At 38.6% G+C, this 144,179-nt stretch overlaps 6 protein-coding genes across 8 annotated transcripts in view; 1 reads left to right on the top strand and 5 right to left on the bottom strand.

The window, feature by feature from the left end:
* Positions 1 to 35,729: 35,729 nt before the first annotated feature.
* On the bottom strand, positions 35,730 to 39,122 carry LOC108881548 (C-C chemokine receptor type 3-like). Its single transcript, XM_018673621.2, has 3 exons — positions 38,909 to 39,122; positions 38,449 to 38,651; positions 35,730 to 37,685 (listed from the first exon to the last, which is right to left on the bottom strand). Exons 2-3 carry the CDS (start codon positions 38,628 to 38,630, stop codon positions 36,827 to 36,829), a joined length of 1,041 nt encoding a protein of 346 aa, XP_018529137.1. The 5' UTR covers positions 38,631 to 38,651; positions 38,909 to 39,122; the 3' UTR covers positions 35,730 to 36,826.
* Positions 39,123 to 40,143: 1,021 nt separating this feature from the next.
* On the bottom strand, positions 40,144 to 44,347 carry LOC108881549 (C-C chemokine receptor type 3-like). Its single transcript, XM_018673622.2, is given in 4 exon segments — positions 40,144 to 41,796; positions 41,798 to 42,179; positions 43,879 to 44,078; positions 44,303 to 44,347. Coding segments are annotated over 3 exon segments (1,038 nt in total). The 5' UTR covers positions 44,058 to 44,078; positions 44,303 to 44,347; the 3' UTR covers positions 40,144 to 41,319.
* A 1,821-nt stretch (positions 44,348 to 46,168) lies between these two features.
* Positions 46,169 to 50,357, bottom strand: LOC108881550 (C-C chemokine receptor type 3-like). Its single transcript, XM_018673624.2, is given in 4 exon segments — positions 46,169 to 47,745; positions 47,747 to 48,317; positions 49,810 to 49,997; positions 50,243 to 50,357. Coding segments are annotated over 3 exon segments (1,023 nt in total). The 5' UTR covers positions 49,977 to 49,997; positions 50,243 to 50,357; the 3' UTR covers positions 46,169 to 47,460.
* An 8,625-nt stretch (positions 50,358 to 58,982) lies between these two features.
* On the bottom strand, positions 58,983 to 64,981 carry LOC108881547 (C-C chemokine receptor type 3). 2 transcript variants are annotated; one of them, XM_018673620.2, is made up of 3 exons: positions 64,753 to 64,981; positions 62,944 to 63,146; positions 58,983 to 61,931 (listed from the first exon to the last, which is right to left on the bottom strand). In XM_018673620.2, exons 2-3 carry the CDS (start codon positions 63,123 to 63,125, stop codon positions 61,073 to 61,075), a joined length of 1,041 nt encoding a protein of 346 aa, XP_018529136.1. In that variant the 5' UTR covers positions 63,126 to 63,146; positions 64,753 to 64,981; the 3' UTR covers positions 58,983 to 61,072. The 2 variants fall into 2 exon arrangements, with proteins under 2 accessions (XP_018529136.1, XP_018529135.1); XM_018673619.2 differs by lacking the exon at positions 64,753 to 64,981 and adding an exon at positions 63,399 to 63,561.
* Positions 64,982 to 69,185: 4,204 nt separating this feature from the next.
* On the bottom strand, positions 69,186 to 130,823 carry si:dkey-225n22.4 (collagen alpha-1(XXI) chain). Its single transcript, XM_018673613.2, has 32 exons — positions 130,695 to 130,823; positions 123,074 to 123,191; positions 122,703 to 122,839; positions 122,362 to 122,481; positions 121,600 to 121,716; positions 121,277 to 121,463; positions 120,865 to 121,030; positions 120,513 to 120,735; positions 118,515 to 118,688; positions 117,456 to 117,533; positions 117,311 to 117,322; positions 116,884 to 116,973; positions 115,859 to 115,912; positions 115,680 to 115,733; positions 115,174 to 115,227; positions 115,031 to 115,084; positions 114,046 to 114,099; positions 113,626 to 113,679; positions 103,344 to 103,397; positions 94,545 to 94,589; positions 94,403 to 94,447; positions 90,973 to 91,026; positions 88,529 to 88,582; positions 86,670 to 86,741; positions 86,128 to 86,163; positions 84,387 to 84,431; positions 79,860 to 79,892; positions 78,275 to 78,421; positions 77,944 to 77,998; positions 77,044 to 77,238; positions 74,782 to 74,859; positions 69,186 to 74,274 (listed from the first exon to the last, which is right to left on the bottom strand). Exons 2-32 carry the CDS (start codon positions 123,153 to 123,155, stop codon positions 74,087 to 74,089), a joined length of 2,811 nt encoding a protein of 936 aa, XP_018529129.2. The 5' UTR covers positions 123,156 to 123,191; positions 130,695 to 130,823; the 3' UTR covers positions 69,186 to 74,086.
* A 3,445-nt stretch (positions 130,824 to 134,268) lies between these two features.
* The window catches only part of zcchc2 (zinc finger, CCHC domain containing 2), a 21,172-nt gene continuing 11,261 nt past the window's right edge, over positions 134,269 to 144,179 (top strand). For both annotated transcript variants that reach the window (XM_018673629.1, XM_018673628.1), the window contains exons 1-6: positions 134,269 to 135,268; positions 138,248 to 138,368; positions 138,908 to 138,978; positions 141,963 to 142,034; positions 142,479 to 142,579; positions 144,022 to 144,125. In XM_018673629.1, coding sequence (XP_018529145.1) covers positions 134,471 to 135,268; positions 138,248 to 138,368; positions 138,908 to 138,978; positions 141,963 to 142,034; positions 142,479 to 142,579; positions 144,022 to 144,125 — 1,267 coding nt within the window. In that variant the 5' untranslated portion in view covers positions 134,269 to 134,470. The remainder of the gene's footprint in view (positions 135,269 to 138,247; positions 138,369 to 138,907; positions 138,979 to 141,962; positions 142,035 to 142,478; positions 142,580 to 144,021; positions 144,126 to 144,179) is intronic.

Below are 144,179 nucleotides of genomic sequence, written 5' to 3'. Positions count from 1 at the left end.
GCGTGTAATTTGAAATTGGAAATCCATCAGCAAGTGTTGTCTACCTCTGCACTGATGAAAAGAAGCTTTTTGATTGATTTTACTTATGGCAAAATTAATGAATGCTTCAAAGGTTATCTGTGGTTTCACCTTAAGCTCGACTTATTAAGATATTTTAATGGAGATTTAGTATCTGGTCTGACTTGTACATAGTCTGTTTTAGGGAATATGCCACCCTGACACTTTTTAGGAATTTCTGGAATGAAAACAGTCACATATAAAGATATATATCAGCACAAAATATTGTTTTTCAGCATCTTCAGCCCAGAAATATTAGCATCTGTTTTCACTCTAAAAAACCCCTTATCAGTCAAAACGGAGTTACACCTCACAGTTGGAGTCTGATTCTAATTGAGAGTCTCTACAGTCCTTCAGTTCTTTTAGTTAGAGAGAGAAAAACAGTCTCTCTCTCTCTCTCTCTCTCTCTCTCTCTCTCTCTCTCTCTCTCTCTCTCTCTTTTTTTTTTTTTTTTTTTTGCTTTAGAGAAAGAGAGGTGGCAGTTAGGGGAAGTGAGAGAAAGTGGATGAAAGTGATGATTAATCAAAGCCAACATGAGTCCACTGATGTCACAGTGCAGCATTATAATCCTTTTCAATGATCCACAGCTAATGAATGACATTCCTGCACTTGTCTTCAGAAGTGACAGCTAATGGCAGCTGAGTCTCTTGCCTGCACTTAGAGAGCAGCCTGGGATATTTCTTTCTCTCCCCTAAATGTCACACTTTCTTTCTGTTTCTGTATTGCTTCCATCCTCTTTCATTTTGTCCCCCCCCCCCCCCGATTTCATCAAGTGGGGAGAAGATGATTGATGCATTTTGGCTCAGTTTTTGAGACTATGTTAGGTTAGAATATCTTGGTTTTGGTCAAGTTGAGATTAAAGCTTATTAAACTCATCAATATTGTAAAATTAAATTTGGATCAAATTACTATGTGTTACCTGACATGCTTTGTTCATAGTGACAAACCCACAAAGAATTGCCACCTACCTCTGCATTTACCGAGTTTTTAGCATCTTTCAGCTTGTTTTGGTTTTACGATATGCAACTTTAATGTTTTGGTTCAGATTCTAATTAACCTCCTCGAGCAGCTGCTACTTTTTCAGTGAGAAAGCTCTGATACAGCATAAATAAGCAGATAAACAAAATTAGCAACTAGCAGGTGAACATAGCGGAGCATTTAGCAGCTAAACTCCAAGATTGATAATTTATCACACAGCAGATTTATCCTCCCATCAAAGATTATATTAATAAATCTTTTAATTATCTTTTTATCAGCCATGACCACAATTTTTCTCTGATCATAACCATACCATACTTGCTATGCACAGATGGACCTCTAACAGCTGTCTCTGGATGTATTCTAGGGAGTTAGAGAATTGTCCATTATTGTTGTTTTTGTTTGGCAATAGGCTTGGGATGAAAAGATGGCATTTGGTTTTGTATGAGGACAAATTTCCTGTGAGAACAGTCTTGTCATTTTGGTCTGAAGGGGACCCGTGTCATTCATGAGACAAAATGTTTACTCTTGCCTTCTTTCATTCCTGACATTTTCCTGCACCTACCATCTCCGCCTTCACTTTCTTTATCTCTCAATAACCCCCGCCTCATTGCCCAGACTGTGATGTACGGAGCTTCATTAGAGACTCTCCTTCTCTCCCCAGTGTCTCTACAATGAGACATCAGGAGTAAAGAACCTATTTGTATCCATGCTAATGAGGCTGAGTGAGTCCATCCCTCCTGGTGAGCGTGCAAGCACACACTCACGCACACACACAGTGCATGAACCAGCCCTCTCTGCAGTGAGAGTCTACAGACCAAGGGAATATAAAATTCTCTTTTTTCTCCATAATCAGGCCTGTTGGAGGCTCTCCTCGCTGGTATTTACTCTAGTTGAGGCTTTTCAAATTGAGAGCATTATCTGCTGGTGATGGAGCTATAATTACAGGGCCTCAGCAGTCACTCCAGAGAGAGGTACACACTGTTTCATCATGACTACAAGACTGGAAAAGCTGGCAAAGTGCATCAGAAAGAAAGAAAGAAAGCAAGAAAGAAAGACCATATATCAACCAATTTGGCCAATATTTGTGGGTAATAGATTAGTAGCTGTGTTAAGTTGTAATGAATCCACAGTAAGTCTCTTGGCAACTTGGCAAAGCTGGAGCACCACCCAACAGGGGGCCTCAAACTACCAGCCTAAGTGCCAGAGCTGGCCCTTGGGACAATTTCATAATGTTCCACATGTTTGATTGTTATGACCAGCCCAAAAATAGTTTATATGGATTTTCTTCAGTCATTTATTTTTGAATATTTGGTTAATTTCTAGCAAGGCTGCAAAATTGGATAATTACATTTTGGCTCTTAATTTCATAGTTAATATTTAGCAAGCTGCACCTTACTGCACAGCTTGTCAGTAACACAAACACATAGCAAGGACTAACCAGCACCAATTCCCCTAATATAAAATATGTCTGTAGTAAAAGCCCTTTAGTTTGAAAATCTGATTTAATTGCAAGTTCAGAAAAATGCTTGAAGAATCAAAAGGCACATTTACTTGTTTTGCAGATAACCAGTCCTTGTGAGTGATGATAAATGAATTACATTAATAATGCTAATGCTTCAATGTGTGACCATTTCACTGGAGCTATAACTACTTTGTTCTACTTTAACTACTTTATTCTGCTACTACTGACTTTACAGTTAGTTATTTTAATTCAGTGTTTCCCAACCCAAATCACAAGATAAAGCTGAGGAGTTTTTAGTTGATCAGTGTGAAAGAGGAAAGAAGAAAAAACAAACATCTGATGCAGAAGTGTGTTTTCATTTTTCAAACATCTCTCTGATCTTTGCCCTTTGGGCTCACTGAGTCTCAAACATTTATTGAAATGAAACCACTTGAGTTGACTGGAAGGGAATTCTCTCATTGGTGGGACTGCTAACGACTTACAGGCATCTTAAACATGACACCCATTTTATTGGAACCAGTCACAAGTAAAAAGATTGGTCATCTGAAAAGTAACAAGTAACTAAAGCTGTCAAATAAATGTGCTGGAGCAAAAAGTTCAGTTTTTCACTCTGGAATGTACTGGAACTGGAATGCCAAGTAGCAACAAAATGGAAGTACTCGAATTTAGTATGAGTACCTCAATATTGCACTGGTGCACTATTGAGTAAACTTAGTTGTTATATTCCACCACTGGGACTAGTTGACCTGGAGGACAGATGGATTCAAGAGAGGTGGCTTATTATTTTGGCGTGGATTTTTAACAAGGATACTTTATGTCTGCTATGAGGAAGCTGTCATTGTCCAGAAAATACAATCTCTAAATCTCTGACAGCCAAATTCCTTCCTAGAACCATAGGGCAAACCCAATTCTGACCACTGCTGTGAAGAACAGTGTGTCATTGGTAATAAGGTAATGCCGGATGGACAGTAAACCATCTGAAATAATACACTGGGCTGCTTTTATGATTGGGCTCTTGTGATGGCTATTTGATGTCAATAAAATCTGGTAACACTAACCCCAGGAGAGAACAATGTGGTCAGTGTAATTTTGAGTTTTAGATCCCTGTGCTAAAACTTTAAACTGCAAGTTCACTTGCTTTTTCAAATAAAACATTCATCCAGTAAAAATTGATGGGGTGATTTTGGTGAATTTGGTTAAATGTAGGCTTTTATAAAAACGGTTTAGAGCATAGTATTCCTTTACTTGGACAGCAACAGTAGAAAGATGACAGGAAATAAGGGGCAAAAAAAGGTCTCCATCTGGACATGAGCTGAGATAATAGTATGAACTGGACATGAACCTTAACCCCTCAGGACACGTGGGAATCCCCAATTAAATGTTCAGAGTATAGTTAATACTTAAGCATTGTTTCATTGTTGAAATACAGTGGAATGGAAATGCTGAAACATCTGGAGAAAAACAACTCAAGCTCATCAGCAAATCATCAAATCAATAATTTGTGTTTTGCAAGATGAGCATTAGACTTCTATCAGACATAGTTAAACATTAAAAAAAAAAAAAAAAGATTTTTGCTCTTCTTTGATTCTCTGTGGTTGGCAACACAACATCACATTTCTCTTTAATGTGGTAGCTGTAGTGGATACACTCCAGAACAACAAAGAGAGCCTTAAAATCCAAGGTCTTTGTGAACCTGTTTTTCGTTAACATGTCATGTCATAGTGATGCCAATCCCGTAAAAATGCTCCCAGGAAAGTATGTACACAGATCGATCTATGTTTCACTGCTGCTTTTCCTTGACTTGACTTTATTGGTCCTCAGACAGTTAATCAACCTGAAATATGGATATCATGCTGAGAGCTCTTTATTGAAAATTGGCCAAACTATTCTCTATAAAAGTAACAGATAACATTGACATCGTCACCCCACTTTCATTTCTTTATGGGCTAAAAGCATGAAGCAAAAGCCAGTAAAGTGATATCGCCACCAGACACCAAAGCACAGTTCATGTGCTACACTGCCTGAAAGTGAATCCTCTTGAGGAGAAATTACGTGTATTAAAAGCTGAATGATATTCTACCAAAGTGAGCTTTGAGTCATGATTTGTGAATGTTGCATTAGCAGTGGTGACTCAGTCCCAAGTGCATAAACAAAAGAATAAAACCTTATCAAAACAATTCATTTCAGCTGGTAATTGCGGATTTCTGGCCAGTGAAAATATGATAAAAATTGAGAGAAAGAGAAAGCTTTCAAGACATGCTCTGTGGCAGAAGAAAAATCAATTTTTATAGGCTCGGGTTTAAAGATGGATTGTGCTTTGTGCCTGTAAATGATGCTCTGAAGCTCATCATTGCATGGTTATCAGACGTCTGGAAAAAAAATGAAGTAAAAATCATAAAACCACCAGCTGTCCGAGAAAGGATCCAGAATGCATCTGGTCCTTACGTAAAAGCATGTTAGTTCAATCACTATTACAGATTTATCTCTTTAACACTTTTGTGCTTCCTCACTGGTGGAAATTACAGTTATTTTTGAGATAACAATTATCACTTCCACTCAGTATTGTCACATTTTTATCTAAAAGAGATGTTGCTCAGAGTTGTTGGATGGGATCCAGGTTGAAGCTTCAAAGACTCCTCTGTGTATATGAATGTGTGTATGAATGCCAGGACAGAAAGCAAAAAGAGCAACAATGCAATGTAATGTTCTTTGGAATTGTATCCTTAATCCCTTCAGTCTAGCATCTTCCAATTTCTCAAATGTGACGATTCTCTGCTTTGAATTGTTTGTGGATGGAGTATCTTTGGGTTTTGGACTGTTGGTCATAAAAACAGGAAATGTCACCTTGGATTCTTGGAAATTTGATGGCCATTTTTCACAAGTTTTGTGAAAGCAGAAATTCCATAAAAACAAGATTCTGTAGTTAGATTAAGCTTTGAGCTCCATGCTAATGTCAGCATACTAATGTACTAACAATTACAATGTTGATATTTAATGGGTACACTTTTTTGGCAGCTGTGGCTGTTCTGAATGTCGTTTTGCAGGTGTTTGGTGATAAACCAAAGACTGGATTAATTGAAATTTTGATGTTGTTTATTCTGTTGCCGTCAAATAAAGATTTTCCCATCTAATCCGGTTTAACAGTAAACCTGCTGATGGCACAAGATGTCACAGGAAACAACAAAGTCATGATAGATCAGGTAGATGTTGACATGTTTGACAGGACAGATGAAAACTTGCTGTAAGGATTCATCTACTGTGGACCATGAAAACTAACTTGCATGGCAGTCTATCTTATCATTGTTGAGATATTTCAGCCTGGACCAGTGTGGAGGACTGACTGACTGACAGACATTACCATCCCTATGAAGCCATACAACTAGCGTGACTATTAACACATAGTTTTGCGTTTGTGTGTGTGTGTCTGTGTGTGTGAGAGAGAGGAGAGGAGAGGAGGAGAGAGAGAGAGAGAGTGTGTGTGTGTATCATGAAGGCTTTAGTGTTTTTAAAGGTGTGGTGTGTATCATTTTTAAACATCACTATATCACTGTCAAATTATAGTGCTATCTTGGTACATTTACTGTGAACAAATGGCACCACAGCGGAGGAGATGGGTAGTCTCTGTCTCACACTGTATGGTGTTGTTAATGCCACTGTTTCCCACAAATTATCACCACATCTCCTATAAAACCAGTTTACAGGTTTGATACCAAGCCATAAATTTCAATACTCCTTGTTTCTCAATAGTCAATACCGTGCTTCATTCAACAGTCAAAAAGCAGTAAGAACAGTAACAAACATCTCATTGGTACTGACCATAAATAACAATGCATTAGGTTAATTAATTAATTAATTAATTAATAATATGAGGAGATGTGGTTTATATGTACTTTTGCATTGTTTACTATCAGTAGAGTTCTTTTCCAATGTAACACGTGCCAAATCGTATACTGTTTCAAAATCTGTAAATGTGAAAAGACACATCTGGATATTTATTATCTAATCCTGATTTTTTTTTTCTTTTTTTTTTCAATAGACTTTTATTTTTAATAAACTAAGTTTTTCGTACAAATTAGATTTTTAAAAAAAAAACTTTAATCAGTTAACAGTTTAAAATTCAGACCAATGAAAGCTCCAAGCTTTATAACAGATGGACAAAAGTACAGCAGAAATTCTTCTGAAACTATTTGTGATGGATGACTGTTTTTGAGTTGCATGAAATGAAATGTGCTGAGAAGAAAGTGGATGTGCGTCAATCCCAAATGCATCCACTGTTTTCAGTTGCTAGTCACGCACAGGAAGTGTTTTGTTGCACTCCAAGCCACCTGTCAAGTCTGAGAATGGAATGAATTTTTGAATGTGTCAGCAACCAGACCTGGCCAACTGTTCCACCTGAGCTACACAGAGCTGATCATAGACCACAGACACAGTATTGGGAAATTGCTGTGTAGATGTGTACTGTACATTCCTGTAGGGGTATCATCAGAAGTTATTTGTTAAAAAGCTCTGGTCTAGTCTTGTTCACCTTCTGAATGTGGTACCTAGTCAGACTCACTGATTTAGAATTTCTGGTATGCTACTTCAGTACATTAAACTCTACAGAGCCTTGAGTTTACTGAACTTCAGAGCACCCTGTTCTCAGTGAAGCACCTCCAGAATCATCATCTGGGTTGAGTCTTTATGCCACATGATGGGCCTGTCATGTTTCAATAGAGTCCTCAAAGAACTCAGTCCTTGTTAAGACCTACAGTAGGTCTAAATTCCTAACGCCAGTTCTGTTAACAGAAGCTATGAACCAACATTAGGCCAATTGACATCTTAGGTGATGGAGCATATTATATTTAAGCCCCATTCAGATGGGATTAACATGACAGGGGTAGATGGGGAATGAGACATTTACCGTGCTCCTCAGTAATTTAACTAATTGTTCCAGACGGCATTCTAACCATCAGGAAATTACATGATATGGTCTGTAACAGACACGGACAGTCAGCAGGACGAGCCAAAACAGAAATCCAAAAGCCTCCCCAGGGGTTGAAGGAGAGTTGAGGCGGTGGCACAGGGGGAGAGATAAGCGGTAAAGATACAACATGAGATTATCTTGGGTCAAAACTCATACCTGAAACACATTAATGTCACTCAGTATGACTTACACTTCCAGTAGATACCATTATCTCAGTTGTCCATCACATAAATGTAAATAAATCTGCACAGAAATCATATAAATAAGGGTGCATATAATGGGTGCATTTCAGAAAGAAGCTGCTACTAGATCATTTGGCATACTTTCAGGCCTTAGGTGTTGTAAGTGTTATATATTGACACTTAGAATGGCTGCAGGGGGCTTTATGTATTGATTTTGGATAAACTTTCAACTGTTACATGTGAATCAATAATTTGATGTTGATTGTTTTCCATCATTGGTTAAAACTTATCCCCTGTATCACGGTGGCATGTAGCATGTAGAATTATTTAGGCTCAGGATACAGACAGGTTTCTGAGTGAGGTCATCATGAGATATGTCTGTGCAATGGGGTAGAAAACCAACCAGGGTCAGAGATTAAAGAGAGATCAATATGATGAGCTGTTTCGTTGCTTTAAACTGCCCAAATCTCTAAATGATTGGTTAAATAAACATCCATGACGCCAAGTGGGAAATCTCCCATTTTACAGAATTAGTTATTAACATCTGGTCAGACCCCTGGATTTTAAACTGTCCCTGTGTGTTTACAGGTCTGTCTCTGTGATTAATGCTTTGGTGATCACTTTGACATGAGTTTAGTGACTTGGTAATAGCTCACTGATGTGGCAGACTGACAGCTCTGGAGTGAAAATGGATCCTATTTTTATGCTATTGATTTTTCAGAGAAAGTCTCAATGAGTCTCAGAGTTCAAATCCCATGCTACTGATCAGTAATATTTATCAAATCTTGCATTCACACAGAATGTTATGAGTGAAGCATTGCCTGTATACATTGCTGTCATCTGAGGTTTTGCACTAAAATATCTGGCATGTATTTAGTGTACATACAAATGAATATCAAACAGTATTTTTACTGGTGTCCATATTCATCAGCCACAACATTAAAACCATTGACAGGTGAAGTGAAAAACATTGACACCTGTCAAGGGGTTGAATATGAGTGAACAGTCAGTTGTTGATCAGTTCATTGAAGTTGATGTGCTGAAAGCAAGAAAAATGCTGAAAGTGCCTACAAGGGGCATGTGAGTGTCAGAAATGGGGCATTGTAAGAGGAGGGCCTGGTTTGATGAATCACGTTTTCTTTTACATCATGCTGACAGCTTGGTGCATGTGCATTGTTTACCTGGACATAGCAGTAGGACACACTAAGCGAAGAGGGCAAGCCAGCTCTGGGCAATGTTCTGCTGGGAAACCTCGGGCTCTGGTTACCTTGACGTGTACCACCTACCTAAACATTGCTGCGGACCAAGTACACTGCTTCATGGCAACAGTACTTCCTGACTCTTTCAGCAGGATAATGCACCCTGCCACACTGCAAAGGAATGCTTTGAGGACTAAGAGTTCAAGATGTTGACTTGGCCTCCAGTTAGCCTGTATTATTAAGGATCTGCAGCTAATGTCTTTGTTCATGCCACAGGACGCCTGTAGAGTCCATGCCTTGACAAGTCAGAGCTGTTTTGGCTGCACAAGGGCGACCTATGCAATATTTTAATAATGTGGCTGACCGGTGTATGTTGAAAACATCTGTGTGTGTGTACTAAATAATGGCAGTCTTCTTCTGCAGGTGATAAACCAGGAAGTAAACAAGCTGCTGTTGCTGTAGGAGCATTTCATTTGTACCCACCATGATGTATGTCATACCATAACATATGCGAAAGACAGTTTTATAATATGTATTTAACATCATTTTCAAGTAAATGCAGCACTGCATTTACAAGGTAAAAATATTACATTGCAAGTGCTGCATTCAAACTTAAGTAAATGCACAAGCATTATAACAATATAATGATAACTTCATTTGTATAGTCCTTTGCAAAACAAGAGCTACCAAGGGCTTCATTGAGTAATAGATCAACAAAAGACATGAAACACTAAAAGACTAAAATACAGGTGTAATAAATATAAAGCATGAAACATCAGAGGCTGAAAGCAGGCTGCAGATTGTTAATGAAAAAATGCCAGTGTGTGTGTTTAGAGAAGAGACTTGACGCTGGCAAAGTCAGGGGCCTTGACAGCGAAGTCTCTGTCACTTCGAGTTACTAACCTCAATCTAGGAACAGCTAAGAGACTTATGCCAAAAAACCATGGTCTGTGCTCATAAAATCATAAAGTTCAGCCCATTTGAAATAGATGCCTACATGTCTTTCGCCTGTACAGCTAAACTAACTGGCTGGTCTGGGCTGTTATCCACTGTTCTATACAGAACTTGTTTTATTTCTTAGTATCTTAGTATCCAGTGGGTTTTTGAAAAAGCATTAATATTCCAGTTTGATATAAAAGGATGCATGTCACATATTTATTTTGTCTTAACAGAATATTCACATATCAAACATCCTCACCATAAAATGAAAATATGACGACTCTCTTGTTGCTCAGTATGGCATTAAAATGCAGAAACTACACAATCATTCACTTATCTAAGACGTCAAGGATTCATTTATTTTATTTTATTTTTTTTAAGGCAGTGTGAGTTATGGAAATGGAGCTTCAGCTGTAACCTTGAAGCTGCACTTTTGAAGAAGTGACATTTAGAGTACACCGTCTCATGTTCTGTACATTACACTGACAGTGTGTGAGCTCTCAATTGGCTGTACAGGTAGAGAAATGAACTCTCGTCTGGCAACCACACAAGCGGACTAGAATCACACATACTCACACATTAACACTCTCCGTTGCTCACTGCTGTGCAGGTTCTTCATGGAAAAGTCAAGATCGTGCTTCATCATCTCAGTTTCCCCTGGCTGCCTCTGCTCTCCAAATCTCTATGTTGGGGAAAATAACATAGATTTATGGGTGGGGCGCTAACAATATCCTCAGTTATTGCTTGAAGCAAATGAATAAATCACCATGCCAAGATGCTTCGGCTCCACTGCCTGGACCCATAAGAATTGAGTGTGTGTAAGTGTGTATGTGTGCGTGCATTTCAGTATGCCATTGTGTGTGTGTGCAAACTCATTTGTGTCTCCACACAGGCATGCATCTGTGTGCTTGTGCATTTCATTTGAAATGTGTTATGAACCAACCACAGCCTCCTTAAACCATTCCGGTTTGATTTATTCAGCTGATTGCTGTTTGTTTTCAGTGGCTTGATGAGGCCGGTGAAATGCAGTCACTTGTAAAACTCAATTGCAAAAAACTAAATGTAATTCAGTTGAGAAAAATCTCCTTTCCCTCTTCATTCTCTTATTTATCGAGATGATATCAATGTTACGTTCTGCAGGGCTGCTTACACAAACATATGTCATGGGTATTCATCCTGCTGGATGTATTTAAAGTAAGCTATGAATTCCTAAAGGGAGAAATGCATAATTTATACTAGAAGCCACATTTGTAGGTATAATTAGTACAGTATGAAAATCCATATTTAGCTACTCAGAGAGGATTAAAAGCTGCTTTTTCTCTTTCAAGAAATTATGTAACAGGTCTAAAATGTAAGGCCTTGTATTTTGTCCTGTAAAATGCATTGAAATAATGGAACTGGCAACAGGTAGCACTGTCATTTTTTAAATGAAATTCAAACATTTGTTCAAACGTTGAAAAGAATTAAATTACAACAGTAAACACCTGTTGAAATTAAAAATCTGTAAGTCTATAAGCGCAACAGACTATTTGAAGTTGTTTAGCTTGCGGTCCAGCAGAGGGCATACTTAAATTCAGCCGAATCTGCTGCATGCCCTATTAAGGCAGAGGGTAGAGAAGAAGTTGCCTCCCACACACTATCTTTGGTAGACATCTGTCAGCTATGAGTAGCTAACATGGCACATATTCCAGTGAGAAGGATCTGCTAGCTAACTTTGTGTATTGTTGACATATGAAAAATGTGCTCTCAATTGTGGAAAAACAAGTCCTTATTTTGTATTGTTATTTTCGGTCTAGTTTTGGGTACACACACCATAATTGCTGAGCATTTCACCCCTGCTAAGAACCTTGCTAACAACATGTAAATGAGGCTTAATACAAAGAGGCTCCACAGGTAAAGAGACCCGTGTGTGTCCAAAAATATCAACTAAGCAAGCGTTAGAGGCACAGAGAACCCCCATACAATTATACAATTAACTTTAGCCTAAAGAAATGTTAGCATGCTGTTTGTATTCTGATTATTATATATGTAACATTATAATGTATGAAAATCTTGCACTGTGATTGAAATAGCAGACACTGGATATACAGTAGATATATTAACTGTATTATAGACAGGCTGAGCTGTACTCCTGAAAAACTGTCTCAATATACAGTTCAATACTGTAGGTAATAGCTTATTGATCAACCACACATGATCATGAAAAGGATCATGCTCATCTGTTTACCAAATATTACCCATATTTCATCAAACAGCCATGAGCACACAGTAATACTATGAGCTGTCTTACCTTCAACAGGTGTTTACAGTTTACAGTGCAACAGGTAGGAATAATGAATATGTTTAACTCTTAGGCAAAAAAAAAAAAAAAGTCAGGTTGATCTCAAAAGTCGTCTCTCTGATGATACCGCTCAGATGTGTGTATTGCAGTAGCTGCCTTAGCTGCAGCATTATGACTGTTACTCTACCATATTTAAAATAAACAAGCTATGCATCCAGTCAAAAACAAGGCAGGAAGGCGTTTATGTTTACATTGTGCTGAAATGATTTTGACCTCGTGTGATTTGTAACAGCTATTAACCTGTGAAGAACAAGGAAATAATCAGGATAATTACATGATGTGTGCCATATACTATGACATTAGGAAAAGTGTGTCAGTGTTTGGTGAATTTTATATTATACCTCACATCAGTTCTGCCCTCTGTTCTCAGAACAGACATGGGAACCTTTAGAAGCGCACAGGAGATTTATGGTGTGATCATGTTTTTTTGGGGGTTTTTTTTACACCGAACATAAACAGCCTGAAAGTAGCTGTGTGCGATTTTCTGTCAGTAATCTATGATAAAACACATTTTAAAACCCACTATTGAATACATTTTTAACATGAAGCCATATCAAAAGAGATGCAGACACACACACAAACACATTAATCTTTGGTTTCGACACTGTTTAAGGGGGTAACCCTGGGGTACTACTGCAGCCAACGTACATAACAAAATGCCTTGCAGCCAGTACTGAAGCCAATGCCTCTTTTTTAATGACGTAGTAATTAACTGATACAAGTTCAACATTTTGGAGAAAAGCTAACAGGCTTTTCTATTCTCTGAGGATTCTCATAAAACACAAGAAACCTGGTTATATTCATATCCATGTTTACATGAGTCTTACAGTATCCAGGTCTCTATTCTCGGCTTCTATTCTTTTAATTTTCATTTAAATGTTTTCAAGCTCTTTCTTTGTGTTTTAATGCATTATGCAAAGTGCTTTGAATTAACCGAATATATAAAAAACTTGCAACTGTATCTTTATTTCTCAACAAGTGTCTAAGGTAACGCTAGCAGCTCTGTGAGACTGTACTTAAGCACAGCAGTGCCAAATGCTAAAGTTAGACACTGTTAACATGCTGATGCACAGCTGGCATAGTGTTATCCATGTTCAGCGTTTTAATTTAGTGGGTTAGTGTGTTTGTCCTGAGGGACATGTGAATACTTCTACCAAATACCATGAGCAGTAGCTGAGATATTCATCAACCTCATGGTGGCGCTAGAGGAAAAATTTAGGGAATACTTAGTGAGATGTTTCAATTAGGAACACAGTGAAGTAATCTACCTGTGCTCACAAGTGTTTGTCCAATGGAGCGTGTGTCCTGATGAGATGATACTACTATGTGTTGCAGAGGAAGCTAAGTTAGGCTGGTTCATCAACAACCCTAACTTTTCAACAACTTTTCTCTTTTGCCAAATCCCTCTATCTTGGCTTCACTCACTACTGATCTGTTGGTGACTTCCACTTTATTTTTAAGTAAGTTTCAGTAAATGTAAATAAAATTCAGCAGAGTACAAGTAAGTTAGCTTGTAAGCTGTGAGATTGGCTGTAAAGCCATTAATGGGACAAACAAAGGAAGTGTTGGTTTCAAGTTGCTCTCATGGTATTTCTTCATTTAATCAATTTAGGAGCAAATGTGTTCTATTGAGTTTTTTAAATGATATAACTTCTGTTTGTCTTCGGTGCCTCTTCCTCTCCCTACCCCCATCTCTTATTCAGTTTTAGTTGCAATACTTGAATAAACATGTTGAGAAAAAATCCATATGAGCTGCTGAGCGGAAGAAAAACAGAAAACATGTGTTCTTCTTCCCCCCTCAAGGGATGCTTGATGACATATTGATTTAGCAGTATGTCTGAGAAAATACAATCCACATGTCATGCTGTATTTTCTTATTGTTTACCATTTGTCTATATAGGTTTGAGTGTATTGTGTCTCATTGCACATTTCTTAATTAAATTTTGATGGGTACTTCAATGATAGACTGTGTATGTGTGTGTTTGTGTGAGAGTTGGGGGTTGTCAACTCTAGCACTTTTATAAATGAGCAGAGTAATTTATCATGTGGTGCTGGACCAGCAGTTCAGACCCCAGAACACTAGAAGTAATGACCGGAGCGTCATGGGTAGTTTACTTCCTCATTTCTAATTGATGTGTGTCCCCCCTGACGGTGTAGTACACCTCCCTCTTGAGAGTCTTGTTTGACCTGTGCTTTAAAGTGTAGAAGCATGTGGCTTACACCAGGTAGAACCATCTATTAGAGATCCACTGATGTTAATAAAAGCTTCCCACAAATATTGGCTTAACAATAATGTGCACTGCAAAGATTCAACCTATGTTTAGTTTTAGAGGCAATGGAACTGCCATACACTGTCTTGAATGCTGATTGATTTACAGACCATAGAATAACTAGGATAATTTATGGGATGACATCACAACAGTTTTTTTGTATCAAAATTTAATTCACTAATTTATATAACATGTTTTTCTTTGTAAGTAGCATTGTTGCACCCTCAGCTGGCGAGTGAAAAGGGAAATAACTTACAGGTTGACAAGGTTGAAAGCAAAATTATGTACTTTTTAATGAACAAAAAGACTGCAAAAGGAAGTCAAAATAAAACAACAAAGCAACAAAAAGGAACAAGAGCCCAGTAATTGCTACTCAACTCAAGGAAAGCAATAAAACAACTAAATAACTAAAAGAGGACCCAGACTCCTGTCAGCGATGATCTAAAGAAATGAAAAGCACAAAACTCCTCATCTCCTCAACATATAGAAATTACAACTGGAGTAGCACCCCTAAACTAAATATGTCTGTACAGTGATTGAGCATATAATTCAGTGCATGCTTATGTAGCCTATACACGCATAACAAATACTATCAACTGCTACAGAAGCAGAGAAATTGGCTGCCGCTGGCAACTGACTGCACATCACACTTTGCATATGAACACAAATGAATTAAGAACCAATTATTCACAGAAAGAGGGTGCGAGCAACAAGGGCCATAACAGACATAAAGGGAAAATATTTATAATTTTGTTACAGATTGTGTTATATAATGATGTTATTCACCATGCTCATTTCAGCATATAGTGCTCCTATACAGTTTCATTTTGATTTGAAAACCAGAACCTTGTCTAAAAATGAGACAAAGTGACCAACAGTGTAAAGATTTATTTTTAGGATTTTTCCTATGAGTCAATCCTTTCTACTTTGTAGAATTTGATAAGTCAAGGATTTGTTGTGTTCACAGTGCATACACAAAGCCTCATGGTAAATCACTGTCACTGTCAAAGAAACTGCTCTGATAACACCCTTTCTGTATTTCTGTTTCTCCTTCACTACCCCAATACCTCTTGCTCTCTCTTCCCCTAAACTGAGCATTTCCATGAAACTTTCCAGGACCTGCCGTTCCTCATCAGTCCGCCTGTTGCTCCTCAAGTTTTCCACTCCTGCCAATCACCTGACCAAGCTGCACGCCTGTTTCTCATCTCCCTCATTCCCTCTCATTCCTGCCTATTCTTGGCTGCACATTCCCAGTTTGAGATAGCTTGCTTGTTTTCTGTTTCCTGTGTTTAAGACCTGCCGTGTCACCCTGTCACATTTGTTTGCTGCATTGCATGATGCTTTAAAATTTAATTTAGTAGAGAGCGGCAGCCTGCACAGCTCCAAATACTGAGCAATGTGTCGGGTGCTGAGTCATAACTATTTAAACGGGACAAACAGAATACTGATAAATAATCCTTTTGTTTCTTGTGGACCAAAAACAAATGCCTTGCAGCAATAGGAATGACACTTATAGTTGCAACATGTTCATTTCACATATAAGAGGCCTAAGTTGCTAGTTGAAATCCTGATTTTGACCAGGGTTGCCACTAAAGTGCATTTAATTCAACCTGGCTTGCTTGAGTGTCTGCATGTCCAGTTTTTGTTGGTCTGTGCTTATTATAGAAATAATAGGAACGAACATACATATATACATATTGAACAGTTAATGTTTTTCTCCAGTCCATAAGTTTGGAAAAATGGGTACGACTGGTATGTGTCTTTGTTGGAAGAAATGTGGGGCTAAAGATTTGCTATGAGTTCACTTTATTTACGTGATATGTTTCCTTAAGTTACAGCAAAGCATCTAGTTTCCAAAGGTCCTCACACAACAAAGGAAGGCTCAGCATTGAAATGTTTGCACTGGACATTACCAGGGTAACATACAGAGGAGTGTGGTCATGTTTGAGAGACAGCTTCATCATTTATATACAGCAGCAAAGTCTCAGCTTGTATGAGCACACGGTTATCCTCATGAGATTTTACTCAGAAAAATTCCACCTTAAGTGAAATTTATCCTGATTAACTACACATACACACGATTAACTTATGTGGGGATTTCGAGTTCCCTCTTTCATGCATATTACAGGAATTTATCAAAACCGATTTAAACTTGCTGCTAACTTTGAGTTTGACAGTCTCTGAATGCCTGTGTCCCTCTTACCAACACCTCAGGTAATTTTGGAAAGCAGTGTTTAGAGCAGCTAGAAGCTGTTGAGTCTCCTCCAAGAAACTTTGTGGCAAAAAAGATATTTGACTCCCCTCAGGCCGACCGTCAGCAGCACATTCAACAATAAAAGAGCCAAATAATTACTCCGCCTGAGGAGGTGATGTGTCTGCAGCACCCAGTGGTGCTTCACACAGTTCTGACTGCCTACAGGCCTGTGGTACAGGGAGATATGAGGGATTGATGAGAGGCAGAAAGTTAGTGATGAAAGTAGTGGAGAAAACAAGGAAGTTGGAGGTATGGAGGTTAGAGTATAGGTGAGAGAGAGGAAGGACAGCATTTGTAGTGTTTAGAAACATTTTTTTCTCAAGTTGTCAGTTTGAGGAGTTGCTTTGTCCATTTACAGAGCTTTATTACTCTCAGGTGGGTGGTGCAAAATTCTCTAAATCCTGGATATTTGAGCCTGGTAATGTATGTATGTATGTGATATAACTTGTGCCATTGACTTTCTTTGTCCTTGGTCAGAGAATTTTTAATTTAAGACTGAAACAGTAAACATTATGGAGATCCACTGGGAACTGGAGTGTTAATGTAGAAATAAAATTAATTAAAAGTAACGTCACAACTAGAAAGACATTGAGCTGCACAGTAGAGGATCAGTTTTCAGCTTTAAGCCAAATATCGTATGTAAAAGGAGATGATTGATTTTGACCTGTATTTTATATTTCCATAAATAGAAAAGTTGTTCCAGAGGAATAAATGTTTCATTTATTTCTGTGAAACCAAAATGAGACTGTGAGTTAGAACAGAAAGATGCATAAAGTCTCAAATTAACCTCCTTTTAAGTTTCAAAAGAGATCTCATTGAGCTCTAAAATAATTAACAGATTTCCAAGGCTATTGCTTCTTTTCTAGATCTCAGGCAGAGAAATAAAAGAGCTCTCTCTATGAGATGAATCTATTCTCATCCCGGTCTTATGTTAAAGTCAATTCATGCATCTCCAGCTGAGCTCAGACAGAGCAAATAAAGAGCGCTCCTCAGGCACTCACTGTATTCTCATCCAGACTTAAATTAATGTTTTGGTATTGTTTTTTTTATTTTTTACTTTTTAATCTCAGCCCCTTTATTCATATATATCTGATATATGTTAACTTTATTGCTATATTGTCAGGGCATTGTAAAATATTGTTGCTGTAAATTTTTTTCCTCAGATTGGATTAGATTTCAAATCGTATTTTCAACACAAACAGAAGTTCGACAAACGATACAATGTAAACAAAAACAAACATATCTAACCTCCTTTAAGAACGATGGAAGAGAAAGAAAGTCCGCAGTCAACTGAGGAACCAAGCCAACACCTCGACTGGGGGACTGCTGTTGAGATGGAGACGGAGGCAGTTGTGTCTCCGTTTCCTCCCTCGGTGCAGCGTCTTTTTGAGATGGACCTCAGAGCCAACAAGAGTCCAGACATGGAAATCACCAAACAAAGTCTCCTGCAGATTCCAGAGCTAGTCTTCCATCAGCTCTTGGATGAGAAAGAGCAAAACATTTATTTCTTAGGGAGGGAAAAACAAGCCTTGAACAAGAAGGCAGAGAGACTTGGGAGAGAACTGGCAGAGGTAAGAGAGGAGAAGATGGGTCTCATCGCCTACCTGTCATCTTCAGCAAAAATGGAAAGAAATGCTTCCCTGAAAATACAAGAACTAGAGGAAGCTCTCAAAAATGAGACAAAGACTAGAGTGGAGATTGAGACACGCCTCGCCAGAAGGGATGAGGAGATGTCCCAACTTCAAAATGCACTGGCCCAGGCTGAAAAGAACCTGGAGAAATCACAACACCAGTGGGAGGAGGACAGGACCCATCTCCTGGCTCAGAAGAAGGAGGACACCAGCAGCCTAATGCAAAAGCTGACCCAGGTCCAGCAGGATCTGGAGAGGTCTTGACGCCAGTGGGAGGAGAACAAGACCAATCTCCTAGCTGAGAGGAAAGAGGAAACCAGCAGCCTGATGCAAAAGATAACCCAGGTCAAGGAGTCTGTTATCGTTGTCAAGCAGGCTCTCCAGAAAAAAGAGAGAGAAAATGTGAGGAGGAACTCATAGGAAGACTGACACAGCTTGAAGATCAGATCAGTGATTTGCAGGTGAAAAAACCAAAAAAAAGGTCTCTGGGGAGACGGTTCCTCCAGGTCTTGTAGGAGAACTAGAGAGACCCAACCTGACTCTGATCTGAACTGATATCACTGAAATCTAACCCTTCCTCCTACTCTCTCTCTCTCTTTCTTTACACCCCAACTCCGTCACCCTCTGCCCCCAGTCCCTTCCCCTAACCAACCCCCCTCCACCCCCCTTTCACAGCAGCACAGGGGTCTCAGTCACCAGGACTGCAGACTAACAGAACTAAGAAGAAGTTGTTGGTTTAGCAGCATCCACGTAAAGCGTCAGGATGCTGCAGTGTTGCACCCACCCGTCTTGAACACGACCAAGAGTTAACGCATGTTCTCCCCGTGTCTGTGTGGGTTTTTCTCCGGGTACTCCGGTTTCTTCCCACAATAAAAAATAACACAAAAAAAGTTTCATTGTAATTGTTAATATGTCTGCAGGAGAACATGAGGTCTGAGTTCATGGAAGAGAATAAAATGACACCTGATGCATGTTCTGTCCAATACATGTGTTAAAGCCTGGTTTACTTGAAAATGACACCCATGATCTGAGGATCAAGCTGGTGTGCAGCAGGTTGCACTTGATTTGAATACAGTCAAATAATACAGTAACAATAACACTAAATATGGATGGTTCAAGGAAACAATATGTTAAGAATGTGCTGTATACAAGCTGAAACACAGAGAGGATGAAGAAGGTCACGCTGACCAAAATAAAGCTTAACTCAGGGTGCATTTAACCAAAAGTGTACTATAAGCTGTGTGTAGGTAAATCACAGTGAACTTTGAGTGTGAAGCTAGCCTACTAACAGTATCACTTAAGGTTGTAGCTTCATCACGTGGTAGTGTAGTGACAACTAGCTATTGTGCACTTTATCTTAATCTACACGAAGTGCTTTTTTTCCACTTCAGTCTAACTGTACTCTGCAACATGACATCCCCCCAGTCTGAGAGAGAGGGTACATCTGACCTCTCATTCTCACTGACCTCTGACCATTGATATTGTTTATATAACTACACTGCAAATTCCAAACACCATATACAGAAGCATGCTGCTGTAGTGGTCGAGAGTGTTGTTTGTTTAATGGTAGAAAATGATTCTTTAAAAAGCTTTAGCTACTGGATTTTATGTTTGGAATGTTACCCATGCTATTTTTGATCGCACAGCTGCACTTTGTACAAGCGAAGGTGCGTGAGATCATGTTTGTGGCTCAACCCTGAATACAATAAATTACAATAATCTAACTTAGAAGATATAAAGCATATATAAGCATATATGACTGAATGACCTTTGTAGTTTGTTTTGTGAGGTCACTGTCAAATATATACAGTTCTTATTCTCCTAAAAGATTAAATTAGTTCTAAATTTTCTATCATAAAGTCAGGTCAGGTCACAGGTCCATTAACTATACAGACTTTCACATAGCATTTTATATTATTTATTTCTTTAGGTACTTATACCATTATTATGATGTTGCTGTTTTTTTGTTTATTACTTTAATGTGTCCACACCTATGCTCTTGAATATTCTAAGCTTATAAATGCATGGATTATAACTTGCTCTGTAATTACTTTAATTTTTATCAGCTCTGATGTGACATTTAGCTGGTTACAGAGTTACAAAGGTATAAAGTGTTAAAGTGAACTGTGAAACTCCACATGTCGAGAGCAGTCCCAGAGTTGGTTTCTGTGGACTCATGAAGCACAAATGTCTTTTTAATGAAACTCATATCAATGTGAGCAAAAACATAAATCTCCAAATAGATTTGTCTGAAAAATTATCCAGCTGTTGCAAACCTGTGTTCTGTGGCAGCTATATTTGTCTTTCTTAGTGTCTTCTAAGTGCTCTCGCTTCTGACAGAGTTCTTGCCAAAGGGCAGCAGAACCTCTGTCTGTGCGCAGCATATTTAATACCCCCATTGTCCTGGATGTGCTGCCTTCACCTGACTACGTGACAGCTAGGGGCTTTGCAAGATGGAGCTGAGGTTCTCAACTGACTCAATCAACATTAAGCTGAAAAGAAACCTAAAGCCTGAGAGTGCTTCACTCAGTCCATCTGCCTCCCTTCCAGCATCAGTTTTCCTGTTCAGTTGCTCTGCAGTGTTGCTGTACAGTAATGCCCTGACAGCTTTCAGACATCCTGCCCACGCGACTTGTGTTCAGTTTGGTTTCCCAGTCTTAGAGAGGGGAAGCCTCTGTAACCCTGAGACATGAACTCCCGCTGAGCTTGACTCAATGGATCATCTTCTTACACTGTTGCCGTCATAAACCCATTTATTTCCATTGTGTGCTTAGAGGCATCCACTGAGATCGACACACCAGACAGAATTTTAATGCTTGCTGTACAATATACAAATATGAGGCTGAAACTGAATGAAAGCGTCTTTGATTGTTGGTCCAACACTGATAATAGGATGATGAATTTAAATGGCTGACAAGTAAAACAAAATAAAAATAATAACCTGAGTTCATTTAAACATCCATGTTGAAAAGAAACCAAAGAACTGTTTTTTCTTATTTATTCTGCAGGCCTGTCTTTAAAATAATCTCTAAGAAACAGATTTAAAAAAATAATAATAATAATAATTTTCTTTAATTAAAAAAATAATAATTAAAAAAAAATCTGTTTGGTCAACAGCTTTTGTGCAAATGTTTTATTGTTCCACTGCTGTAACTAAATATGTAAATTACTTAACCTCTGGTGCCTGGAAGACTATGATTAAAGGACAACCATATCCTTAAAATCTGTTAGAAGTATTTTTTAAAAAGAACAAGACAACAACGGATAATAATGAGAGGCACGTGAAAGCTATATGGTTAAATCATATCAGGAGTTATTAGAGATTTTTTAGAGACACTGTCCACTGGTTAAGGTGCAGTCAAGTAAAATATATCAGAATATTGGTGTGAATGATGTGTGTAAGCATAAGGCTTCATTGCAGAGTAACTTGAATGAATTTCAGTTATTTCTGAAATGACCATGATGCAGGAACAGCATGTTTAGGTAAGGAATCTCAGTGTTATAGACCTAAGTTTTGGAAAGTGCCGCTCTGTTTTTTTGCAGGAGCAGCAGAAAAACAGATAAGGAAGCATGACAGTAAGACAACAAATGGCAGAGGAACCTGTAAAAGACAAAAGGGCACAACAGAAGCTTAAATGGTTACCATGGAGCTTATGATGAGATGGGGAAAGTTTTAAACACCACAGCAGCATTTTAATGTTACCTCATCAGGTTGATGTGAGTGGTCTCTCTGTGGCACCTCTGTACGCTGACTATAGGGTATGTATGAAGGTAACTAATGTCCTCAAGATTTAACGTACCCTGATCAGCCACAATATAAAAATAAGTTTTTAATGTTTTGGCTGAGTGGTGTATAAGCTGAGTAGGTTTGATGAGGTATGAACTCATGTAGGACTTTAAAGTGGGGGAATATGGCTGTTTCCTGGAGGCAGGCTGGATGGGTGCAGATCCTGTAGGAATCAAACTCTCAAGTATCAGTGGAAAAGAATTGTTCATTCATTTGTGGACAGCACTGATTGTAGACCAATAGGAAGTTTTACTTTCATTGTCCTTTTGGACACCACCTCTCCATGAACTTCACATGCTGTATTAACAGCCCTGAACTGCAGTGTTTTCTGCCATCCGTGAAACATAAAATATTCATGTTTGTCATTTCAGGAAGAAAGACTTCTGCTTCATGTTGGTACTTTTTTCCCCGCTTTTTCTGTTTAGCACTGGTTTAGTTGGTAATGAATGAATATCACTGCTTTGACTAAGCCGTTACTATGGAAACTGACACTCTTCTGTTAGTAAAACCCACCAGTGGATGGAATAAGCTATGTGCATGCTTCATTATATCCCAGCTTTCTATTGTGTTTCTTTTTTACAGAGCTTTTTTTAATTTAATTTTGAAAAGGTTATTCCTTATGTCAGTGATGTGACAGTAAACTCACAATACTGGTTGTACTAAAAGGTAACATAGTTACATAGTGTCAGTAAATGATATACATAATGACCATAATAGAGAGACCTCTCCAAATGTGGTAGCCTATGTTTTGCTTCATTTACCTTGCTCTACAATTTCACACCTCTTACAAATTGAAATGATCATAAAAAATACAACTTTTAATGTGATTAAGGCAGAGTTTGTAACAGGTTAAATTAATGAGGCTCACCCAAAATTAATGTAAAACCACTGAATGTAATCCCAGTTTTAAATCATTAAGAGGCCCAATGAGTTTTGTTTGTTGCTTACAGCTGTTTGTAGGATCCTTTCCCCATGAGTGAGTGAGTTTTTTAAATGCCAGCAGCTATCATTCAGCAGCAGGAGTGATGTGTGCATTTCCAAAATGAGAATTGCTGCGTGGATTTACGCAGGTGACACAATGGCAGTAAACTTTATTAATTATTTATAGTAATTTATTATCCCTGACACTGATTGGTTAGGATCTTAGAGCAAAAAACATCCTGTACTTTTCTACTCATCAGACAGTAACCGGAACACAAACAAGACTGTAGGATATCATCAAATCATTTCTAACACATGTGGAATGGAATTTTAATTTTATTTGTCACTCTCACAACATTTAAAAAAAGCATTTAAATTCAATACATCTTACTAGCCACATGTACACACGACAATTAATTATGGAATTAATTAACTCAGAGTGAAGCAAATGTAAATTTGAGAAGCCATGTCTAATTATCAACCATGTTAATATAATGAACATTTAAATGAGTGGACCAAATTTTGCATAGGAAAAATATATAAATGATAAAGATGTATCAGTCCTAAGAATGTAAAGCCCTTTCAGTCTAAAAACCTCTGTTTTATAATGTGATTATACAGTATACAGTAATGTTGCAACAAGCTCAGATGACAATCCAATCATCTGGTGCTGCTTTAATCATATTTATCACTGTCTTTTGCTATTGAGGCAGTAATCCAAATGGACAGCGCACTGGCTCAATTAAAGCATGGGGAAATATGAGTTCTGCTGTGAACCCAGGTCTTTCTTAGACCTCATTATAGAGGAATAAGATTGCATTATAAATTTTGGACATCATGTTGATGCATGATTATTATTATTTTGTTTTTTTTTTCAAAGCATGTAATGCCATGATTATGATTGAATATTGTTGAGATACTGACTTCATGATCAGCTGCTGTGTCAGTTCATGAAATATTCAACACAGAGGTGAAACACCTCACAGTATCTTTTTTTCTTCCAGTTATAAAGGACTTTTCCATAAAGGGTTTTTCAATTAAGTTTCAGAAAATGGTGAATGGTATATTTTTATACATACAAAGACATGTTCCACTAAATGAGAAAGTAACACTGGCGCTTTACTAACTACATTTAAAGCAAACTATTTTGAGAAAGAAAAGGTACATTAATTCTCTGGAAAATGAAAAGTTGAATGTATTAGAAATATAATGTAGCCTTGCTCCATTCTGTACCAATACAGGCTCATTAGTGTAATGCACTTTGAAATGACCACCAACAAGGTACAGCTACAGACTGTAGAATTTAGAATGTATTCATCTCAGATGACCAAACTGAGTAACTTGCTGGCACTGATGTGAGGGGTGATACTGAGATCTGGACACGCAAAATTGTCACGCAGATGAGAGTCGCTTAGTCTTGTCCTCACACGGTTCTTATTAAAGTTCATAACAGAGTCTTTTCACACAAATATGTGGAGCCAAACAAGCTCAGCAATTGTTTTGTATTTCAGTGAAAAAATAATAAAATATATTGTCATTTCCACCTGTCCTGGAAGTTGCGTCCGTCACAGTCAACTTTCTTTTTTTTATTTACAGTCGCCATTTCAGAAATTGGCTGGAAAGGGTCACAGCAAAGGTCACACAGTCAGAGGGCGGCAGAGCTGCTGGCACATTTTGGTGAAATATAAAAATGCATTTTTTTAACGTGTGTATTTTACATGTTCTGGCCAACAGTGCTGTAAATGATACATTTTATGACAGATGGTCAAGAAGAGCTTTGAATGATTGACTTTAGCTGATCACCCCAAATCACATTTGATTAATAATAATAATAGTAATAACAATAATGATGTTGATAATGATAATGTTAAATAAAAACACAGTAATGTGCAGATTGCGCAGGCAGAAGCACTTTACATGATTGCAGTAAATTATTTGCACTTGTATTTCCTCTTGCTCAGACCAACTGAATGGCACAGCCACACACACTTCTCCAAAACCATGTGTAATATCACACACAGCTGACACTGGGATTCAACTGTTAACTGACCTAGTGTCCCTCTCTGTCACTGAAGAGTTCATACAGTAAGATTATTTGTAGCAGCAGTCTAGGAGATCTTGTATATTATTTTTGTTTTGAGATGTAAGGACTGTTAAGAACTTTTTACTGTTGGATTAAAGAAAGAAAAGAAAGAAAAAAGATGTAAGGCATAAATCTGTTTTTTTATTTTTTTAATAAGGAGAGTAGAGCAGAGCTGTGTAGTTCAGAATTTATTATTTATAAACTGTACATTTATTACAACCAGAGCCATGACAGCTGCTGCCGCACCAGTGGCTACATTAGCTGCCTTGTCACTGTCAGTCGTCACATTTTCTGCACTGTTTCTCACCTTTCAAAAAGAAAATAGCTTAGTTTTTGGAATCCAAAAACTAAGTAGCTAATGTTAGCTAAGCAAACTCCTAGATGTGTAACTCACATTACTGGGAAGTTTGCTGACTCGCTAACAGTACTATTGTTTTAGCATTTACCATTATCCAGTATTTATAAATTAACGCTGTTAATGGTTTTTATGCTACATGCTCTCTTTTTAGTTTTTCTTAATTCTTCCTATTGACATGTATAGATGTACATGTATAGGTACGCGTGCAGATGCATCATCAGTGTTTGCTCCAGAAGTAGTGCTTGTGGCACTGTATTGTGTTTTATAGTGCTATATAAAGGAAAGCGGTCTGTCTTTACAGTTCTATGCAAGTTCTAGTCAAGTGTTAAACATGCACTCTCCATATTCTATGAAATCACTCATTAGAAGGAACAGAATTTCAAGGTAACTTCCATAAAATGGAGAAGTGAGAAAATGGGACTATTTACTTCAGCGAGTCAACAGTATAACTGCCAAGGCCTGAAATAAATTCAGAACGAACATAAAGTGTTTTCCATTTCATTTTCAAGGAACACAAACGACAGAATGCCTGGAGTTGATGCACCGAGAGTAATAGAAGAGAAGTAGAGGAGTAAGTCAACAGAAACTCATTTCAAAAGATGACAATCTTTTTTTTCTGCAAGGATGATACAAAGACAAAGAAACACGCATGCAGACACAGACAGACACTTTCAGCTAAAGCTGTTGTCTTTATACATAACTTGGTCTGGACAGAAGGTGTCAATGCCATTACTTACTCACTCTGAATTTGCTGTTATTGAACTGTTTTGCATTTTCAGTAATGATTTAGTAGCTCAAAGTAGACTGTGAATTTTTATAGGAGACTGCTAGATGTGTTTGTGTTGTTGTTCACTGTGTGTTTGGTGATAACAACCAGCTACAGAAATGTGTCGGCTAGATGAAATGACCACCCTCCAAACTCCCTGGGCCCTTTCACAATAAAATGGTCTATAGATTAGACTAAGGACCTCAACCATTTCATATGCAATATGACCAAAGCTGAAATTGTGACGCTGCAGTTTATCGCAATGTATTTTTCTCAACCGAGTGGAATTTATATTCCCTCACTCACATCATCACTTGAGTCTTAGCTCCTCCCAGTGATAGCAGCTCTCCTACTGATTATAGGAATGTGACTCATAGAAGAAACACAAAAAACTAAGTTCAGTACTGAAAGAGCAGAACAGACATGAGTGTGAAATAATAAAAGGTTTAAAGAATCTTCTAAATAATATTTATATAATTAGTCTACAGGCACAGCATGCCTCACATCATTTTCAGGCTCAGGATGATATCACAAGACTAACAATGATAACTGTGACTGCAACCATATGGGTCTGTAACTGTACATATTTCTCAAATGAGCCAAGATGCACTTGGAAAGAAAATAAGAACAGAGGGAAGAAAGAAAAGCCTTTTGGCCAATAAGGAAAATATAAAGTTCATATTATATATCATGTGTAAGACTTATTAATATTAAATGAATAACTGCACAGCCATTGGTGCTTTACAAATCATGCAGTATTATTAATATTACAGTGAATCTGAAAACAGAATAAATAATTGAGGTCTGTTAAAAACTTCCATATAGGATATACCTGCGCTTCCATTGTCTAGGAGCCTCCTCTCTGCTCAGCTCCTCTGAGCCTTGATGCTGGTGGGCATCAATCAGTTTCCAGGTCGGAGGACAGAGGGGTGAATGAGGAAGGGAGGAAGCATAATTAACAGAATGGAACGTTTTCTTTGAGGTCACCATGCAGTATGTGACCCTAGCATATTCCATTTCCCTATTTTACTTCCCTCCTCCCCCGTATTTTGTCACAATGAAACTGTGTTCATAGCTAGAAACCATCAGTCCTTACTGACTCATTGTGGGCGCACAGCTGAATGTCTTCAGTTCAGTAGCTTCAGCTGTTTGCAAGTTTAAACTGTTGCATTTAGTTTTGCATTGACTAGGCCAATACAGAAACTTTTTGTGAGGTTAGTGGTTATCAAGCCATCTTTCATTAAGCTTTAAACAAGGATCTAACCTACTCTATATCACAGCTGAGCTAATGATTTGAGTCAACCAGTGAGGGGAATTCCGACACAAAAGGCTAGTGATTCAGTATACAGTTAAGCTTTAGATGTTAAAGATTTGTCAGTACACATACTGTACTTGCCATTCCAATCCATTCCAGTACGAATGAAACTGTTGTAAATACGCATGAATATGAATAAATAAGAATAAAGATGTAAAGATGATCAAACTAACATAGTTAACTATGAGGAGAGTGACATTATGGAAGCAAATAAGTTTAGACTGTGAATAGTATGCTCACCAAATTTACAGATTAAATTTACTTATTTCAGTGTCATCCGAGTTATGAGCAGGAATTAAAATGTTTAGCCTGCTCGAGCTTTATGATGAAGGTCTGAGGCCAGAGGAAGAAAGAGGGCACTAAGAGCACTAGTTTGGGTCTGGGGATCTGTGAGAGTTAAGTCTCTTTTGATCAGTCCTTTCCATGTTACTTTTCAAGTAACAGTCAGATATCCATGTAGTGATGAAGTCTTGTAATATGGAATGAACTTTAGATCATATTTTAGGTGACCTAACTTTTACCCTAATGTGGTTAATGTCCATTTACATCTCCCCCATGATGAACTCCTCAACAAATGATGCCAGGCTTGATGTCAAAAAAACAAAGGAGCTTGGAAGTCCTTTTGTAGGAAGCTTTGAGCTTTGTTTGTAAACCATGTGTCTTTCAAATATGGGAAAAGAATTCTGCATTTCTTACATGTGATAGAGCTTTTGGACTCAAACCACCTTGTCGCCTTGCTCTAATTTATTTGGATTTGAAATGGGCACTTCAAGAGAGGTGGCCCATGAAATGGGACACACAAAAGCAGTGGGAGTGATTTTTTTTTTTTTTTTTTCTTTCAACATGTTAACACGGGGCAGACTGCAGCACACATAAGTATTCAGTGCTGGTGTGCCAAAGCAATCTTTGTGATTTCTAAAGTAAATGAAAACAAGCCACACTGCATGAATATCTTAGTGATGGGCACAGATTATTATTTGAGGCTAAGCTATAAGAGTGAAAAATAGTTGGTAATGATACTGCAGAACACTGAAATTAAGTCTTTGTGGCTGAAATGTCGACACAAATAAATATAAAATGATTCTGCAAATCAAACATATCAAAACACTTACTAATACAGTGATGGAATTAAATGTCTGTTATCAGCTATCTTGTTTCTATAGGATAGCTTAGCACTGAGCTGAGTGGTTTTAACATGCAGATTTAGCACATAAAACAAAATCAGAAAGTAGCTCAGTTCTGATCCTTGGTCAGGGTTTTCTTACATAAGACGTACAACTAAGACAGACTATAAACTGCCTGTCAGTGTGTTAACAACCCATTCTGCCAGCTCATTCAACAGCCATACTTTTTTAGGACTTACCATTCCAAGGTTTTCCACACAGTGCTGCTGTAACAGAAATAAGCAAGGAAAATTTCTCAGTTCATAAAAAAAATACCATTACAAGACAAACGACCTGTTGTGATTCTACCAATAAGTATGAACCGTAGACAGTTTGTTTCCAATGTCAAGTTTGGCCTGTGGATGGTGCTAGAGGAAGGGTCATGGAACATCTATTCATTAAATGTTAATACTTGTTGTGTACAGGTAAAGATTTTGACTTCTGGAAATTCTGAGTATCCATACCAAACTGCGTGGCCAACTGGCCAGTGATTGTCAATATATCACTGTGTTGGAAGGTTGGATGAATGGATGGGTTGATAGATATAAACTGAGGCTGAGAGCAATGATGAGGTAGTGAAATACACAAACTAAGTGATATCTACACACACAGCTTATGTTTTATAGGAAGTAGGAGTTCACCCAAAGTCTATCAAAATATTCACCCTTGTTGTTACTGACACCTGTGGCCATTAAGTGAACTGCAGCTGGCATACTCACAGCTTGTCAACTTACCAGCCAGATCAGCCCAGGGAGTTTGGATAAATTAGCCGACATTATGCACTCAACACAGTAGATTGCTACCAATTTGTTCAAGTTACCATTAACTAGCTAAAACCACAGTATCACAATTAAGTTAACAGGCTTTGCAGTAATGTAAGCTCACCTGTCCAATAGGAGAGCCAGCTCAGGGTCAGTTTTGATCCCCAAAGCCAAACAAAGGTCCCTCCATGAATCAAATGCCCTGCCAATGTTTATCCAAATTTTTCCCCAATGTCGGTCCAATTCACGTTTGGCCTGAATGGGCTTCATGAAATAAAGTTTTCTGTTTTTTGGTATTGCGTGGAGTTTCTTGTGCTGGGGACGGTTGTTTTTTGTAATGATGGCGCACTCCATTCTGAAGCTCACGATAGTACACCGCCAGTGCTGCAGCAGTGCAGAAAAGAGACTTTTATTGTGGCAACGTAGTCAAATTCACTTCAAATTCACTTCATATTCTTCCACACATTGCCTTTAAAGGGAAACTTCACCAATTTTACACATTAGATTGTGTTTCCAGGTTTTGGGGTGTAATACTACATATGTGAAAAATGTTATATAAACTGAAGTCAGACTGCAAGTATAAAAATGAAAAAAAAAAAAAAATGTCTGGGGTGTGGAGTTAAAAAGAACTGAGCTAACCAGACCTCTCGCTCCAAGCTGCATTAACACACCTGAATCTCTAACCAGCTAGTCAACAGTCAAATTGGATTATGGGTAGAGCAGATGCCAAATTTTCTCAAGGGGAGAAATGTCAGAAATAAAAAAGATTTTAGTACTTTATAACTATTTTATAACTGTTTGTTGTAAATCTGGCAATGCTACAGGAGTGCAACTCCATTGCTGAAATACTGCCCTGAATAGCTGCCCTAGTTGGATGTCACCTCCAGCTAGGACAGCAGTTTTAGTCTGTTCTCACTGAAGACCCTTGAGTCGTACATGTTGTCCTTATGATGTGCTAAAAGAGCCATCATTTTTCCATTTATGGCTGCTGCAATTGTTGGTTCTGTCAAAGTCATCACTGATGCAAAACTACATTTTGCAAAAAAAAAAGTACAATGTTATGAGGACACTGGTTTCTGCAGAGACAGCATATGTTCACCTCTGCGTCTCTCACAGAGTCAGTCAGAAAAATAAGCTTCTTGTCATCAAGCACTCCCAAAATATCTCCCCTCTCACAGAATCTCTGCCTCAATGCTATCTCCTTGCACCTCCCAACAGGTTAGGACACCTCTGGAGCTCTCCTTAATGTCAACACAAACAGGAATTATTCCTTAGTTCAGAAAGTTGATAAAATGCTTTTAGTCGTAATCCTAAAAGTAGGACAAAAAATGTGTCAGTCTGAGAAATTTTGGCCAGTTAGGAATGATTTCCTACCCTGAGACATTTAATACAGACTCAGACGTCTGAAGGAGACACAGCTAACACAGGAATATACACACACTGTAAATAAAAAGAATTGCCCAACTGCAAAAGATATTACAGTGATGTGAATAATGGAAATACAGTAAAAATAATACCAAACCAAAAGACTGTTGAGTCACAAATGTGCAGGAAATCATGAATGCTCTCTTTCTTTCCTTCTCTCATATACACACACTCAGACACACACACAGTCGGCAGTCAGAAGAAGCAGTAGTGCAGACCCTACAGCCATGTTATAAGTCAAGACAGGGTGCAGGGTGCATGTAGCTCTAATCCTCCAATTAATTCTCATTCCCCACAAGTGGAGGACCCCTGAGAGCTTCTTGACACTTCTATTAAAAAGTAAAAATGAAACACAGCATGAAGGTGAAGCAAGAGAGATCTCTTTCTTCTGCCCATCTCCATGGAGAGCAAAGTTTTACAACATTTTTGGCAAATAGTGAAATTTTCTTTTCTTTTTTTTCCCCCATCCTCTCATGTGGGGAAAGAGTTTGAGGCTGGTATTCATAACAAAATTCATTTTGTACAATACCAGGAGGATAACACAAAGAAAGAGCAGTTTCAGGTTATATGTGTCCTTGTTGCTGATTAATGCAACAATTCTAACACATGTATTGATATTCAGGAAATTGCAAATTAAGTAGTTGAAAATGCATGTAGTCACCAGGTTTCAGAATCTTCACTTCATGCACATTTTGGTCAGAAAGTGTAGATGTTATTTAACATATGTTTTCCTGATAAAGGAACCATCCTTCCAGACCAAGACCAAGTCTCCAACCATATCCTCAATATCCTTTCCGATCTTGAGATCTTTAAATGTAACAAGGAGAGAAAATATTTTTTGTTGTTTTTAATCTAAAGTTTATAAAGGGACAAACTATTATCCAAATTGAAAATAAAAGAAATGGAATCCTTTATGACTCTTTAATATGTAATTTAATGTACAGATTTACACTAGAAAGGATACAGGAATTTAAAAAAGCCTACACTATATTTTAAATGCAATCAATACGCAAATACACAGAGCTGATTTTTGAAAAGTAAGCATTTATTCGTGCAGTAGGCTATTGATTTAGTTCGGTAAATTCCGAGACCTCAGTAAAGCATTAACGTCAGCTCAGAGTTCACTCATCTGGGACTAGAAAATCATTTTTGTTGCTAGGTCGTTACTAAGGGTCTGATTATTTGATGTAGTGGTAAACTCAGTTCCATTACACATAGGAGTCCACTGACATGACTGATTGTGTTCCAGTTAATAGTTAGACCCCATGTATTTCCATGGAAATGAGAAAAACATCGGGAACTCCACTGATTTTAAACATCAACATGTGTTTACAGATCCAAGGAAGTACTGCAGTGTTAATTTTGGCTCCTAGTTTTGATTTAGTTTTAGCTTTAGTCTTTTGAAAATGAAATGAAAATGCATATTAGAAGAATTTTGTGGTTACAGCTATTTCCAATAAGTTGTGTGCAGTTACCATGGAAATGGCAGTGTCACACCAACACACACACACACACACACACACACACATATCAGTTCATGTCACTCTGCTCTGCATTAATGCATTAGGCTCATTCTCATTTGTAAATCTACTTGCGGTTTGCTGTTAGGACAGAACTGCTCTCACTCACTCCTCATTCACTCACTCCCTCATTCCTGTTCACCTAGCATTACTGTAGCCTGTATTTCAGCAAGCAGCAAGTAATTAGCTGGATTCACTCACTTGTTCACTAAAATACTTTTCACTGTCTGGATTTAGCTAGTGAGAAGAAGCTTAATCGTTGGATAACATTAATACAGTGTTATTTCTGTAGTGGACATTTAAGGTTTAGGTGGTTACCTCTGACATTAATCCTGGACTTTAATAATTCTTTTTGACAGCAATATGAAACCTTGCCAAGTGAAAATAATGTTGAGGTTTCACCTACATCCACAGCACTTAATAATATATATAATGTAATGTTAGCCTACCTTTTTTCTGAAAGTCAAGTGTACTATCGTGCATGTTTTTTGTAGTTTTTCGCAGCTGTTCTGTTGCTTCCTCTTGTGTAATTCTTGGTGGATTACTATTACTTAACTATTACTTAATTTATTCCTAGTTTTAGTTTCACTTTTGACATTAAAAAAAATACAGTAAGTGAACCCTTTGGAAATACCTGCATTTATGTATAGATTTTTTCTGTTACAGTTAACATCAGTGTGTTGTTCTTGTGCAAATTGAATAACTGAAACATCCACAGCATAGGTTGGACAAAGTATGTGAGCCCCTCAGCTAATGACATCAACAAAAGCTAACTAGAGTCAGGAGTTATCAAACCTGCAGTCCAAGTCAATGAAACAACACTGGAGGTGTGGGTTAGAGTGTACTTTACACTCAAACATTTTGAGTTAGCTAATCATAAGAAGCATGTGGTCTGATGTTATTACTGATAAGTTGCACTTGTACTTTTGACCTCTTGTTGTGTTGTTGGTATATGTAGCCTTGACATCTTAGTCTCAAGCAGTGATGATGAGCAGGCTCCAGATTTTGTTCATTTCAGAAGTTGTAGTCTTCAGACCTGACCAATGCTGACTTTGGTGACATTGGCTTGGCTTTTTTTCACAAATACATTTGGACTCTCCAGCACCAGAAAACAGACCTTGGTGTATACGACTGGTAGTTTCCCTTTAGAAGACAAAACAAAGACATAGTCATTTCACCATTGTCACCATACTGTTTGGAAAACTAGATAGGACAATCATTAAAGCACACTGATAACACAAACAACAACCAAGGTTTTATAGATATAATCACTCTAATTTTTGTAGTCACAGAATTGTAGTGCCACTTTTCTCTAAGCAGGGTTTTTTGTTGTTGTTGTTGTCTCTGTTAGAGCAAAGCACATTGCCAGACACTTCAGGGAACCCAAACACCATGATGAGCTTCTCCTCAGTGCGTGCTGACACATGAATTATCAAACTAGGAAAATATGTTTGGCAAGGAAGTGATAATACAGAGTGCAACAGTGACTGGTCACCACACACATTTTCCAACACCTGTAGGGTCACAGTTCACTGATTTATAAATTTGCACTTTACCAGCACTGCCTGCATGTTTTTGAATGAAATCTCTTGACAACTAAAGGAGGGAGGCTCATGTAATTTGCCAAACACATTCATGTTCTCCACAGGATGAACTGCAATCACTTCTACTTTGCTGAGGTTTGGTATCCTTTTGGCTTACAGTGCACTCCAAACGGCCAGAGTGATCGAGGATATGGATATGCCCATCCAGCAACACACTGCAGTCTTGGCGTTAAGAATTGTGTTTCACACAGTTCGCCACTCACCTGCTCAGTTCACTTGTGTTTCCATAATATTTTAGTCACATTTTTGGCAGTCACAATACAAACCTCTCTAAAATCAACCATACCCCTTTAACCATGTTTTGCTCATCTTTACAGTTTTATTTTGTTTTTCAACCAGCTGACATGTGATCATGCAGACATTAACATTTATATCCAAGTATGGCATTAATGCCTTAACTCTTTACAGGTGTCTGAGGACAGCAGGTATTTCATCTGCACTATGTAACTGGACTGATTACCAGACAATTAAAGGATAACTCCAGGCTTTTTTTAAACTGGGGTTTCATTTTCCTATTTTTGGGTGTAAACGATCAATAGGGACAAAAATCTTTGGAACTGGTGCAGTATTGGAGCAAGAGCAGTATACTCAGCTACTGCAAACAGCTGCTGCAATGTAATGTTGTGTCTCAGAGACCATTTCACTGCAGTGATACTAAGAGCATTATCCTGTTAATACTTTAGTGCTTTTACTTGCAAGATATTAGATTTTTTACATCCTGTAAACACTGCAGACCAAAACTGAGGCTACTAGCTCACTGACCGTCCTGGATGTGTGTGTGTGCGTGTGTGCTTCATATCTTTTATATCATTGATCATACTGCACTAGTCACCTCCCTAGCCGCTAGTGAGAAGCTGTGGTAACAGTTAGCTGGTTACTAGTTGGTAACACATAGGTCACACCCAGTAGCTGACCTGTAGTTTGAGTTATTTTGAATTATAAATAAGGCTTATTTCCTCCCACGGTGAATATATTTCACTTACATTACAACATGTGTGTGGTTGTGTCACTGTGCTCTCTATCATTTAAACATTTCCCTTACCTCCCCAAGCTTCTACTGAAATACAGTTGCACAATGCTTCCTCTTCCCTCCCATTTGCAAAACATTCAGTTTAATAACCAAGACTCTTCAAACTATTCCCTGGCCTTGATTTTGCTTGTGACATACCAAAGAAAAATGGATGGAAAGACCTCTTATCTGAAAGCATCACTTTCTGCTGAAGTCCCTATTCATTCTTGACATCTTGATGTTTTCCCTTCCCTCTCTACTCCAGCAGAAAAAAATGGCAGAAACTTAAGCTTGGGTTACAATTTATCACTGAGAAGCAAACAGGCTGAAATCTGGCAGTGAAGGCAATTTGGTAAGTGATTTCCATATCTTAAAAATAGAAACAAACTTTAACCAAACTTAGACAATGTGATAAGCTAACTTGGTCTTTGTCCATGGTCTCCTTATTTTCTAGTGCAGGCCTGTACAAACTGCCTTTACTTTTATGATGCCTATAGTTTTGTTCAGTTTGTTCAGTTTTTGTTCTCATAGAGATGTTAATTTAATTACATTTTTCATAGTGGTGTTACTGTGCTGTACTGTACCCATGTAAAAAGGATTTTTTGAAAAGTGAGTTATTTAGTTATTTTTGAAATGTGGAGGATGTGAAAACCAAACCATGCAGCCTGCTGATTAAAAGTGTTGATTTAATCAAATAGCTTAGCTTTACAGAAGCAAACACAGGAGGCAAAAATCAACTAAGTTCATAAAGCTTTAATTACATTTGATGTTGCAACCTTTCCCTCACAACTCACTGTTTTCTTTCCATGTAAAATGTGACTGTCCAAAACTATACAGACAATGAATCATTACATTATTCTCATGCAGTAACATAAGAAACAACATAAGATCAAAACAATCAAATCAAAAAAATCTAATTAATCAAAACAGGTGACAGCGAGTGCATATTTGATTCATTGCGTTGTAAAAATACAGTGTAAACCACTTTTTATATTTCATTCAGAGTCATTAAAATGTATAGAGACTATGGATCTTCCCTTCCTAATGGTGTCCAGCGGTCCAACTTTTAAATTCTGGCACATAAAGGTGATCCAGATAACTGAAATATGATGTGTGAAAAATGTAATCACGTGTCACAGTCTGGTGAATGTCACCTGTTTGTGAGGAAATGTGAGTTTGTTAGATTGGCTCTCACTCTATTTGTGGGCAAGTGCCAGGGAGTGTAGTCCTAAAATATTGAGCTGTAGGCTACATAAAAGTGACAACTTATGAAATCAAGAATTGTTCTTACTTAACTTTCAGTAATTGTGTTAATGCTACATATGTTTTGTGTTTACAGAAAATAAGCAAAACTCGTGTATGTTGTATCATGACAGTAAAAGGCTAAATAAACTGCAGAAGTGAGGACTAACTCAGTAGACTACAGGAACACTATCCACAGGCTAAAGGGCTAACAAGCGTTGAGTCTACTGTAGCATTCTCTTTGGTATTCTTCGACATACAGGCTGCATTTAGCATGTAAGGAAGTGCTGAAGGCAGTGATTATGTATAAGAGCTGGTGTCAGGGGCAGCCAAGTCAAGCTGATTATACAAGTTTGTACAGTTTGCAGCACTAGTCTCTAGTAGTCTCTCAGTTGAGTTGTGCACATATATCAGTTATCTTAGCTTTTATCCTGCTGTGGGCAAAACTGTTTCCCTACTCAGACTTAATTTCTCTGCACCCTGACAGTCCTGAAGGAAGTGATAAGTCAGTTATCCCTTCTTTCCGTTGTTTGTAAAACCACGGCCGGTTTGTAAACACATGGCCGCACTCAGAAATAAAGGGTTTCCCAGTCCTAAAGCTCATTTGGCGTACTTTTTGTGGACACATGGGGTCTGCTGTTTTGACTGACAGAAATATGCCCCTTTAACCCTGGGAAGCGTTTCACCAGCATCTGTCTGAAGTAGCTTTGGAACTTTTTCCCCACAAATGTAAATAAGAAAGGACTGAAGCAAAAGTAAATGTAGGCAATGTTACGAGTGACATGGAGTGCATAGCCTATTTTCTGCAAATGATCACAGGAACCACCTACATCACGTAACAGTGTTACAATGTTGAATGGGGTCCAGCATATGAAAAACAACAGGACAATGATGAATATCAGCCTGACTGTCTTGAACTTGGTGACTATCCTGGATGATAGCACAGTGATTGCAATCCTAGTGTAACAGTAGATAATAACAACCAGAGGGAAGATCAAGAAAAGGAAAAGCTGGAGATAAAATCCAGATGTTCTCAGCTGCTCCACATTAACATAGGATAAATTACCTGGATACTCCTGACAGTATGTTTTGTTGTTGATGAAATGAATAAAAGTGTTGTGGAGAATCATTGGCTTGATGCACGCCAGGCTGCTTATCAGCCATACCACAGCACAGGACATTAGAGCATAGCTTCCGTTTCTCACTTGCAGTGTGCCCAAGGAGTGCACAACAGCAAGGTATCGGTCGAAGGTCAGAAGGGTTAGAAAGAGGACAGAACTGTAGAAGCCCAGATAGTAGACGCTGCCCACAATCTTGCACATAACCTTGCCAAAGATCCAGTTGGAGAGCTGCATGTAGACTGCCATAAAGGGAAGGCTGCTCATGAAGATTAGAGAGGAAAACACCAGGTTCAGCAGCAAGATGTTGGTCACAGTGGTCAGCTTCTCAAACCTAGGAGGTGGTCATTTAGACAGTTATTAGAGAAAAACAGATGATGTGGTTCAAGCATTTTTGACAGTAACATTTCACACCATCATGAGATGGCTTCAGTGGAATCTCTGCATCTGTGGTTTGGTTGGTGGGAGTGAGGTTAATTTTGCAGATCTTCAGCTCAGTAAAGTGTGGTATTTAGTGGGTGCCCACAATTTGTTAATTGACATATGTAGTGGTGGTCATACTGTAGAATTTGTTGGTGGTGTGGTAAGAGACTGAACTTGTTGCAGTGGAGCGCCATTAAAGTGTGATGGATACATCGCCAGCTTGCATGAAGTATATCTAAATTACTCGATTTACTTTCTAGGAATGTTTCTTTCTGCTTTGGTGTAGTAATCTGGAATCCTGCAGAAACTACAATTTTGATAGGAACCAATAAGGAGCATTGGTTTGTTGCCTGTGTTTACAAGGCTACTTAGCACAGAAGTTAAGGCTAGCCCCTATGTGTAGAACTTTTATTTGAATAAGTGTCTTTCAGATTTTGATTTAAGGTCCCAAGTCAACTCTATCTCTGAATTTTATAGTAAAGGCTGAATGTCTTCTAAACAGCAAATCACCAACTAATTTAAACAGAATCATAAAAACTGTTCAAATGGGGATCATGCATGCCACTTTAAACTGCTAAACCTAGAATTGTTTGTGATGGATTCTTTTTAATTACTCCTGCACTGCATGTGTTCATTGTTTTCATTTAAGCTTAAATCTTTGTTAGTCCACTCACCGATGGATGATGACCAGGACCAGCCCATTGCCAAAAAGACTGAAGAGAAACATAAAGTAGTAAAGGGTGGATAGATGAGCTCCCAGATTGTTGACATTGTCAGGAGAACATAGTGGCATCGGTGTAACTGGTGAAGTCTCATTGTAATCACCATAGTCATAATTATTTGATGTAGTTTCCATCTCAAATATTAGCAGGAAAATCTGTCAAACACAAATTAAGCCATCAATAAAATATTCACCACATGATGCAGTCAGTATGAATGATCAATCCTTCATGAAGATTTAAGGTATGTAGGAGCCATTTCAGTTCTATTTATGTGCTCCAGCAAGCCATGCAAATAAGAGCCATAAAACTATAGTTATCAAACAATGTGTGTAACTTAGAACCTCTGGGAAGCCCAGGAAATAAAAGCAGATGTTTGTGTGAATGAGAATCAACCTAAAGTGAGAGTACTTACCGCCTGGTCAGCAGAGAAGCTTCTGTTTGTTGTCTGACTGAAGACCAGAACTGACTGACTCACAATGAGTTCAAGTCAGTCCATAATAAGTCAGCTAGCTGGAGTAGGGAAGTACCACAGAGGGGTGTGTGTGTGTGTGTGTGTGTCTGTGTCTGTGTCTCAAAGGGGAGGGACTGGCTGAAAGCACAACATAGCAACACACCCTCAGGATCAAACTCCTCCTTGAACTCCTCCTCCCAGACCGGAGGGAAATGCCGGACAATTTCTTGCCAGGCCCCTCTGCATTAGGACTCTTGACTGCAGCAGTCAATGTAACTGTCTCACAGGGATCAATGAGGAAGCAGAGTTCTTCCATATAAAGTCAGTATGGAAGAAATTTATGCTTGGGTTATAATTTATCATTGAGCAGTATACACTGTGACATTTTGCAGTGAGGGTAATTTGGCAGGTGATCTACCAGAGCTTCAAAATAGAACCCATGCCAAGACCAAAGTTAAACAATGTGATAAATTGTGGGGCTTAGCCAACTTGGTCTTTGTGGTTGATCCCACTGTTTTCATGTGTGTTGTTTCCTTTAAAAAAAAAAAAAAAAAGTCCAAATATGTACATCTATGGAAAAACACAAGTTTCCAGTGATTCAGGGTTTGTGTGAGGATCCAGTGAGGGTTGAAACTTGGTTGTGAGTAACCACTGAGCCCAGTCCCAGAACACAGCACACACACATTGTCATGCACACCCTGAAAGACAGACACACAGAGCAGAAAGAGAGTAGAGGGACTGACAGGGCCGGTAAAAACTTTATGGATATTTCCAACAATCCACTGTCCCACTGATGCCGCAGCTCATCAAGATTGGTCAGTCTTACTATGCACTAATGTTACCTTCTTCTTATCCCTTGAATTAATTGCCGTTGCAGACCACCAATGACCAGACCACACACAGTGTGTAACATCATGACTTTATAAACAATTCTGGATATTAAAATTTCATTAGTAATAATAATAGCTTTTTTTTTTCTTTTGATGATAGTATTTTGATTTCTGTGGTATTGTTGGGCAAAACTGTTCAGGTCAGTAATGCAATCATGCGGTCCTGTTCTCTTTTAAACATGAATATAAAAAACTTTGAACGTCCCTAAATGTAAAATCGAGTCCAAAAATGCATTTGGGAGCCATGTAAAAAGGCTTATTTGAAAAGGAACTTTTCTTCCGGAAAAATGCAGGATGTGAAAACAAAAACATGCAGCCTGCTGATTAAAAGTGTTGATTTAATCAAATAGCTTAGCATTACACAAGCAAACACAAGCGCCAAAAATCAACTAACTGCATAAAGCTTTTAACTCCCTTTGATGTTGCAGCTTTTCACTCAAAGCTCACTGTTTTCTTTACATGTAAAATGTGATTTATACAAAACTTGAATACCTACACAATCAACGAATCATCACATTATCTCTACATCAATATCAAGACTTTTCATTTTACAAATTCATTATAAACATGCATAGTAAAACTTCTTTTAACAGAAAAAAAAGATGACAAACAACGAAAGATTAAAACAATTACAACCAAAACCAAATGTTGTCACAAGCAGGCAAGTCGATGAGGAAAATTACCAGACAATGAGTGTGCATGTTTGATTCATTATAAAAATGCAGTGCAAACCACTTTTGGTATTTCATTCTAAGTCATTAAAATGTAGGGCTGGTGGTTGAAAGTTTGTTCAGATGTTTAGGAGGTAGGAGACTATGGATCTTTCCTTCCTAATGTTGTCCCACAGTCCAACTTTTAAATTCTGTCACATGCAGACAGCTGAAATATGATGGGTGCAACATTTAATCAGTAATTTCAGCCTGATCAATGACACGTGTTCATGAAAAGGTGTGACTTTGTTAGTTATCACCATGAAATTGCTATATAATGATGCCCCACGACACCCCAACAAAAAATTTAATTTTTTTTAATTTTCCCATCTTTCCTACCTACCATGACAGAGCGCTCAGGTGTAAAGGTAGCACAGGGTTTTATTGACACTTGTTGGTTTGGTATGCTCTTGACAGTGTGTTTACAGTTTCTTTCTTTGTGCTGCAATTTGACAACTAACTTTCAGAACACATTTTCAATGGTTTGAGAATCGAAAAGAGTGAAATTAGCTAACCACATTGTAGGTATTGATTTGTATCACTATGTCTCAAGAAATTCTTATACAACACATATTTGTCTCTCAGTTGAGTTTAGCACATATAACAGTTATCTCAGCTTTTATCCTGCTGTGGGCAAAACTGTTTCCCTACTCAGACTTCATTTCTCTGCACCCTGACAGTCCTGAACTGACTTATCACTTCCTTCAGTTGTTTGTAAAACCATAGTTAGTTGAACACATGGCTACACTGAGAAATAAAGGGTTTTCCAATCCTAAAGCTCATTTGGCGTACTTTTTGTGGACACGTGGGGTCTGCTGTTTTGACTGACAGAAATATGTCCCTTTAACCCTGGGAAGCGTTTCACCAGCATCTGTCTGAAGTAGTTTTGGAACTTTTTCCCCACAAATGTATAGAAGATTGGACTGAAGCAAAAGTAAATGTAGGCAATGTTACGAGTGACTTGAAGTGCATATTTCCTTTTCTGCTTTTCCTCACAGGTAGAGTTTTCATCGTGCATCAGCATTACAATGTTGAATGGGGTCCAGCACATGAAAAACAATAGGACAATGATGAATATCAGCCTGACTGTCTTGAACTTGGTGACTATCCTGGATGATAGCACAGTGATTGCAATCCTAGTGTAACAGTAGATAATAACAACCAGAGGGAAGATCAAGAAAAGGAAAAGCTGGAGATAAAATCCAGATGTTCTCAGCTGCTCCACATTAACATAAGGATAAATCACCTGGATACTCCTGACAGTGTGTTTTGTTGTTGATGAAATGAATAAAAGTGTTGTGGAGAATCATTGGCTTGATGCATGCCAGGCTGCTGATCAGCCATACCACAGCACAGGACATTAGAGCATAGCCTCTGTTTCTCACTCGTGATGCACCCAAAGAGTACACAACAGCAAGGTGTCGGTCGAAGGTCAGAAGGGTTAGAAAGAGGACAGAACTGTAGAAGCCCAGATAGTAGACGCTGCCCACAATCTTGCACATAACCTTGCCAAAGATCCAGTTGGAGAGCTGCATGTAGACTGCCATAAAGGGAAGGCTGCTCATGAAGATTAGAGAGGAAAACACCAGGTTCAGCAGCAAGATGTTGGTCACAGTGGTCAGCTTCTCAAACCTAGGAGGTGGTCATTTAGACAGTTATTAGAAAAAAACAGACAAGCATTTTTTACAGTAACATTTCACGCTATCGTCAGATGGTTTCAGTGAAATCTCACAAAAAGCAGAGCTGCTTTGAAATCTGTTTAATGACATATGTAAATACTGCAGAATCGAAATTAATTTTGGTTAAGTGTCACTGTGGTTATTGCTTACTGTTATCATAACATTCTGCTAGCGGAGGCAAAGACTCCCAGCCTCAGCGAATCACAATGTAAGCCCTTTACTCCAGCTTACATAGGGTAATGCATCATCAAATGATAATAATGGTGATGATACTGATTTAAAGAGACGGATTTCAATTACATTTTTGCATAACAGTGCATTATAAACGTTCCTTTCAGGCCAAGACCTAGAGATTTTGCTGAGTTCATCTTTAACATTGTCATTTGCGTTTCAACAAACAGGAATATTTTTACTTTTGCTTGCTTTCAAAGGTAGAGAGCAGTGGTGGAGACAAGGGAAAGGAGAGTTGGTAGACAGTGACAGAGTAGAGGTAACTCTTAGGGGCCTTTAGAGAGAGGAACTTCACCTGCTGAATAGCTACTGTATTCCTCTCTCTCTCTCTCTCTCTCTTCTCTCTCTCTCTCTCTCTCTCTCTCTCTCTGGGCATAAGAATAAGAAGCTCCTAGTATGACTTCATTTCATACACTTCCAGTCAGTGTCTTTTTTCTGACAACCTGATGACATCTCCAGTCAAATCCACCAGTGCCCCAAATGGTGTAGAACTGAATCCTGTCATAGAACTGCTTCTCTCTTATGTCCCATGTACTCGGTCCATTCTGCCTCCCAAATGTCAGAAACTGTAACTGTTTCAGAGGTGTTGATTCATCTGTATGTTCATATTGGAGTCTGTGGTCCTGTTGCATTATGATGAGGGGTTTTCCTGATATGTTGTCCACCCAGTTATAAAAATAGATGCTAGTATGGTAGACAGAATAGTGTAAATTGAAGAATATGGACTTGTCATCTATTAATATTTTAAGATATTAATTTGACTTACAATCCTAAAGCATTAAGTATTGTAACTTGTTTCACTAAAGCAAACATTTTATACTATATATGATCAGCAGTATTTCAGCAATAGCCATTCAGTGTATTTATGTTATGTAATTAATGCTTAATATGGTAGTTTTATGGTAGTTTCCATTGTTAGTGCTTCCATCCATCCCTGGACTGGCTTTACATTGCCTACACACACATACACACAGACACACACACACTTACAAAAGCATACAACTGGCAACAAAATGAGTCATAGTTGTTGGGGGTTTTTTTTGGTATTTTTTAATCTTATGTGCTTTATGCACCATAAATTTAGCCCACAGTTACCCATGGAATGATGGAAAAAGGCCAATCACTGACTGACTTCTTTTTAAGATGACATTGTTTCATTGCATTGTAAACAGATTCACCAGCTGATCTTTTATGGTATTTGTGCCAAAATAGCTGCTCAACAAGTGTTTCCAGTATTATTAAAATACACTTGCAGTCACAACAGTAACCACATCAACCAGGACTGAAATGATTAATTTGACAACTCTACACCCTCCCACAGTTCACAGTAATTCATCGATCACTGGATTCTTTTTAATTACTCCTGCACTGCATGTGTTCATTGTTTTCATTTAAGCTTAAATCTTTGTTAGTCCACTCACCGATGGATGATGACCAGGACCAGCCCATTGCCAAAAAGACTGAAGAGAAACATAAAGTAGTAAAGGATGGATAGATGAGCTCCCAGATTGTTGACACTCTCAGTACGACATGGTGTGATCGAAGAGTATTGCTCATCGCTGTAATTACCATAGTCGTAATCATATGTTGTAGTTTCCATCTCAAATATTAGCAGGAAAATCTGTCAGAAACACAAGTGAAGCCACTAAACAAAATATTCACCACATGATGCAGTCAGTATGAATTTGAAATGATAAAATGATCAATCTTTTATTAATGTTTTAAGGAATTTAAGAGCCATTCAGTTTTACTTGTGTGTTTTAGCAAAGCCATGCAAATAAGAGCCATAAATCAATGTGTGTAACTGGGAACCTCTGAGAAGCCCAGGAAGCTGAGAGTACTTACCGTCTGGTCAGCAGAGAAGCTTGTGTTTGTTGTCTGACTGAAGACCAGAACTGACTGACTCACAATGAGTCTAAGTCACCCCATGATAAGTCAGCCAGCTTGGGTAAGGAAGTACCATGAAGGTGTGTTTGTGAAGTAGTGTGTGTGCATACAAGAGGGAAGGACTGGCTAAAAGCAGAACATAGCAACACATCCTCAGGATCAACCTCCTCCTTGAACTGTTAAGATCAAATTCCAAAGCTGTGGTCAGAGACAGGGTGAGTGAATCTGTGCACGTTATGACCATCTATGAAGAATCTATTTAAAACCACTCCAAAAGACCACAGATGAAATTATCAAGCATGTTAGACAAAGGGAAGCCCAAGTTATCCCAGAAAAGGATGTGACCCTGGGAACACAGCAGGGTGCTAAAGAGACTCTGCTAACATGAGTACTCTAAAAACTGCTCTGCAGTCCAGCAGGTTCTAGTTCCAGTTAAATCATATAGTTCTGACTTGGTCTGTTCAGAACAAAAACAGCACTGCATTAAAAAAAAAAAAAGCAAGCACTGCATGAACACACTGTATGCTCACTGTGGAGACAATAAAATATGATACAGAGAGAGCAGTTTGTATGAGAGATCCATGAGTGAGTCATCAGATGCCAAAACACTGCACAGTTTATTATACAAGCAGGAGGGAAGGAGTTTACAGCTCTGGAAGCAAACATGTCACATTTTGAAGATTCCCAGATAAATTGTAGATTACAAAGTAATGTACCAGCAGGGTGCAGTGTCACCTATCTGACTGGCGACCACAGAGCATTGCCAGATGAAAGTTGTGCTAGACTCACCTTTTTTGCCAAAACCCTCTGTGTTAGTACCCCCACTGCAGTGGTCAATGTAACTGTCTCACAGAGATGAATGAGGAAGCAGCATATATTTATAGTGTCATATGTAACTCCTGCTTTTATATTTAACATTATTATTCTTAATTTTAGTCTTACTGCTATCATTGTTATTGTTACTATTATAATTGTCATTATTAGTATATGACCCACCTCATTACAGACTATCAACATTAACTGTTTATAATGCCACATACAGGAGTATATAACATCATAACTTTGTAAACAATTGTGGATATTGCCAATGGGAGCACTCTTCATAGGATGTGTTGATGTGTCTCAGAAACAGATGTCTCGATATTTAGGCAGAAGATGTTTCACTCAAATCCACAAATATTAACCTCAAGCTGGCACTAGAGAAAACATCAGGGTATCGCTAAAGTCATTTAAATGATTCATCCTCTGTGGATCATGAATGTCTGTAAAAAAAAACAATCCAGTCTTGTTAAGATGTTTCAGAACTTGACTGTTGCACCAACCAATGCTGCCATCGGTACAATAACACCACAAGTATAAATATTCAACAGCCACATCCCTCTCCAGAATCAGTGGTCCTGTTTCTCAGGATAAGCAACAGAATGGAAACACTCTTCGTAGGGTGGAGAAAGATGTCTCAGAGATAGATGTCTCAAAATTTAGGCAAATACAATCAAAATAATTGCTAGATACTACTAGAAGTATGTTGTATGGGTGACTCAACGGCTGCACCCCAAGCCAGTTTTCCTCATGATAGCATTTTTACCTCTGTATTGTTAGCATGTTAATCAGTAATCAATAGATCAGTTTCTACAAATCCTCAAACCCAGTACAGTCTAAAATAAATGTGTTTGAGAGCCATGTAAAAAGGATAATTTGAAAAAGGGCAGTTATTCTGGAAACATACAGGATGTGAAAACCAAACCATGTAGTCTGCTGATTGAAAGTATTAATTTAATCAAATACACAAGAAAAAAAACACAAGAAAAAAGTCAACTAACTGCATGAAGCTTTTAACTTGCTTTTATGTTGCAGTTTTATTTCCATGTAAAATGTGATTTATACAAAACTTGAATAACTACACAGTCAAAGAATCATCACATTATTATCAAGTCTTTTTACATTATGTCAGAGCAACTTTACATAGAAACATGTATACAACAACATAATATTAAAACTAAAATGTAGTTACAAGCAGGCATTTGCAGGCTGGAGGCCATGTAGAAAATGGCTGGCCAATGAGCATGTTTAATACATTGCAGTTTAAAAAAAATACAGTGCAAACCACTTTTTTAGTTTCATTCAAAGTCATGAAAATTTAGGGCTGGTGTTTAAAGTTTGCCCAAATGTTGACGAGGTAGGAGACTATGGATCTTTCCTTCCTAATGTTGTCCCACAATCCAGCTTTTAAATTTTAAACATCAAAGGTGATGCAGACAGCTGAAATATGATGGGTGCAACATTTAATCAGTAATTTCAGTCTGATGGATGATACATGTTGATGAATGTGATTTTGTGAGATTTGATCATCAACATAATCATCCCCATGAAACTGCTATATAACACTACCTGTTCCGCACTGTTTGTGGGTGTTAGTTTAGTGCCGGAAGTTCAAATGTTTTGTTACTTTGGTTTACTTTGTTGGGCACCAGAGTGGAGAGTATTTTGTGTTACACAGTTTTCAGTGCAGGACAGTCTAATACAGGTAAAGAGTGGAAGTATAACAATATGCTTCACTGTCCTAAAATATTGATTGCTGTAGACTATGTAAAGGTGACAACTTGTGAAATCAAGAATTGTTCTTATTCTGCTTACTGTGACAATTGTGTTAATGCTACATATGTTTTGTGTTTACAGAAAATAAACAAAACTCACACCTGCATTTTGCATGTGTGGAAGTACAGAGGGCAGTAGGTCTGCACATGAACTGGTATCAGTTTAGAGTGTGAGCATATGGCTATTTTTTGGAGACAGTGTATTCTCTACCAGTGTAGACACAATACACTTTGAACTTGCAAAAGTACCAGTAGAAAAGAATCATTCATTCAGTTGACCAGTGCTAGCCTTTCACAAAATGCCAATCACCAAATTACCAAATAGTCAAACAAAGAATTTCAGGTCTGCTCTCAGAAATCAGTACAAAAAAAGTTTAGCTGAGTCAGTGGTTGTATTAAAGGATAATTTTTTTTTGTTTAGAAATTTTCTAACAGTTACAAAATATTACTAGTACGGCTGAGAGTTTGGTTTGGTATGCTCAGTGTGTCTGCAATTTATTTCTTTAAGCTAGAATCTGACAACTAACAATTTGGCGTACCTTTTGTGGACATGTTGGTTCTGCTGTTTTGACTGACAGAAATATGCCCCTTTAACCCTGGGAAGCGTTTCACCAGCATCTGTCTGAAGTAGCTTTGGAACTTTCTCCCCACAAATGTGTATAAGAAAGGACTGAAGCAAAAGTAAATGTAGGCAATGTTACGAGTGACTTGAAGTGCATATTTCCTTTTCTGCTTTTCCTCACAGGTAGAGTTTTCATCGTGCATCAGCATTACAATGTTGAATGGGGTCCAGCACATGAAAAACAACTAGGACAATGATGAATATCAGCCTAACTGTCTTGAACTTGGTGACTATCCTGGATGATAGCACAGTGATTGCAATCCTAGTGTAACAGTAGATAATAACAACCAGAGGGAAGATCAAGAAAATGAAAAGCTGGAGATAAAATCCAGATGTTCTCAGCTGCTCCTCATTAACATAAGGTAAATCACCTGGATACTCCTGACAGTATGTTTTGTTGTCGATGAAATGAATAAAAGTGTTGTGGAGAATCATTGGCTTGATGCACGCCAGGCTGCTGATCAGCCATACCACAGCACAGGACATTAGAGCATAGCTTCTGTTTCTCACTTGCAGTGTGCCCAAGGAGTGCACAACAGCAAGGTATCGGTCGAAGGTCAGAAGTGTTAGAAAGAGGACAGAACTGTAGAAGCCCAGATAGTAGACGCTGCCCACAATCTTGCACATAACCTTGCCAAAGATCCAGGTGGAGAGCTGCATGTAGACTGCTATAAAGGGAAGGCTGCTCATGAAGATTAGAGAGGAAAACACCAGGTTCAGCAGCAAGATGTTGGTCACAGTGGTCAGCTTCTCAAACCTAGGAGGTGGAGGCATAATACAGTGCATTATAAATGTTCCTTTCAGGCCAAGACCTAGAGATTTTGCTGAGTTCATCTTTAACATTGTCATTTGCGTTTCAACAAACAGGAATATTTTTACTTTTGCTTGCTTTCAAAGGTAGAGAGCAGTGGTGGAGACAAGGGAAAGGAGAGTTGGTAGACAGTGACAGAGTAGAGGTAACTCTTAGGGGCCTTTAGAGAGAGGAACTTCACCTGCTGAATAGCTACTGTATTCCTCTCTCTCTCTCTCTCTCTCTCTCTCTCTCTCTCTCTCTCTGGGCATAAGAATAAGAAGCTCCTAGTATGACTTCATTTCATACACTTCCAGTCAGTGTCTTTTTTCTGACAACCTGATGACATCTCCAGTCAAATCCACCAGTGCCCCAAATGGTGTAGAACTGAATCCTGTCATAGAACTGCTTCTCTCTTATGTCCCATGTACTCGGTCCATTCTGCCTCCCAAATGTCAGAAACTGTAACTGTTTCAGAGGTATTGATTCATTTGTATGTTCATATTGGAGCCTGTGGTCCTGTTGCATTATGATGAGGGGTTTTCCTGATATGTTGTCCACCCAGTTATAAAAACAGATGCTAGTGTACTACCCAGAATAGTGTACTAAAATGGAGCTGAATTTATGTTGAAATATTGAGTCATTCATCAACAATATTGGCAGAATATGGAGTTCTTATCAATTAACGTTTTAAAAATAACAACATGCAAAATTTACAATCATACCCATTTTTGTCCTACTTGTGATTAGCAATTTTTTGGCAATAGCTCTTCATTGTATTTACATTTTTGTTCACTGTAATTAATGCAAAATATGATAGTTTCCACTGTTAGTGGCAGAGTCTGTCATCCCTGAACTGGCTTTTCAATGCTTTTATGCAAACACACACACTATGCTTGCATGTAATCTAACACTGTTATGGTAAATTGGTCTCAGTGCTATCAACCTCACTGTGTAGTATTCATTCCCTTTCAGTTGCACTAAAGTTATAATAAAAAAAAAATCCTGCTACAGCTTCATGTTAAAAGAATAGTCATTTTTTATGCTTTTTTGTCAGGGCTTTATGCACTGCAAATTTAGACCACAGTTACTCATGGAATGATGGAAAAAGGCCAGTCACTGACTGACATCTTTACTGCGATGACACAAGTTTGCTCTGTTGCACTGCTGGCAGATTCACCAGTTGATTTTCTGGGGTAATCATGTCAAAATACCAGCTCAATAAGCATTTCCAGTTGTATTAATCCACACTTAATGCAGTCACAACAGTAGCCACAGCTGTTGCCAAATCAATGAGGACAACTGACAATACTGACTCATGAAAACTGTTGAAATGGGGATCATGCATGCTCCTCTAAACTGCTGAACCAAGATTGCAACCAAGATTCTTTTTAATTATTCCTACACTGAATGTGTTCATTGTTTTCATTTAAGCTTAAATCTTTGTTAGTCCACTCACCGATGGATGATGACCAGGACCAGCCCGTTGCCAAAAAGACTGAAGAGAAACATAAAGTAGTAAAGGGTGGATAGCTGAGCTCCCAGATTGTTGACACTGTCAGTAGAACATGGGGTGATCGGTGTAATCTCAGTATTGTAGTCGTAATCATATGTTGTAGTTTCCATCTCAGATATTAGCAGGAAAATCTGTCAGGAACACAAATGAAGCCATTAAACAAAATATTCACCACATGATGCAGTCAGTATGAATTTGAAATGCTAAAATAATTAATCCTTTAGAAATCTATAAGGTATGTAAGAGCAATTATTAAATACTGCACGTGTGCTCCAAGAGCTCTAAACAATGTGTGTAACTGAGAACCTCTGTGAAGCCTAGGAAATAAAAAAGTTGTTTGTGTGAATGAGGATCATGTTTAGCTGAGAGTACTTACTGCCTGGTTAGCAGAGAAGCTTCTGTTTGTTGTTTGACTGAAGACCAGAACTGACTAAGTGAAGTCTGTGTGTGTGTGTGTTCAGGGGGGACGGACTGACTGAAAGTGCAACATAGCAACACACCCTCAGGATCAAACCCCTCCTTGAACTGTTAAGTTCAGATTCTAAAGCTGTGGTCAGAGACAGAGTGAGTGAATCTGTGCACATCACATGTTAACATGACAGACAAAAACCCTTCTGACCATCCCTGAAGAATCTAGAGGAGTTAACACCATGAAGTAGAAAATTACTTTGAAAGACCACAGATGAAATTATCACACGTTAGGGAAGACCAAAGGGAAGACCAAATGTGTCCCAGAAAAGGATGTGACCCTGGGAACACAGCAGGGTGCTAAAGAGACTCTGCTAACATGAGTACTCTAAAAAACTGCTCTGCAGTCCAGCAGGTTCTAGTTCCAGTTAAATCATATAGTTAAAACTTGGTCTGTTCAGAACAAAAACAGCACTGCATTAAAAAAAAAATGAGACAGGATGTTTTGCTTCATGACTGTGAGACAATAAAATATGATCCAGAGAGGCCAGTTTGAGTCATCAGATGCCAAAATACTGTGCAGCAGTTTATATTACAAGTAGGAGGACAGGAACTCTACCAAGTTTCTTTATGATAGCATTTTTACTTCTATGGTGTTGTTTGGGAAACCTGTCCTGATTAGTAATTAAATCATGTGGTCCTGTTCTCTTAAAACATGCATAACTTGTATTTGAACTTCTCCTCAAACCCAGTACAGTCTAAAATGAACGTGTTTGGGAGCCACGTAAAAATGATTTGAAAACCAAAACATGTAGCCTGCTGATTGAAAGAGCTGATTCAATGAAATTGCCTAGCGTTACACAATCAAACACAAGAGCCAAAAATGAGCTAACTGCATGAAGTTTTCAACTCCCTTTATGTTGCTGTTTTCTTTCCATGTAAAATTAAGCAAGTTGATAATTTATTACTTATTATTTATAATAAAAAATAAATTAATTAAAAAATAAAAACAATAGGCCTCTGGCCTGCAAATGCTATTGTTGAGAACACACTCACTGAGAACAATGAGTGTGCATGCTTGATTCACTGTATAATAAAAAATACTTTGCAAACCACTTTTTCTTTCATGTGTGCATTTGTTGCACAATTAAATATACATTTAATAATGCACAATTTATTAAACTTACAGAATAGGAACTAAACTAACTATGCAACCTCCTCGTCAAATGGCTGATATAAGGCATTAGACGCCCTAAAATACTCAAAATGTCACAAAAGATACACAATATTTGTTTAAGAGTTTAGAATTAATGAACAAACAGAAAGAGGTGAGGCTGTCCAAGAGGAGTTAACCCTAGAACATTCCAAATACAACCAAAAGTGAAAATAAAAGCCTCACTACCTACTGCAGCACCCCGGAACCTATTGTTTTTAACAGCAATTTCTAATGTCTAATGTCTGGCCCAGTTGCCAGGTAGTTTTACACATGCTTCAGTAACACCAGTTTCTGAGTTAATACATGATGATTGATGATGATTGACGGTATGTGTCCCACAATTGCAAGAAATCTCAGGATTTTTTTTTATTTACAGAAAATAATCAAAACTCTATAATAATCTCACATACCCAGACCTACTGTATATATATATATATATATATACATATATATATAGCTCTGTGTCAGTGCTGGGGAATGGCCTAGCCCTACCCATTATCAAGCCCTTGTTTATTTTTCTTCAGATCTCAATCATCTTTGCAAAGCTAAGCCCGGGATGCAGCGAAGGTGCACCTGCAATAGAGTCAACAAACTTTTCTTTCATACAGGTTAGTGCAGTTGCAGAGTGCCAATAGTAAGGCAGAACAGATTAAAGAAGACAAAACAAATACAATGCTGAACATTAAAAACAGTAAAATATAATTTGCAACTTTAAAAGTAGAGTTAGTTACCTAAAAATTGGTTTAGATCAATAATGGTAAATAGATAAGCAGATAAATAAAATACAATTTAAAGAAAGAAGCATGAATAAAACCAAATGAAATAAAAGGATAAGAATAGAATAAAATCTGGTGAAGTGAGTAATGTCTATGAACCATACTTAATCAAAAGCCAGGCCGAAGAGATAGGTTTTAAGTTTGCGTTTAAAGATAAAGTTCAACACTATCCTCTCCTCTGAGGTCCTCAGCAGGCTATTCCAGCAGCTTGGGGCTTAGAAACTAAAAGCTGCCTCACCATATGTTTTTGTCCTGTACTTAGGGACAATTAATAGATTAGCGCTTGAGGACCTAAAGGGGCGTATCAATATGTTTTAAGCATGTGTGACAAGTAAGCTGGTCCAAGACTATGAAGTGCTTTAAAAACAAGTAGAATCTTAAAATCTACACGGTAACCAGTGTAATGACTTTAAAACAGGTGTGATGCGTTCTCTCCTTCTGGTCCTGGTCAGCACTCGGGATGCAGAGAGTTAGCTATAACCGTTTTATAGCATTTTTAGGCAGACCAGATAGGAGAGCATTACGTATTTAAAATAATTTGGTGATCAACTGTATCAAAAGCAGCATTCAGATTGAGTAGTACCAACACTGAAAGTGTATTTCCGTCCAGATGTAGCCTGATGTCATTGGTTACTTTTACTAAGGCTGTCTCAGTACTGTGATTGGCACGGAAACCAGACTGATACAATTCCAACTTGTTGTTTGAGTTAATAAAATTGGTTAATTGAATGCACACTAGTTTTTCTAAAATTTTGCTTAAGAAATGGAAGGATGGAGATTGGTCTATAGGTACTGGGTGCTGAGGAATCAAGGGTATTTTTTTAAAAAGTGGGTTTCACAAGTGCAGTCTTGAACGCTGTGGGGAAGATGCCTTGTTGCATTGAGAGATTAAAAACTGAGAGGATCTCATCAGACACTGAATTAAAAACATCTTTGAAAAAGGGTACAAGTGGAAGGTTTCAGTGTTGTCACCACTTCCCTGAGCATTTTAGCATCAACCAGTTCAAAACTCTCCAGCCGGGCTTCACACTGCATGCTTGGTGTTTCTTCAGTTGTCATGGCATATTGCTCTTTGACGTAGTCCACAAATTTGTCACATCTGGAGGCAATAAGATTGTTGCTATGGGTTGTAACGGGGTTAATGAGATGATCGATGGTGTTAAAAAGCACTCTGGTTAGAAAAACAGAATTGTCTAGCGGCCTGCTGCCTGTTTTACTATAAGGTTTAAATTTTTCTGCTAAGATTTCTTTATGCACATGTAATTTAGTTTTATGCCATCTGTGTTCTGCCTCTCTTTAATTTAGTAGTTTCATTGTTCTTCCAAAGCATGTTCCTTTTTGTAACCATTTTACCAATTTTGAGTGGTGCTACAGCATCATGGGCTGTAGTTTGAGCTTATTATTAAAAGCATCAAGGAGACAGCTGAGGATGTAGTCTGATTGGCAAGTGTCTAGTTTGAGCTCACTTCAGGAGTAAGACGGGATACTACTTTACTACTTGCTCTGTAGCAGTTGGTGGTGTACAGTAAAAAATATTTTTCAAAAATATACAGTGGCGGTCTGAGAGAGCCAGGTCAACAACTGAAGACATTTATCTCTAACCCATATGAAATTACCAGGTCTAAAGTGTGACCCAGATTATGGGTTGGCTCATTAACATGCTGTTTAAAATTCATACAATCTAATAGATTTTAAAACTCCTTCTCTTTGTTATCTGTCTTATTATCAACATGTATATTAAAATCACTGATTAAAATGGAGCTGTCATATTTAGTGTGGATGTATGTGAGTAAATCAGAGAAATCAACCAAGAAAAGCAGAGAGACAGAGTTTTGGCGGTCTATAGATTGTTACACATAACAACTGTGTTGTATTCAAATGAGGAAAACAGTCCAAGGTCAATGTCTCTGCCCTTCATGCTTTTGGATGTGTATTGTGGCTGTTCCACTGCCTTTCCTACCTTCTCTACATGAAAGGGAGAAAACATAATTTGCAGGACAAGCTTCAGTAAGTGTTGCTGGTGCATGCATACCCAACCAGGTTTCAGTGAGAAACAGACAGTCTAGGTCATTGTCAGAAATAAGCTCATTTATATAAAATGATTTGTTAGATAATGCCCTTATGTTAAAAAGAGCCATATTTAGTTTTGATGATGTCTGGACTAGAGTTTGTGTTTTGATGTGTAAAATTTGGTCTGATAATAATATTCATACTAGAATATAGTTCACCTGGACTGAAATATCCATGATCATTAAAATAACAAAAACTCTGTGGAAATGAAGTAGAATCGATTGAGGTGCTACACAATCCATACCTGTAGGGGGAATCAGAGCTTGAGGAACATGAGGGCAGAGGGGGGTTGACCACGATTGTGCCCACACAGGCACAGGTGTTTTGAGTAATCAGTCATTCATGTGGAGAAGTTGAGACGCAGTCAACACCACAGTGTGTAGTCCGTCTCTTTTAATAAAAAAAGGCAAGGTGGGGGGGGCTCCCTAAAGAGATTAAAATTGTTAATGTAAAGAAGTCTGTGTGTGGAGCAGTGTGAGTGGAGCCATGTGTGCTGGCTGAGAAGTCTGGAGAACCGGCCCATCCCGTGGCCTAGAGTGGGAATGGGACCAGAGATGAAGAAACTTTTCCCAGGGTGGCCTTTCAGCAAGTTAAAGAGATGGGTAAAGTCACGTTTCAGCAGTTCAGACTGCTGGCGACTGTACCAACACGAATCACAAGCTTGGCTGCAGTGGGATGGTTTTCCCAAAGGCTGGGGATTTTTTCAGTCAGGTCATTCACAGTTGCTCCAGGAAAGCACAGGATTTTTTTGTGAGCTTTCAGCTCATCCCTGATGATGGAATCACCGACAATAGGTATCGTCGACAATAGGTGTCGTCGGGGCAGGTGATTCCAAGGCAGGAGTTTCTGCATGAGGAACCCTCCTGGACTGCAGAGCTGTGGTAGTGATGACCTCTCTCTCAGACTTGAGGGATGGTTTCCCTGCCAGCCCAGGACAAGGAAGACCTCCAGAGCGTCTGATCACAGCCTTTTTCAACATTTTACGTCGGTCAGAGGATGTCTTTACCTGGGATGAGGGCCGTTGGATTTGCTCCAAGGAAGAAAGTCCAGCCACAACTGTTAGCTGTGGGGGGCGAGGAGGTTACAGTGTCCACTGGACAAATCGGAGCCATAGGAACAACACCCAGGTGGTTAGGAGCGTCGTCTGTCTGTGATTTTTTTGTTTGCTTTCTGAAGCACTGCAAAATTGTCGCAGGCCAAAGATGGCATGATTGTAAAATCCAAGAGGCGATGTCTTAAAAACTTTTATAAAAGTGATTGGCTGGATTAGCTAGCCGACAGGCTAAAAACAAACCAGGATGTCCAGGGTGAGTTACTCCATTCACTTGTAGGGTGACTAAAATCTTAACTTAGTAGGTAAAACGACAAGGAACTGTAGTACTAAAAAGTGTGACGTAAAATCTTTTCTTAAAACTTGATTAAGCCTCAAAATATGCGAGAATTCCTCTCAAGCAGAGTACAACGCCTCTTCCTCTCTTCCTCTCTTAACTCAGACTGACACTGTAGTGACACCTTGCTAGTGTTTACCACAGCTGTTACACACCAGGGCTATTTCTCTGCACTGATCCTTTAACAACTTCTTCCTGTTATTGCTTTTGTACTTATACTTACAAGATATTGTTTGTCAGACTGACACTACAGTTACTGTAGCTAGCCCACTGACTGTCTTGGGTGTGGTGTGTGCGTGTGCTTCATATCTTCATATCTTTTCTATGTTATTTTATCAATCATTCTATATAAGTAACCTCCTTAGCTGCTGCTAATGATTTGCTGGTTGCTTGTTGTTAACATGCAAGTCACAGTAACTGACCTGTAGTAAGTTATTTTAATTACCAAGTCAATAATACATATTCCTTTTTTCAATGTCAATGTATTTCATTATTGCATAGTCAGCAGTCAGACATTACAACATGGGTGTGTGTCTGCATTTTGTTCGTTATCATTTAAACATTTCCCCAACCTCCCCCAACTTCCACTGAAATTGCACCATACTGCACTTCTTCTTTCCTCCGATTTGCAAAACATGTTTAATCTACCAGTATTCAGTGCAATAATGTCAGACACATCTGACTTTTCTTTGGCCTTGACTTTGCTCATGACATAGCAAAAAAAAAAAAAAAAAAGCATGGAAAGACCTCTTATCTGAAAGCATCACTTTCTGCTGAAGCCCCTATTCATTCTTGACAGCCTGATGTTTTTTCTTCCCTCTCTACTCCAGCAAAAAACGGCAGAAATTTAAGCTTGGGTTACAATTTATCACTGAGCAACATGCAGGGAGGGTAGTTTTCAGGTGATCTGCCAAAGCTTAAAAATTGAACTAGGGATGCTCCGATACCACTTTTTCAAACCGATACGATACCGATACTTAGATCTGAGTACTTGCCGATACCGAGTACCGATACGAGTACTTATTAATGCCATTATACTTCGTATATTTACTTGAAAACGTGTTTTATTTTCATCAGATATTGTTTCATTCTCTGGCTGTAAGAAATTGCTGTGACTGACATTTGAACATCCCATTATATATGGCACTGCCACACATTTTACTCAAATAGAAGTAACTGTAACTGTTAAAGTACTGTTATTGACAATTTAGTATTCAACTGTATCTTTTTTTAACAAACAGAACATCTTCAAGGCAGGAGTAGGCTGAGGCGGAATGTTTAAAATGTCCAACTATTTTCCGTCCGACTGCCACAGCATCAGCCACGCTCCTCTGTGCTAAAAGCCCCTCATTAACAGCCAGTTGGAGGGTGTGTGCGACACACGGCAGGCTAGGGAGTCCAGCGTCACTCATGGCTTTGATCATGTTTTTCGCATTATCACGTAGCACAACATGAACAGAACTTTTAGGGATCCCCCATGTCTGAAGCATGTCAACAAACACACCTGCGATGGCTTGGCTGGTGTGCGAACCCCTAAACTGTTTTGCATGCAGGACGACTCTTCACAGTAAAATCCTCGTCAATCTGCTGTGCAGTTAAACTGATAAGGGACACCGGGCTAACGCTGCTTGTCCAAATATTAGTGGTGAAACTGAGGGCCAAAATGTCTTGCAACAGGCTGCGGATGTGCCTTTTCACAAAGTCGTGTAGCTTTGGCAACACTGTGTCAGTGATGTGGTGTTGGCTAGGGATCTCATACCTCAGCTCCAGTACGCTGAGACAATGTCTAAATCCCACATTATCAACAGCTGACAATGGCTGGTCATCAAGAGCAATGTACTGGGTCAGAGCCTCTGTTATTTTCACTGCATACGGGTTGTCTCTTAACATCTTCTCCCTCTTCTCCAGAGTTTGCTGCAAAGTTGGTTGTTGCTGTTTGTCATTATTAGCAAACGCTTTGAACCTGGCATCGTGTTGGTTTTTTAGATGTCTTATCAGATTGCTTGTGTTGAAAGTACTCGTTTTCGTTCCTCTTCTTGACAGCTTTGCAGAGCATAATTTGCAGTACGCTTTACTTTAGTCACCATCCTCCACTTTGAAATACCTCCACACCACCGACATTGCTCCTCTTGCTCTCACTTAGCACCTGACTGCCCAAGTGAACATCACGCTGCTATAAAGTGGTATCAGGCTGTGGTATCGGAACGAGTACAGGAACAGGGTAACAGGGCATCCCTAAATTGAACCTATGCTAGAATCAAACTAGACAATGTGATGAATAATGATGTTCACATCATGTGGCTGATTAAGCTTGGTCGTTGTGGTTATTCTTATTATTTTCACGTGTAAGCCACAACTGCTCTTTAATTGTAAATAACATATTCAGTATACTGAAGATTGATGTGTTCTAAGCAAAACTGCATTAAGGGGTCAGTTCACCCAAAATAATGTTTTCTCACCTAATTGGAGTGTTTTTTTATTAGGTGTAGCAGTACAATGTAATCCATTACAACTGTTCAGCCTTGACTTTTATGATGTCCAGTACGGTCAGTTTCCGTGTATATACAATAATATTTCAGCACTGAGGTCATAGGGACGTTGTTATATTGGACTGCATTATATTCAGAGGTGTTTGCAATGTAACAATACTGCCCTTTAAGTCCGGTTCATCACAAAAGTTCTTAGCTTTTAGTGTCTTTCTGGCATTTTATTATTATGAATGCCAATGATTCACAATAAAAGCTTGTTAAGAAATTACGTTTCTGTCCACTGAAATGTTAAAGGGCTTTTAATTTGAAATGACCTTTGGAAGTCTTGAGTTTTTATAAACAGCGTAATGCAGTAACTTTAGCAGGAGATGTGGGAGTTGATCAAAATGAGACTTTTGCAGGTCATTTGGTCATAATTCAAAGTATTGGACAAAACAAAATTTTAAACTGATGATGGTTCTAGGTGAACAGACAGGGGATCACTAATGTTGTTACAGTTCGTCCTGAGGAGAACATGAATGCATGTACTGAATTTGATGGTAATCCATTTATCCAAAAGTTGTTAAAACAAAAATCAGGGTATCACCAAAATCATTTCAATGATTAATCCTCTGTGGATCATGAATGTCTGTAAAAAAACAATCAAATTATCCTGATCAGTAAAACAGTCTCTTTTGAACATGATCATGAAAAACTTGTATTTGAACTTCAGCCAGCACTCTAAAGTCTGGAAATATACAGGATGTGAAAACCAAAACATGCAGCCTGCTGATTTGAAAGTACTGATTTAATCAAATAGCTTAGCATTACACAAGCAAACACAAGAGCCGAAAATCAACTAACTGCATTCATTTTTCACTCTCTTTGATGTTGCAACTTTTCACTCACAGCTCACTGTTTTTTTCAGTGTAAAATGTGATTTATACAAAACCTGAATAACTACCCAGTCAATGAATCAACACATTATTATCAAGTTTTTTTACATCACTTAAGAGCCATTTCACAAAGGACATATATCATTATAAACATGTAGAATAAAAAATCTGTAAAAAGTAAAAACATTAGAAACAACATCATCGTCAAAACAAATGTAGTTCCAAGCAGGAATTTTCAGGGTGGAGGCCATGTAGAAAACGACAACAATGACTGTGCATGCTTGATTCATGTATAAAATACAGCGCCAGTTTTGCAGGGTGATACAGGCAACTGTAATATGATGGATGCAACATTTAATCAGTCGTTTCAGTCTGATGAATGACAGCTGTTCATGAGGCAGTGTGAGTTTGTGATATTTGATCATTAACATATTCATAACATAATTGCTATACAAGGCTACCTGTTTGTGAGCAAGTTTCATTTAATTTTCAGGTGACAATGGTGTAGGACACACTAATATGGGTAATAAGTGGACGTAAAATGCTGCATTGTCCTCTTAGAATATTGAGGTGTAGACTACATAAAGTTGACAACTTAAGAAATCAAGAGTTGGTTTTCCCCAGTTCTTACTACATGTGTTTTATATTTACAGTAAATAAACAAAACTCATTTGTATGTTTTATCACAACAGTAGCAAAAATAAGAAATAACCTTCAGACAATTAAAAAACCTGAATAAACTACAGCGGCAAGTATTAACTCAGCAAGCAGCAGGAATAATATCCATGACTAGGCTAACAAGCACTAGTCTACTCTTTGACTCTGATACATGAATGTCTGACAGGCCTGGTATCAACAGCAGCCAAGTCAAGCCAGGGTGTAGTTCTGAACAGTGCCTAAAGTGCTTACATTTATATGGCCGTTAGTTTGGTAATATATAAAGGTGAGAGCTTTTGTCAGTGCTGGACTTAAGAGTGCAAGCATGGTGACAGTGCTTTCTCTACCAGTGACTATTTTTCATGTCAAAAACTAGAATAAAACTAAATATAAAGAAACCTTTGAAAACTGTGTTGAAATTTATGCAAAGTCTTATTCAACAGCCCATAGCTCCTGATTAGTGAAAGAGTTTCCTCCACTGCTCAAAATATCTCTTGTTCAGAGGTTGATTAAGCCCTGTTGCACTTGCATTGCTGTTAATAAAAAATGCATTGCAAAGTTATGTCTCTGTCAGTAATGTTATATGGCATCACCTACTGATTTATGGACTTTCCTTCTAGAAATTGACTAAAGAAATATCACAGTTGATGTTATCTGACGATAGATGAGCTCCTATCACATGAAACCCAGTTACTTCCTGTTCTGCAGTGAACAGCACACGTAGCTGCAGTGATGCTAGCTTAGATAGAACAACTGTAGTATTTTAGATGAGAGAGCACGGTTCTGTTCGCAGTAGAGATATGTAACCTGTAACAACTGTACAAAAGATTGCCACAGCTATAGCCTCAAAATGCTGCACTGTAACAGAAATAAAGAGGGAATGGTTTGATATGACATTAAATGCAAAAACATCTCTCTAAAGCAAAGCAATGAAATCTAAAATACTTCTCAGTAAATTAGGAGCCATGAAAATGATCTTCTAATTTAAGGTAACAACTTTTTATTTGCCTTTCATTGGGCTGTAGGACTCAGCCCAGTATTCCTTTGGAATAACATTCATTCTGACTGAATTTGCAGGATATGCCAATGCAAGAAGTAGTGTGCCTTTTATATAGCAAAGTGGAACCCCGGGGTTTGCATCTTGTCTTATCTAAGTGTTTAGTTCAGAAATCCATTATCTCAGCTTTTATCCTACTATATGCAAAACTATATCCCTACTGCACCTTGACACTCCTAAAAGAACTGACTTATTACTTCCTTCAGTTGTTTGTAAAACCATGGTTAGTTGAACACATGGCCGCACTGAGAAATAAAGGGTTTCCCAATCCTAAAACTCATTTGGCGTACTTTTTGTGGACATGTTGGTTCTGCTGTTTTGACTGACAGAAATATGCCCCTTTAACCCTGGGAAGCGTTTCACCAGCATCTGTCTGAAGTAGTTTTGGAACTTTCTCCCCACAAATGTGTATAAGAAAGGACTAAAGCAAAAGTAAATGTAGGCAATGTTACGAGTGACATGGAGTGCATAGCCCATTTTCTGCAAATGATCACAGGAACCACCTTCATCATGTAACAGCGTTACAATGTTGAATGGGGTCCAGCATATGAAAAACGACAGGACAATGATGAATATCAGCCTGACTGTCTTGAACTTGGTGACTATCCTGGATGATAGCACAGTGATTGCAATCCTAGTGTAACAGTAGATAATAACAACCAGAGGGAAGATCAAGAAAAGGAAAAGCTGGAGATAAAATCCAGATGTTCTCAGCTGCTCCACATTAACATAAGGTAAATCACCTGGATACTCCTGACAGTATGTTTTGTTGTCGATGAAATGAATAAAAGTGTTGTGGAGAATCATTGGCTTGATGCATGCCAGGCTGCTGATCAGCCATACCACAGCACAGGACATTAGAGCATAGCCTCTGTTTCTCACTCGTGATGCACTCAAAGAGTACACAACAGCAAGGTGTCGGTCGAAGGTCAGAAGGGTTAGAAAGAGGACAGAACTGTAGAAGCCCAGATAGTAGACGCTGCCCACAATCTTGCACATAACCTTGCCAAAGATCCAGGTGGAGAGCTGCATGTAGACTGCTATAAAGGGAAGGCTGCTCATGAAGATTAGAGAGGAAAACACCAGGTTCAGCAGCAAGATGTTGGTCACAGTGGTCAGCTTCTCAAACCTAGGAGGTGGTCATTTAGACAGTTATTAGAGAAAAACAGATGATGTGGTTCAAGCATTTTTGACAGTAACATTTCACACCATCATGAGATGGTTTCAGTGGAATCTTTGCATCTTTGGTTTGGTTGGTGGCAGTGAACTACATCTGCAGATCTGAAGTTTTGTGAAGTGCGGCATGAATTGGGTGTCTATAACAAGCAGAGCTGTTTTGTAATCTGTTGATTGACAAATGAATTCTACATACTGTAGAATCTAAAATAGAGGAAGTTGGTTTTAGCTCAACTGTTCCACTTTCTTGGTGGTGTGGTAAGAGAAGTAAGTCGTTGCAGTGCATTGCCATTTACAACGTGATACTACAGCTCATACCTACTCATACCTGTCTTACATCACCACTTTCAATTGTTAAAAGAAGCACTAGGATTTGTCAAAGTCAGAAATGTAAGTCCTACAAACAAGGATTTAGAAGCTTAGAGCCCTGAGAAAGGGTGTTATAACATAACATGACTGTTGCAGATAATGGATTGATAGACTCATCCAGCTGGTTCAGGCTTTGTGCAACTGGGTCACATCTGCACTGGTTTCCATTTCAAAATAAAAGTTTTACCTCCAGCTCAAAAAGTTAATGTGAATGTGATTAGACAAATTTGTCAGTGCTGTATGCACCATAAATGATGAATGGCATGAACAATGGAAAAAGGCCAGTCCTTAACTACTTTATTAAAATGATGTGAATTTGTTACATTTCTGCTAAACAATAAATAGAAAATAAAATAAGTACAATTTGAATCATAGCTTCAATCGAAGTTCATGGTAAAGATTGAGCACAGTCTAAAGTGTAAATTAGACAGTAGCTAGTTTACTGACTGACCCATCATAAAAACTGCTCAAATGGGGGTCATGCACACTTACAACTGCTAAACCCAGAATTTGCCTGGGATGGATTCTTTTCAATTGCCCCAGCACCACGTAATCATTGTTTTCATTTAAGCTTAAATCTTTGTTAGTCCACTCACCGATGGATGATGACCAAGACCAGCCCGTTGCCAAACAGATTGAAGAGAAACATAAAGTAGTAAAGGGTGGATAGATGAGCTCCCAGATTGTTGACACTGTCAGTAGGACATGGTGTGATCGGTGTAACTGGTGAAGTCTCATTGTAATCACCATAGTCATAATCATTTGCTGTAGCTGTCATCTCAAATATTAGCAGGAAAATCTGTGAGAGACAGAAATGAAGCCATCAAACAAAATATTCTCCACATGATGCAGTCAGTATGAAGTTGAAATTATAAGATTATCAGTCCTTTTGAAATCATTTAAGGTATGCATTAAATTCATGTCATGCAAAAAAAGAGCTGTAAATCAATACAACTATAAAAATGTGTGTAACTGAGAACTCCTGTGAAGCCCAGGAAATAAAAGCAGATGTTTGTGTGAATGAGAATCAAGCTGAAGTGAGAGTACTTACCGCCTGGTCAGCAGAAAAGCTTCTGTTTGTTGCCTGACTGAAGACCAGAACTGACTGACTCAAAATAAGTTAGTCACTACAATAAGTAAGATAAGTAAGATAGCTATGAAAAGGAAGTACCACAGAAAGTGTGTGTGTTTGTTAAGTGTGTGTGTGTGTGTGTGTGTACAAGTGGGAGGGATTGGCTGAAAGTAGGAGGACAGGGGTTTATAACTCTGTAAACTAAGATGGCAGATGTTTAAAACTGCCAGATAAACAACAGATTACATACTAATCTCCCAGAAATGTGCAGCGTCACCTAGTTGATTGGTGACTGCAGTTGAACTGTCAGATGAACAATATGTTCTCACTTTCTGCAGTGCTTTGACTTGACTATGGTTGCATGAAACATGCTTTCAGTCACGGAAGATTTGGCAGTGAAATCACTTCAAGAAAAACATTGTGTTAGGGTTCATAAAAAGCTTAGTATTAATTCTGACATGACACAAGCTCCACCCTCCTGCATGAAAGTCTGCCATGCTACACATCCATCCACCACACTGACCTCTGACTTTAATTCCTGACTTTTATCTGAGACATGAGGGGCACAGTACTTCTGCAGAGACACTCGACATTGGCACTGGACATCAGGTGAAGTGTGCAATATAATGCAATTTGGACATAAACTGCAAGGCTACAAAATACTGGTACTGTGAACCTTTATTATAGTTAACATAGTTTATCATTTATCCATTATCCATCCAGCAGGTAAAGAGGATTTTATATGATCAAAATATCTAATAAAAAGGCAGCTGTTGTAAATCTTGAGAGCACCATTTGTATGTTGGAGATAGGCGTTACGCTGGGTGGAAATATTACAGCTGTTTACAATTAACAGAAAGAGAGGTACAGCTTTGTCTAATGCTGGTATACCCATATTATTCTTGTATTTCATCATACAAGTGTAATTAATATATAAAATTGTACTAAAATATTCCCCATGATTTTTCTCTTTCAGTGAAAATCTATGTTTGTTAGGACAGAGAAAAATAAAGAGGAAGGCATTTGACTGTCACAATGTCACTGGTGATGAACATACACAATGTTAGCAGAATATGTATCATTCATTCAAAACATTCAGATCAGTAAGCATCACAACTACCATGATATTAGACTAGATTACATGCATGTTGTTTACTGGGTATCTGAGTAGCCCCCGTGTAAAACCCAGAGAGAACTCTGACCTACTCAAGTCATTATATCCTTGTTGGATGTGACATCATATCTTTCCAGCTGCACTGTATTGCACAGCAAACAGATTTTGCATGACACCTTGTGTATGATAGTAAATGGTGTCCTTTGGCAACTTACTCACTGGCTCAAGTCAAGGGTGTGGACAGTCCTCCTTCCACTTCACACACTACTGTTGCTGAAGCAGTTGCAGCTGTTGACTTGAGAAAGCCAGCTCCACGCCCAACACTGAAAGACCTGGAGACTGAAAATGACAGCTAGTCAGGCACCAAAAAACATTGTACTATCACTTGTTTAAAAGGGAGAATCTCAACAGACCACTATGACCTGCAAGTCGAGAATCATGTGATCAGTGGCCAAGCAAGCATGACTTCTGGTATGCTAATGTTTTTACTCCCTGCAAACCAACTACTTTTGGTTGTGCAAGCTGTTATTGCAAATATGTCTAATGACGTAATGACTCCTCTGGGTTTGACAATGATGTTTTTCAAGATGTACTAACCGCACCCATGTTACGGTATGCATTTATATACTGTTTGTCTACCAGCACTTTTGATATATGAAATATTTAAAAAGGGAATACCTTTTATTATCATTTTTAAAATTAGTTTCTGCTGAATACGACTCTATATGCATGTCAGTTCAAATTTCAACTGGTGGAAAATTAATCACTGAATCCAAAACAAACACAACATAATCTAATCATGATCATATAACGGAGAGATACTGTGGCCAGTTACCAAGAAAAGAAAAAAGAATCCATTTCCTTAGAAACTTGCAACTCTCTTATGCAATGAAAATAAAAAAGATTACTCAGTAGTTCCCAGCTGTCTTTCCTGTTTGTCACAGATAGTGTATGTTGACATTACTAGACTACATCAGAAAAAAACTATACATTTTCAAGTAATAGCAGGGGAGAAAATAAATGAACTTATGTGCACTTTAAATATTTCCATGATATAATTTGCATTATCTATATAATAAATCAGTACAACAGCATAGTCACACTATCTCAAATTGTAGCACTTTTTTTTTCCTGCTGCAGATGTGTAACATTAAGGATGGGGGAAGGATTGTCATCTGTGTGTGGAAACATCAGCAGGAAGCGTTGAGACTGTGATTCTTTCCTAATCTTGCTTTTCTTCTAATTCCAAAGAAATTCCATGGTGAGACCACAAATCAGCAAGACCTTATTTGTCTCTCGATGACTTCACTATCCTGTCTGTGGCTCTCAGCTCTCAGCTCACTGGCTCCTACTAAGAACTTTTTAAAAACAGTTTACAAATTTATAGTTTTCTTTGTTGTCATTTTTTCTAAAATAGCTGATAACTGTACTAACATATGTTAATCAATCAGGAAAACAGAATACATTTTTAGGGAAACATTTTTTGCTCTGGTGCAGTGATTCTCAATGAACCTAGAAAATATTAAACCAAAACTAACTAAACTAAACTTAATTGAGAAATGGTGAGATAAGATTTAATGGAACTTATGTACAATAATTCACTTACACCTGAGGTTTACAGAACAAACTGATTAATTAATAATGAAAACAACCTGTAGAACTCTTATATGGGTTGTTGTAGAGGCCTATGATGAACAATCTGTGTTAGGTTGGCAGCTTTTTGACCTTGTGGACAGTAAAAAAAAAAAAAAAAAGCATATTGTATGACTTTTTGATATTGTGTACATCCTATATATCGTCCTATAATTGTTGATTTTATTTGCATGTAATTGAAATGCACCTACTATCCTAGCATCTCGGATTTTGTAAAAAAAAAAAAGTCTAAATAAACTGTTATTTCAACTGTTATTGCACAATATATCACCTATAACATACATTTCTGTTTCTTGATGCTCTAAGAAAAGCACCTGAGAAGATGTTTGGCAGTTTCCTGTTAGAAATCATAGGCAGGAAATCTATGCATAATCTCTAAAGAGATAAAAGAGCATCTACAGAATCTCAGACGTCATCAACACTGCATGATGGAGTTTGCGGGGTGAAACTGTGGAAATGTAATTTTTGCAATCAGTAGATCATGATTTTCTTTTTGTCATGCTTGTGCCTCAGCAGTGGAGCTGATTTTGAAGAGGTGTTGTAGTCAATGCAGTGTTTATTAGTCAGAGAATCTTTTTATTTTTATTTTACATTTTGTCAAAAATAGCAGATGGATACTAATTTGTCCCCACAGAGGGTACAATAATGTTTAGAAGCAAAGAAGATTAAACCTGAATTCCCACCCACTTCCTTTTAACCACCAGGTTTATTTAAAGCACACTGATATCAGCTAGTAGAGATTTGCACATTAAAAGTTAAGAAACTTAAATGACAGCAGGGCTGGGGTGGGAATAAACACCTGCTCACAAATTACATTTAGATAATTTTGTCTGTTTACACAGTTTAATTACAGGTTCTATGATGAAAATCATAGAATCTTTGAAAATCTTTGAAAATCTTTATACAGCACAGCTGCAACAACAAAGTAGTAATTGAATTAAATTGCATTTCCGTTTTCCACTTTCCATTCTCTACAAGTTAGTAGGCTTTAGAGAGTGTGAGATTAGAATTCAGACTGGACAGTACAGCAGCAGATACAGCATCAGACATATTTTCATTTTAGCGGCTTTTCTTCCTTCATTGGATCTCTACATTTCTGATCAGATTGACTCTGAGTACTTCAATTACAAGTTCTTATGAGCAGGAAAAAAAAACAGAGCAGAAAATGAAGCTATACAATATCATCCTGCTAAATAAATTCTGACTTGCCTCCTGTTATCTCTGCCTACCACTGCTGTAAAACTAAACTGGTGTTTGTACTGGACTCACTGGAGCTGTGGTCCTGAACCCACTCTGCCACTCAGCTTTTCCTCCTCTGCTGCTAGACACATAAGTATTTGCCAAACTTTTATGTTTATGTTTTTGTTTTTTACTTTTAAATTATTAGTAAGTAAAGCAAGTCAGGAACAGTCTACTGCTGTTTGCCTCAATACTGAATACTAAATGTTAAATCTGTGGTGTGTTCTTTTAAAGGACAAGTATGAGATACACCCTCAACAGTGTACACATCAATTAAAACAAATCATGGTACCTGCAGGGAAATAAGGGGATGTATTGATTAAATGAGATAAAGCTGATGAGTCATGGCTTTCAAGTTCAAATGCTGGTTGGATAATCTGTAACTTTTATAGTAAAAAATAATGTGGATTTTTGAAAATCCAATAATGGGCACTCAAGTAATTTAGTGTTGCATTTCCATAAAGTTGGATGACTTAAAAGAGAGCGATTATAAAAATGTTATTTTTGAAAAATGTAGCAGCAGAGATCATTATATACTGAGTGACGCAGAGCTCCATTTCCACAGAGCAACTCAATAATACTTTTAATTATATACTGAACCTGTCCGGTAGATGCCCATGTCTATCACACACACCACACCCCCACTTTGTAAGACAGGTTCAAATCGTGGGGATGCAAGTCAGTATACTAAAAATACTTAAAATGGAATATTCATCAGCATCTCTCTTCTACGATGCAGTGGTTCATTATTTATATAAAAAGGCCACTGCCTCTTCTAAAGTGGATTGATGCGTGTCTGTGTTCAGCTTACATCCTGTTTATACAAAACAGTGAAGGGCATTACATTTTAAGTGCGCTGTCCACTTTAGCATATTTATATTGTATACTGTAGTGTATGCAAACACTCTCACGTTCGGTGGCCCTGTTTATAAAGCTGAAAACCACAGCTGATCTGAATATCAGTTTTCTATTTTTACTTTTAGTTATTTACATTTAAAACGTGATTACTGTATAAATGACACAGTAGGCTTTAAGTATTCTTAGTAATGAAAGTGTATCCATGCAAATACAACTCTAAATAGATAAATAAATAGATAATAGATTAAAGCATTGCAGGTTCGATTGCTGAATTGAATGATTTGCTCTTAAGGTCAATTTCGCACCTGTAGTTTTGTGGTGTGTGTTCTTTATCTGCTTTTGTCTGAGCGCTCCAAAAGAATGCCAGCACTTTTCAGACACGCATATCATGGTTACCATAATTTTCACAAATATGTATGTCTTTTATACAGACCTTCACTTAAGAGTTAGTGGATGGATACAATAGCAGTTTTGCTTTTGAAATCTTAGTGTCTACTGTGTATAATACCATGGTTAGTCTGTTTCCTTTGATACACAAACCAGCAGCACTAAACAGGAAAACTCACCAGAGGTACTTTGAACTAAACCAAACAGATTAGCTGTGAAAACAACTTAAGATCAAAGCTGGGGTAAGCAATCAGCGCTGATCTTCTACCTGACGTCTGAGAGCACAGACCTTTATGATATGGGTAATATGCTGACAGGATCAGAGAACACAGCACAGTCAGTGTGTCACTGAAACTATAGTACTGATCATGGATGATCACACAGAAAATGGAGTGGAACTGTACAGTCCATTTTGAATTGAAGTACTTTTTTTTTTAATCCAAAATCTGCGCTGACTGTAATATACATGTATTTCATGAAAATTGCAATGAAGAATGTAAAAAGTCAGTGTTACATAATTAAAGTTTATTTTAATATAAAATAATTTTACAACAAACATAATAATGTAGTGTAAATTCAAAAGTTGCTGATCATATGTACAAAAATATCACTGTAAACACTACATTTTTCCAGCATTTATGGATATTACAAATAATATTAACATTGGAAATGATACAAATGGATGCTTCTTGGAATATATTTCAATTACAGAGGACAGACAGAAATGCAAACAAGTCCTACACAAGAACCTTGTTAAAGACTTTAACCCCTGTATTCTGAAACGATGAAATAATTACATCACAAAACTCAAAATGCCAAACATGTCTTATCATGTCACCATCGGCAGCAGAAGATTAACTGAAGAATGTTACTGATAAGCTGACACCTTTTACTGTGGGTGTCAGCACTAATGAAGGACAGGTCATACATAGAATATCCAAAACAAACATAAAAAGCTTTTCATGATACTGTGTTAAATCCACCTACGGCTACACCTTTCAGACTAAGTCACAGCATTAAATGTGTGACTGTACTCAGCAGAAAAACAGGGGCTTAGTCAGTAGCTAAAGTGGAAATAATGTGACACTGATGTACTGCTACAAAAAGCCCTCGGTGGGAGGCTGCAGTGGGTGGTTGGATGTACAAACATTACTACCAACATTCAATATTTATTCATTTAAATGACCACAAACTTTTGTACATGGTTGATGTCAGTGTGTCCCATGTATTGTTAGGTTCAGGCTAGTAAAACTCGAGGATGAAGGGGTACTCCAATAATTTAGGATTGCAGTTTCACGATGTATTAGAACTCAAAAGATGTTAAAATTGGAGCAGGATAGGGCAAGAACTTTTAGTCTCTAGCAAAAAAAGCAAAGATGATTTTCTAATCACCTGCTCGAAGAATGACACATGTCCATCCAGGTCAGCTAGTTTTCAGCATTTGAAGTTGATTCAACAACTTAATGTCATTTTATGATGTGTTCCGCCAATCAGAAACCTCCATGAATTTAAGTCTCAAGCCCAATAATGACATATTTGTCCAAATGTCCATAAAAACATCTAACAGGTAGATCTTTACATGAAATTTAATGAGCACATTGACGCTCTTCACCGCCCCTCTAGCAGGACTGTTGGCTCAATGCCCACATGTACATTCTGACCACATTTTAAGACTTGAATGACTCTGTACATGACAGCTCAAGACTCTTACAGCTGCGATACTTTGAAACCTTCCAAGTTAAAATGTACAATTTTAGAGCAACAAGCAACAGTTTGGAAACAGGCATCCTGAGATCTGAATCCCACAGGGCACAGGGCATGTGGAAAGGTTCCAGGTCTTTGACAGAGTTTTATGATGATAATCAGTCATAGCCACATGGAATTTTAAGTCTCTCTTCTCAAGAAAATGGGACAAGAAACCAACAAAAAAAAAAACCCAACAATTTTTTGTAAAAGGCTCTGGAAAATCAGTAATCTGAATTCTGGGGGGAAACTTGACTTGTTCCTTGCAAACACAGTTTCCCTGCTTATTGCTGTAGGTGAATCTGTAGAAGCGAACTGTTGCTAAAATCACTCTATCTAGACTTGACATTGCATAACAGAGTAACAACATAGACAAGGGAAGCAGATGCTTCACTGAATGAGGAAGCCAACAAATACAACTGTAAGGAATCTAAAGTGTATGGCTCAGTGCTTTTGTGATTGTGACTCCAGGCAGCCAATCATATGCCAGCACAGTGCACAAAGCTATGTCAACAGAGCACAGACCACAGACTAAAGGTCTGATCATTCCAGAAGGTGCTACAGAGAAAATGAAAAGCGGGCAACCTAGCATGTCAAACTGCTGCAAACATTCTAGTGTTATTCAGTAAGTAAAACTGACACACTGACATTTGTAACTATGCTAATGACTAAAAATCCAGAGCCTTTCTCAACATTATGTCAGTATTTATTTCTGTTTTTAGAGGCCTTCAGGGAATACAATTTCCCATGAACCCTTGACACTCTTGGATGAGTTGAGGGGGTAGCTCAGATGTGTCTGTGGTGACAGATGGACAGATAGGAGTGGTTTGTAGACAGCAGAGATTAGTTTAAAAATCTGGCAAAATGAGTTTAGAGGAGTTTGGGTGACTTTTATGGATATAGATACAGTGGTGTCAGTACCTTTGCTGCCACATTGGTAAATTTCCATGGGAGCTTGGTGTTTTGTGTGCTCACAAAGTGATCATCATTTAACTTTGTTAAATCACAGAGGTTTCAACGTATTATAGCTGCTGTAGTGGAGTTGTTTTGTCTTAGACTATGGGAAGTAAACCCCGGTAACATGCCTCAAGAAATGCTGATTGAGAAATTTTATTGAGTTACAGAGGCTAGCCTGGATTTGATGTCATGACTGTCTCTCTACATCTCAGGTTCTTGGTTACATTGTCTGCACTGTTTTGTTTTTTTTATGAATTATGCATCATTTAATTCAGTAACACTGAAGAGGGAAAAATCTGTACTGTCAGTTAACAAGGCAGGTAATGGGAAAATAAGTTAACGTGTAAACTAACACACATACGTGTATTCAAAACATGTACTTGAATGATCACGTCCCTTTTTGCAACTGTCTGCAGGCCATCCGTCTTTTATGGAGGAGTTTATATTCCATCAGAGGAGGTTAAATAAAAGTGAATGGTGCAACACTTGCGTGTAGCCACCATAGTTTCTTCATTGTGGACTCTCCAGTTCTCAGTTTCTTCAAAGGCCAGCAATGTTAACAATGTTTATCACTTTAAATATCATAAAATTTACCAGTATTGAACCTGATGCAAAAGATTTGTGTGGATTTACTCCATCCCCACAGATGGAACCTCTGATTGCTGCAGTTTCCTTGAATTTAACTGATTTCTACTTTTTTTTTTTTTCCCTGATCCAGCTCAGAACTAATACTGCCATATTTGATAATCACTACATGGATATGGTGCTTTGCTGTTATTTAATCAACATATTGGCAATGTTAAATGTTAATCTTTTAACATTTCTGTTGCATTATCATTATGAATGATAAATTCTCAAATAAAAGCAAGTATTTGAATAATGAAAGAGTCTCAAAACCAGCAACATACTCACCACTCTGCTACTCTGAATTTCTCTTTGTAAGACTAATTACGGTTTTAGTTCCAGTTTTTTTTCCAATCATTTAACTTTACAAGTGTAGTTAAGTTACTGTCAGTGAAACACAACAGTTCCTGCAGATATTTGCTACAAGGAATGGTAGGGCTCTTTGAGCCACTTGAAGTGTTGATGCAGGAAATGTTATTGATTCATTTATAGTAACTTAATCTAGTGCAACAAATGGAGAATGCAAGCAACTGGAAATGATCACTGAATTTAAAAAAAACAGACAAAAAAAAACAACAGTATTTCAGTTTTCTGAAGTGCAACAGAGTGGTGAGCAGGACAAGACTTTGTTGTTGTACTGATGGAATTAGTGCTGTGGAAATGCACACTATTCAAACATTTTGAAGACATGAATTACACATGGAGGAAGTTTCGAGTTACTAATTGTACCTTATAGCATAAACAGCATTTAAAATGGGAGACAATCAGGGAACAGGGAGGCTTCTTTCTAAAACATGATAAGATATACTTAACAAAAACATGGGGAAAATAAAAATAAAGGCCTGTCAATAATATGAACCTGCATAAATCTGCAGCTGAGGTAAATAGAGTCACTTTTTGAGACTTTATGGTAATCCACATGTACAGAAACAATGCAAATTAAGTCTATATATTGATGAACACAAAAACAAAGATGGGTTAAAAAAAAAAAAAAGTCAGTGAATGGATTCTCACAACCCTGTCTGTCACAGTGATGAATTAGCACAAGCCCCAGTGATAGAAATAGGTTGTGGTTGGAATGATTCATCAGTGAGGTTTTTTTTTTTTCTTTTTCTTTTTTTTCCCGTTAATTCGTGAACGTTATCTTTTCTTTTGCCTTTCACTAAATAATTATGTGGTGAATGGTGTGTCCCATTCCTTCACTGTGATGTATCCCAGTTCACCATCAAAGACTGCACTGCACTTGAAGTTGTAGATAAAATAATTTTCTCTGACGCAGAGCTGCACTGAAGGAGATCTAACCTCACAGGCTGATATAAATCTCAACTGGTGAAGTCAAAACAACCACATCGTTCAAGCACAGCATGAGAACTAATCTTGCCCATTTCCATGAATAATATACAGTTATTAGAATTCAAAATTATCAATTCATCTTTTTTGCCACATTATTCACAGTATAAAAGAAAGCCCAAAGTCTTATTTGGCTTCATTTTAATACACGATAACCTTGTATTGATTACATTGAAATTTCCTTGAGTAGATTTGTCTGTTTTTGGTGCGTGCAGGTTGTGTTGGAGTTCGACCAGGCTGCTGGTGATGCTAGCATGTTAGCATCTTGTCTTGTTAGCAAAGCCTTCTTTATCACTAACTTAAAGAGTGACTCAGGTAAAAGAGGAGGTAGCTATTTTGTTATGTTATCCCAAATCCTAATTCTCATGCTAGTTATCCAAAACAACAACACAGCTCAGTTATAACCATTTTGGTGCTCATCAGACCTACTCAGGATTAGAAATCACCATTTAAACCTGCTGTCAAACTTTGCAAGTTTAAAATATTAAGTAGCCATGTTAGTCTTGTATCTCAGTAAGCTACTGCTAGCCTGCTGACCGTCTTTGATCATGAATTCCATAATCATGAATAAATGCCCTGCCCATATCAGTAAAACTCAAATAATGAGGGTTTGTCTGCCTCCAGTGCAGCTGTTTTCCACATACTCGGTCATAAAGGACAGTCCCACGCACGTCTGTAAATCTGTAATACAGTAATATAGTCGCTTCCTCAAAACACTTGCCTCGCCCACACTGCTATGTCATCATACATTGGGTCCTTTACTGTAATGTTCCCTGAGGTTGTAGGTCTGGTAACACATGGAAATATCACACATCCCTGGAAGCCCCGGGCTGCCCCGTTTACCAGGATCTCCTGGGGGTCCTGGTTTTCCAGGAATTCCTTGATTTCCTGGATGGCCGATTCCATCAAAGCCACGAGGACCCTGAATTCCTGCAGAGATAAGAAAAAAAAAAAAAAACATAAGTAAATATATCCAGAAAAATGAATCACTGCTATACCTGGTATTTTTGCCCCATTTATGGAAAGAAAATAAGAGGTTCCATTAAAACTGATTTGTAGCTCTTATTCTGTGAGCTAAAAATAGCACATGCTGCATAAATTACATCTGCTCACACTGCATATGATGAGATAATAGGCTATTACAGCCTCCACTGAAAAATACTGCACTTACAGTCTGTAACTTGCCCTCACATCTCCCCACATACTCAGCTGTCACTAAAAGTACTCATTGAAAATTAAGTACAAACAGGATCCACCCACATATGTATTAAAAATGTAAGACTACAAACAGCCTAGATGCCTTTTTGTTAAAAGTGCACTCATGCACAGACCTGAAAGCTCAGATGTCAGAACACCTAAAATAGCTGCAACTCCACAAATGGCATAATGGATAAAGACATTTCAGAAAACATGCTGATAGGAGGGCTTTTTACATACCTGGCTGTCCAGGTGGTCCCGGAGGTCCACGGTAACCTTCTCCTTTGCTGCCTTTGAGTCCTCTTGGTCCCATGTCACCTGGGGACATAATATATCTGCTTTAAAAAAAAATAGTTAAAGCTTTCATAAACGAGCTCCCAGGTTCAGAGCTGCATGAATCAAAATAATCCTGTCTCTGAGCTCTGCAGGCAGTTCCTTCGACCTCATGGCTAGGTGTTTGCTCTGATATGCCTTGTCAGCTGTGAGACCTTATATAGACAGGCATGTATCTTTCCAAATCATGTCCAATCTGTTGAATTTACTACATAGGGGCTCCAATCAAGGTGTAGAAACATCTCAACACAGTGTCACAGCAAAGGGTCTGAATACTTACATCAATGTGATATTTCAGTTTTTCCTTTTTAAATTAATCTCTAACCATTTCTAAAATTCTGTTTTGGCTTTGTCATTATGAGGTTAGTGATTGCAGACTGATGAGAGGAAAAGGGAGTTATTCTGACTTTAGCATAAGGCTAAAAATTAACAAAATATGAAAAAAAACTTTCTGAATGCACTGTAACTAATTCTGAACCTTTATTTTTTATTTTATTTGTTTTAACCAAACTATCTCAAACACTTGTTTGGAGTTTGGGGTAGAATTTATATCACTTATGGACACAATAGCTTCGGTGTTCCATGTGGACATACTGGAACACTGCAATCTCACAGGGCAAAGTCCACAGGACATCACAACCTGAACCATCAGACAAGATTTTAAGTTTAGCTTTATTGGGAGTCTTTGCCACTGGTTTAACAAGTGTGGAACCACAGAAAAAAAATCTTCTAGATTTTTCAAGACTAAGACTCTTCAGCCAAGCCAAAGGCTTTGTGAGGTTGTACTCAGGCACAACAGTGCTTTGAGCTAAATGCTAATGCTGGTTACAGTGCTAATATGGTGATGTTTAGCAGGTTCCTGTTAACATTTTCTAATTGGCACTAAACACAAAGAATTGGACAAATTAAAACTTTGACCTGATGATGGTGCAAGATCAAAAGTAAGGAGATCACCATTATTAAAATTTATCATGTTGGGAAGATGAATGCTTGTACCAAATGTCATAGCAATCAATACAATAGTTATTATATTTCAAAGTGATGCAGTGACAGTCTGACCAATCAGCACTGTTATCCTTAAAGCCATGCTGTTGATGTGAGAGGGGGGAGAATCTGTTTGTCCAGATGGCTGAGCCTAAGTATTTAGCTGACATTATTCTTTAATATCGTTCTGTTGCAGACTGACTCCACTCAGTTCTCATCAAATACAATAAACTCTTTTCGTGCTCTATAGTGGAAATTTGTAGACATGACATCATTCACAACTCGCAGAATAAGATTAAGAATAATGTTACACCAACCTCTACCTCTGCTTACTCTCTAGGTGAACAAAGGCAAACTAACATAAAACTTGAAGGGCTACTTTAGTGATCTGGTATTGCACCTTGCCTGGTAAATTTCTACAGGTTTCAAACTCCATATGTCCCCATTTTGAATCACCGCCGTGATGAATAAGTGTGGTTTCTAAATCTAGATGTTGTAGTGATGTCACGGTAATATCATCTGGGTTTCTCAGTCTTAAAAAAGCACTGCCAGAGCATCCAACTAGGCAACTACAAATGACAAAAGTACAAGTATCTTTTGAGTTGTGTATAGATAAAATGTTACAACGTCATTCCTCTCCTCTCTGCAGTCAGCTCTCAGTCTCTTCCCTCTGTGTCTTTAACCAAGCCTGACACCTCTAAAGTTGCTCCTCTCCTGACCTAACAAGTTGAAATAGTACATAGCGGTGGATTGGTACAGTTTGGCATCTTTCACAGCTGATTAGCCGTTCCCTGTCTTGGAGTGGTGATAAATCAAAGACAGCTCATTGAGATGCATTCAGTATTTGTTGTCTTCTGCTCTGCTGACTTTCACTGATGTTCACTTGTTTAATGATCTTGTTTTATGGGGTACAGTGAACATCAGCACATCCAATTTGTTAGTCGTTGACACTGTTTTGATTTTAATCGTTGATGAAAGCGACGGTAAATTTTGTCCTCACTCTTGTTCGTGAAGTCATGTTGTTATTTATTGTCTTATTTTCGTCAGAGTAAAGATGCTGATTTTTGTTACAGTTTCAGGCAGTGGATCAGACATCATGTTAAAAGGGAGCTTACAGATAACATAAACCTATCCTAAGGTGTTGTTGATTCCCTTATCAAATTCATACATTATGGGTCATATCACCTTTGAGGCCTGCAGGACCCTGCATTCCAGGAGGTCCTGGGTAACCGGGAGCGCCGCTCCTGCCAGGATAGCCTGGAGTTCCCATGGAGCCTTTGGGACCCGGTGCTCCTGGCTCACCCGGGGGTCCCTTCACACTCTGACAGGGTTCACACCTAGCTGGGGGGGCCAGGGTCTGGAGCAATGCTGGGAGTTGGTCTGCAGGGCACAGCCAGAAGGTTCTGAGTAATCCATTATACTGATGGAATTAAATATCCTTACAAAACCACTGCATTAACAGAGTCTGACCATATAATCCTCAGTTCTATTTAATGTTTAAAGTCAAGAGTTCTGTGAAATATTCAGGTTTTCATCTTTCTTAGGGTTTCTCCTGTTAGGTGCCACTTATTGTTTCTTTCTATTGTTTTTTAATGATGTTCAAGTGAGCAACTATCACACATTTGGTAGATGTAATCCCTCCATTCTTGCATCTCTGGCATTTTTGTTAAGAGGAGCTAATATGTGAGTTAACAAAGCCTGGTGGAGGTGTGGTAGCTAAACAGAAAGCACCCACAGTTATACTTGATTTCATTTTAGATAAAAGATAAAAAGCCATTTACAATGCATAAAGCTGTGTTTGATTATTTACATTCACATTCATGTCAATAATGGTAAATAATGGAGACTATTATGTTTTAGGTTATTTGCGTTCTGCTGCTCTGTTACAAAATGAGTATTAACTTAAATTGCCTAACAGATGAAGCTGTTTAACCCAGCTTTGTTATAATCAATGTAAAATTATCAAAGGAATTATGTGAAATGTGCAACTCTACATCTAAGACAACTGCTTTAGACTGAATTTCAGACCCTGGTTTTTCCTCTCTAGTTATCAGCAAAGTGACATAAGAACAAACAGATACTTACTACGCAGAACATCAGTGCAGAGCTTTAGAAGATGTTCATCTGAGGGAGGCTTGCCCTGCAACACACAATTACACTTTTATTCAGCTGAATTCACTCTGGGACTAGGAAAACTGGCACAACCTGTGATTGAGTATGCTTGCAGATTTACAGGATCTCAACACTCCTCCACTCTTCAAATAGCCCACACACACTGACAGTTGCACTCCCATTACTCCCAAACATAACTCCCCCAGTCCAGACAGGAAATCACTGACTGCATCTCACAGCCCATTTATTCCTCGCTTTTTTGTTAGTCTTTAAGGAGGACACAGTCAGGAGGACGTTAACTCACAGGTTTTCCTGGATATCCTGGCTGACCTGGTTGGCCTGGCAACCCATCCTGGCCAGGAAATCCCCTGGGACCAGCTGGACCCATGTGGCCCATGTCCCCCTTCTTTCCTTCAGGCCCTCTGAGGCCCACGTCACCTGTCACACCTTTCTGAAGAAGCATGAAGGAGAGCAGAGAATCTCATATTACAGGAGAAAATAAAAGGTCAATTCAGGACCTGTTTTGCATCATACGTGAAGATTAATTGACTGAACTGCTAAGAGCTACCCCAAAACATCATGCAAACACAGGGCACAGCTGGCCTGACAATCTTCACTGTAGCAAGATAGTCAGTATTTAAAGAGTTTTGAGGCTGGTCTTGTTTTTTCATTTCCAAAGCCAAAAATGCAAGAGCAAAAGTATAAAGACTGGATTAAATGGTGTGTGTCTGCCCTAACATAAGCTACAATCATTAGTATGGCTAAGTGGCTACACTATTTCTGAGAGCTGAGAATGTCATTAACTAACTAGGTTACATTAGTTTGTTGATTTGCAGGTTATGTTAAAAAGCTTTGTTCACAATTAGTATATCCAGTGTATGTATACTATGTGGTAACTGGCCCTGGTACTCCTGACTAACCTTCACAGCTCTGTCTTGCTCTTTATTGGATTTGGGGGAAATTTACACTCCAGCAGCCAAGATCTGATCAAGCACATCGGTTAACCCTCATCCTAAAACCCTTTTTTTCTCTTGTAATGTTAAAAGTAAAAAATGAAAATGGAATGGAATGAAAATAGGAGCAAGTATCATGTATGTAAATATCAAGTGCATATTGCAAGACCCTTTTTCACCAACAACTCAGCAGGAAACACTAAAAGTCAGCCAGAGACAGTATTCTCAACCAACTCATGGACCTGCATTAGATTAATTAGTTAGCTGATAGCTGAGCTGATATCATCAGCTACAGCTGATAATATCTGACAGTAACAGTTGTCATTTCAGCTAACAAAATCAACAGTCTCTGGCTAGGAAAGATAAGCCTGTTTTTGTCAACCTCTGTCAGAAATCAAGGCACCATTGTGTTAAAAAATTATAGACAAGAGGTAAAATTGCAGTTTTACAGTTTTGAATCTCCATATGTTGTGTGCAAGAAGGGAAGGCTTGACAGGTATAACAACAGTAAGTGGGGGGACTTAACGAACAATTAATTATGGCAATTAAATCTATATACAGTATTCCAGCGTTTTCTACTCATTCACTGGTTTTTAATTAGTGATCAAAAAGCATGTTAATGCAGTGTAGGGTCATGTAAATGATACCCTCCAAATGGTACAGCACTGGAACAACTGAGAAAGGCTACATCTCCATAAATTGTGATTTTGCAGACAGTACAGTAAGTGTTTGATATTTAAGATGTGTGTGCCTTTAGAAAGGAGTGCTTTTGTGATGTATATTTTTTGCCCGGGGGGCCAGATTTCCCCAGGCCTGGAGGTATTGGCTCTGTAAGTCTTCTATAGCAGCCGTGCAGGCTTGACAGGGCTTCTCACTGCGGTGCAGAATAAGACAGAATGGATTATATCTAATACCGCAAAGTCTAATTCGACAAACCTCTCCTTTCCATCCCCTGGGTCCCACTTCGCCCTGACGGAAGAAAGAAAAGAGAGCAAGAAGGGTGGGGAGGGAAGAGAAGAGGGAGAAATGGAGAGAGACAGTTAGAAACTTCTGCTTACATATCAAAGGCTGAGACAGTATGTCAGAGGAGCTACGCTCGCCGCTCTGCATTGCTGATGCAGAACCATTCTCTTTTCTGTCAAAACCGGTGGCTTACAAAACATTTTAGATTGGTTATTGTAATGCATTCTCTAAAGATTTTTTTTTTTTTGGCAACTTGATGTAATGTGATGAAAAATGCATCTGCAGATCTGTTAGTCCTTAAAAAACAACATCCAGTGTGGTAACAGAAAAGAGTTAAGTACTAGGACATATCTGAGGTTCTTGTGTTCTGTAATCCTCTTTTCTCTCCTTTTCCTCTGTGACCTGGTGACTGATTTCAGCCAACCTAGTGCTCTAAGACACAAAGAAAGTAGCTTGGTCTGCTTGTAGGAAGCTCTGTCAGTTGAAAAAAAAAATATATTTTATGAGACTACAAAAACACTGCACCTCCCAGCTGGCAATCTCCAAAGCTATGTTTACATATATATACCCAGATACTGGAGAGCTGGAACAGGATGCCATTCATTGTGAGCTTGACTTAAAAAAAAACAAAAAAAACATGATAGCACCACCTACCATGACTCAAAAATTTCAAAGGAATCTATTACAGCAGTTTGGGGAATTACAGATTTATGCAGATAACATGATAGAGACAATCAGACCAATCATGCTCATTTCAAAGATTAAGGATTCCACATTCACCATGATAAAACTTTACAGAACTAGTTTTAGTGCACATATCCTCCCATATACCTTATGTGGTTGTTGGCTATGTTCCCACAGTTGTTGTTACGCCTTTCATTGCGCTTTCATTCTATGCTAAATTTAAACAGAAAGCAAGTTTCAATCTCACAGAACGAGACAGAACGAGACTGAAAAACAACATGTGTTTCAATGACAGCACCCTCCAGAAGCTGCAGAAATTATGACAAGAGCTCAGGAGGAGGTCAGGTGACATTTGAGAGCAACAAAGTCTGTGTAGGGAGGCGGCCAGGGTGAGTTAACAGGAAATGGTTAAATTTGCTCTTTTTAAACCACATCAACAATCACTATCATGCATCATGATTACGCCTAAACCTAACCAAACCTTAAGAACAGAACCCACATGGACTTTCCTCCTTTTCTTTCCATGCTTCCTCCATGTTAAGTTGCCTTCACATTATCACAAGAAAAACGTTGTTAAACTTGCTTCCCCTGTTATTGTGTATTTGTGTATTGTTCCTGTTATTTGTTATTGTGTTATTTTCTTTTTATTTCTGGCCACTCTATATCAAAACATCAAATTTGTTGTACCTGAGCTGTGCCACACAAGAGCCGCGCTTTATTGTGCTTAATGCTGCATTATTTAGAAGACAAGTGGTTGAAAAAGAGGAAACAATTTAAGCACACCTTTTCTTCCCCTTAACCGCAGTGCAGTCATATTTATTTTACCCAGTAGGAATTAGGAAGTCTGTCTTAAGACAAAAATATGTCATAATCATTTCAGCGGTGACACACTTATGATTCAGTTCTGATGCTTTTAGGCCTTGAGGGTGTGTCACATGGAAGTTGGGCTACTCTCAACACTGTGGAATGGAGTGTGAACATTAAACTGCATACTGAAAAATACAATTGTTTTATCTGTCTCAAGAGCCAGATACAAGACTGCACAATTCTGTCTCTACATGATGCAATATAGATCTTACTGTGCACTCACCTCTGACTGGATTCATTGTATTATCACTATCTAGGGATGTGAAGACTGATATCTAACTGATACTTGCTGATCAATTCTTAAATGTTACTCATTTGGTACTGTACCTATTTAAAAGTAGAAATTAAAAAGTTAAAAAGTGAAAGCTGGAAATTGCAGATCACACAGCACTTTATATCAGTATGTTCATTCATTACCAATTATTGATCATCTCGATGTGGATAAACATGTTAAATCAGTTATGCTGTTCAGTTTCTCTCACCTTATGAAACCTTATTTTACCCTGTTGCAAAATCAAATCATTCTTCAGTTTTAAGAACAGAGAATATGTCATGTTGAACTTTGCCTCATTCTGTTGAATACTGGAGACTTTTATAATTACACTGATTTCTTTTTAAGTGGAGATGGGTACATTTTATTTATAACATCAGTGCTCTTTTGACTCTTACAATTATAACAATTTATTATGATTTTTTCCCCTCATCTTTCCACTAGTAGCACATTGTGAGTTTCCCACTCCTGTCACTCACCTGACCCAGCTCCTCCACACCTGTTTCTCTTTCTGTCCATAAAGGCCGCATCTGTCCATTGTTTGCTCATTACCTCCACCAAGGAGATTATGTTATCACCAGTATCTGTCTGTTGGTTTGTTTGTAAATTTGTCAGCAGGATTATGTAAAGGTACTGAACTGATTTGCACCAAACTTGGTGGAGGAATGTTGCATGGCCCAGGGAAGAGCCCATTCACTTTTGGTGCAAATCCTGTTAAAGGGGTGGATCCAGGAATTTTTATCACTATCACATCCTTAACATTGCAAGATAGAGCATAAGAGCTAGACAGACATGCGTTCTACTGAGTGCCACTCTAGTAAAGGGATTAGTTTGACATTTGAGAAATACTGTTATTTGCTTTCTTGCTGAGAATTTAATGAGAAGATTGATGCACCCCATGTCTGTGCAGTAAATATGAGGCTACAGTTAGCAGCAAGTTATCTTAGGTTAGCACAGACCAGGGGTCACAGTTAGCCTGGCTCTGTCCAGGCTAAGGTAAATGTAAAGGTTAAGGTAAAATCGATGAGCTGTAGTTTTACAGGGGCTATAGTCTTGTCACCGTCAAGTGACCAGAGAAATCACCCACTCACAAGACTGGCTGTTAGAAATAAAACTCAAGATTTGTACCATAATATGAAATGTAATTTTTTTTTGTTAGAAGTGATTTGAAAAAATTGGTATAGTATATGTAAAAGGTATCAGTATTGAAAATTTTTGAACAACACCCAGCCCTATCTATAATAATTTAAAAAACTCATTAAGGTAGCTAGCATGCTAGCTATCAGTTAAACTCAGCCATCATTAACTATCAGCTTGCAAGCTTGTTAGATTGTTTAAAGTTAATTATTTTGTTTAAAGTTTCCATTTTGGAGGCAAAAAAATTTGCATGGATTTACTTTGCCTACATGAGCAAATCCTCTCATCATGGTGATTCCATTGAAATAATTCAATTCTTCTGTGAAATTATTGTTTTAATTGCTGGTGTGCTCATACTCTCTGAGCCACCAGCCTGTCCTCACCATATCTGATTTGTTTGCCTGCTCTCACTGCCTTTAAGTTGCCAAACTGTATGTTTGTAAAGGGACAACTGATTACTCAGCCAAGTGGTAATTACAAGACGCTGGGGCTATTGGACTTGTGAAGTGTTATGCACTTTATGCAAGTGTTTCTTCTTGTGGGACACTGTACCTGCTCAAACCAAGTTGCATAGTGCAATAACAGGCGGACAAGCCATGGAGTTTGAATAAAAGAGGTGCCATTCTCCCTATTACCAGTCAGTGTACCATCAAAATAACACTGAAGCTCTTATTTTAGGGTAAAATAGTTGCAGTCGTTGCATAATGTTTAATGTTTTAATGTTTTAAATGCCTGTAATTCAGTCTGCTCTAACTTAGTGTCTGGGTTTGGTTCACTTAACTGTTACCTAGAAACTGAACTGTGACACTATGATCTTCATATGGTTCTGAGGTTGAGCCTAAACACCAATGTGGGTGGTTGCATTGCCATGAGGGGTCTGGGGCTCTGGAATAACTCTCCTAAACAGATTAGCTCAGCTAAGTCACTTGCCTCGTTCTGAGTCTTTGCTGAAAGTTCACTTTTTCAGGCCACATTTTATTTAATTTTATGATTTTATATTATTCTGGAGCTTCAATGTCATTTTATTCTCTTTTATATTTTGTCTCTTCTCATTTAATCTTTTTTCTCTCATATTTCAGCTGCTCTGTGCTGCTGTTTCCTTGTACTGTTTTCTATTTTGTTTTTTATTACATTTTTATGTGTTTTTATATGCTGTCTGATTTTAATCCTGTAAAGCACCTTAGTAAAGTCACTTTCAGAGTGGTGTAATATTAGTAGGGTTAATTATTATCGTATTTATTTTGTGATAAAGTGTTTATGGTGCTTTGCATTAAGAGCTTTATCTTATTAACTACAGACAGAAAATAAAATAGAATAAAAAATACTTTCTTATGAGTATAAACAGCTGTACTTGTATATACTTGTATATGTATAAATGTCTAAAGACATTATTCCTCACCCTCATGCACTTGTTGGGACATTTGTTCCCTGTAACTGCAAACACACAGACACACACACACACACACTTAAACTCAAGTGTCTCAGCTTGGAAACATAAGCTTCACTGCCACCTAGTGGAAACAGATTGACACTACACTCACAGGCACACCAGGATCCCCTGGATCTCCATCTCTGCCTCTCTCCCCCTGCAAAGACATACATCTTGATTAACTGAAGGTTTGTTTACATACATGCTGGTATGGCATCATGTTTTTGTGTGTGTGCGTGTGTGCGCGTGTTTCATGAGTGCGTGTGTGTGTGTAAAGGTGAGACTAAATGTCTGCAACAGCAATGTGTCAATGTAGTTATGCGTGTGTGCTACTGTGTGCTCGTCCATGTCTTCATCCTGCATGTGTGCGAGCAGAGAAAAGGTCATGATTACCACTAGCAGCCAATAAGAGAAGGGAGAGAGGGAATAGGAATTGGCTAACAGTGACCTTTAACAAACCTGACTTTTTATCTCGTGTGTGGCTTTCCAACTGCATCCTGCAGCAGTATAACACACTGCTCTTCTTTCTCTGCTCCTCTGGGCCATCACACTGTTTTCCATTAGTGCATGTACAAGGGAGCAACTGAATCAGAGCATTCATCACATGCTTTGATTGTTCACTTTGTGATTGATGCTGTGTTCACAATGGCAGAAGTAGAGTGGCTGATGTAAACCAGTGCAACAAAACACATTTAAATTTGTCAGCCAAAGAGAAGAACAATATTGCTGAATCACTTGAATAGTTGTTGCATATATCTCAAGTTGCCATAAGATTAGAGACAGTAGTTTCTACTCTAATCAATGACTAGGAAAGTGTGCAATCCTGCAGATTGTTGTAGTACCAGCTATTCATAAATCCATGAGGGAAGTCCCTACTAAGATCAGCAGAAGTAAAATCCTTTTTAGATGTGACACTAATGAGTCACACTGTTTTTGTCCAATTAAAATCAATACAATGCAAACCATATTCTTTAGAGAAAGCTACATCCAGCAGTCACCCATACACTCTGAAAGTAACTTTCAACACTGATTTCTTAGCAATGGACCATCACTGAGCCTGGTTTCAAAATGGCAACTAGACATACAGTACAGCAGTACAGCAGTGATTGTAATCTTTTGGCTTCACACATGAGGGATCACATATGAAACTATTACAAATGAAAAAATAGTGCTAGATATCAGGTATAACAAGCTTGTCTTGTCAGTGTAACAAAACAGTTGTTGACTGAATCAGATGTCTTAATGAAAAGAATGAAATTTGAAATGAATGAACATGAGTGTTTTGTTGTTAGACTGGTTTGGACTACTCAGCCATTGTAATGTGTTAGGTCACTGTCATTTTGTAGGTCTGTAATCAAAGAGCAACTTAAAACAAACTCAAAATAGCTAATGCTATTATATTTCACCATTTCTTACTTCTGCTGGTTTGCATCAAATTAGACAATGGGGCTGACAGCAACGCATACTGCAATAATGATGCTGGTAATTATTATATGACTAGAATTGGATGAAAAGGAAACTGTAAACAGTACAACAGAGGAGACAAATGAATTAGGGATTCATTGAATTAATCACATATTAGTTTTGCAGTAATTAGTTTTTTAATTAGTAATTAACAATTAATCCTTTATTTCTGGTGGGACATATAATCCACCTGTGGACTGTTCTCTGGGACCTCTGACAGAGATTTTCACTCATTGCCCTAGATGGTCTGATCAACTGGTCAGTCTGCTTTACCAAAGTATTATGTTTGAATGCAGGAGTTGTGTGACAGAAGTGATAATGCAAACACAGAGCCTTGTGGCCCAGTGCACATGACTTTCCAGTAGAAGTGTGAGGAAAAAATACAATACCTGCTTTCCTTTAGGACCAGGCTCTCCTCTCTCCCCCTAAAAATACAATGCTGAGCATTAGAACATGTCCAACATGCATTGTGTCTTAACACTGGTGATGGTGTGACATTGAAATAAAGAAATGTTATTTAGGAATTAATACCAGTAAAAATAGTACCAATGTCCTGTTGACAGTATACTATACAGAAAACAAAACACAGTGTGTTAAACAGACTGACACGGATTAGAATTGTTTGTACTGTTTTTGTGTGCTGCTTTTGAAGTGTGAAGGACAACCTTCAGCATCATTAAAATTAATCATGTCATCTAAGGAAAAAATGCATAATGCATTAACAAGTATATATAATGTTAAGCTGTCAACATTTCTACAGTGCAACATGTAAATCATGTCATCCCCTGACAGCTGTAGCTATAAATCATTCATAATGTAGTGTCTTTATGGCCAAATGTAGACTCCACTTGGTGAAAACAAAATGATGCAAGTCATTTATTTTACTTTGCTCATGTTGTTGTCAGCACTGATTACTTATAAGCTTCCTCACCTTATGACCTTTGAACCCTGGCAGCCCCATGCTACCTGGCAGTCCTGGAAAACCTGGCTCCCCTGTTGAGCCCTGAAAAGGTGAAAGGTTATTGATCTTTGGGAATCAATGGATGGAAAGAAAATCTTTAAAGAAAAGATTAGAAGTAGTTGCTAGTATTTCACTCATAGAACCCATCGTGTCTTTGTCTGAAATTCAACGAGGGAGCATCTTCATCTAGCAGATAAAAGAAGGGTGCTGAAATAAAATATTTATAAACTGGTCAAAAATATAAAACTTGAGCAGTTTTCAGGTGCGTGTGTGTGTGTTGTGTTTGTGTGTGACTAGCAATTCAGTCTCTTGTGATAACTTCCCAGGCTGCTGCAGAGAAAAAAAATGTTCTTAGCCAGTAATCAAGTCTGAATAAATATGGGTTATGATAGATGTTTGAGTGGAAACTTTTCAAGCACTCCATGACATCTCCATTTCCAAAAAGCTAAAGTAACATCTGCTTTGAAGGATGGCACCTTCAAATAACCAAGGTTACCTGTAATTAAGTAGCACAACAGAGTCTTTTTTAACATCACAATGGGTGACATTTATGGGTGTAATTGCTCAGAAACATGTCATTTAACAAACAAGTAGCATTAAAAGTGTAGCTGTCAGTCATCAGCAGGATTCAAACTGCAGACTGAAGAAATAAGAACTGGCTGTCAGGATGGGATGAAAGAGACGGAGAATGAGGTTGGTTTAGAAAAGAGAAAAGGCAAAAGCTGTCACCCTGATCACACCCTGATCCCTCAGGGGGAATTAGTAGTGCCCCTACTAATCCCACCACCATGTTGAATTTCTCTCAAACTCACACTTTCTCAGCAGTGCAGACTTGTTGAGATGGGGGAATAAAGGTGAAAAAAGTGTACATGCTATTGGTAAGAGAATGCTGGGGAACAGGCTCAGTCGTGGCAGAGTCACATGATCACACAAACCGAGAACCCTGTGAGCCAAACTGCTTTGTGCACCCTGACCCTCCTTTTAGACTTGATTTTGAGAGTAAGTGCAAAACAAGGAAGGGAAACTAGATGGAGAAAGTCAAGTGCAGGAGAGGATACAAATTCCACCAACTTTTTTGGCTCCAGCCAACCTTAACAGATAATGGATGGATGGATTCACTTGGTGGCATAATATAATCAATCTAATCATCTGTAGACCACAGAATGTGTTCCTATTATTCTACACTATTTCATATTAATTTAACTCTTACAGTGAACTCTTGTCTTTGTTATGGTATAGTATGTTCTATAATGACTTGAACTGTTCATGTCCCATTTTGTCATGTACTTTTATTTTTAAGTATCTGTGTTGGGCGGTGCAGCACCCTTTAAAAGCTGGACGTCTTTTTTTCTTACTCTGGTTAACTGACAAGACACCATGATGTAGTGTTTATATGGGCTGTTCTCAATTTGTAATAAGCCATGACTTACAAACTGAACAGGTATCTGCTTTACGACACACTAAAATATCTCTGTGTACTGGCAGGTGTCATCACTATCATGAATCAGTGACTGATAAAATACACTACACTAACCGTTACTCTGGTTTTGTGTACCATGACAAATGACAGGGATTATTTACCAGCTGATGGACATTTGCACTGCTCTTGTCATGAGCTTTTGGCAATACATATCTACCAGGAAAAATGCACCTGTAAACCAGACACTAGATATGATGGAAATCTGAATGAGTAAAGTGAATAAAAGACACCAAGCCAGAGAAAGATAGAGGTAAAACAGAAAACACAGACAAATGACAGGAAGGTCAAGTGAGGACAGAGGTTCAAGGAAAACAATGTATTCTGCTTGATAATGGCCTGTTCCACTCACCTTCTGGCCTGGTGGACCAAGAGAGCCAGCGACCCCTGGATCTCCACACTTTCCCTAAATACAACACACACACACACCACATTTGTCTGGCAGTACTTGTGAGGGCCTTCTGTTGAAAACATGCATTCCTAAATCTAATCTTTAACAAGTCTTAGGGCTATGTGTCACAAACACAGAGACCAGCACACAGGTCTTTGCGGGCAGATCAGAGTGTAGCTGCTATTTGCATTCAAATAGGTACAGTACACCACTCACAAAGAGGTAGAGTGAAGATGAATATAAATCACAGTATGTGAGGATTATTCATTATCCTCTCAGCCAGTCCCATCATTGGTCTCTTACCGGTTTAACAGTCATGCCAGTTACAGTGACATACCACAATGACTCACCAAAATTCAGAGGACAGACAGCTTTTCTAAATCAGAAAATTGCATTCATGTCTCCACTCAGAGAGGGAGGTTCACAGGGGCAACATGTGAAATTAAAGCATTACAAATACAGTACTACACTTACAATTGTGAGATAATGAAAGTCCAGTTGTACCAGATTTTCAGAGCATAATCCACATTTTCATTTTGTAAGTAGATAACACACACAATAAAGTCTGATGTAAGCTACATTAAAATTAGTACAGTTAGAGGGAAAGTGTGTTTTTGTCAGTGGCTGAATAACTATTAAGATCCTTAAGTACAAGTAGCAGAGCCTCAGAGCTTTTCTAAATCATACAATTGTATGATTTGTATCACTGCTGACACATCAGTTTGTAAGCAGTATGTCAGTGTTACAGCTGATTGAGAAAGAGGAGTTGATTATACCTACTTATATATTGTTGGGTAGTTTTATATGCAATAAGGTGTTTTATCATATTTTATAAGATCTGTATTTATATTTATTAATCTGCAAAGCTTCTAGTAGCTGTGTAGTACAAAGTATATTCCCCACTGAGATGTACTGGAGTGAAAAGATAAGGCATAAGAAGAAGTTACCCAAGTGAACAAGTACCTGTAAATTGTATTTAAGTACAGTATTTGAGTAACTATACTTAGAGTAGTTACTAGTAGCTTATAGTGGCCAATGTTACAACAAATGTAAGCTGACATTAGATGTCGCCACATTTGCTGGTAAGAAAACCATGATGCATGAGGATGTTGCCCCCTGTACTCTAGGGTATGTGGATGTGTAGACACAGTAAATAAGAACTATGTGAATTGTGTGCTCAGTGTCCAAGGATGTCTTACGTAAACAGGGTTCTAAGGTCTTACCAACCAGTCTGATGTACACAGAAGCACAGATGTTAGTGTGGTAGTTTTTCAGCAGACTGATATTTGTTAAGCATTATTTAATCAAGGTTACCACAGTGGATCATTGTGTGTAACAGTGCTGGGTTTTTCACATGTTGTGCATTCCATCTGCAATTATCGGCTACAGATGGAACACACAGCCTTCAGATTTCTGTGGGGGATTTAATCAGCTGATAGCAAAGTTTCCATACAGGTGTAAAAGCAGGTGTGGATACAACAGATTGGTGAAAAGCACCTGAGAGTCCTTAGCTCAGTGCAGAATGCTTCACTGGCATTTAAATCACATTTCAAACAAGCTATTTTGAATTCCAATTTCAAATACATTCATTTCAAATTAAATTTAGTGTTAATTTATGTTATGTGAGCTTACTGACTGATGGAATCAATAAATCATTGAGCACCATGCTGCTGAAAACAGACCTGGTTCTCAACACAACTAAAAAGAGCAAATTTTTACTTTCATATGAGACTCCCATCTGCCACTCCTGCCTCTCCTTCCATCTTTGTGCTTTGCATGCTGGACTGAGTATACAAATTCCAAAGGGACAGGAAATGTGCATTTCAAGGTCAGGGAAATATGAACATGTCCTTGTGCCCCTTGTGCTAGTCTCTGGAAGACAGAACCTTAAGGGACACTCCACTGATTTTACACACCAAGGTCAGTATATTGTTACTTTTTGCAGCTTTTTGGGGTCAGAATATCACAGTCTCTGTTGCTTGGATTTTGAAATGTCTCTTGCAAATCATCCAACTTTACAGAAGTGCAGTTACAAATCAATGGAGTATCCCTTCAAACTGTAACCAGCCCCTAATATGTGAATACTGTAAAACCTCAGTTTGTATAAGTCTAAAAGAGCGACACTTAAACTAATTCTTTGAAGGAGAGAAATACACAAATACACACACCAACAGTCCAAATATGAGCCGTCCTTGGCAGGGTGGCATTCATCACATATTCAGAAACACCTACAATTTGACTCCAAACAAGTTGACTCCCTCTCAGCAAAATGCAGTTTTCTCCACGGGAACATCAAGAGAACAGGGAGGGAGGGTACAATATTAGAACAGGCTGAGAATAGCCGAGCGGTTGGGGAGCAGCAGTCCATTAGCATAATAACTAATTATAACGTTCAACGCACAGACCTTGGGACCATCTTGGCCGATCTCTCCGGGCGGCCCCCGGGGCCCCTGGATTCCCTGGACAGAGAGAGATATTGGAGAAGAGAAGGAAAAGGAGAGGGAGGAGAGGGAAGGGGTGAGAGAGGAAGGGAATGAGAGGGAGAGAGAGAATGAGATGAAAGAGACAGACACAGTGCTTTGGGCTGAATGTGACAGAGTGCATGACGGCTTAGTCAGGAGGCACTGAGGGAGAAATGAGATGGCTCAGGTCCACACACACATACACATTCACATACAAACTGCACATCCTCATTTTGCACACTTGCACGTGCAAACACACACTGCATTTGCATATTCAACAAAGCATTCTGCTGTATCAAGAGCCCAGCTTGAAGCTGTGCATTAGCTGCTCTGTCTTCCCACATGCCTTCACCACAGAAAACACACACACATCTACTATCTAGTAATCTGATTGACTGTAAGGGAGAAACAGGTAGTATAAGCCTTTTGTCAACAAAAAAGCACAAAAGCTAAAAACATGATATTATTGTTCAAATAGGTGTATTTGTTGATTCAGCTTCCAGAAATATAAATATGAATACCAATCAATCCCAATTCTAAATGTCTAATATCATAAATATTTGTTATTCTAATGCCATGGAGTAATGCACATCCCAGTATTTCACTGGAAGAGTCAGTAAACCCGATATTGGCCAAAAAAAAAAAAAAAAAAAACCTACACACTGAATAGATGCTCCCAAAAAAAGTTGTGTTTTTGGTTTTGTAAGGGTAAACTTGGCAAGCCTGCTGCACCCCATTACTGCTGCTAAGCTAGGATGGGACAATCACTGTTGTCACACAGGGGAGCGGCTTACTGAATGAATAATGTGTGTGTAATGTAAGATGCATTTATTATACTCAGAGAATCTTTATTTTTGAGGTATTTGATTGCACCCTATAGATACTGAATACTGAATTAAAATGGAGTTTTATGTTGTAAACAATTAGACATGTTGACATAACTGACGGTAGAGCTCGACCTGAGGATCACATCTTGGTCGAATCAAGTGAAATCTACCGATGGATCTCCCTGGTCACATGTTGTGTACAATACATTGAAGACGTTAATGTTGGAAAGCTATAGGTGTAAATCTTTTTTGGAAGCATTTATTCAGTGTGTGGGAGCCCTTTGTCTTCAGCCATGACACAGTTTCACAATTTCAAAGTTATGGTTCGCTTTCAGTTAATGAAAGTGTTTACTGTTGTGGGAACACTGTGATAGTGATAGCACAGGGATATGAAGTACACCATTTCAAGCATTAAAAAACCAAAGCATATTGATTAACAAGGAGCAAAACCTGGAGTAGGAACGCTGGAAATGCCAGATTTGATTGGTATTGGCTGGGTCAAGTGACAATTAGTTTGACTTCTATGTATGTTTATTATCACACGATTGTATGTGGTTGCCTGGATACAAGGGGTGGCTTATACTACCTCCTCCTCCTGACTCTGTGTGTGTGTGTGAGTGTGTCACAGAAGTCAGAGGCCCACTGCAGGCGTAACGTCATAGCAATTCTCCCTTCTACTGACAAGAATAGAAAGAGGAGGATGAAGACTAAAACAAGAAGCTTGTGGTTATGAAAAGGTGACCTCTGTGCACTTGAATTTGTGCAGTAGAGTGCACCAGCCTCTAGCTGTTGTTCACAGGGCTTTCTGTGACACAGAGAAAGTATGAGCCAAATGCCGTCCAAAAAAAAGACCAAATTTGAATAGAAATAATTGCATTTTATGTATGTATTCAGTACAGTTTAAGTTTCATATGTTGGCTCAGGATACAGAAAAGTTACTGAAGCATTTTGTGCTTCATAGGTTTATTCAATGCACGTGTCCTTATTTATAATGGGTGATACACCATTAAATGTCTCTGCAATTCACTGAAACCATTTTTCCACCAATATCAGCACTGCCTATTTTTGACCACAAGAGGGCAGCAGAGCAATGAACATAGTGTCTAATCATCATCACAGAGGACTGTGTATTCACAATGCTCTATAGTAATTCCATCTGGCCGTGTGTAATCTTGTTTACCAGAGGGGGGTGCCCTTACTGTGTGTACAGCTGTAACCCCACACACACTTATCTGACTTCAGCTCCAAATTAACAGCCACTCACCACCTTAATGGCATTGCTAAATAAATCAAATGGCCTCATATGGTGCCCAGGCCAAATTAACGATCTCATTATGAGCCCACTGCAGAAATTCTAGTCTGGGAGATCAGAGCGTATTACTCAAAGATGAATGTGAAAACAGATAGACCTTTTCACCCACTTGTTAGGATACATCAGTAACCACTTGCAATATGCTTTAAATTTGTAGATCCCATGGACTAGGATCCCTTCTTCTAGGTTTCTTGTGGACCAGGTAAACTTTTACCAAATGTCCCTTTTCCACTGCCAGTTGGCAAAATAGTTTCTCCCAGCTCTGAATGCCAAATCCCATATGCACTGCAGTCCTTGTCATTACATTGCTAACTCTACTGATGGCCTAGGAAGGCTATAGAGACATGTCCTGCTATCTCCATGTTGCCAGCTGCTTCTTTCTCCCTGCCAGAAAAGAGCTTCATAGTGAGGGAGTAAAGGCCTTAGTGTGCTTTTTAAAAAAACTAGGTTGTAGGACATCTGAGTATGTCGAAGAGCAAAAGTGTTTGCAACTGTTCCAAATGGTTACATTTGAAGGTGAGGTAAAGGGTTTGTCATCATAGACTTAATCTGACTGCGTCCCACTGCCTCCCCAAACTCTCTCCAGGAATTCAGCATTTTGTGTTTATCTTTTTGATCTTAACACACTGAACTGTTCAAAGTGGGCATGTCCGTTTCAGAAAGTAAAAAAAAAAAAAAAAATCAGATTCCTCATTCATAAAGGGGGTTAAGGACACTCTTAGATTATCTGAAAAACACTTTTTTTTAGCATACTGAAGGGGAAGGGAAGGTACATGCTGTCCCTGAAACCTCCAACCCACCACTGTGCAGGTGCCCTGACAAACCAGCAGGTTTCACAAGTGCAGCAACAAGGAAGATGAACCCCTGCATGCTTTGTTCCTGCAGACACAGTCGGCTGTGTTTGCTGAAACACAATTTGGTACCAATACTGGGAATCAAACCCCAGGTCTCTGCAGTGGTGCTCTCTGTTCAAGTTCAAACCTAATTCAAACCATATGCTGAATTGGCTACTGAAATAAGTTTAAAAGTCTTTGAGCCAGCAGCCATGAGGGTCACTGAGACAGTCATGGAGCCATGTGACAATGAAAAAAATACACAAAATGCCTTTATACTGTAGTTAAAGGCCCCCCCTTTACATTAACTTTCTTGAATTTTACTGTAAATAAGTGTTATCATGCAAGTGTTGTCTTGAGAAGAATCTTTTCAGCATCTTGATGTTACAAGCCAGTGTTACCTTGATGCCAGGTAGTCCCTGTGGCCCAGGCAACCCTCTCTCTCCCTAAAAAAAGACATACAATAACACAAATAATGAACCGATGCAGGATGACTTTAAGTCACCAACGACATTGTGAAGTTATTGTCATGTCAGATTTTACCAGAGGTCCCTTTGGGCCCACTTCGCCAGGAGGTCCCTGGACACCCTGTGGGCAACATAGAGAGATAAAGACAAGATTATATAATGTTGCATCAAGTTTTAGTTCAGTGAGATTTCTGGACTAAACTTTTGAATACACTTGTAATATGCCACATTACAATTCAAACATCAAAATGATTTAGGGCCAGGACAGTAACCAGTAGACCAATATGTCCCCAGTCCAGTGGACCTGTCTAGCTGATTTCATATTGTTCTGCCATAATACTGAGGCTGTTTTTGAATGTGCATTCACTGTCTGAGTGTGTTCACAATAAATAAGAAGCTACAGTCAGCAGTTAATTAGCTTAGCTCAGCATACAGACTGGAAACTGGACTGGATAAACAGTTAGCCTGGCTCTGTCCAAAGAAACAATAACCGTGCACCAGCACCTCCAAAACTAACCAGCCAATACACTGTATCTGGTTTGTTGTTGTTGTTTTTGTTTTTCTTTGCTTTGGACTGTTGCTCAGACAAAACGTGTGATTGAGCAGGCCTTTGGAGTAATACAAACAATTTGGAGAGGGGTTCTGTTAAAACCCTGGAAGTGGAAAGACTCCTTTGTTCTGTGGTCACTCTTACTTTGTGCCCTCTTGTAGGAGATACCATTGAGGAAGACCCTCTGCCAGAGGACCTTGGTCCTTCAGAGGCACCAAGATCCTGTAGCTCAGAGAAGCAGTAGTTCCAGACTGTCTGCAGCTGAGAGAACATAATTCTGCAGCCTTGTAAACTGTGTATATAGTTTTGTTTGTCTGTATGTTTTTTTTTTAATATTTCATATTGTGCAGTAAATGAAAACGAAGACATTTTGTTTACATGCCATGGAACAAAGAATTGGAACGAAAGACTTTTCCACTCCACTGAAGCAAAAACGTTGATTAAAATGAAAACGTTAGGACACTACTACACGAGCCCAGATAAACTAAATGGCATACAAAAACTGAAAACTAAATCAGGTATGCTTTTCATTGGAATTTAGAATTTGAGTCAGAAAAGTATTATTCTGCATTATTTTAGCATCAGTGTCAGTGAGACATGAGGAATTGGCTTTAACACAGTTTAACGGTTCTCCGTGGGCTCAGTTTCAGCATCATTCTTTGATGTACTGACCTCAGACCAGTGCTTACAAACAAGAGTTTGCTGCATTCTGCACTGTGGTCTCTTAAAACGCTGTTAGTGCTGTTTGAAAGTCAGTGGAAAAAGAGAAAAAGTGGGACCAAGGATGTTTTGTCTCATCTGAATGTCCTGCTGTAGCTTCAGCCGTTGTTCTGCTACATCAGGACAATACAGCATAACACAGCACCAACGTGCAATGCCAAGACCAAGAGTAAAAAATAGGCTGCATTAAAACTGCTCCCAACAAGTACAAGTTACTCAAAATTTACTTATGGAGTAAATGTAACTTGTTACTACAGCACGGATCGTGTGTGTATGTGCGTGTGTGAGTGTGTGAGCAAGTTTTCACCCTGGACTTCCTTCAGGAAGAAGTGAGTGCTGTTACACTGTGTTCTCATGAGGAAATGAGCTCCACTGTTCACACAAAAAGATGCAGCAGGAGAACAGAGCGGGCCAGGCTGCTGGCTCTGACACAACAACTTCTCAAAACTCACTGTTCAATTGTTGTTGTTGTTTTGTTTTGTTTTTTTTAAATCAGAGAGACCACTGTGTTCCCAGTCTGTCTCTCTGCCCATTAGCACTGCAGTCTTTTTCATTTTTACCTTTGGCAAAGACTTTTATACCGTCAAAGCACTAACAGGATGTTATCACTATATCATCACATGTGGTGCCTGCTCCCACTAGCACTCTTTCACAAGGTGTCTACACTCTACATTCCAATCTCCATTCAAGGTTTCTTGCTCATTCTGGGGCTTCAGACCACATCACACAATCTTCTCGATCAAGTTTGCTCTGTTGTCATGTAACTGTATGTTCAAACCTTCCATTATTGTCAACACTTCTAGGACTCATCAATGTTAGCTTAAAGGTTTAACTTGACAACTCATAGACATGACCATAGAAAAAGAAGTTGAACAAAACAGTCACACCTCAAAGTCCACTTACTCACTTAATTTTGTTAATGCAGCCTGTGTGATATGGTTGAAAGCTCCAGAACAAATGAGCAAGTGGACCTTGAATGTATGCGGTTTTATAAACTGCTGTACCCTATATCACAAATGAGCTGTCAAACTCAGATATGGTTCAGTTGTAACCAATACAGGTGTCTACATGAGCCTGTAACTGTTCAAGCTTCAGCACTCTTGTATATGTTACTGTAACTCCTTCACACACGTATACCCAAGGCCTCATTTAAAACCTATGGATAAAGTATTACACTACTTTAATCATTCCATTCTTCCATGATTATCCTGGAAAGTATTACATGTAACAGAAATTATGTTTCTATACAACTAAACTGCAACAGCAAACACATTCTGTATGAAACATAATTGCAATTACATTTTCTATTAACATAATGATGTTGTTAATTTACTAAACAAACAGTTCACTGAAATGTTCACAGAGAACATATTTGTTTTCCAATCTCACAGCACAATATCCACTTGTAGTGACTACAGCTTAAACTTTTAATGGTTTGGTTTAGGCACTCACTTGGATAAGGTTAGGGAAAGATTGTGGTCAGGTTTAATAGAGAAAAAGTTCACAGTGACCTCAGGCACAATGTGTTTATTTACATTTGACAAAACCACAAACTTTCCCTAACCTTAACCAGAGTGCTTTTGGTTCCTAAAGTGAACCAGAGTCATAAATGTATTTGCTGTTGCAGGTCATTTGTATAGAAACATAAATTTTAGGAAACACGGTGGTCCCTGAGGAAACACTGTTTCACAGAAGGTATTTATAGTGGTGTTTTGTACAAATGTTTCTTTGTCAAAGCACTCAATCCTCATCCCAATTAGAGCTGCTCAATCAATAATGTTACATTAACAGTGGACAGATGTGTGATGTGAAACAGGTCAATATCATTGCAGCATCCCTGGATTCTGCAGTTCCTCTCAGCTCTGTAGAGCATCTTAAAAGATATTCAGCTTTTTTTTTTTTGTTTTGTTTTACTGCCCACAGCTTTACTGTCATGATTAAAGTCTCACTTTTCACTTCATCATCCTTGTTTCCAGCTGCAGTGGGCAGCTGTGTTCAGAGAAAAGCTCTGACAAACCCACTGTATACTGCCTGTTCAGCACCAAACAGCAGGCAGACAAGGTTAGCCACTAGACCGTAAACACAGTGAAGCATTTAGCAGCTAAAGTGGCAGATATTTACAGCTAATGCTGATCTGTGTCTGCTGGATGAGTAAATATTAAGCTGTTAGCTCACAGGTTAGCCATATTTCTTTAATTAACTGATATTGTGCTTATACCCATGTGGCCAAAAATCAATAGACGCAGGTCTAAGGTCCATTGCCCTATAGTTACCATAGTCCAGGGGAAATCGATATGTGCCTCCTCCATTCCAAGACAAGCTTTCAGAGGGTATACATTTCTAAAAACAAAACACAACTGAGTGCATTTTTTTGTGGTTTCTGCTGCAGGGAATACCATACAGGTTTCATAACACAATCATTTATTTGAACTTTAATTCAATTTAATTCAAAACTAATTTTAAATTTAATTAATGTGATATTAGGATTTTTATTTAGATTTTTTTCTGGTGCACAAATTCTAAATAAAAACCAGTGGATAAATGTCCTATTCCAGATAGGAATATCATTGTAACAGGATGATCTATGATAAATACTCAATTTTTGTCATGGACAATAGAACCCAACAATTTGGGAAACTGTCATGTAAACCTGAGAGATGACCAGGTAAATATGAATAGGGGTTACAGTATGCAGTGTCTTGTCATGCCATGTCATATCTGTCAGATATAAGCTTGTGATTTATGAGTGGTTAAAGGCTTTGGAAAGGCAGCTCTATTGAAGCATCTACTCTCCACCTGTTATGCAAACACTCCATACTGGAGGATCAAAGTGCTTTGGATTCAGACTACGTGAACCTGCACTGATGGTTCCATTACAGATAAGTCTGCTGTGTGTGTATGTGTGATAAAGTAAACGAAGTGTAATCCCTAGGGTTTAAAGTAGGTCTGATGGATTCGGATATCAGCAGGTGTCTGACATGGTGGCTTTACTGTGGTAACAACACCGGGGCTGTTTAGCATCAAAAAGACATCCTGTGTGCTCTCTGCTGTCCTCTCCTAATCTTTCTATCTTGAAAAGATTTGGTCAATGTCATATTTCAGAGTCTGATCAAACAAATAGAATCTAATTTAATTAAAATGGTTTGTCAGATCATGGATGAGGGAAATGTGGAATTAAAAATATGCAAATATGAGATGAAATATGAAATGCATCAGTTTTTCTGATTATAACACGAGCACCAATGAGGGTGATACCAAATATTTTACCTAGAAAAAAATGTACAAACACATTATACTGAAGCGGGCCCTGCATCATAACATTTGTGTTGCTCATCCATCTCTCAGCAGGGTACCCGCAAGTCTCTAGATGGGTGAGGATATATGATCTGTCTTTAGCAGATTGTGGTTATCGACACATCATCATATCTTCAACCTGAGGTGAGCAGAGGGCAGAGCAGAGAAGGGTACGACGACAGACGAACTAAGAGGCCAGGGAGAGGAAACAGTAACATAGAAGACCAAATGCTTTAACTAACCTGAATATTTTGGACTGAACAACAGTGTTCAGGACTGCCAGAACAGATCAGAGTCCAGTCTTGGTAAAGCAACAAGTGGATGATGAGTATCATCCACAGGCAGAATGTTTGAACAAACAACTATTTTTTAGTATGTTTATAGAGCTGCTAAATCATGTATGATTTGAGTCTGAGAAACAATGGCAAACTTGTGCTATAGCCTTGCCTTTGATGTTATAACATCATTAACTGGACACTGATTTCATTGGTCAGACGTGCATTTCTGACACCAGAATTCTGGAGGGAACAACACAGCTCTGAAAGTTTTTCCATTGCACAAAGTTGCATCTTTAGTGCACGAGGAGCAATAGCTTTTAAAGAGAAAACCCTGTTTATTATATTTATAGATGTTCCAGGTGGCTACTTTCTCTGTTTTTGTTAGGTCCAACTGTAAGGCAAGCACTTGAAATGATTCATTTAATTATTATTTTTTCTTTAGTATAATGGGCTCACATATCTTGTTCCAACATATCATGTTGGGCATGAGTCTTTGCTGTTTCCCAGAGTCTCTACAATGGATGCAGTGAGCACAAATTTAGCATGACCAAGTGAGTCACAATAGCCACATTCATGGGGAAATATGTGCATAAAATGACCAGGAAATTATTCTTTAAGTAGTTAAGTACAAAGATTTGATGATCTGTTTGATTTTGTATGTATATCTCACATGACTGGCTGTGTAAATACTTTTTGTCCAACATTTTGGGAAATGTGTCCCTGAAGCATGGCAACCATCTCTCCCTTATCTTAACCAACTTGTTCCAAACAAGTTGACTCACCTGAACCTTTACTAAACTAATACTTCACATGTGTACAGAAAGTTTTTTAACCCTTTCAGGTTTTCCACATTTTCTCATCAACCTATTCCAAATTCCCTGCAATGACAAACCAAAAATAAGTTTTGTACATTTATTCAAAATAAAATACTCAAATATCCTATTTACATAAATATATAGACTCTTTGCTTTGGCGCTCACAGTTTAGCTCTGGTGCTTCCTGCTTCTATTAGTGGTCCTTGAGATGTGAGAGTTAAAACCAAGCCATGAGGTTTGGGGCACAGATCTGTGGAAGGATGTGAGAAAACTTCTGCAGCATTGAAAATGCCCAAGAGCACGGTAGCCTCCATCATTCTTAAATAGAGGAAGTTTGTTACTACCAACTCTCTTCCTAAATCTGGCTGTCGAACTTTACAAATAGACAACCATCAGTGCACTACCCATGAGGCCTTTATGGTAGAGGCCAGATGGAAGCCATTCCTCTCTACAAAAGCAGGAGGGGCTTTGAGAAAATCCCTGTGAAAGTCCTGTGGCTGCACCAGAGTTCAGACCTGAACCTAACTGAGCATCTCTTGAGAGACCGGAAAATGGCTGTGCACAGGCACTCCCCATACAACCTTGCTGTGCTTGAATGATTCTGCCAAGAAGAATAGGAGAAACTCTGAAGCTTGTAGGATCATTCCCAAGAAGACCTAAGACTGTCATTGCTGCCAAAGGCGCTTCAACCAAGTGCTACTGTATTGTGTTTAAGGAATCTATTTTTAGATGAGTCTAAAACCTAAAGGATCTGTAAACTTTCCAGATGCCCTGTATATTATAATATTCAAAACTTGGCATAAACTATTCTGCAGATACATACATAGTGGTAGGTGAGCTTGCTCCTAGATTCATATGTAATACATGTAAGCACTGTTTGCCAGTTTGTGTCTCACTTTGTACAATAATCAAACAGCATGAAATGAACATGGAGACGGTTTAATGCAGCTTCAGTTACAAGGCAATTACAACTGTGAGAGTGTAGCATTGTAAAACTATTCACAGTAATAAAACCTGCATTCATAGTTTTTGTTTCTTCGCGTTCCATGTAAACATCAACTTGATTAAGAAGGGAGCGTTTTGTTTTGGGATACAGTGGAGAGCTGCTCTGCACGCAACACTGTGTGCTACTGTGAACTGACAAAGACAGATATCCACAACACAGCAAAATGTGTGTGTGTGGTGTGTGTGTGTGTGTGTGTGTATGTATGTATATGTTTGTTTGTTTGTGCTTTCCTCCACATACTGCCCCCCATAAAGTGTGAGTATGTGGTTGTGGGGTGTGACAGTGGTGAGTTTACCAGTCTGACTGTTGCAGACATAGGATGTAAAAGTGTTTATATTTAAAGAACATAAACAGTTATGTTGCACCAGAGCCTTTTAGCTGGAGACTTGAAGTAATAAATGGTAACTTATGAATAAACCTGTGTTTTATTCTACTTCTATCACTGCCTGACATAAAAAGCTATTCATCCTGAATAGCCAGAAAAAAGTAGCCATATGCAAAGTTAATTTATATCTACTATAGACTTCTGTACCTACAGTATACTACTCTAAACATATCACCTGTGAGTTGCATTCACAATAGAGCAGGCCTAATGCTGCCTGGTTTAATGTTTAACACACCAGATGAATATAGGAGAATGGCTGTAAACCAGTAACCCCAGTATTAAAGATAAATGTGTTCAACCGTCACTCACTAAGTTTCACCACTGCACATTCACTGCACTTTAAGCCACTTTACTTCTAGCAACAGTGTGGAAGGTTGTATTTTGTACATACAGAAAATTGCTAATTATATATATGTATAGCTGTGTGTGAGAATAATTTATAGCATACATGTGTTTGCTGCTCCCCTCTGAATGTAGCCTGTATAGAAGGCAGACACATTTAGGTTTGTGTTTGTGTTTAATCTTTGCCATAATGTACAGCACTGATTTAAAGAGCGTGTTTAATAAGTGACCTTAAAAGACTCCCTTAGGAATTTACAATTGTTCTTCCATAAAGTTGGAGAAATTTGAAAAAGGATCAAAATCAGTGCAGTAGAGGAAAGAGGATATTCTGACTTTTAATCACTGAAATATATCAAGTTAAAAAACACTAGATCTTACCAGTACTTTCTCAATAACACAAGCCTGGCTGACTGGTAAGTGCCCACATATTTCAACCTCCACACCTGCTGTTTGTAACGGATGTTTTTTTCTGTTATAAATATGTAGTCTCTGATGCCAAGCTGAGATAACCTTTCATGAATGTATTTCCTCACATTTGACAAAGCTCATTCAGTACCACAAAAGACATTACAGAACTGAGTAATGCTCCTTGTAACCAGTAAATTAAATCTGGCAATTAAAAATGGTGGAGTAAGTTCCCCTCAAATATAGTCACCTCACAGAAATCAGCAACTCTAATTTACAGGTAGAAAAAATCCTCCAGTTCTTAAAAAGTGGTTGTTGTTACCACAGTGACTGCCCCAGGAGACTGTCATTTGGAGCTATTGTTAGTTTTCAGAGAGTTGCAAATTACAAATCATGAGTCTTTATGAGTCTTTTAATACAGAATGTGTTGGAAACAGATACTTTTAGAATAAATTCTTCTTTTGTTGTGCTAGTTTGCATTACTGCAGTGCAATGTCTTCTATATAAAGAAACCTGCACCAACCTGATATTGTTTCATTTTTCCAAATTCATTTTTTTTCAACAGTTAATTGAACCTGACTGCTGATGCTCAAAGAAAAAGAGAATTAGGACAGCTTTGTGTCTGTTCTGTGTGCATTTGTGCGTTGTGAGCAAGTGTGTGTGTGTGTGTGTGTGTGTGCGTGTGCGTGTGCGTGCGCACGCGCGTGTGTGCGCGTGTGAGTTTACTAGCACACAGCAGTGTGTAAAAGCAGCAATGAATCTCAGCTCTCATGTTTATGTCCTGATTATTCTTCCCTTCAAATCTTTATGGGACCACTTAAAAACTAGTTGCTTGTTATATCCACAGAATCCTGAGTTAGCAAGAATTTTGTTTTCTAAGCAGTCTCTGCATTCATCAGAAGCTGCAACACTGTCAATTGTCTTCTAATAATTTGTATTAATACATTTATCTTTTTCTAACCATTGTGGTTGCTGTATATTCATTACAGAGTAGTGTTTTAGCTTTAATATTAAATAACTGGCAGATATGACATGCTTACACTGTCAAATCAATCCACACTGTAAGCAGTATCAACTTACCGGGGCACCTTGAGCTCCAGCAGCTCCAGCTGACCCAGGATCTCCTTTCTCTCCCTGAGGGGACACAACAGACATATCAGAACCTTCCTCTTTACATGCGGTGTTTGAATAAGGCCCACTTAGTTCCACAGGGTAGCATTAGTTGTATAGTATCTATCATCTTGATCATGAGTCACACCTCCCAATAACCACTGAATAGACTGCCATGAAATTTGGTTCAGACATCCATGACATCTCAGGATGATCTTTACTAACTTTGGTGAATCATCTAGTGCCACCATCAGGTTAAAACTTGAATTTGTCCAATACATTGGGTTGTGACTAGTTAACAAAGTTTAGCATATTAACATGCTAAATTACAATGGTGAGCATGTTAGCATGCTGATGCTGGCATTTAGCTTAAACCACCTTGTGCTGTCTTATGGAGTTGCTTGTGTGGCCATAGACTCTTTTTAAACCTGATATATGCTGTGCCATTAAATGAATCACTGAATGAAAAAGGTTCGGGTCATCACATGACCTGAGTGTTTTCATTTGCTGATGAAAAAACAAAAAATGGAAATGTGGTTGAAAGCTCTGAAAAGCTAGTACGGTCAACTTTTTTACTATTACTTTGCCACACATTAATTCCTAAGTCAAGAATTAGTTAGGCTGTTCCACTTTCAAAATTAAAATGTTCAGACATAAACCTAATAATGTTTGGCCTTATGACTTTTCAATCTCTGACCTGTCATCTATTACTCCAGGGAAAGCAATGGTTTAGCTTTATGCATTACATTACAAAAAAGTTTGCTATTTATGCTTAACACTTCTGTGAAAGTCTGTTCAATCTGTGCAATTTGAATTTAAAGGGAAAGTTTGGATTTGGCATGTTATGAGTCATTCTCAGTAGTAGTACAGTATTGACGCATGGGCAGCTTGTGGTGTGGCGAGTCCTGTGGTCAGAGATCTTGCAGCAAACCGACAGCTTGTTAAAATAAAAAAAAAACAGCTCCAAACAAACACATTTTAAGCCACAACACAACATGCAAATACTGTTTTAACCATCCGCAAGACCTCTCTGCACTGTTAAACTATGTTTGTTGAATGTATTACAATGCCAGTGGTATGAGAGCAGGTTCCAGTAGATACCACTGCAATACACTGGCACTGGCAATGAGCATGTGAAACAAGCTGTAAAACATCTTAACTGGTACTTCAGACCATTCATTAGTCAAGTTACATGACATTCTCTGTACAGCTCTGACACTTCTGCTTACTCTTCCCATGTACGCAAAAAGAATCCCTCACATTACAGACGTATCAACATGACATTGCTGTTGTCCCAACATAGACAACACTTCATATAAATATGAAATTTGCTCTGGCTTTTGTAGCATCAAAAGTAATCAAACACACCAATCTTTCCTGTTTTGGTGCATAATGATTTCTTAAAACAGATGGTCACTGTAGTTTTTATCAAACATGACTTTAATATTATGAAATAGTCCATTTGTTAGGGACTATCAGAATGAAAGGGATTACACCAAGCATGAATGATCTTTTCAACATCTTCAATTTAATTTCAGACATATGTCTCATGTGCACCAAACATGATGGGTACAACCCTCATCAGTTGAAGAGCAAAAGAAAGAAGGAAATAGGACATTACAACTAAATTACAGGCCTGAGACTTAATGACAGATTTGACTGAAGATACATTAGTTAATGATGCTAACTGCAGTAGTCATCCCCACAGCAGCCTCAGGTGTCAGGTTTCATTCAGGACTGTAAAGGCTCAAATGTATTCAGATGTGACCTGTCTTCATAGCTGAATACTAAGTGAGGGTGTAGTCTTCTTTCAACATGCCACATACTATATCAAATGTTCCCTATTATGGTTCATAGCATGTCTAATGGTCTTAAGACTGGTGTCAGACACTTCCCTGTCTTAACCACAACAGATATTAACTTGCTTAAACATGAAAACAGACATGTTTTCTCTACATGGCCTGCTGCTTATTTAGCCATGCTATTGGTGTGGCTCAGGGGATGACAGTGTTGGTTGTTTGATTAGTCGGTCCAACTTTTTGGACCAGATTGACAAATTTGTACAGCTGATGGTTGGGTTGTTATGAAATTTAGTACAGATATTTATAGTACCGAGAGGGACTTTGGTGATTCTCTGACTTTTCATCTACTGCCATCATCAGGTCATTGTCCAATACTGTGGTTTATCACCAGATATCTGCAGAACTAATCATTTCCACCAGCCACAGCCATACTTTGTGCTAGCTAGAAAAATTTAGCATGCTAACCTGATAAACTAAGATGGTAGCCATGATGGTCACCTCTCCCTTCCTGCTCTCCTCACCACATCTCTACTGCTCCCTTGACAGATCCTGGCTGCTATTTAGAGGCTCTATCCCTGTCCAACTGACCGGGTCAAAGTTTAAGTCTTAATCAGTCTTCACTTAGACTTAGACGACTTTATTGATCCTTTGGATGACTTCGGAAATTACGTTCAGCAGCAAATACAGCAGAAGATGTAAATAAAAAGAAATAGAAAGAATATAAATAGAATTGATTGAGGTGATTCACACAAATGTATAAGATAAGTAACTGGTCAATTTGGTGAATTCTCAATATAGATGAAAATATGTTCATGCTTTAACACTATCAGACAAGCATGCAATATAATTAAGACATTTCTTGGTGTGCATAGTCCTATAGTCTTTTATTTGGTTCATCTAAAACAAAATCATGTAAGATAAATTTAAGTTGACTGGTTTTTGACCTGGTTTTCATCCCATTTACCTGCTTTAAACTCAACCTGAACCTCTTAACCTGGACGCATCTATCATCTAACTTTAGTCCTGGTTCAGGGCAGCATTTCAAGTATGACACCATGAGATATAAAGCACTTCCCCTGTGTTTGAGCTTTCTGCAGACACAGAGGTTACCAGGTCTCACCAACATATATTTTAAGTGCAGTGCCCGGCATGTTGGCAGTGAGGAAACAACTGAATTAGCTCTTCACTGGATCTGTTTTCTTTTGAAGTGTCTCGCCACACTACACACATAAACCCGTAAGAGCAGCAGACCTCATAATTACACAGCCAAGACGCCCACCACAGCCCAATAAATGACAAGATGACATAAATCTCTGGATGTCTAGAACAAGAGAAAATAGACAAGTGCTCTGACACTGTCCTTTCATGTAAGCAGAGTAATCTGCCACTTCACCCTGCCACATATTGTTAAAGACTAAAAAGACAGTGACTGCTTGATGTCTTTAAGCTGAACTATACTTGGATAAATTCAAGTTGAAGATCTGAAAGAAAAGTAAATAAAAGATAAAGACGCCAAGCTGACAAATACAAGAACACACAACAGAGTCTATCTCTGACCAGATCCTTTTATAACAGAGGATCAAACTAAACAGCAGATTGTTCACTCTGGGCTGGGAGTGAGTAGCTGCCCCGAGTGTATGACTTCAAGTATCTCTGGCAAGGCTGGCTCATAACTGAGGGTATGACTGAACATCAGACTGACAGGCTGGCGCTTTAGCAGGTATTAAGGAAATGTACCTGACTGCTGTGGTGAAAAGGAAGTAGAGCCTGAAGCTGAAGCTCTTGATTTAATGGTCAATCTATGTTCCAACCCTCACCAGTAGTCCTGAGTTTGACTTTGGTTTGCAGGATAGCTGTGTTGATGGGATCTAGTTGACGCGGTTTGGGCATCTGATAAGGCATCTCCCTTAAATGGTTTTCTGGGCATAACCAAATGGGAGGAGACCCCAGAGAAGATCCTAAAGACCCATCTGGCTTGGGAACGCCTTGAGATCCCCCAGGAAGGAGCTGAAAGATGTGGCTTGGGAGATGTCTCTGGGAAGTCTTAAATGCTGATATCAAATGTCTCCCTATTCATACAGAGAGAGCATACCTAGAGACTGTACTTGTTGTACATGTCTGGTAATACAAGACGCTGCCTACAATGAGATAGAATGTTAAGTATCTAAAATCTTTGGTCTCAAATATTTGTCAATCATAATCAGGCAGAACAGCTGCTATCTTATCATACAGGCTCCTCACTTTCCTAGTTGCTACACGCAATACAGAAAGGTTGACATGTCTTGAATGATTAAATGGTTGGTTCACTCATGTGTCTCAATTTGCTACTGTCCACCTAAGAAACAGTCCCTATAACAGCTATTGACAGTGTGTTCATGCATTATACAGGGTTGCAGGGACACTGTTTCTGAAAAGAAATACTGCCGCTGCAGCAATCACAGAGACAAATCTCTGTAAAAATAAAACCAGAGCTATTTGCATTTCTAGATACCACCAGAGCTAAATATATCTATTTGCAATTTGGGTAACCTGACTCTTTAACTGGGCTAATGTTCATTTGAAAAATTGATCACATTGATTGTCGTCAGCTGACTACTAACATTTAATTATATTCCTGCTATACTGGGCCATTATAACACTTCTCACTGTTATACTGCTGCACTCTATTACTCTTCCTCTACCACCCAAATCTCCTTAGTTGCTAATCTTTTGTATTTTAATTTATTTAGTATTAATTGTTCTGTTGATCCATCTGCAAATAAATAAACAAAATAAAATGAAAAAAATCCAGACATACTGTAAGTGTGATGGAACTAAAATGAAAATATCAATGGACAACACAGACCATATATTTTCCTACCCCGTACTTGTTATACCATGTTCCTTTCCTGCTCTATAGAATTTTTAGAAAACCTGCCAGCTGCCACAAGACCGCCTGTCCACCCTACATGACAAAAATAGATGAAAAAAAGCAGACTGTCAGCAAGTGCAGGGTTGGCTGATTAATGCTAACCTCAAATGATGTCACTTTAATCCAAGAAACATGTTTGTGCACTCTACCATTAAAAATAGCATACCCTGTGTGTGTGTGTGTGTGTGTGTTTAGGGGAGGGGGGTTCAGTATGTGCCTCCACAATCACCGTGATTAATCACCTCATTAAAAACCTTAATGTATGATGGTACAGCTATTATATTTCTTTGCTATAATGCATTGTTCTGGAGATATTTTATGGATAAGTGAAGTGGGACGGGTTACTTTAAGCATACAGGCTTCTGCTAGAAAAAGTCCCTTTTATTTTCTTGCTTGGACAATTTTAGGTGATTGACAGTTGGACCAGCTCAATGGTAGAGGCACTCCTGATTGACTCACTGGCATAAAAGAGACTCAACCGTGTTCAGAAATATCTATATCTTTGATTTGGAAAAAAGTTTTTAAAAAAAGCAGCAAGCACTTATAAACTAAACTTTTTTCATAGGAAAAAACTGTCAAAAACTGTCTATTTTTTAATTCATTCATTGACTAAGTTTCTGTTTTCTGTTCATACAGTTTTCTTATCTGTTGCATTCAGTTTGAGCATTCAGTTTATTCATCTATATGTGTGGTGTACCACATCAGTATTTTCTTTCTCAACCACGTGACCTCCGGGGGGCTCTGTACATCTGTACTTGTGGTGAACAACTGATGATTTGGAGGTCTAACAGCCTGAGGGACGGGGAAGCTGTAACTTACACATGTAGTTAGGAGGTCTCTGAACTTGCTACTACTTACTAAATTACAAGCACAGGAGTTAAAAATAAACTCAAACCCACAGTGGCCTCTTTATAGTTTGTATACAAAGACTATTGTCATATGTTTGCTTATTTAAGCAGCATAATTTAAAGCATCCAACTACTCCTTTACACTTGAAAACACACTTCTGCTTAATAATTCTTGTTTTTTAAAAGAACAAATGAGAGAAAATTCCCATTTCACTAAGACGTCTTTCCATATATCTTCTTACAGGTAACAGTTAAACTATTAGTAATTACAGGGAAGAAGTGTGTGATATACACTATCTTTATCTCTCTGTGATATGAAAACCTCACACAGCTGCATCTGAAAATCCATAATTTTGGGTGTAGAACACTCAGTGCCTGATAATAAGAGACCTACAACGTCTATAAAGCTGATCACTTTTAACTTGTTTCACTTGAGTGTGAAACATCAAACCCAACGCCCAAAAGTTACTAAAAGATGATGTAGGTTGCTGAAAGACAGTGGTTTTCTGCATATGAGTATCTGTATTTGTAAGTGTGTGTGTGTGTGTATTTGTGTGTGTGTGTGTGTGTGATTAAAGACCATGCTGACAGCCTGAAGCCTTATACAGTATATCTAAGTTTAGGCCTCATTAACATTCAATGGAGCTGTCATGGATGAGTAGACAGAAATTCTTTACAGCTGATGGGAGAAGTTTCCTCAGGCGGTGACCACACACTGGGAGCTAATTTGGTTCTGCACAGATTACATCTGTGTCTTTTTTCTTCTTACTACTTTACTATCACTGGGTGTTCATTCCTTGGTAGTTGTATGGGAACTGATATCATTTCTGGCATATTAACAGGCTCTTTTCTGATAAGACAAGATAAGATTTTAATATCTAATATTAAAAATGCACTAATACTAAAGCTGTAGCCAGGTTTTTCAAAATACTTAGTGTGATTCCAACTTCTCCTAGTGAACCCCATAAAAACTGTTTGACTAGACACAGATTCATTGATACATTTCATTTTTCAGTTTCAGTCATAGTCTGTGCAAATAGTGACTCTCAACATGATGGTGGGATTGCATTTTAAAGAATCTTTGAATATTTATTTATTTATTTTCAATCCAAGTGTACTGTGAATCTAAAGTGAACATAAACTCCTCCTCAGGTCATTAAACTAAAATTATAAACTGCTTGAGGACATGACCTTCATGAGGCTGCGGTCCTGACTCACAGGATAGTCATAGGTTTCATGGTGAAAAGAATCTAAGCTTAAAGGTCAGCAAATGGAGCTTATGAAAGAAGAACTGTCAGATCAGACCACAAGATACAGTTGAAAATTCCAAATTAGAAAGTAGACTTTTGAGCCTAGATTCTCTTCAGCATATTTTATTTCCAAAGGTCAAGGATGAATATCCAAGCTTTGTGTATTTATGCCTCAGGCTACTATCAACAACTTTTTACGCCAATCAAATAAACCAAAATTTCCTAAAGCATCATCACTGCTGCTTTGGTAAGCACTTAAGCACTAAGATGACCTCAACACTGAGGTTATGTTTCCATTATTCCTGGTGTAAAATAATATACTTGATTTTCAATTGGCTGATTCCAGAATTTCAGACTCCAAATTTAAGTTTATTTGAGCCAATTAACTAGATAAAGACCATAACTTTATTCCTGGCTGTGGAGGGGCTACTTTGAAACAGCATGTAGACCTTAATGTTGTGGAATAATATGGGAAACTTGAATCACATTAGACTGCTTCATGATCATCAATCAAGCCCTGTCAACTATAGCATGAACTGAATGAGGGGGATACTATGAAGAATTCATATCTCTATATCTGTGGTGTTGGATTTATGTTGATAGGTTCATGGGGAAAAGTTTCTTTTAGTGCCTCTAAACTCTGGACATCATCTGTTGCAGCACAAAATGACCCGATAGTGACCAAGGAGTTCATTTTATATGGGACTGTTTTAAGCTGGAATGTTTTAAGCAAATAACTGCTAATACTGAGATCAGTATCACCACCATACAATAAAACTAGCTGACAAGAACTCACATTCACAAACACAGCTGAGGAAGTCTTTAACACAGCTAATTGTCCAACAGTTTTCTCTGATGAAGCTGCATGTGTTTACCAGTTCAGTGAACTCAGCCTAAAATGCTCCAGATTTACCTCACTGTGGCTTGAGAAAGATGTGATGGCTTTGCTCAGTTGACTTCTTGTGCTAGAGCTGAACTGGAACTTTGTTAGACCTGTGACGCTTTCAGTTCACCTGTGGTGTATTTATAGTCAGACTGCTCCAAAGTAAATGTCCTTGTCAGACATCAACAAATATTAGAGAAAAACTAAGATGTGTACCTAAAATACTTCGAATAAGTGCAGCCAAAATGTTGTATATATTTGCTGCAGCGTTTCATAACTGGCCAGTTTGGTAGTTTCGGTCTGAAGACATCTAAGCAAAACTCAGCATTCAAACTACCCTCTTAACCCCAAATTATACTCAACAAGCATTTCATCCTAATAGCACTGCTGTGTTCTGTTAACATCAGGCTGTTTCCTGTTAATCATTAAGACGTGCAGTGTTCCCTGACACTGCAGCAGGAAGACATTCTGTCTGTTTGTTGGTGTTGCAGCATCTGTGATGCAACTTGGCGCTGCTCCACACCAGCTTGTTCCAGGAATCATTTGTAAGTTAACCATCTAGTAGTCCTGCCAGTCTTACAAGCATTTCGTGCTTAGCTATGTTCTGAATTATAGGGTGATTCAGTTATCAAAGAGGATGCAGCTAGGAGCAAGACAGTGGCTGGAAACAGCCTAGACATTTAACAGCAACACAGATTATGAAATGACAGTCCTATGGCTGTGGACAGCCCCTAAAAGCTATGGATGTACCATTATTGTTTGGATGTTCTCAATGCACAACACTGCACACCTGAACACAATATGAAAAATACTGCATTACCTTATAAACTGCATTTTAACACTGCAACTGACATTATAAATCCAAAAATACTGAAGATATCAGTAATAATATATTTTGTTATCTTCACTTGTAAAGTAATTTATACTCATTGGTCCCATAAGCAGTTCATGTCAGCAAAGCAGAGGAAAAGGTAAAAACTCATATCCATGGCAAGTAGTAACCTATATGAAGCCTGTAATACTCTAAATCCTTTAAAATGCTATCTGGCAACCCTGTCTACACTTCTACTGGTAACATGAAATTCTGTTTCAGAAAGTGTGTGACATTCATATTGCACAGGGATGTCAAGGTGTGGAGGTTAGGACACAGGATGGGTGTACAAAGCATTTCAACATTGGAGGGTTGAGCTCATGTTCCATCTTGTACTTAAAGATAATGAAAAGAATTCCTAGAAGGATTGGTTGAACTGGTTAACTTCATCAGGGCACACTCTGGTTACTAGTTGTTTGGTGTTTGTGTCATTCAAAAGTAACTCAATAGTTAGTCTTTCCCAAACAGATTTACCACACATCCCCTGCACCCCCCCACATGTCCACACATGGAAACCAACTGTGTGCTGTTTCACACCACCACCCTCCAGCTGGTGTAAAACACTTGCCAGATTCTTGGGGAAAGTAGTTTATTATGATAACAGGAAGACTCCTAAATTACTGAGCAGTGTGGCTGCAAGTCAAACTGGTAGAACACTCAAAGGAGTTCAGAGAAGACTCAAAATAGCATCACACACTTGTAGTTGGTGGGCGTGCTGGTATGCTTGCAGATGTGAGCATGTGCTCTGTCATTTAGCCACTTGCTCTTTTCAAGTTACCACAAGGAGACATCCCATCTACTGTACATATACGACCTACGCTCCTGCAGTGGTGTTAATTTCATTAGTTGATAGAAGTGGAGAATGTTTTCAGATTTGCTGTGTGACTTAACCTTGATGCATGTAAGGCTGTCTGATAATCTCCCTGCTACTTTAATGCCTAACATGAGGAAAGAGGCCGGCTAAGACTGCTTGTTTCACTTTCACGCAGGAAGCTACTCCCTTTTCCTTAGTACCGATACAAAAAGAGAAACAGTGGATATCTTGATTACTCAGTCTGTCACAGATTGTGTTTGACACCCTCTCGGCTTTAAGATCTCTCAGTGCGGCAACAGAAATGGTTTTTAAGGGTACAGTCAGACAATGAACTGTTGTCTTTCACTTTCCTGTGTTGTGCACAAATTTAGATTACTGCAGATATGTCATATGACAAACCACACTAATGTTTTCATATGTTTTTGTCCATTCACTGCAACGCATGGATGCCCTGCAATAACTGCTTAACATTTTTCAAAGTACAGCATTAGTTGTAAGATTTTAGAATTGTGATGGATCGACACTCCAAACAGTAATTGGTATATATTTGTGCAAGAATGAAAATTAATTTCTGGCAGCTAACACTTTCTTTAATTAAACAGTAAGAAGTAAGTGGGGGCCATACCTGCTGTGGGTTTTATCTAAATTATGTTATTTTGGTGAGATAATCTCAGGCAGCTTTCACCTCTGAAAAACAACAGGCACACTATATGGCCAAAGGTTTGTGGATATATACAGTACTTTCCCAGGAAAGTCAATGCTGTTATAGCAGCATATAGTATTGTTGCCTTTTGCCTTTTGCTATCTTCACATATTTTGGTCCAGTGCATGTGTTTCCCACCTGATTTCCCAGTATCTAGAGTCCACACTGACCTTTGGTCCTGGTGGTCCAACCAATCCACCGGTGCCTGGTCGTCCTGGCTCCCCCTGGTTGGACAACAAACACATTCTAAGAGCCAAATCCAACACTACTAGAGTATTCCTCTGTCTCACTTCAAACACTGCACTGCTAAGACTGCAGAGATTTACAGTATGTGGAAATCCCAAAAACACACATGCTCTGATGACTAAAAAGCCAAACCACTGTTCTGTTCTCTTTACTTCCATTCATCATTCATATTAGAATTAATTACTATACATCTGCCTTCATGTGGTTATGTTGTTCAGTTCAGCATTTTGTTTCATTTCTATTTCCAGTGACAGCTCAGATTTCAAGCTTTTACATCTAGTGTCAGTCAAGCAGGTTTAATAGATGCTATAGACACATGACTGTTAAACAGAGCTAGATCTTACCACTAATCCAGCCTCTCCTTGAGGTCCTGGTTCACCTCTTTCACCAGGAAGACCCTGTGCAAAAACATAAAAATATAATTGGATCCAGATTACTACTATAACCTTTAATAAACTTTGTATGTCGATGGTAAAATGATCCTGTTAATTAGGCCACTAGTTGTAGCAGTGGAAATGGCACTAAAAAAGAGTCTCGTTATGGGATTTTCAAGCATGTATACTAGTAGTCATGGTGGGGACAGGCCAGGGCACTACATATTTGCAAAAGCATGGTAGCCAGGACTGGTTTCACCAGCTAAATATATAGGAATTCAGACATGACTGTGTAGGTCTGTATTTGAATCAATATATAATAATATAAATGAGAATAAATGTTCCAACCGACCAATAGAATAATGATCAGCAGCTCGCAATAATCAAGTCAACCCAGTGATTAAGGCTGTGCAAGAGGAGCTAATTATGTACTATATTATGTAAACTCTTGACTATACATTGAACATGGTTTCTACAGATCACCAATGACCAAAATATTGTGTTGCTTTAATTTAGAAACTGCATTTGGATTTGTTCAAGAAGACATGGTACAGGAACAGTAGCCTGTTTTCCTATTTAACTACCCAACAAAGGCAGAAAATCTTACAGTGAAATACCAATTGTTATTCATGGATCAGTAGCATCGGTTAGGCCATTAAGTGTGTTGCTTAGTGCTTACACATGGCACCATGATAGCAGGACTTCAATACTATATCAGTGCATTCTTTAGCCTAACACTGACTGTCCTTTATAACAAACTGTTGCTGCTAATGTGGGAAGTCTCTGCTCAGTTAATAATCTTGCTGTTATAACCACATTAAATTTAACAGAAACTGACAGAACAGAAAATGACCAGTAGACAAATAACAACTTTAGATTGATGTTGTTATATTATATACATTATATATTTGCTTGGTAAACATATTCATACTGAGATTAACAAAAGTAGGGTCACCTTGAGTCCAGGGGATCCTGGTTCTCCCGGTAAGCCTTGCTCCCCTCTGTCTCCCTGAGCAACATACAATGCAGCAGCCATCAGTATTGGCAGCAGATTATAAAAACTACATCACTGATACAGCTGCTGTTTTATGGACTCACCTTGTTACCTTGTAGACCAGGCTCCCCACTCAGTCCTGCAGGGCCACTTTCACCCTGCACAGCCAGGGGAAGACAGAGGGTAAGACTTCATTCCAGAAATGTCCAAATGGCTGAGTTGAGATGGCTCAATAGTTTACAGTATTTAATACTAAACAAACCACTCAGTGATTAAGATCAGAAGACTGGAAGATTCCCCACAACCAGAGAAACCTTGTTTTGATGACCTGAGAGGCCTAGTGGACTAGAGGATAAGCAATTGATGTTCGATTGTTTCTCAGTTAAATAGCAGGACTGAATAACTGACTCAGTGTGTTTCTCAAATCTTCACAGCCAAGACAATTAAGGCAGGATCTAGAAAGATTTTACACATCATGCAAGTCTCATGTCCACATGAGTTTAACTAAATGGATTTTGAAGTTTCTTCCTTACTTGGTGTAACAGTAATAAGTAAATGGGGACTTGTATTGTGGCTGTTCAAAGGTATTATAATGTACAGATTTTTTTACCTTCAGCCCTGGTAACCCAGGAGGACCAGGTTCTCCAGGATTTCCATCCTTACCCTGTAGACAGAGACAACTTACAGTGATGGGTTCCGTCATGTACAAAGTGAATGTATGCTTAAGACTGGTCACAACAATATGGAGAGGTGAAAAGGGTATGGTAGAGGTGACTGATCAGCACTTACAGGCTTACCATCAGGTCCTGGCGGCCCTTCCCTTCCTTTCTCCCCTCGAAAACCCTGATGAATTATAACACTCCATTACAATGCACAAAAACAACATAGATAGGCTTAAATAAATCCATTTTGTTAACCATGCCAGTAGCATGGCTCTATGAATGGTAATGTTGGTCTGCTGGTCTGTCCACTGTTTTGGCTCAGACTGAACTATCTCTACAACTATTGGATGGATTGCCATGGAATTTGATACAGACATTTATAGCTTTGAGCTGACAATATTGACTTTTAATTCAGTACTGCCATGAGGTTGACATTTATAGTTTTGAGTAAAGCAATACCAATGGGTATTATAAGTCTGCCTACTTTTTCTGTATTTTTAGGCAGCACTCCAAAGAGGACACTTGAAGATTCCAAAACCCTCCCTGGATAAACAAATACTGCTTACTGAGACTCATTAAAAGTGAGTCACTACAACTAGAAGTCATTAGAGGTCATTAGTAGAAGACAGAAGTGAGGTCTGAGGTCTTTTTGGTAAATTGCACCAATTCCACATCAAATACCATAAATTAGCAGTTTTCTAGTTTCCAATTTGCATGTTGTGGTCTCTCCTCCCTTTCCATATAGCATATTCCACTGTGATAAACAGTATGTACAGTTTGTACATAACTACTAGTGTGTGTAATAACCTCCACTATAATTATATACTGTTGACTCCTGTTGGAGCAGATGGATTATTGGAATATAAAAGCAAACAAGAAACAAAATGTGTGTGTGAAGCAAGCAATGCATTTCTTATTTATTCATTTGCAGATCCAAGTCTGTCTAATAAATAAAATAGCTCAGGTTACATTATGATTGATCACACACACCCACACACTAGCCGTCCATTACATAGTTAAGAAATGGGGTGCTCTACACGAATTGAAGATTGGAGCTCAAAGACCCCGGTGTAAAAACTACTAAGGCATATATCATGTCCTTTGTAATGTGTAGGACAAAGTAGTGTGTGTGTGTGTGTGTGTGTGTCTTACCATGCGTCCTGGCGGGCCACGCTGCCCTGGTGGTCCGACTACGCAGTTGCAGTCTTCCTCCTCCACAGTGGCTGTTCGATTCAGAGGACACTGAGGAAACACAAGCAAACTAATGTCTGCAATACAAAACACACTCAATGCTTTCTTCATTAGGTAGAGAAGCATGAGAAAACACATTTAGGTGATAGAGACAGAGTAAGGCTTTGGCATTTACAAGCTTCATTTTGACATTTATGGTTGAAATAAAAGGATTTTTTCTGAAAGGTCAAACTTTCACTTTCTGTAGATAAATTCTTATATGAGTTATAGACATGGTCAGTGACTATGTAATGTTACGTGATTTCATTACCTTTGTGTTACCTCAGTAGCTAAATAATTTTAAGCAAAGTCAGAGTATAAATGTGTGAGTAACCGGGCAGAGACTCACCCTTTCATCATCCTGTACACCAGAAGGAAAGACAGGATAAAACAATGGTTATTATTAGGTAGCCTCATACATGCAGCAACATACAGAATTTTAAGCAGAAAATGTGACCTTTGTAGATTCAAGTTGGTGACAGTGGAGATCTTACCACAGAGTAGATCTCACAAGCTGTTTCTCTCTCGCTCTGATGAGGATCACAGTACAGACGCAGCTTCTGAATCTCCAGCTGTATCAAGAGAATGTGAAAAATCTCATGACTTTTTAACTTGCTTCATTAAAAAGTTTACCATTAAATATAAAAAATGAGATCTTTAGTTGATATACTTGTAATACATTTTCTGATTTTGCTGCATAAAGAAATAACATAACTTGTAATTAAACAACTGTATCCTCTAAATGTATATTACGTCGAGAGTTTCACCTTCATAGATTACACCGTAATAAAATCTCTCTCTTAATTTTTCTTTCTGTCATCTGTAACTGCCTAGTAGCTTAGTGGTTACGTCTACCTAACACTAACCCATAATTAATACCAGATGCAAGACAACAGGAAGTGGTATTCAATCCACATCAACTCTAGCTTGCATTCAGCTTCAGTGAAATCCTAACATTGCATCTTGTGCCTCTAGCACTGTTGACTTTTTCTGTATTTAAGACAACAATCTTTCCCCAACCTTAACCAAGTTTTTTTTAATATAACCATGAAGCACACACACAATTATACTGCAGTTTTTACAATTGAATATTGTATTGAAAGAGCAAATACTGAAAACAACACAACTGTCAATGAGCATTTTGCAGATACATTCAGTATGAACCTTTTGTGACAGATTTCTGGGTGACACTGTTGTCCTTTCGCATCAGCTCACACATTAAATCTGCCTGCCAGTAAATTGAATATCATTGGAAATGATCACTTCATTCCGTATGCAGAGAAGTGTGTGCTATTTGTCTATTTACTACAACTACTGCATAGTCCCATTATTGAAATATGTTAAATTAATTCATTCAGTGTTTGAATGTACTGAACCAAATGTCAACAACATAACATTTAGACTTCTGTTTCAGTTTTTCCTACTAGCTTTTACCACTTTATTCTGCTCAGTCCTCTCAAATCATCTACTACTTCAATCAGGCAATCACCTGCACCTTGTGTCTAAATAAATTCAGAGCACTTGGACCTCTCAGCTGCATTATTCATACTCACAGGCACAGTGATGCGCATTCCTCTCCTCTTAGCCACCTGTGTCTCCCCATTGATGTAAATGGGCTCCACTGGTTCCAAAATGACTTCCTGGATCAGTTGATCGTCAAGGAAACTGGTGACCTGGCGTGGCCTCACTAGAAGTTTGAGCTGATGCCATTTTCCATCATACAGAGTCTAAAAGAAGGCACAAATATGGTTATCTGAATTATAAGGATACATTGACTGAGAGTGTATTCATTTATGAGACTAAAAAACATCTTTGTTCAAGCTTCCATTCATGAGCAAAGTTGGATGTGAAAACAATTATTAACTTGTCAAATCTTCTTTCACTCAGCCTTCCATTTCTGTTGGCAGTCTTGTGTGTGCATGTGTTTCATCTAATCTAACTTTGTCACTGAAGCCAAAAATCTGTGTTCCCTAAATGCTCCACAAATAGTTATGACCAGCGAGGTATTACGACTAAGAACTCCTTCCTTTTTCCATCACAGTTTTTTTTTTCTGAAAGGCTAAAACCATACAGAAAGAGAGGGACAGAGCAGCTATTGTTTCATTGGGACTGCGCCACAGCCATCATTTCCAAATGACAAATCACAGGCTTCTACCTTGTGCCACATCAAACCAAATCAAATCAAACATGTGCAAACACAAATTGAATATAATTGCAACCTTCTCCTTGCTACAGTCTAGGTGTGTGTGTTAGGATAGAGGGTGGTGGGTGCCTTTTGGAAAAAACAACCTGGTATGTCCAGCAGGATGTATTATTACCTTGTGCTGCCATGGAAACAGAGGCATGCTCTCCAAGAGCTACACATCCACCAACTAGTTTCCACAGGGGAAATACAGTGGTTTAGAGCAGGAAACATTTTCTTTGAGCCTCCTCCTGGCTTCCATCACATTATATCTTCACTGGTTCAGCTGTGTATTGAACTGAACAGGGGATGATGTTTAAACAACTGCTAGCTTGGCTCTCTGCAAGTCATCCCAGTCAGGTTCATTCACAACAACCAACATGAAGGGAAACCCAAGATTGAAAGAGACACACTTACAACACAATATGTTCTTTCAGTGTCACCACGGGAAAATAACAAGTGGTAGCACAGCACAGTGTGCTCTTTATATTAACCAATATGCCTACACTGTTGTAATATTTATGTTTACCATATAATAATATACTTGGGATATAATCACCATTGACAAATCATTAACACTGCAAGTTTAAGCAGCAAACAATACGAGAAAAAGTCCAAAATACAATAAGATTTAAATATAAATACACAAGTAAAACCAATCTGAGTCATTTTTAAAATCAGATTTCAAGACATTTGTGTCTCCAACAAATAAATTAATTGCTGGGAGACCATGCACTGTGAAACACTGAAGAAATCACAATAAATACTAACGTAATATCCCAACTTCCATTCTTTGCCAGGCTTTTAAGACAAAATGTATACAAATCAAAACCTTTCCAATTATTGATCACCTGCACATCCAAATATTTCAGGATTTTTTTCAAGCCATGTCACAGAAAACTGACATTTTAAAATCACTGTATTATGAACAAATACTGTATTTAAAAAAATAAAACTCACTTTCTACCCCCACCCCAGACAACACAGCTCACACATTCTGTTTTCCTCAATTTTATGCTAGAAGTAGAATATCAATTCTCAGCTGTGCAAATAAACATCTCTGACTTGTAGATAAGCAATGCTTTTATTTAACATGCACAGATGATGTTAATTTTGGTTTGAGTTCTTGTCTTCTTGTACAGGCTTAGAGAGTGTTTGTAGCTGTGTTCAGTGGCAGAGGTGCACTCATGTTTCTTGAATTACTCTATATTGACTAACTGACAGAGAGATATCAGACACTTGAGCATATTGGAAAAAGAGCATTTTTCAGTGCTTGGAAATCAAAGCCCAGCCAAGAGGCAAGTAGCCAAGTGAGAAATTCTTCCCATATTGATCAGGTATGGATATGAAACTCAATCCTAACACAAACCTGAAAGCCAGCTTTAAAGATGACTCTTTGCTCCTTTTGTGTTATACCAGTAGTGGTGAAGGTGACAGTTTTATCTTTCCCACTCAGTGTCACTGCAGCCTGGATCTCCTTATCTTTTGACAGCACCCTCCAAAGGTCAAAGGTCAGCTTGCTAGAAGACCCTGTTAGACGCAGGGTGGCCACAAACACATAGGATGGAGGGAGACCTTCTGGGAAAATCTCCCTAGCATAAAAATGAAGTAAAATAACTGAATAAGAACAATAATTGATCAAACAAAATGCACAAAAGGAAAAAATGTGAAACATTAGATTTTTTAAAGAACTTCATTAGAGTCTTTAGACTCTATGTTACCTGGTATTCTCAGTAATGTCTGTGGAGGCGGTGAGGGCGTATGCTGCCTCTGTAACCAGAGAGCCAGGGATCTTCTTGGCCTTCATCTGAATGTTCATGCCCGCCATCAGCTCAAAGCCTTTCTCATCACGAGATGCCACTGGGATTCGTGTCGGACATACAGACTCTGAAAAAAAGAGTCATATATTCAGACAGCTAACCACTAATCAAACACTCAAAAGAATCATTTAAGTTCTGACGGTAAACACTACCCCATTTGTAGACAGCATTAAGTATCAAGAAATAACACTGCTATTTAACAATGGCAAGGCTGGCAAACTACAGCAAAAGTTAGAGCTTAGCATCCCTCCAGGAGAACTGAGAAAAACCCTGATAAACAAGACATGCAGATAGGTAAATGTAATATTCTGACCTTCACATAGCTTCTGTTCCATGGAGTCTCGGATACGGTCTATGGTGGTGTAATCTTCAGCATACAGGACATAGGTGGATGATGGTTTATTGGCGATGGATACCAGCTCTGAGGTGGTGATCTCGTTACCAACTCCAACTGCAAATACTGTAATGCCCTGAGCTCTTGCCTCCATACTGGCATCCACCTAAAGAAACATAGGCCAGTAAAGGTAGATTGACAGAATGTTTATACTGAAAGAACAACATCACAACTATACAATTTTTCAGATACAGTGGGATGAATGAAAGAGATGTAATGGAATATGTCAGTGTGATATTTACCACATCATCCTGAGATTTTCCATCAGTGACCACCACAGCAATTCGGTTCTTAACTTGGCTGGCCCTCTGGGATGAGGGGAAGACGTGGTCCACGGCAAACTTGATGGCCCGTCCAGTCTGCAGAACAGTTGAATGAAAAACACCATGATTTTGTTAGGGATCACATGTGTGAACTGGCCTATTCACCAGTTCTCAGCCACTGACCACTGCATCACAAAGTGCAAATTAAATTATATAAACACATAAAAAACTTTTTAAAATCTCCATGGGAAAATCGAGTACTGCAGAGGTAGATTACTACAGAATACAACAGACAAACTGTTTACCAATATGTAAAATATGTCATTCAAAGAGAAGGATACATGTTTACAATTTGAAAAGCACGTGTGATGTAAAGCTCAGCGTGCCTGTATGTTTATTGACCATTTCTGTGCTTGTGGTGTTGCTGCGTGGTCATGTTGCAACAGATGCACCTGTGGTGAGCAAATGCTGGCGCTTGTGGACTATGCCTAATTGTAGTCTGCCTCTCCATAACCAGCCTCAGCCTGCTCCACTTTATTTCTTTCTTGTTTTTGGATGGAGTACTGGAAGTAGTCAAGATTTTTATGGGGCATTTTATAGTACATTTTTGGAGTAAAGGCTGTTCTGTTCTGTATTCTACCATCACCCTTCTGCATGCAGGTGTCCCAATCAACCAGCAGGAGTCACAAGAACAGCAACCTGGTCATAACAGAAATGTAAAGAGAAAATATGTTGTCCTACCTGTGTGTTTCCTCCCAAATAGGTGATGCTCTGTATGGCCTGTATTAGCTCTGCTCCTCCCTGGTGCTTCCCCAGAGGAATCTCCAGACGAGGTGTGTCACTGTACTGGATCACAGCCACCTACAGCATACACAACAGGGCAAAATGCAAGATTTATTGAAGCTAGCAACTTCAATAATCCTAGTAAAATCAGATACTGTAGTTTGATTTAAATATAATTTACAGCCTCAATTGAAAGGTAAATTGAAGTTTGAAAATGCGATTAGAACAAACTGCACAGATATAGTCTGTGCATTGAAATTCATGTTCAGTACATAACAGTATAATAAGGTTTACAGTACCTGTGTGTAGTGGGAGCTGATGTCAAATTGGCTGGTGATGTTGATAAGCCACTGCTTGGCCGTATCAAAGTCAGAGAACCCAACACTCCATGAGCCATCAACAATATACACCAGGTCATTTACAGCTGTGCTGCAGCCTATATACACATACATACAAGAGAATTGTCTTAAAAATTAAAACTGATACAAAACTAAATTTCCTGTTACATTTTGAGACTGCAGATTAAGAAGTAAAATGTTGCTGTAATCTAATTTATGTAAATATCTCATCCATATTTAACTGAGGCTGCAGCCAAAGAGTCATGCTGGGTATATAATATGTGGCCACTTGCTTGTGTTTTTACAGGTTTCAGTTTGTCAGGCATCCCTACCTGCCCGGACGTCACCGTCCTCCTCTGCAGCTTCCAGCGGGGTCAGTAGCAATATTGCACTCCACACCGACCAAAGCAACATGGCTCTGCAGGAGAGCTGTCCGCCAGCTGAACCTGGCTAAATCAGATATGAAAACACAAACTACTCAAAAAAAAAAAAGTTGACGCATAAAAAATACAGATTTGGCTCACATGCATGCTGTGGTGCTGCTGCAGAGGTGCTTTGCTATTTTCAGACATGAAGTAGCAGTGAATGGACATTGAGGCATAAACAATGTAGAGTCAGAGGTATGAGTGTCTCTTGTATGAAATTTTAGGGGTTTAAACTAACTAGACAGATAAACATGAAGCCAAACAATCATTTTTTGTTTCAGTTTTTGACCCACAGAAAACACCCAATGGTTTTTATCCTCCCTGGTGACGCTCTCCCAGGTCTTCACTGCAACCTTCAGCTTTTGCTTGTTGGAGTATCTAACTTTTCAACACTATCCACATGCAATGTCCTCACTGAACAAATGACATGGTTAAGCATATTCATCTTTCAAAGAGGATAAAGTATTTTGACTCTGTTGACCTATAACCTTTCCTCAAAGACCACCCTAAAGATAAAATATATATATATATTTTAGCCTCTCTTGTCGTGGGGTGAAATTGTCAGTACTTTCTTTGTCCATTACAACAGTAAGTAAGTAAGTAAGTGGTGATATGGAATGTAATTAATATTATATCCTCAAGAGGTCACTAGTGGGACTTAAAGTCATTTCCACAGCAGGAACCTCTGCTTTTTGAGCTTAGGAACAAGGGTTTTGAATTCTAGATTCTTATTTCTTCAGCCATTGTTCCTAGCCCCTAAAAATGTCCCTACATGGGAGTCAGGTTTCTAGTGACCCAGGCCCGATAAAGAGGAATTTGCAGTGCAGGTCACTGCTGATTTGTCAAACACAAACTTCATAGCTGCTACACCTTGTGTAGTGTGTCATTCATTTGCAGCATGAGCAAGGAGTGGTTGCTCTTAGAATCAATATTTTAACTGCAGCGAACATCTCTTAGAACCTTTCCTGTTGTAGTTGTAGTTTGACCTCCTGACGAGTCTACAATTAGTGAGATAATAAAAGAGCGGGAGTGCAAGAACAAGAATGAATGCTGGCCAACAAGTGAGAGAACAGTTGTAAGGACTAAGGAACAAGAGAAACATCTGACGCTTTGATTCAATGCAGTTACGTACTAAAGCTGAAATAAATGCATATAAGTCACTCAGCCAAGTGTTGCTACTTTGAAGATGAGGCCTCTGTAGTTGTCACTCTCCTATCCACCTCTGCATGTCTGATTGGCAACATCAAATGCCTGACAGGTGCAACAGTGAATACACAGAACAATGACTCAAAATCGAATCCTAATTTTGTTTGTTCATATGTGTAAAAACAGAATCCCAAACTTTAAAAATGGGACTTCTGGAGCGTAAAGTATCTTTAAAGGATGAATATACATTTCATAGACTTATGTGTGTTACACCTGATGATCTGTTCAGTTGCACTACCATGCACCTTTAACAGTAATGCCAGTGTGTAGTTACGACTTGTTAAGACAGTGCACTTCTGCATAAGTGCAATATACTTATAGCACTTTTGTGTGTGTGTGTGTCCATATCATGTCCAAACAATGAAAAGCTAGAGCTAAAGCTTGTATCTGCAAATTGGAGACTCTTTCCAACAGTCAATAAAAAGTCCAATGAATAGACTGTTGTAATGTTGCGTGGGCACATATATGATATATGGCTTGAGAATGAGATTTGACTGCCTTGTGAAATCACCACATCTCTCTCTTTTCCTCTCCACTGTCCCCACTGTCCTTCTCTCCTCCTCCTCTTCCCCGTAAAATGCTTTTGCGAGTTTTCATGTTGTGCCATGCAACATATGGTCTAGTAGTGTGTTTTCTGTGGAGCTCTCCCTGTGTTCATTTTGCAGCGCAAACATGGTTCCACCAACCACACGACTGGGCCAGAGAAAATAACAACGTGAGCACTATGCTGGGATGGGAAAACAGAAATATAAACATGGCAGAGAGGGCTACAGTGTGCTGGCACGGGCTTTAAAGACAGGGGAGGATCAGTGAGCTGAAGAGAGTATAGCTACCACAACCTTTCTTCTACAAAGTCTCCTCCCAGCTCCCGTAAGTCTCATTCTCTTACTGCGTTTGGCTCACTACTATGGAATCATATTTTAACAATGTACTTCCACTTGTGACTTGTGGTTTTTCACCCCAAAACAATTGGTCAGAATAAAATCAACATTGCAGTGTGCATTTCAACATGACTGAAAAAATAGATTAAACTAGTAGCACAGAATCTGTTCAGTACAATTTCCTGTTTGTAGAAAATATATTAACTGATACCAATATTATAAAATTAATATAGCTAATAGCTATGTAAGTTACTGAATAAAGGCATCACATTTTCTCAGTGCCCAGTCAACATGCACATGTGCATCCCATGTGAATTAAATGTGGGCAACATGAGTGACAAGTGGGTCATGCTCTTGAAATGGGTAAACTGTTAGGGCCCCACAAGAGCTAAATGTGGACTATATGAGACCCATATGTGTTCAGTAACATGGGTCTGTGTGGGTTGACTGTGTGGGTACCTGCTGGGTTCCATGTGGTGAAAGTGAAATTTTGATAGCAGCTGCTTTAAAGTGGGCAAATAGCCACTGTAACAGCACACTGGGAACTTTATTTAGCACAGCTGAGTGTATCCAGGTTATTGAATTAGGGCAACCCCAACAAGCCACATATAAGATTGTGATAGAGATCCAGAGAGGATTCCTGGACCACCTGCAGTAGCTAACAGCTTGAAGCAGTGGTGTGATTATTGACAATGACTTTGAAATGACTGGCATTTAGCTTGACCTTTAGATTTACCCAAAACTATCAAACCTTTGTACAAACCCATTTGTCTTTGTCCTCTGCTGTTACCCTTTAGTTTGGGTAAAACAGGTGTGTTCATGTGTTCCTTTATTTTCCTTTCTTTCTTTTCCTTCCTTTCCTTTCCTTTTTGTTTTGCTGCTGTTTTGCTCTTTTTCTTGTTGTAGGTCCTGGGTTCACCCATACAGTTGTTTTCACTTATGGTACCTGATAAGACCTCTTTTTAGGACTGTGTGGATGTATGTAGACTGTGATTGAATGATCTTTCTGATCCTCCTATTAGTTTTGCTGGCCTGTGGTAGACCTACAAATTTATAATTCTTTAGCTTTCTTTCCATTTCGCTCAACCTCGGCCCAGGCAGCAGTTTAATCAGCAAGAATCAATGAAAACACCTAGGAGGGTCTCTAATGTAAAAGGTAATCTAATTAGCTGCACATGGGATACTTAAACTAACTTAAGGGAACATGAAGAAAGCTGTAACAGTTTACGGTAGAATCAATGTGCTCAGTCGCTTAGCCTGGCTAACTATATAGGAGACCAAGTTTTACAGTTAAGCAGTCAGATAGAAAAGAGATGACATGCTATTTTAACAGGGAGATAGAAATAACACAGCTAAGCAAATACATATAATTTGTTTTTTCCACTTAAAGAAAGTAACAACAGTGAGTACTGAGGATTACATAGCTCAAGGCAAAAAACACTTTTTTGTCACAACAGACCTTTCTTTCAGCAGACATTTCAACTTGTCAAACATAGGTATAATTAATAACATTGCTGATGGCTTCGAGGTTCATGGTAGAATTTACTGTCATTCTCTCCATATACTAGACGCAGTCCAGAACCAAAACTGCTTTTCTTTAGTGCTACAGTTTACACAAACCTCTGTTCTGTCTATGCTGGCTCACTGGCATGGTTTAATGGCACGCCTAAGTGGAACAGAGCTATCATTATTATTAGTAGGCTAACACCTGTGTTTTCCCTGCTATGGCAAGTCAAAATGTCTGCTGTGAAAAAGGTGTATGTATTGGAATCTCATAAAGGCAGCACATGTCACTGAAAATCACTGATGTCAGCTGCTATAATATTAAGTTGGATTTAAAACTGCAGTTCTAAGATTCTAAGTATGCCCCCTCAGATTGAATTCAGTCACACATATACACACACCAGTGGTGTGATACACAGATATATGCTATATAGTCTACACTACATATGACACAGTCCAAGAGCACACTGATGTGCACCCTGAACGACAGGCACACAGAGAGGGTCAGTTTTTTATCAAAGTCTTTCCCCCCATCGGACTGTGTTTAGAACCCCACCACCCTGTGGTTAGGGTTAAGGTAAGGTTAGGTTCTGGTAAATGTACAGGAAACACATTTCACCAGGGAAGCAGACTTCAACACAACACTGGTAAAGACTTTATACTTAATGGTTTTTTTTGATGGTCCACTGGCCCACCGACAGCACCCCACCAGAATTTTTCATAGTATGCCCAATGACCAGTACAACACTGGGTATACTGTGATGATACCCTCCCAGCCTCCTACACAGCAATCCTGCAACAACACATCATAAGCACCACCACACTCTCTAACACATACATGTGTAAACCACGAGTGACCACAGCAACCTCATATATCAGTTATTGTTTGAGTTCCTACATATGACCTGTTTAATAACCAACAACAACAAAGTGTGACTTTGATGAGGGAGACCACTACTCATTTCTTGTCTTGTACCAACAGTCAGCTTTGGTTTCTCATAACCACAACCACATTCTTTCCTTAACAATAACCAGGTAGTTTTATTGTATAAACCTCACCAAACATTAACCATAGTGGTGACAGATCAGGAAACATTCATATGACTGTGATTTGTAACAGTTATGGGAAAATTGTTAGTGCCAATTGGGATGTCAGATCAGATAAATAATATAGGTTATTTTTAAAGGCAATCATGTAATTGTTTAATTTTTATGACTTGTTGGAATAAAAGAGAACAAGCACAGCTATAAGGAAGCTCTTTTGTTTGGCAGTTCTATTCATGGAGGAGACCAGAGCTTCAGCTACAGATCCAAACACTGCAGCTTTCTGTCAAATACTGTATACTGCCATGTTCTTCAAAAGGCAGCTAAGCCTGTGCAGCCCTGATAGGATGCAAAAGAACATGGAGCAGAAAGGCTTTGTAACAATTCTGTAGTGGTCAAAATTAGTACAAACAGGTGTTTCTTTTAGGACAAATCTATCAGTTTCATCAGGAAAAACAAACAAACAAACAAACAAACAAACAAACAAAAAAAAAAAACAAAAAAAAAAAAAACAGGCGAACACAGAAGGACCAGGAGTCAAAACTTACGGCTGTGAGGCCGCAGTGAATAACACTGAGGCAGCCTGCCAGTGGAGAATGGTTTATGTGTTTCACTATTTCTAAAAGTGTCTCTACCAGGATCCTCGAAAAAATGCACTTTTCACACAGTTCGTTTTTTTTTTTTTTTTTTCATTCCTCAGATCCATCTATACATCCTTGCCTCACTGCCTCACTCTTTCATTTTAAAGCACATTAGTTATTACAGACACACAGTGTGGATAGGTGGGTACTGAACCTGAATTCCTTCAAACCTCACTCTACATTTGGCAAACTAAAAGTGCAGTATACCAACCACATCAACCACCTCCACTGGCTTCAGCATCACAGAACATTCCTTGTGCACAGATGTTGGGATTGCTCAGCGCCTTTACTTGGTTTATGAAACAAAGATGACTGCAGAGAGACATTCCAGTACTGTCATATATTCCTAACATGCTTGTATCTGTTACATTTCAGACTGATGACAGAGAATGTTATTTGGTCACTGCAATAAATTAAGAGATGTAGGGTCAGGATATTAGTTTGTCAATGTGGTTAAGTACTGGAGTTCATTTTAATTAAATATCTTATTTAAAAGACCAGTGTTTTGCATGTCGAAACCTGTTTACTGTCATTTACATATACTCTAAATAACTACTGATCATTTTCCAAAGCATGTTTTGTATGTTTTTTTAGATTGTGAATTTGATTTTTACAACTTTCCAGTCAATGCCTTCCATTCATTACAGTGTGATATGAAATCAAATTGCATTTTATCATACAGTGTGGTCATTATCATTACATAGTCATTCAGTTTAAAGTGCAAGCTGACTCACAAAGCCTTCCACTTATTGTGATTAAAAACTAATAAAACCGACAAAAATAAATTTGAGGAATTTCTGTTGTAAAATTAAAGGACCCCAAAGTCTGTTTGAAAGATGAGTTTAAAAAGATCAGTAATATGGTATTTGGTTTGGAAAATGATTGACAGAGAGCACTTTTTCAGCCATCTGTTTTCATGTGCATTTTCAGTTTGTGCATATGGAAATTTGAGGGAAAAAAATCTAAATATCAGAAAAAAGGTTGATGGATCAACAAAAGCAACAAAATGCAACACAGTCAATAAATCATGACGTACAAGACACGTGACTTATCGCTTATCACTGCAGAGACAAAAAAATCAATGCAATGACTAATGAGGAGACTGTAATGTCACTCTAAAGAACCATGGGAATGGTTGCTTAAATGTAAGTATTAAAGTGAGGTTAAGTAACTTCTGTTGACAATTAAAGTTTAAAGCTGAATCCTAGAAAACAGCTTAAGTAAAGAAAAGTCATATAACTGACTTAGTAATGTCAGTTAAATAGCAATAACTATCTAAACAGCCAACTTTTGTCACCATTAACAACTGGTCATACCAGACCAAGAAAAGCTGTATCTGAACCGAGCAAATGTATGTATTATTCCTTTGTAGGAGGAAGATTTTAATTTTCTTCTTTTAAACCCTACCAACATAGTCCTGTTTTGAGTTATGTAAAGGCACGAATAACTCAAAATAACTACAGTGACCAAAGTATTTGAGCTGTTGATGCTTGTTGATGACAGTAATGGCCTACTTCTGGAGACTATACATGTCTGACATCCAGCAATGAAATGGTCTTTCTAAGATGAAACTGTATATCTCAAACCAAAAACTGATGTACTATCCCTTAACTATCTTGAAAACCATCCCACACACCTTCTCCGTCATTTCCAATTCATTCTGTAGTTGTACATACAGTAATTAGAATGGAAGAGAAAGTTATTTCAGGCTACAGACTCAACTAACAGCATAACTTTGAAATGCCAAGAGACACAGTGAGAGAGAGAGAGAGAGACTGGTGCTTTGCACTAAAGCAGAGGACCTTGCTGACCCATAATCACAGAGGTTGATGTATGTAGTTATACTGTATATTTAGCTTGTCTTCTCATTGTCCTGATGGCTGGTCACTTGTAGCCAAACCAAACCCATGCCATGGTAACATCGAGTTTGGAGAAGAGTACCAAAAAACAGTGATGATAAATGTATATACGCATAGATACCGTATGTATACAGCCACAGATTAAGTAGTGAATGAAACTACAACCACCAGACTAACAAACAACCACCAACATGAACAGAGATCACTTACAATTTCTAGGAGATAGCTAACTAACGCACCACTTTGGTACTGATTTGTACAGCATATACATACATACATATACATCTCAGCCTGATTAGACACATCAAACACTGAGTACTCTGATTAGACAGCCTTACCCTCCAAAAAGTCCCTCCACATAACACACACTGTAAAGATGATGACAAGGCCTTACCTTTCTCTTTGAGCTGCAAGAAGCCAGTGATGAATGCCACTTTACTGGGAGAGAAAGTGAAGAGTGAAGTCCTGACTTGGTAGTGACAGTCCTCCCTCTGGTTGGCAGAGGGAGTGGTGGGAGTGTCAGGGCAGCCTTTATAAATCGTGGCTAGCTTCACCACAGAATGTGACACTACAGAGACTTGTGTGGATCCAGCATGGATTTACACACACATGCATACACACACACACTCATATCGGATGTGTGGGCAGACCACAGTGGGAAAATGCATTAGTGTCTGTGTGTTTAAGCACCTAACTTTCAGTTTTTATTATTTTAAATCGCAACATCTGCTATTCATTCAGTATTAAACATGAAATGAAACACACAGATAACAGTTTGAATCATTTAATAGTTTATTATGGGACAGATATATAGACAAGGAGTACCAGAATTATGACTTGTCAACTTTAACTAATTAATTCAGATAATCCAACAGAATGTTCTCTTTTTGAAATTAAGGCCTCATGGGTGAAAAGTTGAAATCATACCATAACTTGGGGCAGTGCTGTGGTCAGTATGCTTTTACTGCAGCTGCAGGAGTTACATTAAACAGCAGCTTAAAGAAGCACCATGAGCTGTAGGAGATGAGACAGCATATGAATAAACTCATCACTTAGCTATTGTTCAAAAGTAATTTACATTTACCAAATATATTGACATGTTGTATGTTTTGCTGTTTATTTAACTCCAAAAATATCTTTCAGTTACATTTTAATTAATTCTTAGCCCATTTCACATATACTCTCCTGTTCCTGTACCTTTAGTAATCACTTGGGCACCAAATGTGGATGAATCCAAAGCTGTACATACTCCCCAAAATACATTATTTCCCTGTATTTAAGTAATGTTTGCAAAAAAACTGATTAAAAAAATTAAAATTACAAAAGAATTACAAGATATTTGTGGCTCATAACAACATGTACAAAGTTCATCTCAGTGAACTACATTTCTCTTTTAATACATATTTCTCCTACTGTTCTGTCATGACAAAGAAAAAAATGCAAGTTGAAGTTTACCTAAACTGCCAAGAGACATAAGGTTCAAGGTATCTTGTGTGTCATTGTAGGTTTTCCTCATTCCTGAATCCTCATCCATTTGTATTTTGCATGTGATTTTGCTCTCTGAATGAACTCTTTTCATTCAACTTTCAGATTCGAGTCCAAATGTTGTTGTGATCTTTTCTGGGCTTTATCATAACAAGAGGAAGACATTTAAATAATGGCAGCCTTATCCTGTAAATATCCATGGCAGCAGCTCAGGTTATGGTGAAAGGGTGCAGTTGTACTGGGATTCTCCTATTGTGAATATGTGTAACCATATGACTCTGAAGCAGTGTGTTTCTGAGACTTTGCCTGTAAAACAAAGCTTCAAAAAAATGCAGCATTGATTTGGCATCGTTTAGCACAGATCCACTGAAACCATGCAGCTGCTTCTAGCGCTGTGTTCATACAGGAACAAGGAACTCTGAACTGCCGTTGCCCCCTGTTGGAGCCACACAGAGAGATTGTTCTCAGAGGCCCTTCTGATCAGGGTTGCTAGTCCCTCTGTGCTGGTTAAAAGTGTTGCTGTTGCCAGGGCTTTCTGAGCTCAGAAAATAAACAAATAAAAAAGCACTAAAAAAGGCAAGTTCAAATATGTGCCTTTACTTGTGCTCTAACCAGACCACACGAGGCTAGACAAGACAGGACTATGATAGGCTCCAAGTCTCTGCTTATTGCAGAGGAAGGCAGAAGCAGGCATTCAGTCTGGAATGTGTGACAGTATTGTTTTCCTCTTTTCATGCACCTTAAACACAGTCACTATTCTACTGAATTTATGTTCTGCATTTATCTATTTTAGGAGAACAGGAAAGGGAAGAACATCTGAAATTAAAATGGAATCAATACACTACAGTAGTATGCAGGCTGACATTCACCATTTTCATACTCTGTGTCAGGAATGTCACTGAAGGCCAAGGGGTGTGTCTGAAAAGTCTCATACTGGGCCATACTTAATGAAAAGAGGAAACAGAATGTGGAGGACAGTGGTGTAGAACACACATTTTCTTTTAACTCTATGATCTCATACACTGGTATGAAATTTATTCAAGGAAACATGGGATTATAAAAATACTGAAAAGAAAAGATCAAAACCTTTGGTAAAACTTCTCAAGCTAATAGTGTTTGAAAGGCAGCCTCCAGCCTAGCTCTTTTATTTATTACTATAGGGAATTACCGCTTTAGACAGAATCATTAAAATTAATGAAAACCAAGTAAGAAAATGACCCCTGTGATCTCATATCTTAAGGGCTGAAAAAGAACATAGTTTTAGTATATTTTGTTTTGTTTGAAATTGTCTACTGTGTATTTATTTCACACAGGGTCAGTTCAGTGGGATTCTCTCAGCACCCTGGTTGTCTTTTCCTGTCTCCATATATTTGACCTCTTGACCTCATTGTGGGGAACTGCAGGAAATCTAGTAAGAAACAAAGAGAGGCAGTTGTTTTGACTAGTCAGATCAAGTCCAAGCACACACATGGGAAGCTACTTTCAATCATCTTCTTACACAGAGGAAAGGCAATAAGTCTGCACCAAGCAGCCACATGTACCCATTCTGAGTTCCTCTTACTTGTAATTGTCACCTTTTCTCTCTAGAGGGCAGTATTGTCTCAATGACAGTCAGTGAAACACCATTTGAACTACATCAATTCCATCCATTATTTTCCTCAAGACCAAGGTGATATACAGTGTTGGAACTTGTGAATTCACAAGTTACCCAGCAGTATATTAAGTAATTACAATGAGCCCAACCACAACATTAAAGTGATGTACACATAATGCATCAATGATTATAACCCAGTGATGGAATGTACATTATTCTGAAATTGACTATTCTGCATCTGAGTACTTTTGCCTCTGGTACTTTAAGTATATTTTAATGCAATTGCTTTTGTACTTCTACCTGTATTTTTTAAGTGAATTTTTAAATGCACAACTTTTACTTGTATCAGAGGATTTCTATATTGTGGTGAAATTAAGTGTTGAAATTAAATTTAAAATCTATATGTGTAGATCATAGTATGTATATCTATATGTATGTGAATATGTGGTGACTGATTTTTATGGAAGAGAATTTGCGCTGCTAAAGATCAGTATCAACCCAGGCAGGTCCTGCATTAATGACATGATATATATTTTTAAGACTTTAATCAGTTCATATCGTCTTAGTTTATATTATGCTTACATGGTGCTCATCAACAAATTGAGTTGTGTCTAATCAAATGACCCAAAACTATCTGACACACAAAAAACCTGGGGCCATGGTAACGTTATTCCAGAGTAGGAGTCGCTGGGCTGCACATTATTGCTAAAAATAGCATTACATTCCCAGGAACCGTGAAAAGTGCAGCGGCCAGGTACAGCAAAGATGGAGAAAATAGTTGACTACATATTAATTGGTTTTATTTATAAATCCTGCTGTAAGCTACAGAGAGATCACCAACAGTCGCAGGATGGCAGCAAAGCGCTAAGCGTGCATGTTTACTCTGCCGGAAATGAGCAGTAGAAGAAGAGGGTAACGTAGGAAAAAAAGCTACAGTACTATCGCCGCGTCAGATGATTAGCAAATAGTAAAAACACAGTCACACGACTGACAGTTCACCTGTCTTTTCAGCATTACGAAACGGTGTAAGTTGTCAATAATGTATATTGGTCCGTTATTTACACTTTGAAGCCTCTCTCGCAGCGCTGAGAATGCTGAAAATGAAACTACCGATGAAAACGGGCGAGGAAGGAGGCAACGAAACGGCCGAGGACAATTCATTGGATCAGTCGGAGCACCAACATATTCCCAGGGCGGTATCTCCTTCTTCGGTATCCGACAGGCTGGAGGAGTCGCCGAGACCTCATGTGTATCCATCCCAGCTGGACAAGGAGACTGTTTTTGAGTGGTTCGGCCTACATCTAAACCCCGCTAAGCGGATCGAGTTCATGTGTGGACTCCTACATATGTGCCAACCCCTGGAGCTCCGCTTTTTGGGATCTTATTTGGAGGACCTCGCTAGGAAAGATTACCATGTTTTACGGGACTTCGAGTTTCGGGCAAATAGTCCGAGCGATTTGGGCGTTTTAACGGACGTGATTGACCCAGTGGTTAGGTCCAAACTCCTAGTCTGCCTGTCCCTCCTAGGGTCTGACAGCAGGGAATGTGCTGGAATACTCTTTCGGATACTGAGCCATGTAGATCCGGCCTTGTTCTACAAAAATTATGACTACTCCCTTCCTCCATTCAGGGGTCCTCACCACCACCCGTTTCATCCACCGTGTCAGGACGGGAATGTGTACGGGCGCTCAGAGCAGACCTGCGGCTTTTCCACTAACGAAACAGCGGCAGGACCCCTGGAGCAGTTGGCGCTGCTTTTTACCATGGCCTCTCTTCACCCAGCTTTCCATTTTCACCAACGAGAGACGGTCCGAGGGCAGCTTGACAAAATAGAGCTTGCAATAGAGGAGAGACGTCAAAGTCAACTTAGAATAAACGCCCAGACAACGGTAACCTAATGACCAATAAACCAGCACTGTACCGTTAAACGCTAGGCTAGTTCAACATCTACTTAACTTTTGTTCTCCGGGAGAGAGTTTAAGACTGTAGCATACCTGGCCATAAGCTGAACGCTAAGTAAAATATACATATATGGCAAATTAGACAATGATATCTAGATTACAATTTGAAGAATGCTAAGTACTGTGGCAGGAGACGTCCTTCTCCTAGCATGAGCTGTCGTCCATGCTAACAGAGTTAGCTAACATATATAAGCTAGCCGGTTAACCTGCCACCAGCAAAGTGGTTTCAACCAGAAACCAGCCATGTTCAAATGTATTGCATATTGCTAGGATGATGTTGCCCTTGTCTCATTATGTAGCTTCCTATTTGTCGGACTGTGGATTTGTATCGGCTACGTATCTAAGTGTCCTGTACAGTGGGAGTCATTAACTAGCTTAATGGGTACTAAGCGTTGCCCTTGTTAAATCCATATCCAGTTGAAATGCCAGGCACTGTTCTGATAATAATGTCTAATTATTCAGCAGCCTGCTACTCCAGATTGCCTATCGCAGCTGGTCTGAGCTGTAACAGTGCAGCAGCAGGTGTTTCCAGAAAGAACTTTTCACTTGTAGGTTTTTACGTGGGACATCACACTGGTGTCTGTCAGGTTTTCACTCCAGCCAAACAGGACAGCAGCTGATTTGTCATATTAATTAGCTGATTTGGAGCTTGGTATATTGAAATTGAAATCTGCCCCTGTTACTTTGCAGTTTCTTTGAATAGTAATAGTAATGATGTTAACTGCCGTAGTAATGGAGATTGAGCTCTTGCTTACATTTTACACTGCAGCTTCCATTTTATATTTTATATTTTCCATTTTAGAGTAGCATTAGAGCCTGAGATAAAGTAAAAAATCTGAAATATCATAGACACGTCTAGACATGTCTGAGCACTGGGGCACATGTGTGACTTAATTTAAATAACAGGGGTAGTCATGTTGTTTCTTAGCATGACTTGTATTAAGGCTTAATAGCACATGTTGCTGAAATGGTAATACACACTAGTATGCAGGCCTAGTTACACAGTGATATAATGTTGACATCATTTACCTGTTGCCACCCAGTAGAAAACAATTATAGCAGCACATTTGGTCCTCAGATAAACCAATAGGGAAAAAATAGATTGTAGACAAACAGGGGTCTAGCATCTTAAGAGCAAGATTAGGACATCAGCTGCCTTTTAAAAGCAGTTTGCTGCAATATCATAGAGTGAATACTCCCTCATATTTATCACTCCTTCAGATCAATGAAATTAGAATTAGGTATTCCAGACCAGCCCGAGAGGAGATTGATGCAAAAATAGTGCTTTGAGAACCTCAACATTTCACTACAGGATCTGCAGGTAACTTGCAGCTGTTGGTGTCAAAGTGCATATTTCTACAATCTGAAAGAGATTACATCAATTTGACCAGCATGCACATTGGAGGAAGACTACAGTTTGCCAATGGACATATAGGCAGAGACCAGGCAATCTGGAACAAAGTGCTCTAGACAGATGCATCAGAGATAGACTTGTCTGGCCACAATAACAGTAGACATGTTTGCAGGCATTGATGCAGCTGTAAATTCTGCATCATATCAAAGAGTGTGTGAGGATAATGTAAGGCCCTGTCTCAAAGTTGACCTTTCAACAGGATAATCCAAAGTACGCTAGCAAATCCACCAAGGAATGACTCAAAAGGGAGAAATGGGAGATTATGGAATGGCCCAGTCAAAACCCAGGTCTGAATCCCAGCTGAAATGGGGATTTATGGGGATTTGAAATGGGTAGTGCATGAAAGAAATCCCTTGAACATTTGGCAACTGAAGAAATTTTGCATGAAAGAGTGATCAAAAATTTCAGTAAGATGATGTCAGAGTCTGGTGGGCAATAATCCAAAACGCCTACAAGAACTTATTTCTGCTAAAGGGGGCAACACTAGCTTCTGAGATCAAGGGTGTATTTACTCTTTCCACAAAAGAATATTACATCTATATTATTGTTGAATAAATGATCACCTTTATCTGTAGGCACTTTATCACAAACAGGGTCAAATGTTTGCTAGTTGAAATATATTTGGATGTACTTATTTTTTCATGAGTGTATATATATTTATTAATGGAAAAAGTACTTCTCTAATTTGAAGTCATGTTAGGGATGCAAAACTGTTCTGCAGCCAACTCTCAAGTGTTACAGTTTCCCATCAGCACAAGAAAAACCCCTCACCCCTGTGGGTTATCCCCTGTAAATTAATCTTGTGCGAATTTGCTGCCTGATTTACAAATGGATCCACAATGGTAATGTAGTTGCCTGAATAAAAAAGGCTTTAAACACACTGAAAGTACCTTTAAACGACACTGTGTGACTGTCTCTGTTCTAGATGAATCCATGAGATTAACATCACTGTGAGTCAGGGCCTGGTCTGGTGAAGATGCTCAGCTCTTAATAAAATCACACTAGCCATTTTTAGAGTGCTGTATTGTGTCTGGATGCTGGTGCTGTCAAATCTGGTAAAAGACAGAGGGAGAGAGGGACAGTGAATGAGAGGAAGGTTAGAAACAGACAGTGGTAACTGGTGTGTCTTTGTGCTTACATAATGTCTGCTCCATCTCTTTCGATTGTCAGACAGTTATGCTTTAGATGCCTTTTTGAAATCCCACAGGCCATGTTCACATGGAAGAAGTGACTTGGCTGTTATCACTTCTGCATATTTCCTTTTGTATTTGTCATATGCACATATATTACTCTTCACTGCCTTAAGCTATTCAACATTTAAAGTAGGTTTATATAGATAGAACTATACATATCTCTGCTGATGAGATTAGTGGGTTTAATTTAGACTGTTCCTGAGTAACTAAATATGAAATTACAGGCTAAAATGATCTTATAACATAATAACCCACCAGCATCAGGCAGTAACTAACTTGATATATTTTTTTGGTTTCTAGGAGCTATCAGGTCAGAAGGTGGATTACCTGCCTTCCCCAGCGTTGGGTTTGGGAGAGTGTACAGCCTCCCATCCTCCTTGCCAGAGCAGACGCTCCAGCCGCTGGGTAACACAAAGAGAAGGTGAGTGGATTTACTGTATATGATAATAATTATCAATCTTTCTGAGGTATAAGAGGGAACTGGGCAGCATTTTGATTTGTGGATCTTCTTGATTTACTCTGCAGGGGACAAGTACCTGTTAGAATAACAGCTTTCTTCCAGAAAACAGAGACATGTCTTTCTATACATTTCTCTTTTTCTCTCTTTTTTTAATTTAACCAGTATCTATCCTCTCTTCTGTGTTTACTCGTTTACTCTGCCCTGTAATGTTTTTTATACTTCTTTATGTTGGCAGTAGAGCTCTCCCACATTTTTCTCTATTTTATCTAAGAATAATTTTAATCATGTGGACACATACAGTAGAAACTATTGATTGATTCATAGTATGTGGTATAATTAACCAGATAATTGTGTGGGCCAAAATATTTCAAAAGGCTTTCAGCAGACACATACAAGTGTCTGCGAAGTTGATATTTGCCTAGTTCTAGTAGCTGTGCTGCTCTTTTGCTACAAAACTTGTCAGAGTCATAGTACTTTATTACTGGTCTCTGTTGTTGCAGCGGTGCATATAGAGGGAATTGTGCTCAGGGGTGTCTCTCGGACCAGAATAGACAAGGAATACAACTTTGAGGTAGGTAATACCACACACACGTACACACTACTATAGGATAAAATGCCTGGTCTTGGTGTGAAGTGGCATGTTTTTTCTATGTAACCTCAAGTTCAGTAAGACTGTCAACACTGAGTCCTGATTTTTGTAGTTATGCCTGGTGTTTCCTGTAGTGTCACTGCTGGACACCACACACACACACACACACACACACACCACACACACACACACACACACACACATACTCTTGCTTTCCGCTCTGCTGGTAACACCTTCCTGCATGCGTGCTCTCAGCTTTGGGAGGTAGCCCATTCACTGCATTCCAAAAATGAAACAAACAGTTAGCTTGATAGTGGTATGTAACAATAGTAGCTTGGTGATAAACCACAAAGTATTAAAGCTAATGAAATTTAATAGAATACACTTTGAAACCACCCTTCCCAGGGCCACACCAGGGGCTGTCTTTCTGTAGGGCTCTCTGGCAAAGAGACACAGGGAGACAGTGCTATTTCCACATGGTCTCTTTCAGTCCAGAAACCACGTTCAACCCTACAGCGGTCAAAATATATGTACAATGACCTTTCTTTACAACAACCTTGCTCCTGCTTGTGCCCTTTTCTACAGTTGGTGGTTCTGGTTAGTTTTTGTAATCTGAGCCGAGTGTGTCAGGATTTGTTATTTATTAGACAACAACTTCTGTTGCTGTTGTCTCCTCAGTGAATCACAGTCAGGTCAAAACTATCATTTAACAGGCTTCATATGCTACTTTGTACATGGGGTGTTTTGTTGACTGGTGTCTGCTAGTCTCATTCTTTGGCATCACTTTCTCCCTGTGGTGTATTGTGCTGGTTACACCAGTGTCAGCCTGGAAGTAAGGCTTTTTTAATCTCCCATGTGATAAAATGTTTTGCTAGGTTGAGCAGGATTTGAACAAGGTGTCTGCTCAGTATGCTAACAGCCAAATGGAACTTCACCATGCAGGAGAAATGCAGGTTCTGCATGTGTCCATATTGTTAGGGGCAATTTTTGATTTTGAAGGCTTAGTTATGGTGGCCAGATCTGGGGCATTTCTTTTATTTTTATTTTTTATTTTTTTGACCCACGTGGCCATTGCACCCAGCTAATTCAAGTTTCCAATTCCACAGTGAGTCAGTGTGGTGCCAAGCTAGTGGCAGCTCAGTGGCTGACCTTGTCCCTTCAAAAATGAATGTTATCCCAACATAAATCCACAGCAGTCACAGTGCTTATTTACAGAAAGAAAATTTTGGTAAGACAGATGGAGAGGAGACACCAACAGTCTTGTTGGCTTGACTGAGCTTTGATAGTCAAGCCAACAGCACTCACAGCGAGCCAGTCTCACTCTCCATCTGTTTATACTGGACACAAACCACTGATGCACATACACACACATGAGCTAAATAGACATGTGTGAAGAAATTATGTTGCATAATTAATATACATTATTTGTAGATATTAATACTATTTATTACTAGAAAGCGGTAAATGGTTGTCTGTGGTCTTTTTCTGTCCATTAAGTAGATGAATGCCACTGAAGTGTTGTGTTTCCTGCTTCTCTATTGGAAAAAAATGTTTCACACTGCCGTAGGGATGCTCAGGTCAGGCTTTTTTGGGACCAATGCTGATCACCAACTTAATCCAAGTGGAACAGGCCAGTCTGGCACTGACCCTTTCATGTTCTTCTGTGAGAGAGGACCATGTAAAAGCTTGCACTTTTGCTTCATATCACTGTGTTACCCATATTTACCAAGCTGGAGTTATAACTCAAAGTTTTTGATATTTCTTCTAGTTACTTAGAAAATGTCAATATAGTACTGTGCAAAAGTGGTGGGCACAGGAAACAAGGTGAGGATACTTTCAAGTATAATGACATAAATAGTTTTTATTCATCAATTAACTTCATACAAAATGCATTAAACAAAATACTAAATCAAATCTGTATTTGTTACCACCCTTTACCTTCAAAACTGATTTAAGCTTTTGAGATCAGGGCTCTGTGGGAGCCATAGCATCTGTTGCAGGACTGCTTCTTGTTCGTGTCTATGTACAACTGTTTGTTGTAATGCTTTTTATCATTCAAGGGAAACTTACTGTTTAGAAATAAAAACAGACAGAAACTGCCACAGGCAGCTGTCTGGTGGCAACTGGTCAGCTATAGTGAATAAGTCAATGAAAACACAGTTTGACATTTATGGATCTGACATCACCTAATTTGTGATTTGATTTTTGATCTGAAATACTAAGAGAACATGGATCAAGCCATTTTAAATGAATTTCAGTTCATTCTGATCAGTGTCCATTTGATGGTACTTGACCATTCACAAATCGCTTTGCTTTAAGAATGACACAGTGGCACTATTTCTGTTCTTTATTAATGTATTCCTACGGCTTGTACAGTCACTCATGGTCACGAGTAACTCATGAGCTCATACGACTCAGGAAAGATATCACATCTCCCTGTGTCTCAGCAGGAATAGTATGTGATCTAACTCATTTATTTTATTTACAACCTGATCTTACATGTCCATTGTTCTTTTATGTAGAATTTAGCATTCATGAACTTGAACATGAACACTTCTGTAAAGTACAAGTCATATAGTTGGGACCATTACATAACTGAAGTACATGTGACTTATTAAAGGGTGTAACTATGTCTACACAATTCACAGGCAGAGATGAGAGGGCACATGTGTGTTTGTGTACTCTTCAAGGGTGGGGAATTGACCTGCGTTTACTTCTCTCTGCTCTCTTTTACCATAGGACTTCGATTACTTTGTGTCATTATGTTTTTAATTTTGAGGTGTTTTTGTTTTGATGTCTAGTTGTCTTATATTTCTGTTCCTTTAAATACTGATATCCAGAAATAGATCACTTAAATAAATGTGGTGTAATCCCAACTGTTGACATTATACCATAGCATAGCCTCATTTCTTTTTTTGACATGCTATTGTCAGCTTTCTTATTGTGGTCCATGTGCTGTGTTTCAGGTGAAGTGGTCAGACTCTTCTTCCAGTAGTGTGACCAAAACCCATCTGGAACTGGAGAACTTCCTTCTTAAGGTACCCACTTCTGCTGAAGATATTATCAGTTCAGCCGTATGGCAAAATTTTAAGTTATGGGTCCTCCACCGAGTCACACAGGCAAGAAAAATCAGTTCCTTAATTGATTAGGACTTATGCTGTATTTACAGAATTTTGGCAGAATGGGAAGAATAGAAAAAACGTCCCTTATGCAGACCTGAGATTATTTACCCATTATTCCAAGGTGGTTACACCCCAACTTCGTAATCACCAGATAGATCAGACATAAACAAACAGTGTATCCCTCCTATAAAATTAGCTGAATCATTTTTATGTTGCATCCATTGGTGGTGCATTAGATAGCCAATATAACAAATTTACACACAACATGATTGCTGGTGTCATTGGGCAGATGATGATAGCTTTCAACCTTTTTCTTTGTAAATCCTGCCTGTTGTTTACCTTCTGTCTGTCTTTGTGCAGCTTCCTAAGGATCAGTGTACTGAGTCTTTTGAGAAGAGCATCCTGAGGCTTCTGAACCAGGGGGACCAGTATGAGAGCAGGGAGATGGAGAAGAACCTTAGGTATATAACATTTATCCCAGATATACACCTGATCTGTCAAATAATGGGGGTATTGCAAGAATTATAGCAAAGTAATTTGTGCTTTAGTATTTGAGTATTCTCAGAGTAATCAATCATAACCTAATTGATTTCCTTTAGAGAGTTTCAGTTGCCAGTCATCCTGCTTTGTTGGAAATTGTCATGGGAAGATAGTGTTAAAATACATTGAGTTTCAGTTCTGTTTGCTAAACATGATAGACTTTTCTGGACTCCATGCTGTTTGGTGTTCTCTGGTGTTAACACTGTATAAAATCACATGAAAACATTACAAACTGCAACCTTGACTGAGGACAGACTGTGGTTCGGACTGTGTGTATTTCATTTTGTTATTCTGAGTCCCCCAAGGAGAAGAGGTCAGCATCTGTCTTGGGGTCATTTCCTGTATGTAATAAATCTGGAATACATTCTTACTTCTTACTGTGCCACAGGTCACTTAGAGGGGAACTAACATCCATGCTTTCTGGCCTCGGGAGGCAGTTAGTAGAATTTGAATGGCATTATTCTCACCTTGAAACCACATTCCCACTCAGCCAGGGTGCAGTTTTTCAGCAACTTTAAACACAAGGGAAATGGGTTAGGGTTAGGGTTTGGCAAATTGGCACTGTTAAAAGTATGCCGAATTGTCTATTGGCCCTTGCTGTTTGTACTTCCTGATGTACAGACAAGTATCACTGTCATAACTCGTAACATAAAAATTGGATGACAATGATTTTGAACAGATTTATAGATGATGGGACATTGGATGCCAGGACATCTTTGGATGGAAGTGTCATGTTAGGCAAGGGACCTGTGTGTGTCATGGTTGGATGGATATTCAACCACTGAGAAGAGGTGGGGCTGACTGTCAGAGCCAACTATACCCTTTGTCTGTTGCCCAGCTTGGACAAATACACACACTCCCCCCATAGTGTCCATCAGTTTCTCTTTGTGTGAAGTGAAACTGGAAAATGAAACTTATCTCCCTGAGCTCAGGCTCTTCAGCAGTAGTCCATCCCACAACCCAGCTGCATAACAATCGGTGCTGCTCGCATTTGTAAGTCCCTTGCTTTTTATGAGTCTTGGCTTTACCTGTGTCAGGGACAACTTTTTGTTTAGTATGTCAGTATAACTTCTATAAATTGGCATTGCAAGAGATCCTTGTAGATGGTTGCAAGGGTTTTTTTTTTTTTTTTTATTCATCAGCCACTGATTTAGTTATTCAGCATCAGAAAGTTGTTATGGTTTTATCATAGCCATACAAAGCCCAGTACAGTGAAAAACATGTATATGTCCATTGTTCACATTGAAAGTTTGGAAGTATGGAACTGTGGCTTACTACAAAGTGATTTTTATAGGATTTCTTCCTTTTTTCACATACAAAAGCAAATAAATGTAAGAGAAAGTAACTCGAATTTTATTTTCAGAGAAAGGTTCCTGTCTGCTCCTCCAGTCTTCAGACAGACCAGAAAGGTCTGCAGCTTTTTCAATTGTGACTCCAGTTACTCTGCTAAACCTACTTCTTGCAGATGTGAGTATCAGCCTAAGAATGAATGTTCATGAATTGTTTTTCCAAAAAACCTCT

The sequence above is a fragment of the Lates calcarifer genome, linkage group LG24, assembly GCF_001640805.2.
Source record: "Lates calcarifer isolate ASB-BC8 linkage group LG24, TLL_Latcal_v3, whole genome shotgun sequence".
Classification (NCBI taxonomy): Eukaryota; Metazoa; Chordata; class Actinopteri; family Centropomidae; genus Lates; species Lates calcarifer.
The sequence above is the reverse complement of the archived record's forward strand: the minus strand, read 5'-3'. Positions and strand labels throughout refer to the sequence as shown.

What these genes read in the sequence shown, in the direction of transcription:
- LOC108881548 (XM_018673621.2), bottom strand. Translation starts at nt 38,630, where the DNA reads ATGGAAACTACATCAAATAATTATGACTATGGTGATTACAATGAGACT. An exon ending in GTCCTGGTCATCATCCATCG is followed by an intron (nt 37,686 to 38,448) that starts GTGAGTGGACTA and finishes ACCACCTCCTAG; the next exon opens with GTTTGAGAAGCTGACCACTG.
- LOC108881547 (XM_018673620.2), bottom strand. Translation starts at nt 63,125, where the DNA reads ATGACAGCTACAGCAAATGATTATGACTATGGTGATTACAATGAGACT. An exon ending in GTCTTGGTCATCATCCATCG is followed by an intron (nt 61,932 to 62,943) that starts GTGAGTGGACTA and finishes ACCACCTCCTAG; the next exon opens with GTTTGAGAAGCTGACCACTG.
- si:dkey-225n22.4 (XM_018673613.2), bottom strand. Translation starts at nt 123,155, where the DNA reads ATGTTGCTTTGGTCGGTGTGGAGTGCAATATTGCTACTGACCCCGCTG. An exon ending in ATTTGGGAGGAAACACACAG is followed by an intron (nt 121,717 to 122,361) that starts GTAGGACAACAT and finishes ACTGTTCTGCAG; the next exon opens with ACTGGACGGGCCATCAAGTT. An exon ending in CCAGGGGATGGAAAGGAGAG is followed by an intron (nt 78,422 to 79,859) that starts GTTTGTCGAATT and finishes ATGCTTCTTCAG; the next exon opens with AAAGGTGTGACAGGTGACGT.